Source organism: Rhamphochromis sp. 'chilingali' (genome assembly GCF_963969265.1).
Source record: "Rhamphochromis sp. 'chilingali' genome assembly, chromosome: 7".
NCBI lineage: Eukaryota > Metazoa > Chordata > Actinopteri > Cichliformes > Cichlidae > Rhamphochromis > Rhamphochromis sp. 'chilingali'.
In genome coordinates, this window is record NC_137934.1 from 25,877,077 (window position 1) to 25,984,098 (window position 107,022).

Below are 107,022 nucleotides of genomic sequence, written 5' to 3' on the forward strand. Positions count from 1 at the left end.
TGGCAACATCAATGAAATGACTGATGACACCTATCATTCATTTCTTTGTTCAGCATTCGGTCACACGGAAACCTGGACATGAGCCTTCTGCTACAAATATCTTCTGGAGCTTTCCCAGACACAGTCAAAGCCATCAGTACTGTTATAGTGTAATGGTAAATGGGCTGGTTCTTGTATAGCACTTTTCTACTCTATCTGAGCACTCAAAGCACTTTTACACACATACACCAGCATAAGTGTATGTAGCATTTCTATGTAGCATTCACACGCATTCAAACTCTGAAGGATGCATCGGAGAGCAACTTGGTTGCCCAAGGATATTGGCTGACAGTCCAGTCTGTCTTATGGCCTCATGGTCTTATGTTTTACGATCATAAGCTAGTTTGCTTGCCGTGAGCAAGCCGTCAAACTATTTGGTGAATGATGGTTCAGGCCTCCTCCAGACAATCATTAGAGATGCTCCCCGACCCTCTTTTCGTAGCTGCTTATCTCCTCTTAGCTAGCATGGCTTTGGTTCTTCAATGTAGTTCCAATTGCTAGAAGACCTTTTGCGAACAAAGTATCTGCGATATTAATTGTTGTGCAGTATCAAGCAAAGAATATGCAAGTTCCTGTCTGAACATATTTAACCAATTGCAAGACAACTCCTAATCTTTTTTTCCTGAATGCATTTTCCCCTTGGTACACAAGGAGAACAAAGACTTTTAGGCCAGTAGGGTTTGGCTTACGAGTGGCGAGGTACACAGGTCACTAGTTTTTAGCAGGGATAACACATAGACAACCATTCACACTCACATTCACACCTATGGCCAGTTTAGAATCATCAGTTCACTGTTCTGTTAATCTGTACATCAGTGAGCATTATACATAAACACACATGCACTCATGCTAGTTAACAGAGATGCAGCGCATAAGATGAGCAAATAAACCAGCAATATGAGGTTTGTTTGTTTTTTAATTAACAATATAGTTTTAAAGGATAGCAAAATTCTAACTAAACCTTACACACACTAATTCCCTATGTTTTAGCAATACCAATCTGACAAAGTAATATAAAAGATATATATAACCAGAGATCCATTTTTTATGTGTATAATTTACATTGTAATTTTGCTTTAATGTAGGTGAAAAATCAGAATTGCTCACCCAAGCTTTAAGATGCCATTTGAGTGATCTGTGCGTTCCTAATGCTCTTTTAAAGAATGAAAAGAAATTAGTTCTGGCAAGCAAAAAGACTTCCTGCAGAAATGGGAGCAGCTCAGAGGATTAAGAGGGGATGTTCTAAGTGCTAAGCACCAATGGCTTCCATTCAATTTGATCACTGTGAGAGAATTTAACTACACAAGTACAAGACATTTGTTAGACTTTTATGAGTCTCCAAAATCACTGATTTCAATTCAAACTTTCAATGCTTAGAATTTTTATTTAACAAAACAGTAACAACCCCCCCCCCCCCCCCCCACACACACACACACACACACACACACACAGCATTTTAAGTCAACAAAGATACATCCCATGTTATTATTTTCAGTATTGCAAAGCTTCTGTGTAAGTTCAATAAGAAAGATCTATAATCCCTCATCTGCCTGCTTTCCTCTGTTAGGTTGCTTTTCAGTTTTTCAGCCACTTTCTGTTCAACCACTTTGCCATGCTGTCAATCCTAGTACTGCCATTGTTACTCTAGTCCAATCAATTGCCTTCTTTGAGCCTATCAGCCTTCACTTTGCATGGCATAATTCTTTGCTCTCTGTCATTTTCCCTTTCAGACTCATTCATACAACCCACCTCCTCCCCATCTCCACCTCACAGTCACCTCAGTCATAGCTCCATCCAAGCCTCAGTTTTCATCTTCACCTTCTTCTTCTAGTTGCTCAGCAGTCCTGAGCAAGCACTTTAGCAACAGTGGGAAGGAAAAACTCACTTTTAAGCTGAATGCTCTGCCTTCCATACTACTGCATACAACTACTACAGATGGGTTTTTAAGTAATGGTTTAATCACTGCCATCTTATAGGCATGTGGTACTTAGCCCAGTAATAGGAATAAACTGATCATATTTAAAATTATAGTATTAATTAATGGCAGGACTTCTCTGAGCAGTCTTGTAGGAATGGGGTCTAAAAGACACGTTAATGAATTGGAGGAAGTAATTACTGAAGTTAACACTGAAAAATCAATCAGAGAGAAACAGTCTAAAAAAATTAACAATATTACTGAAAGTAGCTGTACGTAATAATATTATAAGTAATTTTTTCTCTAATGTTTATTTTGCATTTTTGAAAAAATTTATGAAATCATGACAATTTAAGGTTAAAGGGATGCTTGGCTCAACAGAGCTCTAACTCTTTGTCAGCCTGGCTGCAGTGCTAATAGAAACCTAGGGTTGTTCTTAATTTCCCTTAAAAAAAAAATAGAGCAATAAACTAATTTTCCAGGCAAAATAAAGATCTTCTTAATTAGTGAGATTTCATTTCCTCCCCACCTTACAGATTATCTGCTTTAACGTGTATGTTTCAGAATTGAATGCTTCTATTAAATTGGTTTTTGGTGAAGACCGAGTCTCTAAATATGCAAGGCCTTTCCTGAAAAAGATATTTTCTGTTTGAAGCACATGTTGTGTATTCCTTTCAGCACTGAATGATGCAGCACTCAGTGGTGAATCGTGTTCAGAGCATGACAGCGCTCTGACCTGCACAGTGAGCTGTGTTCACACAGTGATTTCTGGAAGTATTTCTGAGACCATGCACTGATTTCCATTACATAATCATACCTGGCCTTATAGCAGTGCTGCCGAGGGCCTTAACATTATATAAACATTTATAATAAATAAATTATAATACATTACATTACATTATAATAAAATTTAATATAACATTAAATTTTTTTATAGAGCACTCAACTTTTTTTTGAATTGGGTTTGTAATTTTTATAAACAGAATTTTATAGAATCAGCAGTTCTATTAAGTTAGGATCAAAGATACTAGGTGAATTTTCTTAGACAGTGTAAAGTGGAACCTATTATACTGACATGACAAGGTGTAAAAAAAAAACCTCTTTCAGACATTAGGAAAAAGGTTTTGGATGCTTATTAATCTCCAATGGACTGAAAAATTATTGAAATAAAACTTACAATTATCTACAAGTTGTGAACATTTAAAACAACGTCTGTTCTTTCAAGAACTGATTGGCTCAGCAAATTCAGCCCAGGAGCAGACCGTTGTAGGCAAAAAGAAATTTGAAATTTCTCAACCTTGAGATTTCTCAGTTTTTCAAAAGCAACTGCAACAGATTCTGTTAGCAGTAAACTTTTAATCTATTCACATTTTACCTGAAAGAAGCAAACTTTTTAAATTTCGTTAATAAGCAAAATCCAGATTAACATGACATAGCTGAAAAACTACTGCCGTAATGTGAATGATAGAAACAGAAAACAACCGACTCTCTTATTTATGATATATTTGATGGACACACTGTATCTAGGTCTCTCTTTATACAGCTTAAGCCAAATTTGAAGTTGGCCCATTTGGGTGCAACTCAGCAGGGTTCTTGTAATTCCACTTTGATATAACTGTGCCTGACTATCCTGCGCAAACAACTTTAACTTACAATAAACTGACAAGAGCACTGCTTAGAGGTAAACGAGAACAGGTTTGAACCTTGCTCTCCATGCGATTGATACATATTTGCGTGGGATTTATGTTTTGTTGCATTTCTGCATTTAGAGCACAGTTACCTTCAATGCATGTGCAAATCTCTGGGCAGATAAACAAAAAAATGTTTTTAAATCTGTTCCTTCCATTTACTATTTTATACACTGTTGGTACGATATAAGTTGCAGTATGTGACTGACATGAAAGAACACTTTAATAGTTTTCATCTGTCTGTCTGGGTCTGTTTTCGAGGCTTCTCATGCTATCGCCCTTGCTCCGCGACCACTCCTCTTCTTCCCTTCTTACAAAGATTATTACTGCCAGCTGACCTCCTACACACCACTTGCCACCCAGTAAGTTGTTTAAATACAAATAAGATGGCGGTATAAGAAAACACTGGAAGCAGAGTAAATACTACAATTATCATGCTTTTGTTTTGTTTTGTCATGTCACACAGTAAAAACAATACAATATCCACATCTCTGCAGTATTAAAGTGTAGAAACCCTGAATGCTAGCCATGTCTTTAATAATTCCTGATCTAATCTGAACAAATCCAAAAGGCACATGAAGCTCAACATTATTTTAAAAAAGCCTCAAACTACAAAAACATATCAAAATAAGTGACATTAAGTTACATTAAAGTACCAAGATAATGGACAAAAATGATCTTAGTCATTTTTTATAACATATGGTGTGTTCAGCACATTTGACTGAATATAAACAAGAGGGCAGAATGACACGCAAATTTAATGCCATATGATTATAACGTGATTCATCATAAAACATGAGCTCTTATTCTGACTCATCTCATAAACAATGTGGAAACAGAAAAGGGATTAGAGAACAACAAGCCCTCTGTCTCTCGCTCTCTTTCTCACACACACACACACACACACACACACACACACACACACACACACACACACACACACACACACACACACACACACACACACACACACACACACACACAGAGTTCAGCACCCAAACTCCAGCGCAGACCTCACACTCACTGAAGGGCAGAGCCAAAAACAGCAGTCTGCTGTACGTTCATCCCTCATAATTCATAATTAAGATTCAAAGTTTGTTTAAGGAGGAATGAATCCTGTGCAAGCTGTTAGTGTTGTTGCTTTTTCTGTGGGAAAAAAAACTCCAACTTTATTTTATATTAAAATTAAAATACCAAACTCATAAATCTGACAAATAAAATAAAAACAGATTAGCACCATAGTGCTCATTATTATTGTACTCACCATCCACCATGTCTTGGCACTGACATCATAACACAACTGCCACTTCACCGAGCTGTCTGCTTCACCGCATCCTCCTGGTGCAGATGACATTGCCATGACAACAGAAAGGGAGCAATCAAACCATCAGTTCATGGCTTTTGAGGAAAACAGAGGACTCAATGATAAGTGATGAGCTGCGCTTCCCGTGCTTTTGTCTGTATTTCTCAGCCTTTTTCGGATGCAGTCCTGTGCTGTTGTAGTTCAGCTCTGGGTCTTTATACAAAGTTCCTGAGAAGAACAGAGCAAGAAGCAAGTGGCAAACTAATGCCCAAACCGTCCAGTATCTAAAAAGAAGGGCTTCGATGTTTGGTTTCCAGTGCAACGAAGATTAATGTACATTTGACATATTCAAGAATCCTCTGACATGTGTCGACACTTTGTATTGCTTGTGTTTGATATATTCTCCCTGCTCAACAAATCAGTCAAGCCTCCGAAAAACAAAAAGTTAGTTATATTTAGTGCAGTTTTAAATAAAGCCTACATTATAAAAGCACAAAAAAACAGCCTTGAACTATATAGGAACCCTGATCCAGCACCGTTTCTCCTCTCTGTCCCACTGGACTCCCACTAAATCCAAAAACTATCAGGCAGAGAATTTCAAAAGTCCCACTCCACCATGGTCCATTTCCAGTCGTCAGCTTCTTGCATTTCTTTCTTCATACAAAAGCCGAGCTGCTTACCTGTCACGTTCTGTCCCCCACAGCCTCGAGGGAAACCTCAAACTTTGAACTCCAAACAAAACTCAACGTGATATTGTTCTCTTGTCAGTTATGCTTCCCCTGATCATTCCCTCATGTGGCTCCTGACAGTCTCTTCATTTTGGAAAATCAAAATAAATAGGCATTAGTTATTTGTAAGTACTGAATATATTCCTGTATTGTTTTTCCAGGTCCTTTCAGCACCTGTCCAAGTTCAGCAGTATCTCTACAGAGAGTCCCATTCAAAAAAGTTCAATCAAGCTCCATTCTTTCTGACAATTTTAAAGTGGAGGAAAAACAGCAGCCAACAACCAAACCGACAAGCCAGCCACCCCCTTTCTTTATTCCACTGAGTGGGCTGTCACTTTGAAGAGGCGGATTAAGAACTAGTAGACACACATGCGGGTACACACATACATCAGATGCTTGTTGCCAGCTGTCTAATCACATACATGTACAAAAACATACACACGTTGCTTTAAAAAACACTAATGTGCAAATAAAACAAAAATGAGCCAAAAACCCTTTAGGTCGAGATGTCCACTGTGACTCAGTGCTCATTTTGAAAAAATGCACTGACCTTTCTCTGTCTCTCACTCGCTCGCTCTCTTTTTATCCAACACCCCCACAGCAGCACGGGCTGGTACAGGGATCCTCAAATCTAACTTCTTCAGTGGTTCATGGAAACGTGAAGTTCTCTAATGTCCTATCATTTCAAATCTCTCTTATGTTAGGAAGAGACACTTTCGAGTTATTCCACAATCAAATTATAAAACTCAAGGTGAGAAGAAAAGATGATACGTGACTCTGAGAAGCTTAAGAAAAAGTGGATACTAATACTGCGAATACTGAGATTGTTAATACCCTAAATATTTGGGAATTCACAGCTATATAATTGCTCCTAAATTTGCTCTGATTCTATTGTTTTGTAGTATGTGAGTTTTCTGTTATGATTGTTGTGCTGGAAACTCACACCTGCCCATTCTGCTCTGAGTCTCCTCTGTCAGCATGACAAAACGTGTTAAAATTATACGCCAGGACCACGGGAAGAATCTGGTGCCTCACAGCAAAAAAGTCTTGCGTTCGACTCCACCACCTTGCTGTGGAGTTTGCACGTTCTCCCCGTGTTTGTGTAGGCTATCCAGGTTCTCTGGTTTCCTCCCACAGTCCAAAGACATGCAGTTGGTGAGGTTAGGTTAACTGGTGATTCTAAATAACCATAGGTTGTCTGCCTCTCTGTGTTAGCAGGGTGTACCCCATCCCTCGCCCTATCATAGATGGGATGGGCTGCAACCCTGATAAGAAAGAGGACGTGTGTATCGAGTCAGATGGACATAGCTTTGGCCAATACCCAAGTAACCAGGTGAGTCAGCAGACCCTCAGGCTTTGAAGCTTTGACTCCAGCACACTAAGGCCAGTGTACGTGGGCCAGTTTCTGAAGCGTTCATTCAAACCATACTATTAGTTTTCCTACTCCACTCCCCTCTTTTCACCACCCGTGCATTTTTGTCCCTTTAGGAATTTATGTGCATTTAGGTGTTAATAGTCTTGATCTGCTCTCCCCTGTGCTTTTGTGTTGCCACGCTTGCTAGTTGTTTGTCTCTATATTTGTCATTTCTTTTTTATCTGTCCACAAAGTCCAACCAATTGTGGAAAAGCCCTTTACAGGTCTTCTTCCTGTTAAAGGAACTTCATCCTCATAAGAGTTTGTCTAGTTATTGGCATTTTCTTTATCTTACTTTATAGCTGATCTTGAGATGACTGTTGATGAACTAATGTTATGTCAATTAAAAATAAATGAGCCAAACTGAACTGCTCGGTATTGTACCTCAGCCGAATGCTTCTGGCTTCCCAGGAACACGGGGTCCAACCATTTTGGAGACCTGGGGGCTGCAACAACTCTACAGACCAGTTTTAGCAGAAAAAAACTAATAGTAAAATTGCTGTTTTGGTTAAATGTACCCAGCCACTCACCCACCCACAACCACACACACAGTCTCGCTAGATAGATAGATAGATAGATAGATAGATAGATAGATAGATAGATAGATAGATAGATAGATAGATAGATAGATAGATAGATAGATAGATAGATAGATAGATAGATAGATAGATAGATAGATAGATAGATAGATAGATAGATAGATAGATAGATAGATAGATAGATAGATAGATAGATGTCATTTCGAATCATACTTCCTTCACAGGGATTTTGCAATTTTCTTTTAAAGTAAATTAACCAATTTACAGTACTACCTCTGCCCTTTGCTGAGCTGCCTTGTCTAGAGGACGGGTGGTTTTTCAGGGTGTGGTGACAGTGCGGTTGACTTAGTGTCTATGTCAGCCCATAGAGTTATAGCCTTACAGCTGAGGGCTTGAGGTCTCCAGATCAGGCCAACCACAGCCCACTGACGAGAAGGTCAATACTCCTCCACCAAATGTCAAACTGCTGTTTTAGGCTTGCCTTAAACTGGCATTATTATTTAGGGTACTATTGTTCTTCCCTGGTCTTTTTAGTAGTTTTTCCCTTTAAATGCCTAAATACTGCTTTAAATACTAGAGAGGATGAAAACTTACTGAGGGTTTAGCAGTATGAAACAGCCCACCTCTCACCACACACATGCACATAAATTTAAAACACAATCTTGTAATTACTAGTTCAATCAATCATCTCTAAGGTTCCACCCCCTCACTTAATTAGACAATTAACCTCCCTCAGAGGTGTAAACATGCAGCAAATCAGGCATAAACACAGCACTGTTGGTCCACAAAAACAACAGGACATAAAGGGAGTAAATTACAGGTCAGAATAAGCACACACACACACACACACACACAGTCCAGTACCCAAACCCCGGAACAGACCTCACACTTACTGAATGACAGAGCAGAACAAGCCTCTCTTTTCTTGACTTCAAAATCTGCTCTACTTTCTTGCATTCATGATCGTTGTCCAACAAAATGTAATCTTATGATTCACATTAAACACGATACTTATATATAATCAGCATAGCTGGGATACACAGTTCAATTTGGTTTTATTTATATAGCTCCAATTCACAGCACCATTCATCTCAATGTGCTTTATACATTTATATAAGAACACTGAATTAAAACAGAAAGCACCCCAACAACAATCTGATGATGTCCTGTGAGTAAACACTTTATAAGAACCTTCAGCATGACCAGGTTTAGGGAGGGGCAGCCGTCTGCCTAGAGAAACAACAAACATATTGATATATATTTTATTTAATAGATATATATTAAACATATTTGATTTATATTTGGTTGTATTTGAGCAGAAACTGAAGTGGCTATACACATGCCCTGTAGTTTGTGAAGTTCAGACAGTTTTTGATTTATTTATTCAGTGGGGTGGCATGTTGGTGTGGTGGTTAGCACTCAGCAGGACGGTTCTGGGTTCAAATCCAGGCTGGGGCTTTTCTCTGTGGAGTTTGTCTGTTTCCCCCATGTCTACCAGGTTATGTCCATCTATCTTCTTCTCAAAGACATGCATGCAACGGGCTAGCAACTTCCCAAGGTCAACCTTGCCTCATGCCCTGTGACAGCTGGGGTAGGCTCCTGTCCCCCCAACCCTGAACTGGATGAATAGAAGATGATGGGTGGATTTATACACATACCAGATGTTATCACGGGGAACTTATTAAGTTATTAAAGTAAATACAAATCTGCTATTAAACACTCACTTCGGGACAGTGATTCCAGCTCTTAAGCAAGCTACAGTGGAAAACAGCGCTCGTGAAGCACAGTGGGCAGCAGTACGTGATACACAGATGTAGGGCAATGGGGCTCTTGATCTCTGAAGCCATTTAACAGCTTATAAAAGGCTTAAATGCTTTGGCACCACCTGCTGGATGTTTCCAGTGCTGCTTTAAACAACATTACTCTAGATCAGGCTTGGCCAACTCCAGGACTCGAGTGCCGGTGTCCTGCAGGTTTTAAATACTACTCTGGATCTACACACCTGAATCAAATTATTAGTTCATTAGTTCAAGACATGTTGAGGAGGTAATTTAGCCATTTGAATCAGCTGTGATGGATCCAGCAGGACACCGGGCCTCGAGGCCCAATTTTGCCAATACCTGAAGGTTTTCAAACAACTCTTCCTCTTCCTCTCTGGGGGATCTGCCAGCATCCACAACACTGAATTTGGAATAATATGTTGTTTGGTTATCTTTTGAATAGCATAGCTCAAAATGTGTTAAATGTATTTATGTCTGTAGCATTTTTAGCTCCCACTGGTCCACTCCTGCCACCATTGTGCACTCTTACCACTTTTTTTCCACTATGGTGACTGTGATAAGGAGGGAGCGGTTCAAAGAAAAGAGACGTTTCAGAGTCCTGTCGATGGATGGTTTGATCTAGTGAATAAAAATAGTTCTTTATGGATTAGAGACATATAATGTGCATAGATGACAGCGCTGCATGAATAACTGAGTTTGCAGTAGGAACAGGAAGCTCACTGCTGTGGTTTGTAGCTGACGTTACTGGTTAACAACCTTTAACAGATTCAGCTTCTCCACAGTAACTTTTTGAGTTTACCTTCCTACATATACTTGTATGTCCATCTGCAATCGCATTTCTGTACAAAAGTGGGGGTTTTTTCTGTGGATGAGGCTTGTTTATATATCAGTGGCATAATTGCTGGAAAGAGACTTATTTTATTTGTTGTTGAGGGTTTTTTCCATTTATTTTTTTTTTTAATTGAATTTTGAATCATTGTCTTGCTCTTAAGCTTCAGGGCATGAACTGAAGCCCAGATATTCTCCTTCGGGATTTCCTGGTAGAGAGCAGAATTCATGGTTTCATTATTCACAGCAAGTCGTCCGGGTCCTGAAGCAGCAAAGCAACACACAACCATGACACAATCACCAGATCTGACTGTTGGTATGAGGTTCTTCTTCCCAAATACTGTGTAAGTTTTACTAACAGACAAGTTTCGTTTCCATCATTTTTTTGATTCTTGATCAACATGCATATATTTTCTCAAATACATTTATGAAGGATACAAATTATTTAAAAGCACAGCTTTATGTAGGGATGCATAAAAAATAAAAAGACGACAGGATATTGGAAAAACAACTTAATCACACCACTTCTTCTTCTTTCATTTATTCTTGATTAACATATGAAGCAGTGGGATTTGGTACATCAGGTGTGAGCTCCAGTAGCTCTGGTTAACCAATAAACCAGTAACCAACCAGACCTAGTGCATCATTGTAAACATAACCTTTAAAACTAAATATATCATATTTTGTTTTATTTTATTTGCAAAGAAAAAACCCAAAGTAAATTGCAACATTTATTTTTAAAGAGCAAAATGTAAATAAATGCTTGATGTTGCAAATACAACACAAATCAAAACTTAATTTGTTTTGTAAAATGTTTAACATAATTTATAATTCAGCAACAGATTCTATATTGATCAAATATTTGATATAAAATAACTCTAAAATGAATTAAGACACTACATGTAGGATTTAAATTTCCAGTTTTCCAGAACAGTTCTTGGCTTTGCAAATAATCTCTCGTCTTCCTCCTGTTTCTTACATCTTTCTCCATCTGTCAGTTTTGCACATGAATGTTTTTTTCCTCTCGCTGGAAAATACAGCAACTCTTTATTTAGCTCACAGACATGTTTTGCGAGAAAAAGTGCTTTTTGTCTTTGCTGATATTTTCTGATATTTGCTCAACCATCAACTTAAAAACTCGATTTATAGCAATATTCACTAAATATGACCATGATAACTTTATTAAATAAAAACAAGTGAGTGAGTGTGATTTAGCAGAATCGTGCTCTTCAGTTGGTCATGAACAGCTACAGACTGGTTTGATGAATTTCAGCTCCATCCGCCCCTGCTGGCTCGTCATAACCATCCTCCCTGCAGAAAAAAGACAGTGATGATCAGACAGGTTATTTGTTTAATCGCTTTTACCTGTAGCTACCTTTGAATACCGTGAGTGACTTCATAATGTAAGAAAGTGCATCCAAATTTATGTCTAATGGATGTGAATACTAGATATTTTTAAAGAAAAACAAGGTTATTAATTTCACCACCAAGTCAACTGGTAATTGTAATGCAGAAGTACAGTTTCTATTGTTGCTGTGGAGGGAGGATGTGGTCTGTGGCTTAGCTGCAGGGGAGAGGTGGTACAGTGGTTTCAGGGGCACTGCCAGGGGAGGCTGACTGACCCAGCTGTCAACGATGGTCTAATCATGCCTTACCTATTTCAGTAGCACGCTGGAGCCTGGCAGAGGGAGGACAACACTGGGCTGGCATTGAGAGACAGAGACAAAACGAAGGCGGCTACTGAGGCCTGAAAAAGCCTTTGTAAATAAGCGTAGCCCATACACGCAGTCCAGGTACCGGTGAAGATGGTTGAGGAGCTGCCCACTCTGCATCAGGAGATTGAGGCAGTGCATCAGCAACAAGATGAGATGCTACAGACCCAGGCCACAAGACGCAGGCGTGCTCAGAGGATCCACCAGGGAGCCCTCAGCCAATGGTGGCAAGACCATGGCTCCTTGCCCCAAAGAGGAGACCCTCCATCACCACCTGAGGGAGAGGAGCTGCCCTGTTCATATCCTAGTAACCTGTTTCTCTCTGCGTCCCTTAATTCTGATTAAAGGATGTGCCAGATTGGACTAGGTTTAACAAACTGATGGGCAATGGCATGATGGGCAATGACATGTGATGTCTGTGCTGCGCTCAGGGGGATATCACTTTGTTTTAGTTCTTGTGGATTATGCAGTGAGATGTCTCAAAGCAGCGCTGCTGCTTAGCATTTTTGCAAGGAGTGTAGCACAGATGCTGTTTTAGTTCACCTCCTGAGTCAGCATCCCAAAAGGGATACAGATGGACCACGGCACCTTGTCTCACACTTTAAAAGAACACTATGAATTATTGGGCTAAAAGTCTGTTCGGACCAGCGTCTATCACTTGCGCACTGACAGGTTAGTGGGGCATATGAAGAAGACTTTAAAGTCTACGACTCGTAGGTTCATTTACAAGGATGAACACAATTGGCATCACTGGCTAGACCCACTATTGTGGTTGTGCATGAGGTGCCGCAGGACCCTGCAGGATTTTCTTCCTTTGAGCTGCTGTTTGGCAGGAAGCCATGAAGGTTGTTGGAATTAATTAAAGAAAATGGGGAAGAAGGTACAGGAAGGCTATTAGTGTTAGGTGCATGCCATTAAGCAACTTAATTCATTTAAAAAATAATGTTACAAAAGCTTAGAAATAAAGCACACCCAGGGGGCTTGAGCTCCTGGCATAAACATATAGGTTTACAGTTCATCAGCATATTTTATTTTCATTTCAGTAGATTTTCTATTGATTTGTTGTTGTGTAAAACAAACAGCCATGGATGAAGTACGGCTGCTTCTTCAAGTCAAAGTTTGTTTATCAGGTGCCTGCTAGCTTTTTCCCAGTCAAGGTTTTAATGGTGATTACAGGAACAGTGCTGCTGTTTTGGATGCTAGAGAAATGCACCTGCACTGTGTCTGCAATGGTTCTACCTTTTCACTCTTTGATGTGTGTGTGTGTGTGTGTGTGTGTGTGTGTGTGTGTGTGTGTGTGTGTGTGTGTGTGTGTGTGTGTGTGTGTGTGTGTGTGTGTGTGTGTGGGCGTTGGCCTCCTTGCTCTAGGCAACGGGGCTAGCTTCTTTCTGCTAGGGAGGTTTTACTGTTTTTACTCTTGTGTTTACTTTTTATTGCTGTTTCGTATTGTAGTAATTCAGTTTTTACATCGTTTTATACATTATCTATGCAATCACTGTGGTAGTTTGTGCTCGTGCAGCACACTGTGCTTCTGCCTAGAATTAATGAACTTTACCCTACCCTAAAAATACTGACTAATTGTGAGGTTTGGTTTATATGCTGTGACATCGCTCATCACCGTTGCCTCCACCAGTGTGTGAACGTGAGAGTGAATGAATAGTGGAATTGTAAAGCGCTTTGAGGGTCTCGAAAAGCGCTATATAAATGCAATCCATTATTATTATTATTATTATTATTATTATTATTATTGTTTATAAAGTAAGCTATGCTTGCATTCATTTTTGCTACATGAGATTTCATATATTTCATATTTCCTCTTTTTTCCCTAAAACAAACCTTTTCTTAAGTAGTCTTTGAATAACCAGAATAATGAAGACAAGGAGAAGGAAACCGACAACAGCTGTCAGGCCGAGTAGCCAGGGCTGAAGGGACACTGGCTTGGATCCTTCTGCTGCTCTCATGCCATTTTGAACACCTGCACACACACAGACTTGCATTATTATTGGGGGGGTTCTAATCACCAGATGATATTGCACTTTGCACAGATTTCCTGTAAACCTTACCCTAAATGCTTACTCTAAACTTGGGTCTACCATAAGCTTAAACTGATTGTTTAACATCATAGTTTAAAGTATGGGTGCTTCTGTCTGTAAAAGGAAGATGAGTCCTCAGTGTGTGCAGAGAATTATAATGACATTTGTGATATCAATGCATAACTATAAATAAAGTGAAAGCCAATTTAAATTAATTTGTATGTTTTTAATGACATAATCATTTTTTTAAATTTGACGTTAGGCTCAGAACTGCTCCTTATCAAAAACAGAGCGAGTCAGAAGGACAGAGTTTACATTCTATTCATTTCGATAGACCTGGTAATTATATGTAACCTGGTGGAAGCAGTTTGTAGGAATAATTGTTCCTACAGGTTCACACCGCACTGCAACAAGGGTCTCATATGTGACATCTTCAATCATTAATGAACAAAATATGGAAACAAAGTTGAGTAACAAAGAAAACACATTTTATGGTACCACAAAGTGCCATAGTTAGACAGATTAGTGTTTCACAAGAACAAGCATTTTAGCGTTTAAGGACACCAGGTTAAAATAAATCAAGTAACTAAACAATGACCTAACGTCTGAGCTGTAAACAGTATAGCAGATAAAAGAAAATCAGACACACCGACGCACATATATGTAGACAGCAAGACGATATAACCCACACTTGTTTGTAGTAAGAAATACAGAATTACATATGAATTCAAACAGAAGGCGGGACATGTTTTACCTCTGTCAGCTAAGCAGATGGTGGCACACAGCAGCACGCATGACAAAAATATTTTCATTGTGAATTCAGACCAAGTCGATCCAACAGCTCACTAGAAATGGGACTCCAGCTCACCTGACTTTCTGAGAAAACACATGCACCTAACACTAACTGGGGTCAAAGTTCACAGTCCACACAGATAATATCACAGAAAGTTATTGTGCTCTTACATTTCAGCATTTTCACGTGGTTCATGTACAGCCATAGGCCTCATAAGGGACAATAGTTAATTAGGCGAGCACTGCTGAGTAAAAATCACAGGGCCATTACAAAGAATCTGAATATACTGAAATATTTTATAGCTTTAACAGCAGCAGTTTAACTTGATTGCTGAGCCTAGATTATCCAAGTGGCATTCTGGGCAAAAAAACAAACAAACAAAAGCGCTTCTTTCTGCACTAACATAATAATCTGGGTAGGCTATGTAAGAGAATGAAACAAGTAGGAGTTAGGTAAGCAAAGGAAAGCAGAGGACAAGAAAAAAAGGTGTGCCATTTTTATGGAAGTTGCCTACTGAGAATTGCTTTGCTCAACATTAAAGTTGCTGAGAAAATCTTCAGTATGCCGACATGTCTGTGTCCTGATGGTAGATTTAACATGAACTCGAAGAAATTAGATTTGAACTCATAAATAAACTTTGTCTCTGTTTTCAATCTAATGTCTGATTCGATCATTCAAAAACATTAGTGAATTTTTATTAGGATATTTCCTTTGTGGATGGATTTATACACCGTGTGTACATCTATCTTAGAGTCTCAGAGCTTATCCCAGCTGCTATGTGATGAGAGGCAAAGTACAAACTGTAGCACAGCAATTTAGAGTCATTAATCTAACCTAACTCTAATTACCTTGGGAGGAAGCTCCAGAGAAAACCCACGCTGGAGAGACCCACGGTGAGAACATGCAAACTCCACACAGAAAAATCAGATCATGGTGGATTTGAACCCGAGACCAGGGATGGGAGTTTTGATGCTGACGTTTCCTCACTGTGTCGAGCTCCCAAAGCACAGATGTTTCGAAATACTGCTCTGAAGTGGGGTATCACTGGTGCTCTTATGGTTTTCAGATTTTTTGTGCCAAAAAGCGATGGTCTGCCAAAAAGTGATTACCAGTATTTAAACTGCTGAAAGTAATTTGTTGTCTTTAATATGTGAAACATATGTCAAATCCATCCCTCATGAATGACATCAAGTCACAAACAACATTTCTGCCACGAGGTAGAAGCTGTAATCAGTTTTTTTGGCAAAGTGACTTGTATATATTGCTTATTTGTCCAGTTAAAAAGTCTTGTTGACATTAAAAATGTCTTTTTGAAGAGAGACCTGGCCAAGAAAGCAGCAGAAATGGCAACAAGTATAACAATAGTCCTATAAAGATATTTTAAGTGGCCAAACACTAATCACTACTAATCACTACTCAGGACCTTTTTACTGTGGTAACCTTAAATGCTATGTCATAATCAATATAATAATCATAATTTTTTAAGCCTTTCTATTGAAATCTAGCTGGCTAGTATCCATCAGACATCTGTGTCCACGGGTATGTAAGCTCACGATCCCTGTATGTCTGTCACTGAGGCTTTGATGCAATATAACTGCAGCTGGAGCTGAACTCCTGAACATTTAGCGCCCCCTGTTGAACCCTTTGATATGACAGCGTGTGTAACCTGAGTGTGCGAAATACTTCCAAGACCACATCAAGCCAGAGTTTGAGTCGTAGATTTTTAAGTTTTAAATGTCACTTGTTCGTGTTTAAAGGATATTTTATTTCTTATGCCGCATAAATCGATTGATTAGAAGACAAAGTGTGAATAAAGGACTTTTATTCTGAAGGATCGTAAACGGAAACGCTTTTAATTTTGGCGGAAGGCTGTGGGTGGGTGAGGTGCTGAGGTTAAACATCAGCTGAGTTCAACGCGGGTTTATTTCACCATGTCTCGATTCAAAGGGGGGTGTAAGGATTCTCTGGCGGGCTTTAAGGTGCAAACGGCAGAGCCGACTGTTCCGTACGGCCTGCTGAAGGCGGCCCGGAAGAGCGGGCAGCTCAACCTGTCCGGCCGAGGACTGAAAGAAGGTAATTTTATGTTAGCTCACACATACAGCACCACTAAAAGACCAGATCTGCCATTGATTTAATAAAAAAAAGTAACCTAATATATTATAATATATAATAATAATAATAATAATATGACTACACGTTTTCTTCCTCGCTGGACTTCTTTCAGTATATATTTTGACTGAACAAACTGAACCTTGATATTCCCATATTGCTCATGTTTGAACACTGACACATGATCCTGCCTGTTTCCAAAAAGTATATTTTACGCCAGTGTAAGTCTCTCTGCTTAATCTACACTGCTTGTTAATGTAATCATGTAATCAACCGGCCACATGACAGCAACCCATTTATTCATGTAGACAGGGTTAAGACGACCTGAGTATAAATAGAGTATGAGAATGGGGAAGAAAGGGGATCTAAATGACTTTAAAAGTGGGAGGATTGTTGGTGCCAGTCTGGCTGGTGAGTATTTCAGACACTGCTGATCTGCTGGGATTTTCCTGCACAACCATCACCGGGGATTACAGAGCATAGTCTGAAAAAGAGAAATGTCTGGTGAGCAGCAGTTATCTGGGGGAAAATGCTTTGTTGATGCCAGAGATCAGAGGAGAATGGTCACAACACTTTGACCTGTTAGGAAAGCAACAGCAATTAAAAAAAAAAAAAAAAAAGTTAGCTAACAAAGTCAGACAGATAAGGCTGAAATGGTTTGGACATGTGCAGAGAAGGAATAGTGTGTGTATATATTTGATGGATGATGATGAAGATGGAGCTGCCAGGCAGAAGGAAGAGCTTTATAGATGTAGTAAAGGAAGATATGTAGAGGGTTGGTATGGCAGAGGATGCTGAGTGAGATGGAGGCAGATCCACTGTGGCGACCTTCTGAAAGGTAGGCCCAGCCAGACAAAGTTTATTGTTCTTGTTGCTGTTGCAAAGGTTAAGATGAAACCTGGGGTCCAGGAATTTATTGGCTTTGTTACTTTGTGACTCTTACCATGTTGTGCATACCTTCATGGCAATGGTCTCTTTCCACAAAAAAATTACACTGGCCTTTGTTGTGTCAGGTGAATTCATGCTTATACAACTTGCCTCATTCATCCATTCACACAAGCATAGGTTTATGGTTTGTCTAAGTAAGCGCTTTCTAACATTTGCACGCATTCATATTCTGATGGATTCATCGGAGAACACACAGGGTTAAACCTTGCCCAAGGATATTTGGCATGGGAGCAGCCAGGGATCGAATTTCAACCTTAGTAGATGACCTGTTCTATCTTGTGAGCTACAGGCACCACTTTTTCTTACTACTACTATTATTTTTATTATTATTATTATTATTATCATCATGGGAGCATAATCCTATTTTTACTTTCATGTTGTAGGCCAGTTATGTGAATGAAAAAGTGTTATGGTTGGGGTTAGGCAAGTAAAAATTAGGCTTGAGTCTCCAGGACATGAAATGAATTTAATGTCACCAATACTGCGTAGAAACCCGACTAACACGTGGCTCAGTTCCCCAGAACGTCTATCGTCTAAACATCGACACACCAGAGGAGGCCCAGCAGAATGTGTCCTTTGGAGCAGCAGATCGCTGGTGGGAGCAGACAGACCTCACAAAACTACTGCTCTCATCCAATCAGATTACATTATTGTCAGATGACATCAGCCTGCTGCCTGGACTGACTACACTGGATGTAAGTAGTAGAAGCCTCAATCAACAAGCTAGCTGAGTGTATGTCTATTATTTGTGTGTGTGTGTGTATATATATATATATATATATGTGTATATATTACTTTTTTTTGGGGGGGGGGGGGGGGGGGGTTTCTTCCCCTCAATAATAAGCTAATTGCTAATGCTGTGTTAGTCAGAGACAATACATTCAACTAACCTAACAATGCAGTAAAACTATGTTGAACAAAAGCTGATTAGAATTTGACATGGAAACATTTTTAATCTAAAAATGTTTCCAACATATATTTCTGTTTTTAAATGGTAAATGGACTGATTCTTATGTAGCGCTTTTCTACTCTCCCGGAGCACTCAAAGCGCTCTATACAACATGCCACATTCACCCAATCACACCAGTTCTCACAAGCACTGCCTCTATTCTTAGTGCTTTCTAACTACTTGTGATACAGTGCATGAAAGCTACCAGCAAAGATCAAAACTGTTTTATTGTACCAGGCTGTAAACGGGACTGTATGGGCAATTGTCTCAGAATTTAAAACTAGCCTCAAGTGCTGATTAGAGGAAATGCAGTTTCTGTTTTCACCTGTGAAAATTATGACTTGAAATCCAGCTAATAAACAAAAAATGTCAACTTTTGTTTTACCAGCTACATGACAACCAGTTAAGTAGTTTACCCAGTGCTTTGGGAGAACTGCAGAATCTTCAACAGCTGCGACTCAGGTACACACACTCACACACACCATAAGTCCATAATCCTAATGGAAAAGAGAAATCTGAAAAAGTTTGTGCACACTCATAATACTCCAATAAAATATCTTATGTTACAATACTATGCAACAGCCACCCCAGTTTGTTTACATTTTGCCAGGAAAATAGATGTAGCGGTTTATTGAAATGTGCAGATACACATGGAAATACAGTATGTAAGGTGTGTAATGTGTTTGAAAGTCAGTATGTGGTATGACCACCTTTTATTTTACAGCCCAGCCTGAACTCTGGTACTCAACCACAGTCTGGACTATGGTTCAGTGGGTTAGCGCAAAAGCAATCTCCCTGTAGAGTGTGTTTGTGGCTGGAGGCCGTGTACAGACTGTGCAGTATACCCGGTCTGCTGGCCAGTCTTGTGTCCACTGGAACCACAGAGGGAGTTTGTAATCGGTTCTGTTAGTTTGTCCACAGTCCAGTTTCCAAGATGTCAGCTTCAAATTCTCTGTGATGATCGATAACGGCTCAAGCTCATTTAGTTTTGGTGAAAATCAGGTTTGGTTGCACCAAATATGAAAATCAGTAAAAACTTTCATTACCCAAAATTAGTTATGTATTGTTTTCAAACTTCACAGTAGCAGACTAGGCCTTGGGTAACATGAATACTTAGGTTGGCTAAGGCGAACTAAAAAACATTTAAAGAAACCATATCAAGTCATATGTCGTGTGAAAGTGCAGGAAAGAGCTGTACACTTTATTTTTTCAAGATGTCACAATAGATCTAAAACTCTCAAGTTTGTACAGCTTATGGAAGCCAAAGATTTCAGCCACGTCTGCTTCAATCATATGGATAAAGCTAAAATACACCATTTTATGATGTAATCCTTCAAGGTCAAAAGTCAAAGTCACACGAGTTAAGAAAAAGCTTTAGTTTCTGTTGGATCAACTCCAAACTTCAAAACAATATATTAGTCATTGGAGAACAAAACCTAGTTTTCTTTGTTTGAGCTCTTTAATGTTTAGTTTAACTCTTCATAATCATACGTACAACAGTACAAAAGAGAGACGAGCAAAACAGTAAATGAAGACTAAATACAGAATTTGCTGGAGCTATCAGTCATTTTAGTAATGGAGTGTCCTATTGATTATTCCACCAGTTCATTGCATAAGAAATACTTGTGCCTTATTAATGAGCAATAATAAATATTCAAAAGAGAAGACACTGCAGGTCTTTCATAAATGAGGTCTTCATTGATTTCTATTTTAGAAATTGCAGTACTTTAATAATTTAAGTGCATTAAACAGCTGTCAAAAAACAAATGATGTATTTACATGCATTTAAGTGTGCAAGTGAAAGAGAGGGCTTGTGTCTGCAGTCCTTTAAGAAGCATGCGGGGGCTGCAGTGAAGAAAAGTGAGCATATCAGCATTCTGAAGTTGGCAATAACTAGTGATCTGTTGTGTTTTTGTTCTGTGGGGCCAGTCATAATCAGTTAGACTCTCTGCCAGTTGAGATGTGTACTCTAAAGAACCTCCGTAGCCTCACACTGCAGCAGAATCTGCTGGAGAACCTGCCAGAGGATCTGGGACAGCTCGCGAACCTCACAGAGCTGGTAACTAATGCATAATGCATGCACTCTAGTGTGTCTTCCTCTCTCTCCTGTATTGGAAATGCATTGATAATCCATTTATTTCCCAATTAAAACAAAGTGGAATGAAAGACTGAAATGGAATGATGGTCAATTTCTGTCCATCCTGTTGAATGATTAAAGGACGCGTCTAGCAACCAGCTGAAGAGCCTGCCCTCCAGTTTCGGGTGTCTCGTCAGTTTACAGAAAGTGAACCTGTGTCACAACCAGCTTAGCGGGCTCCCAGACAGCCTAGCCCGGCTCACAAGTAAGAGTTGCAGAAGTGCTTACAAATAAGTTGTGAATGAGAAAGCGTTTGTTCCGGTGTAACAAATTATTCCATCCATTTATTTTCTTCAAAAGCAGCTCGCAGGTTGGCGACCACACCGAATAGATGTTTATAAAAAGAATGCAATAATATAGATTTGACATAAAATATGCACTAAAGTATAAACATCTATGTATGCATATGACCACAGCCTTATAATTAATAGTCTGATAGACATCAAGATGACCAGAAACAGACGAGGATCAGGAGAAAAAACAGCCACTGGTGACAAATGTATTTGTGGTTTGAGGAGAAACGGTAGAGAACTGGGCAGGTGTTTTGTTTAGTGAAGGACCATAGCTATTGTTAGCTAATGTTGTTTTATTGAATAATAACATAACTCTGTGCATATTCAGATATATCAGAATTGATTTTGTTTACTGTTGGAGAATTGGTGCTTATCTAAAAGATGAAGATCAGCTGCTATAAAGCAAAGCAAAGCACAAGCAAGTGACTAGAGGGAGTGTGACAGAGGGTAATGTTTGATGCTCACATTCACACCTATGGCAGACTTCGATGTTCAGATCAGTTGCATTAAAAAAAACAGCAACAATAGTTCATGCAGAGCCTTTCTTTTGTTTTTTAAATTTCATTGTCCTCCTGAAAAATAAACGACGGCATCAATGCCGATTTTTGTGGTCGTGCCGGGTGGATTTTGAATGAATATCCAGCAAAGCTGCAACAGCATCATGGCTCCTCCTCTTGTTTCCTTCTTGTAAATTCACTGGAATTTTATTTGTTTGCTTGGGGTTCTTTTACCCCCCCAGGTAGAACAATGGTGCAGTAATCAGCACGGACACCTTATAACAAGGTTCTGTGTTTAAATCTTTGTATTTATTTCTGGATAACACAATAGTGTCATTTTATGTCTGCCATAATGTTCCACACAACAGAAAATATTAATATAAGACAAACTCGTGAATGAATAGGTCACAGTAGTACAGCTTGAGCTTTATTTTGGGCAGCTCTCTCTGTATTTTTATGTTTGCTACAAGCTGGCCAATAATTCCCCAAGATGTGGGTGGAGGGACAACAAGTTATTTCTTTGACATACACTAAGGCCCTGTAATAAGATGGGCATGTCAGCAGCTGAAAGTTGTTACTTTTTCTGGCTTTTTTGAACTCTGGTTTAATTTGGCAGATGTTAAGCTGCTGGACTGCAGTGACAATCAGCTGACTGAGATTCCTGAAAGCCTATCGGAGATGCTCGCTCTGGAGCAGCTTTACCTTAGACATAACAAGCTCCGCTTCCTCCCAAAGCTCCCCGCACCTGCGCTCAAGGTATTAACAGCAAAATGATGTTCCAGGAATTAAAACTCCTTTGTGGTGTGAGTGAAGCTGACGGTATTGGAGCAATGACCAAATCGCTCTGCGCTCTGTATTGTGTCTGAGACATGCTTCTGTGCATCCATTACTCTGGCAGTGCAGAAAGATGTAACTGTGTGTGTGCGTGTGTGTGTGTAGGAGTTATATGTGGGGAACAACCAAATTGAGCAGTTGCAGACGGAGCAGCTATCCTGCCTGACAGCCATCTCTCTTCTGGAACTCAGAAACAACAAGATCAAAATAGTCCCTGAAGAGATCACTTTACTGAGTACGCTAACGCGCCTTGACCTCACCAACAATGACATTACCAGGTAAGCTTTCAGTATGATGACACACTGCTCAGTAAACCTTTTATACCTGCAAGCAGCCAGGATGCGACTGAATTCAGCTGGAAGGAAATATAATCACTGCTCTACACTGAGAGCAGCTGCATCAAGTTTCTAGTGCCATTAGTCTGAATTTATGCCTAATTTGTATTTTATTCTCGTTTTCTTTATTTCAAGTATTTCTTGATGTTATATCTGAAAAGTGTCCACCTTTTCAGAGTAAATCCTAGCAGGTAGATTTTCATACAAATAATATTTTGTGTCCTGTCAGCCTTCCAGCGTCACTCAGCCTGCTGCCCAATCTGAACGTGCTGCTGTTGGAGGGAAACCCTCTGCGAGGAATCAGGAGAGACATCCTCTCTGTAGGTGACACATGAGGACTCAAATACAGAGTATGCATGGTAAAACAGAGGAAAGGAAGAGAGAAAGGAAACGTGGCAGCTGAATATGTAAAAACACTGAAATCTGCATTTACAGGATTATATGGAGAAGTTGTAATACAACGTGAATTCCAGAAAAGTTGGAATGTTCTTTAAATTTAAAAACTAAAAGACTTTTAAATCACATTAAATATTATTATCTTTGAGTAATTCATTATCTGCAGTACATAATATCAAGAAAATATTCAGAGAATCTGGAGAAACGTTGTCTTTTCTTACAGAAAGGAACCAGTGAGCTTCTGAAGTATTTGAGAGGAAGAGTTAAAGGTAAAGTGGTTTTTTGCCCTACCTGTATATGTAAATGGGATACTAACTAGTAGTTATGCTATATAAATGAACGTGCTAACACCTTATTAATACCTTAATAATGCTTAGTAGTGTGATGGTATTGCTATCAATGCTTTAGTTCTTCTTGTCCTGGGTGCAAATCTACAGATTCTGCTGTCCTTACATGATCTTTTGTCTGTTTTTTGTAGAGGAGCCTGACAAAACAGATGGAGGAGATACAGCTATGATGTTACCCAGCCAGGCCAGGGTCAATGTGCATGACATTAAAACTCTCAAGCTGTTGGCATACAGGTTAGTTATATAGACTGGTTTCTGCATTTCCACAGGAATGTGCATGTACTCCGTCAGGGAATCAGAAAACTATACTCACCAGGCTCTTTGTGCTGGTTTTTGTCTTTGCTTTGTGCTGTTGGATTTGTCTTCATACCTAAATACTAAGAGAAAGATCATATGTGTCTTCATCCGGATAGGGGTTTGTGTTGGTGTGTGGGACTTTAGCCTCAGGCTTATAGTGTTAAATGGTGATTACAGGTCATTTTATGGAGAAACACAAAAGTAATGTAACGAGTAGTTACATTACTTTACATTACTAGGTTTATATCTGGCACTCTCCACCATTTGACCTTAGAACTGAAGAAGCTTCTCGGATGAGAGGTGAAACGTCTTCAAGTAACTTAAAGAAGTCCAGATGCTTTTCTTTGCAAGCTCCTTTGACTGTAACGAGTAGTGTAACAAATGACTGACTCGTGGGAGTAATTAAGTAACGTACGCCATTACTTTTAATGTTCTGTGTAATAATTACTGTTTTGGAGTAATGACCCAACACTGATCCCAACAAAGAGGAGAAATACCCCCAACATGCACAAACATTTGACCACATCATGCAATTAATTTGCAGAATGTAAAGTCTGTGATATGCAGTTTAGTTATGGTGGTAGCTCACAAAGTAGCGCCAATAGCAATCCATGCGAGAATGAATAGTTAATCAAGTGGACAAGGGATCGAGACAATGGAATTGCTAAATTCTTATCAATTCCCATGCCTAATAATTATTGGTTATTACAGTATATTTACGCTAAATACTCCAATGTGAATGTGTTTGTGACCAGTGACAAGCAAGCAGGGAGTATCCCAGAGGAGCTGTTTGATGGTGCAGCTGGTCAGAGCATTGCCACAGTTAACTTCAGCAAAAACCAGCTGACTTCAGTTCCTCCCAGGTACACGCACACTCCCTCGCTCTCTTTCTTTCACACACAGAGCATCACTGTGTGACAGACGGTAAAGCCCCAACAAAAAGCCATTTTAATGCAGATGATTGCAGGCTAATCACACTTCTGTCTGCAGGCTGGTGGAATTCCAATCTTCGCTGTCAGAAGTCAATCTGGGTTTCAATAGACTGATCAGCTGTTCACCTGACATCTGCAAGTTACTCCAGCTTACACACATCGATCTCCGGTACGCAGACACAGCCGACACTCAGATATGGACAGAATCTATTTCAGGAAGCTCCCATTTATTATATAATATGCAAATTTTGAGTCCAAAGTACAGAAAGGACAGAAATCCACCGCATCATTCATGTGTGTGTGTGTTTGTGTGTTCTTTTGCTTTATTTTTGCCTTTCTAAATCAGACACCACATCATTGCAAACCACTGCCAACATTTTAGCTCTGGAGTCTCCCGTCCTGTCCTGTTTAAATTAAGCTATAATCTGACATTACATAATAATGGGTGTTGTTTTTAGTACTAGTCAGTAAGATGTATGAAACCTCTGAAAAGGGAAGGGTCAGGTGTTAATATTTTATGCTGTATTTGTTTCTTTCGTTTGTTTTAGGAATAATCAGCTGAGTGATTTACCGTCTGAAATGCAGAACTTAACTAAACTACGTTCCATTATCCTCGTTTACAACAGGTAACTTAACTCCACATTGCAGCCCCATCATCCAGCATTTTTTCATCACACCCCGCACACACATACGCAGCTGCTCGAGGGAGCAGCCACAGCAGTCCCAGCGCCTTACTTGGATTCCTCCTTGATGTCTGATCAGCTCTGAGGCGATCCTGACATGGCTTGCACATTACCCCATAAAGCACTTCAGTGCTGTTAGCTTGTAATGTTGTGTGTTGTGATGTTCCATATACAGCTTGTGATCCATTGCAAGACCTTCCCTTGACTGACCTTTCTGAGCACCACATCTAAGCACTAAATAAAGAAGAGTGTGCAGGATGGAAAGATGGAACTCAGTGGGATGTGATCTAAACCTCTGCCCTTAGCAGCTTAGCATGAAGCATCCACTGTTGTCTTACTCGATCTGATTCCACAAGGGATGTCAGCTGACATGTTGATTCCTGCCTACAGTATGTTGTACAGTTTGGACCTCAGAATATGATGCTGTGCATTGAAAATGAAGTTAATCACAGACTAGACAATGATCCTCTGCTCTCATGAAACTAATAAGAAAAATATGTTATCGTCATGGTCTTAGCTACAAATCGCTTCACGTTGTTGTCACGGAGTTCGGCCTCCTCGCTTTGTGGCTCATAAACTGTAGGTAATGGAGCACATGTACAGTGGTTCAGTAAGTTGGCCTGTCTGACCTGTGTTTGTGTACTCGGTGTATTTCTGTTGCTCACAGGTTCAAATCCTTCCCTGACGTCCTGTATGAGACCCTTTCTCTGGAGACTATATTGCTTGCTAATAACCAGGTGTGTGAGGTGGATCCTAGTCGCCTGATGAAATTGACTCATCTGTCAACACTAGATCTGGCAAACAATGACCTGCTCAACATCCCTCCTGAACTGGGCCTGTGTACCAGCCTCAGGTAAGGACCTTACTCATTATTTATTTTATTTTTTTAAGTGAGATCACTTTATCCTGCTGGATAAAGCAGATGCTGACAACGTTTATCTTTGAGGACAGAATTTGAAGTTATAAATGACAATATATGCTTCTGTGAGCATGTCACAAAATGCTAAATGGCAATAATATCGTACCATGAGTGAAGTATCATGATAATATCATATCATGGGCTGTCTGCTGATTCCCACCTCTATACCATAAGTGCATCTACTTAAAATCGCAGCCGAGTTTGGAAACTGTGTAAATTCCTGTAAGATGTACAATAAATTCCTCACAAAATGAGTTGAATTTGGTGTTGTTCCTCAGGTGTCTGAGTCTGGAGGGAAATCCTTTCCGCACACCCAGAGCAGCAATTGTGGCCAAAGGAACAGATGCACTGATGGAGTATCTGCGCAGCCGCATACCAACGTGATTTGTGACCATGTTTGGAGGAGAGCACCACCACCGTGATCAAGACGTTTAAATGCAATCTTTTTACATTTTTTCACACATCTATGAAAAATGGTGCAGACTGCTTTTTGAAGATGTTAAGGGTAATAAAATTAAACCATTGATCTGTTTTTCTTTTTTCCATGGATGCGAGTCAGAATAGGATTTATATTGTTCGCTATTCTGCGGGCAGCACTTCTCCAAATAAAGTTGTTTGGCTAATTGTGACTGGTGTGAATTTCATAACATACTAAGTACAGCTAATAGCCCACTAAAAGTATGAAAACTAAAAAGTGCTGTTTATCTGAGCTCTGCATAGAGTTTATAGAACGTCTATACACACTACAGTCCATTTGAAAGGTTTTAGGTCCACTTTTTGGTCATGTTGTCAGATCAGTTCTTTTTCCCTCATTAATCACAGTTACATAACAGAAAACACCTTTCAGTGTAAATTCATTTATAAAAACATAGCTGATATGTCCAATATAGTAATTTTTACCCTTCAGCTGTAAAAGACTGATAGGTATTGTTGTCACCCTGCCAGGCCCGCGTGTAATGTTGACATCCAAGTTTATGAACACAATAACTTGAGAAAGACTTTCGATTGATTCCATAGAGACTTTGGTCAAGGTTAGAAGCCAAGTGTTCTGAAAATCTTGTGAATATGATAAGAAGGTGGTCAGAATTTTGAAAATGATAAGATAGGTTTGTCTACTAGGAGGCTGACAACACTGTCGAGAAAGGTGGGACAGAGAGAGATCAAGTCCCCCTGACATCACATCTGATTGGGGATAAAAGGTCTTAACATCCAGCCTCATGTTTAAAATGATCATAGTGCTAAAACAGAGCTTCTAGTAAATCATTGATTTTGATGGTCTGAGAGCAGAGAGTCTATGGGGATGCAGTTTGTGGAGGATGACAGAAAACGAGAATCTGCAGAGAGGCGTGTTAGACTGCAACTCTACTTCCTGGTCCCAGCTCTGGATAGTCATGTTTTGGGGAATTTGATACATTTGTTCAGATTTCTAGGAATGAGAGCTGCGCCATCCATAGTGGGATAGATTCCATCTCCCCAGCCACCTCCTCCAAGATTTGGGGGGACACCAAGATGTTCTCAGACCAGCCAAGTGCTCTGGGGCTTCAACCAGGGAAGCATCCTTGTCAGATATCCTGAACACCTCAACTGGTTTGTTTCAGTGTGGAGGAGCAGCAGCTCTACTTTGAGGCTCAGCCACCCTTCTTCTGCAGGACCATTGGGGTCATGTGTTGGTCAGCAGTGAAGGATGGATGTCCTGGAGGTGTGTTTCCTGACTTTTGAGGCTAGCTACTCTGATATTTTTTTAAATGCTCAGCAGCCTGGCTTATTAATAAACTACCAAAATAATAACACTTAATATACCAGCTTTCATGTCATGAGCACAACCAGAAGGAGTGTTTTGCGACTTCCTGGTTGTCCAAACTTCTTTTTTTAATTAAAGCAGAATCAGTCCAAATCTAAAAGCAAAATCAAATGAATTTATTATTCAACCAAATTGCACAGACATTTTAAAAAAAATGATAATCTGGCCATGACAGACACACAGATAGAGACACATGGACAAGAGAAACTACGACTTTGGAATCTCATAGTAACTACCACTAATATATCCCCAGCACTGGGAGAAGAGCCGAGTTATTTTAACACTCCCATGCAACTACAGGTCAACACACAACTTCTAGCATCCTATACGTCTTAGAAAAACAGAAAAAAGGTAGTTGTAGTACGTGTGTGTGTGCGCTGTTGGAATGACAGGCTGGTTGTTGGTCGAGACCGAGTATGGATGGTTGATGTTGAACGTGGATCTAAAAGTCTTCAGAGCACCACTGTATACCCACTTTTGCAAAATGGCCAAACTCCTTACAATATTTACAAAAATATAAAATGTAAATAAAAATACAAACAAATTTTCTTTTTAAACACATTTTTGTTACGAAAGGAGGACTGAGGTGTAGAAGGTTTGCTGGCTGTCTTTCAACAGTGTCGTCCTCCGTGCAGAGTGGGCGCTGCAGACACTACTGATCTGTCTTCTGCTTCTTGCTTTCAACCTCATCCTGAAAACCGAGAAGATCGAGGTTAGAGGTGATGCTGCACAAAAATACAACACCGCTATTGATGTTTTGTTATCCCCCTTTTCACAAGTAAAAATGAATGTTTGCCAGCAGGTTAACAAAACATATTTCAAAGACGTGCTCTGAACTTTTCTATCCCTCACTAAAAAACGTTTCAGGTAAAGATAACATCCATCCAGATACGTGTTAAACAGGACATTGTTTTATGTTTTTATTATCATTATTATTATTATTATTATTATTATTTAAAGGAATCTTAGATAACTGTTGGATTATGCACTGTAAATCTGTAGGGTTTTTATAATTTGAAACTATACAGAAAACTGAGCTAAAGTTTCAAATATATGATATTTTGAGTATCAAATCTGGGTTCAGGATAAATAACACTGAAGCCCTTCAGTGTGACTGATCTGCTGTAACCCTAACTGTTCTTGCTGTTTTTAGCATAAAAAGCTGCTCCTGTAAGCTGGACACATCCTCACATCGTCATCGTCATCGTCATCAGCTGCTCTCTTCCCCCTCGGTCCATCAATGTCATCTTCTTCATCGTCCTCCTCGTCACCTGAATACAAAAAGATAAAGCTTGTTAGAATGAAACAGTAGAACAAATCGAGGCTTCAGTTCAGTATTTTTCACCCCACCTGGATCACACTGTGACTGCTGTGACTTCTAAACAGATGTCTTGTCAAACTTTATCAATAAATAATGCAGACAAATTTCTATCTACTTACATGAATAATTGGTCTTATGTGTAGTTATCCATCGTGTGTATGATTCATAATTTAGATATGTAGCAAACCCTTGGCCTTCTCTCAATAAGCTTCACGATGTAGTCACCTGAAATGGTTTTCACCTCACAGCTGTGCCTTGTCAGGGTTCATTTGTGGAATTTCTTGCCCCCTTAATGGGGTTGGGACCATCAGTTGTGTTGTGCAGAAGTTAGCTTGCTACACAGCTGAGAGCCCTATTTGACTACTTCATATTATGGCATGAACCAATCCGCTAAGTACAGAGAAACAACAGTCCATCGTTGCTTTAAGAAGTAAAGGTCAGTCAATCTGGAAAATTGCTAAAACTTTGATTCTGTCCCCAAGTGCAGCCGTAAAACTATCAAGCACTATGACTAAACTGGCTTACACGAGAACCTCCCCAGGAAAGGAAGACCAAGAGTCACCTCTGCTGCTGAGGGTATATATTTCTGAGTCACCAGCCTCAGAAATTGCAAGCACCTCAGATTAGAGCCCAGATAGAGAGACTGCAGGTATCAGGCCTTTATGGCCAAATAGCTGCTACAAAACCACCACTCAGGAAAAGCAACAAGCAGAAGAGATCTGTTTGGGCCAAAAACAAGAAGGAATGGCCATTACACCAGTGGAAATCTCTGCTTTGGTCTGATGAGTCCAAATTTGAGATCTTTGGTTCCAACCATCGTGTCTTTGTGTGACACAGAAAAGGTTGAATGTTGAATCCTCACCCTATCTCTAAGAGAGATAGGGTGAGGATTCATTTCCCCCATTTGGATCTGTGATCTCATTCTTTTGGTCACTACAGCTTGTGACTGTGGGTGAGGGTAGGGACGTGGTTGACCAGTAAATTACAGACCCAATATCTGATTTACAAACATGAGGACTGAAAATTTCCAGTTTATCAAACACCACTGAGCAGTCCTTACCTTTAAATCTAACCTTTCCTCTTTCATATCTTTCTCCATCTCGGAGTGAAGTTAGCTCTCTTTCTTTTCTCTCCCTGTGTAATACAGCAGCTGAACCTTTAGCTAGCAACACACTGTGAGACAAGCTGCACACAAGCATCTGTGTTTGCTGATGTTTGTTGAGCTCAAAAACATTCAAAAATGTTGGGAGGTGTTGCAAAAATCCAAACTCCTAAAATGACCCCAACACTAAAAACAACGCCACGTCTGCTTTTTCCTCTCACCTCTGCATTATATTGATTGACATGTTTTGTTGTTGTTCTGTTTCATCACCTCTTTGCTCAGCATGGCATAAAAAAAACCTACCTTCTCTATCCTCCTCCTCTTCGTCGCCCACATCCTCCTCATCCTCCTCTACCTCATTGTCTTCCTCACCATTTTCCTTTTCCTGACACGGTGAGACAGATTTATGTTGGTCACCAGTAACACACAAGGACTATCCACGTCCTAAAAGGTGCGAGAGGCGTTAACAGGAGCTGTTCTTACATTTTTGCCATTGGCAGCAGAGTCTTCTCCATTCTCTGTCTCTTCAGTCTGTTTCTTCTCCTTCAGCTCCTGAAACAAAACATATTCTCAGACATGCTGGCCCACTTTTATGAATGCAGGAAGAGCACATGATTAAATGAGATGACCTAATGACCAAGTGTGATCTCAGCATAACTCACTTTATGGTTTCAGAAAATTTTTTAGGAAAGATTATTTAGTTTAGAAAGAGAAAATTGAGCAAAAATGAGAAAAAGGTAAATATAAATTGCATTGACTTAAAGTTTAACTAAATACGACATCTGTCAAAAAACTAATGTAGTTTTGTTTTTTTGTTTTTTTGTTTGTTTCTTTTAATTGAACTTTTAATTGCAAAGCAGGAAAACAGCAGTCACCAGCATATACATACACAGGACAAAGATGCATCTACATGTATAGCAGGACGTGGGAGGCAGAAAGAAAAACCCAACAGCAATAGTAATAAACAATGAAAAAGGTTAACAATCGTCCCTTTGTTGCCAGGCTAAATCCCGTAAGCCCGATTTCAACCTCTGAGCAGAAGGAGTGTCCAGATAGGCCAAAAAAGGGTCCCGGTAGAAAAGGAAAGGTTTGTCCTTAAGTGCCGTAGAGAAGGCTTCCATTGGCACAATACTTATCACAGACTGTAGCCACTGGTTGACAGATGGAGCCTTATCAGAAATCCACAGTAAATGGTAAATGGCCTGTATTTATATAGCGCTTTACTAGTCCCTAAGGACCCCAAAGCGCTTTACATATCCAGTCATCCACCCATTCACACACACATTCACACACTGGTGATGGCAAGCTACATTGTAGCCACAGCCACCCTGGGGCGCACTGACAGAGGCGAGGCTGCCGAACACTGGCGCCACCGTGCCCTCTGACCACCACCACAGTACCATAATGCACTTTCGAGCGTAGTGTAGCAGTATGTGAAGGAGATCTTTGCTGCGAAAGCCGGCAGGTAGCTCATCATTTAGTCCTAACAAGCAAGTCCTTGGACCCAGATGCAGTCGGCAATTAAATATAACACATAGCTTATCTATGATCTCCAAAACTGTAGAATAACAGGGCAGCTCCACAGACAATGAAAAAAGGAACCAACAGCAGACTGACATTTGTTGCAGAGATTAGGCAAAGCTGGAAACATTATGTGTCTCTTCTCGGGTGTAATATAAAGCCTATTTATAAGTTTAAACTGCCTCTCCCAAATAGAATTAGATGCCAAGGCTTTGAAAGGACGACAACACAACTCATCCCAAGCCTCAGCATCTATAACGCCTACATCTGATTCCCATTGGCCCTTGATTTTGTTAGAGTTATCCATTCTAAGATCAGAGAGAATGTTATAAATCTTTTCAGTGATACATTTTAGTTGGGTAGTTTTTACCATGAGTGATTCTGTAGGAGAAAGACCAAACCCTCCATTAAAATCCTTCAATTTAGAAGTAATATAGTGCTTTACCTGAAAGTACTTCAAAAAATCCTTATTGGTCAGACCAAACTTGCTTTTCAGTTGATTAAAAGTAAGAAGAGAGTTCTCATGAACAAGATCACCCACTGTATTAATCCCTTTTTGAGACCAGTCCGCAAAACCAGCCCGAAGACCAGGTAAGAAGTCAGGGTTTTCATGAATAGGAGTAAGTAGGGAGAAACAATTAAAATATCCTTCCAGGCGCCTGACTTTGCGCCAAATAATGAGCATATTCTTTAGCACCATATTATCTTGTGTTAGAACTGTGGCTTTACCTGAGGAAATATATAGCAGGTTCCGCAACGGAATGCCCTTTAAAGAAGTGGACTCAGCGCTGAGGTAAATAGAATCCGGATCGTCCATAAACCATTCTGTAAGAAATTTAAACTGTGCAGCCAAGAGGTATTGTGGGAAGGAGGGAGCGGCAAGACCGCCTTTCTGAACAGGCAAACACAGAAAACTGTATCTCAGCCTAGGTCTTTTCTTACGCCATATAAAAGAAATAATTGAACCATTTAATTTTGACAAAACCTTTTTGGACAGAGCAAGCGGTAACATCTGGAATAAATACAAGAGGCGAGGGAGGATATTCATCTTGACCAGGTGAATACGACCTAAGAGAGACAGAGGGAGGCTGCACCACCTACCCAAATCGCGATTGATGGTCTAAATCAAAGGGGTGTAGTTCAGACTATACATTTCTTTTAGATTCGGTGAAATCTTTACCCCTAAATAAGTGAAACCGGAGTAATGTAGTTTTTTAAAGAAAACATTTTCTTAAATGCAAAAATAGATAAATGATCTAAAGTACTGTAATGTCAAATGATATAAGGTATACATGCAACATAATACATAAAATAAAACTGTCTGTTAGGCTTTCTTACGTTAACAGTGGGAAAAGGTTCTGACAGTGTTGTATCTGCTGGATGACATAGATTAGGTATGTGTTCATGAGTATGTGACTGTGCAGGTGTGTGTCTGCATGTTTACATGTGCAAAATGATTGAGTGAGTTTGTTTTTAAGCCTTTAAAGGAGCATGTGGTAGCAGCGGTGAAGAAAAGTGAGCATATGCACATTCTGAAGATTTTGTCCTGCTGAACACAACATTATGATGCTGCACATGTTAATAATTAATGTCAGTAATCATTTGGTGCAACGTAACAGCCCCAGGCCAGTGGCTCATGATCCACAACATTTTTATTAGTCTGTGGGGGAAAAAAGCTTTTCATTTTATATTTTTAAATATTAAAACAATTTCATTAACACAATATTTTATAATATTTCACTTTAAATCTGAAAAATAATGTTACAAAAGCTTCAAATAAATACTGTCTAGTACACCTCATGGCCCCCTTTAGACTCAGGTGTTGCAGGTCACCTGCAGCAGCCTAATCTAAACGTGGTATCAGACTAAGTGAACAGTTCATCTGCATATTTTAATGTAGCCGTACGTCTGTAGCTTAACTGTAGATTTGTTGCTGTGTAGAACAAAGAGCCGTGGATGGAGCAGCTACAGGGTTTGCTTTTCTTTACATTGGAGTTTGTTGATCAGGTTCTTTGATGACGGGCTCCTGCCAGCTTTACCCACTGAAGGTTTTAATGGTCATTACAGCTAGAAAAAAGTTTTCACTCCAGCTGAGCTCAATGTGTCGTCTCCTCTTTGCACTTTGTAGTGCACAGTGTAGACAGACGTCAAGCCAACGTTAACATGTGACATTATCATCACTGCTTCTGTTGTGTTACCAGGCTTTCTGTTGAAACACTGGGCTCTGCGTGGGCTTTATGTTGTCGTACTTTTTACTCACATGCATGCTTCTAAATACGTTTCTATTGCAGGTCTATTTTTTGTTACAAATGTGGGCGAGCGTTACAGTACGGAGGAGTATTTTTGTTTTCTTTTGTTTCTTTTAAACAAAATGTGCAGATTACAGTTGTTTACAGGCTAGCTTCCACAGCTCCTATACCCTCTACAAAATGTCTTGTGTGGTTGAGTTAGTGAAACAAATTGATCGACCATCTTGTGACACAACCTACATCCTCTGTATTGCACATGGTGTAACCATCGATATCCTTGCACCTGTCCACTGCAGCCACTTCATTTTTTACAAATCTGTCCAACTCTTCCCTGACCAGATGCAGCTTTCTGCACCATCTTTTCAACATTGGAGTGGATAGACTGTAAAATCTAATTAGTTCACAAAACTTAAAAAAATTTAATCAAATATGCAAACTTATTGCCTAAAAAAAAAAAAAAAAAAAAAAAAAAAAATAACGAAAAGAAAAACATACAAAAAGCTTATTTAAAATAACCAAGTTAGGGCAACTTATTAATTATGAGTACATTGGTCATAATTAGTTCTTACAGAGTTTTAAAAAAAAAATATGCAAGCTCGTTGCCTCAAAAAAGAAATAAGCGTACTTAAGATCACCAACTTAGGACAGCTTCTTCATTGTGAGTACACAGCACTAAGAATATCTTGGATTTTCTGAACAATAGTAAATGTTTGGTCAATGACAAACATTTCAAGATCAATTATATTAAAAAAAAAAAAAACTTCTGAAAAAAAAAAATTGTGGTAAGTTACTATTTTTAATTTGTCTACATACAAACTGAATGCAACTAAAATCACATTGCTTTTTATATTCCTTGAGTTTAAGAGATTTCTAGTTCAACAACACTCAGATATAAACACTGTAAGTATAATTAAAAACACTTCTCGTAATGTAGTTAAAATCAGCCCAACTTTTATTTTCAAACGCAAAAAAGTATATCAGCCAACATACTGGACACTGTTCTGCTGAACAACAAACAAGTATACTGCCGCTATAGTAGCCTGTGTTATTGAATTTTATTTTAAATATTACCAAATGTAAATTTCATATTTATTTGTTACACAATTTAAAGCTTTAATAACCGTATAATGAAACAAAGTCCTAGTTTCAATTTCTGTCTATCAAATGTTCAGTGTAGTCTGTAGCTCTAACACCACATTTGTTGTGCATTTAAACACACAAGCTTGTAATACTTTAAGGATGTGAAGGTCCTGGCATTACTTTCAAAATGACTGTCATAGATTTAGGTGATTCAAATATAAGTGCCTGAAGAAAGTCTTTAACATTGTCCCAACATCCCCGTACAGTGGCAGTGGATGTGGGTTGGAGATCCAATGACCTTGAAGATGCAGGTGACCATCTTCACTGACCACACCATCTGTGACGGAGGACTCATCTCTCCTTGCGTTCTGCAAGGAAACAATCATATTCTTTAGAATTCATTCATTCTCTTCCGCTTATCCTTTTCAGGTTGGCGGCGGGAGGCTGGAGATAATCCCAGCTACCATAGAGAGGCAGGGTACACCCTGGACATGTCGCCAGTCTGTCACAACACATGAGACAGGCAACCATTTACACTCTGATTCACACCCACTTGCACTTTCGAATAACCAATTGACCTAACCACATGTCTTTGGTCGTGGGATAGTCCGGAGTACCTGAAGAGAACCCACGCCAACACGACCATGCAAACTCCACACAGAAAGGCCCTGGCCAGGTGGCGGAATCGAACTAATCACCGCGCTGCCCATTCTTTAGAACACCAAGTTATATTTGCTCTTAAAACATTTTTTCTGCATTTTAGACAATCAAGTTACATTATTACACTGTTTTCAAAAAATGCCGTCAATTTGATAATACCAATTATGCCATCCATCCATTTTCTTCCACTTATCCACAGCTGGGTCGCGGGGGCAGGGGTCTAAGCAGAGAACCCCCAGACCGCATGTCCTGGGTCTGCTCTGGGGCCTCCTCCCGGTGGGACACGCCCAAACCACCTCGACTGGCTCCTTTCGATGTGGAGGAGTAGCAGCTCTACTCTGAGGATTGCAGCTGTGGCCCCAATCCATCTGCCAATCTTTTGTTCTTCTCTCTGCTCATTTGTGAACAAGACCCCAAGATACCTAAACGCTTCCATTTGGGGCAGCAACTCGTCCTTTAGCCAGAGTGGACGCTCCACCCTTTTCCAGCTGAGGACCATGGCCACAGATCTGGAGGTGCTGATTCTCATTCCCGCCACTTCACACTCAGCTGTGAACTGCTCCATTGCGAGGCGGAGGCCACCACCTGGCTAACCAAGGCTGGTAGGACTCTTCCTTCAGCTTGATGCCTCCCTTCTGAGATTACCACCACGACAGGCACCAACCACCTACCGGCCGCAGCTCCTTGCTGCAGCAGCATCAGCTATGGAGGTGCAGAACATTGTCCATTTTGACTCAATGTCCCCACCCTCCCTTGGAAACTGTTGAACTGGGATATTAAGATCTCCTGAACTGGGGCTTCTGGCAGGCATCCCATGTGCAGCCTATATGCTTGGGTGTGACAGGTCTGTCCAGCATCCTCCCCCACCACCTGATCCAACTCAGTTGAGTTGATAGCTCAAACGTTCAGACTTTGCTATATACTGTACAGACATTGTGGTACCTCTAAACTAAGTTTGTGAAATATAATCTTTCAAGAAATGCAGCCCAAACTGTTGTTTGTATTTACTTACACAACATGTCTAATGAAATGTACACAAAGTCCTGCTTTAATGCGTCCGAGGACAACAGCATAATGCAGTCATATCTGAGGACTAATAACAGAAAGCACGAAAAGCTTGGTAAAGAAACAATTTCCCAAAGCCAAAGAATAAATTAGAGGAGTAAAACAGGTTGGTCTAAAGTATGATTAAACATTTAGCATGATTGATATAGATGACACTGAATATTACTAATCTACTGGAAAACAAAAAATACTTACCACTCAACTGATGTCTGTCCAACAGCTCCTTTTCTAGACTTGCAAGAGTTCAGTGTAATGTGGGCAATCATTAAACTCTTTCAGTCTAACGACAATTCTGCAAACTCTCTGAGAAATCTCTGACAAAGTAAAAAGAAAAAAGAAAGAAAGAAAACAAGAATAAAAACCAGCAAATTATTCAGAAGCAGATTAGATGCCTAATGGCTGTGCAACCATAGATAACTTACAACATAAAGTTCTGTTGTTTACAACATAGAACTTAATGTTGTTAAAGTTGTTACTTGTTACAGTTTCTTGTTACAGTTTCTAATAAGCAAGATGACCAGATAAAACTTGTGGCTGTGTTTATATCTAACACAGGCTACCCCAAAATGTTCTGGATGTCTTAAATTTGACTTTCACAACAAAACTTGTATACGAATACAGTTTTTAGTAAAAAGTAATGGTATTAAGACTACTTTTTTAAAAATGTAACTAAGCAGAAATGTTGCTAGTTAAATAGAATAGAATACAACTTTTTTGTCATTGCACATGCACAGGGCAACGAAATGCAGTTTGCATCCATCCAGAAGTGCTTTAGTGATATAGATATATTACAATATATATTAGCAATAGTATAGATATGTAAGTATACTACAGAAATGGGTCTATTATGGTATGTTATAATGTACACGGTATGAAGTATGTTGTGAATATTCTATAACTAAGTATGTAAAGGCTGTAGTGAGTACAAGCTATGTACAGGCTATGAACAGGATATAAATATGAAAAACTATACAGAATATGAAATAAATAACTTTACAGAAATCTGAGATATACAGCTATACAGAAATGGGAACTGTAAAAGCAGTAATGTAAAAGCAGTTTGTTTATGTTGATAAAGAATGGCTAGATTTGACATTCACAGATGCCGCAGATGTAGCCATAAAGCATTAAAACAAATGCAGGAGTTTGAATACATGCTTGTAAATTATTGTGCTTTTGCCACCTAACAGTTTGTGTGAGGTGAAAACATGACAACGCTGCTAAGAGGCAAGGCAAGGCAAGGCAAGGCAAGGCAAGTTTATTTGTATAGCACAATTCAACAACAAGGTGATTCAAAGTGCTTTACAGAGACATTAGAAACAAGAACAAATAAAAAGCATGATTTAAAATTGAATAAAACAAGCAAATAAACTAACTAACTAATTAACAAACAAAACAACAACAGTATATAAAATCAAAACAGATAAAATCAGAACAGTAGATAAAATCAGTAGTTAAATGTAAGTTTTGAAATTTAAGCTTAAAGTGTGGATTTGGTGCTTTATTCAAATGCAGCTGAGAACAGGTGAGTCTTCAACCTGGATTTAAATAAACTGAGTGTTTCAGCTGATCTGAGGCTTTCTGGGAGTTTGTTCCAGATATAAGGAGCATAAAAGCTGAATGCAGCTTCTCCGTGTCTGGTTCTGACTCTGGGAACTGATAAAAGACCGGATCCAGATGACCTGAGGGATCTGGAAGGTTCATACTGGGTCAGGAGGTCATTGATGTATTTTGGTCCTAAACCATTCAGAGCTTTATAGACCAGCATCAGAACTTTAAAGTCTATCCTCTGACGGACAGGCAGCCAGTGTAAAGACCTCAGAGCTGGACTGATGTGGTCCACTTTTTTGGTCTTAGTGAGGACTCGAGCAGCAGAGTTCTGAATGAGCTGTAGTTGTCTGACTGATTTTTTAGGTAGACCTGTAAAGATGCTGTTACAGTAATCAAGCCTACTAAAGATGAATGCATGGACTAGTTTTTCCAGGTCCTGTTGAGACATCAGATCTTTTATCCTTGATATATTCTTGAGGTGATAGTAAGCTGACTTTGTTATTGTCTTAATGTGTTTTTCTAAGTTTAGGTCTGCATCCATCACTACACCCAAATTTCTCGCCTGGTTTGTGGTTTTTAGATGTATAGATTGAAGTTCTCTGGTGACCTGTAATCGTTTTTCTTTGGCGCCAAAGACTATTACCTCAGTTTTGTTTTTGTTTAGCTGGAGAAAATTGTGGCACAACCAGTCATTGATTTCCTCAATGCATTTACCAAGAGCCTGTACAGGGCCTCGGTCTCCTGGTGACATTGTGATATATATTTGTGTGTCATCTGCATAGCTGTGATAGTTTATTTTGTTGTTGTTTATAATCTGTGCCAGTGGGAGCATGTAGATGTTAAACAGAAGGGGTCCCAAGATGGAACCTTGGGGAACTCCACATGTGATACTTGTCTGCTCAGATGTGAAGTTACCTATTGATACAAAGTATTTCCTGTTTTCTACGTATGTTTTGAACCAGTTTAGTACAGTTCCTGAAAGACCTGTCCAGTTCTCCAGTCGTTTGAGTAATATGTTGTGGTCAACTGTATCAAATGCTGCACTGAGATCCAGTAAAACTAGGACTGACATTTTTCCACTGTCTGTATTCAGACATATGTCATTAAACACTTTGGTCAGAGCGGTTTCAGTGCTGTGGTTCTGTCTAAAACCTGACTGGAAGGCATCGTAGCAATTATTCTGTTTTAAGAAGTAACTGAGCTGTTGGGAAACTGCTTTTTCAATGATCTTACTTAAAAACGGGAGATTTGAGATCGGCCTGTAGTTGTTCATTTGTGTCTTGTCAAGAGCTGCGAAAACGTCTCGTCTCTTATCTAATGATTTATAAGCTCACCTTTCCCATTTCGAATCAACAACAGTTAGTTTCACTGAGAGAAATGTAAACGAAAAAGTTAAAGCTGCAGGGTTTATGTTTTTTTAACCAACAGAAGCCGAGAGGCGGCAGCATGCTACAAGGCTAGGCTAACACTGGCTAGCAAGTTTATAAACCTGACACTGCAAGAAGGCAGAAAAAGTAAATTATTTACTCACCAAATCAGCGCACCTCCTATAAGAATCACAGTAATGCCAACAATAACCACTTAAGCTGAAGCTTCTCCAGCTGCATCCAGGTTTGCTCATCATAGTCCAGAAACAAAAAACATACATGCCATGAAAGTGGAGGAGGAAAGCAGCCACATGGCATTTTTAAACCACATCATCTTATCCTTCCACTGAAGGAAGACTGCCTTTTGCAATTTCTCTGCAAAGTCATGCCATGATGAATTAAAACAAAATAAAATGACCATTTCACATGGTTTTAACTGGTTTAGTAGGCATTTGTATGACCTAAGATGCATGTTCTCAATATAGTTCTTTGTTTTTGTGTAGAAACAAAAAAAACAAACAACAAAAAAAATACTAGGAATAAAAAAGCAATGAGAAAAAGCAAATCAAAAATTTATTAATTTTTTTTTTTTTTTTTTAGCTGTACAGCTGGGTGACTTTATATAAAATTCCAATAGTGATACAAACTGTCAGATAATGAAGTATCTGAAGTACAATTTCATTAAGTCACCTACACAGAGGGTATGGCAGCCATGGCAGTTTGCCTTGAAAACAACAACCATGATCTCCACATTTCAGCTTTCCTCAAAATAATAAGGAAACACCACAGAGAAAGCCTCTCATCACCACAAACCAAAAGATTAGACAAAAGACTAATTACCGCATCATCATTATTTATCTATGCCTAAAACAAATAGAAAACAAATACTCAAAGTGAATATTTTTGTCAGTATGAGCGCAAAACCTCTCGGGTTTTTCCCTCCTGTCCTCACCTCTGTGGAAATGGGATGCCAGTTATCGTTTACAAACACAGTGCTTCGACGCTTTAAGTTGCAGTTGGCTGGAAAAACAAAAGTTATTTTTAACAAAGTAGTTTTCGGTGCCTTTCATGAACGCTCACTCTGCTTTCCAGTAGCACGCTCTAAACAGAGCATATTTACATGAATGCAGCATTTCACAGGATTCCTTCTAAACATGGCTGAACAGGACTACAAATCTATTCTTCACTCGTGAAATTGGGGTACATGATGCTCTGTGCTGAGTTTGCATAATAAAACGCGCGTTTGCACCCTGCCACTCCAGGTCTTTGGAGTGGTTTTCCAGTGTCTGTGTGCTAGTTTAAGTGCTTGATGAGTTGTTGGACTGCCTCTGTGTGGTTAAGAGACTGAAATAATCTCCATGTCTCTCATCTTATCTGATTGCCATAAATAGTTCTTAAAACACTGAGCCTTTGCCTTGGGTTTGATAACTAAAGGCTCCACATTAAAACGAGTGGATTAGACTGAAATTTCTACTTACTCTGAATTATTCTTAGACACTACACTAGGTTATCCAACTAATTAGGCTGCTTTTGAAGGTGTAATGATTATTCAATTGACCTGAGGTCTGCTGATGTAAGAAGGGCTGATTACATTTGCAAAGAGCATATTATGAACAGCACATTATGATTGGGAGCTGAGCCCCCCTAAGAGTTTGAACCTAGAATGGCACCTGGTTAGACGAAAGGAAGGCTTCCACCCCTCGTGGAGCGCGCGAGTCGGCTTGCAGACAGACATGCACAGCTTCACGGGCACGGCTCGCGCGCCAGCTGTTTGAATTAGCGTGTACCTGTAGAACACCCTGCGCCGCGTCGCTCGCTGTCAGCCTTTGTTTGAAATGGAGCTGCTGGGAAACAAACTGAGCAGAAACCACCAGCGTCCCCTCGGCATCACTCAGTACTACAGTACCAGCGGGTACACGAGGCGCGAGGAAACTGAGACATTAAAGAAAACTCGGTTAAAGAAGAAGAGAGGCCCGAGGGTCGGGCACAGCAGCCTGCCTCCACCGTGACGACACGCTCCCAGCTCCGCTGAGGGCCACAGTAGCAGTGAGGTGGAGCTCCACATGCATAAACTCAGATTATTGCTCGATCGCGTCACTGGAGTTACAGACAACACAGAGCTGGACAGTTAGAAACATGCGTGTCCACGCCGTTTCACCGCAGCGGAACTACCATTTGCTTTTGTGAATGATTACACGAATACGTATCAGAAGCACTAACAATGAAGCCGATATTTACTATGTTAAACCAAAACCAGAACAGTAGTTTAACAAGACTAGATGTGGCTCTGTGATAGTCCCGCGGTCGTGAATGGAAACACTCGGTGCCGGGCGGGAGATAACCCACTCTGCTATCCTACCTCCATCCCTGAAGGTCTTTATTTGCTTTCGGTCACTGCTTCGACTTCTAAACGTTCCCCAAACAGTAAAAGTAATAGTTCTGCGCGCCTCAGCCGGTTCAGTTCCCTCAACTATCCGAGAGTTTGGCGACAGATCGGGACAGCCCTCACAGAACACACACCTGCATTGACGAGTACAGCGGCCGTATATGTAGTTTGTGAAATGACAGACAGGCATCCTACAATCTCTGCATGTCTGACTCTAAATGAAACTGGGAGGCGGTATTAAGCTGCCCACCGAGGAAGCTTAGAAATGTTCCCTGTGCCAAAACTAGTACCTTAATAAGCCCGTCTTTATTCCTCATCCATTAGCTCCGATCCTTCAGTACATATGTCAATGGATGACAAATGTGTAGATTTATATTAGAATTTCGTGCATACAAGCAGGTCATAATGAATATCATCTAGAAAACTGGTAGTCTTCTTTTTCATACGCACTGTGCTTAAAATAGAAAAATTAGTAACATGTTACAGTTATAAATGGAAGCAAGAGTTAGAAAAAGCATCGTGCCCTGTCTCCTTCTATTGTCCTTACCTTGGTGCTCAGTTCTCCGCTGCTTTCCACCTGGCTGTCTGCCATATTAGATATATAAAAGGAAATTATTAATATCCAGTCAGAATATAGCAAAAAATAAAAATGAACGTATTGTAATTATTCCAGCTGCTGTGTTAAGATAATCGTTGCGCTGTCAGCTGCTTGTCCGCCAGCTGGAGCTCCCTTCTTTATAGAGCAGTGGGCGGAGAAGGGTGTCCAGAAGCGAACTGTGATTGGTGGTTTGGCTTTGACAATGTCCAGCCTACTATTGGCGAGGGGAAAACAATACCCAGCCCTCCTTGTGAGTGTGTGTGTGGGTCCTGACATTGATACACTATAAATCTCACACATGCTGTGTTGCACACACACACAGTGCATGTTTAACTTGAACAATTTCACAAGCTAGAGCCTGCACTTTATACTTCATACTACAATATCGTGGCTCAAGAGTTGGGAGTTCGCCTTGTAATCGGAAGGTTGCCGGTTCGAGCCCCGGCTTGGCAGTCTCGGTCATTGTGTCCTTGGGCAAGACACTTCACCCGTTGCCTACTGGTGGCGGTCAGAGGGCCCGGTAGCGCCGGCAGCCATTGAGTCCCTGAGGACATGTCAGTGGAGTGCAAATGTGTAGATTTATATAATTATATTAGAATTTCGACGCTTTACTATACAGACCATTTTACTGTCATACATCTGCTGTTCAGTTGTGTAAGAAGCATCGCCTAATTACGCGTATTGAAAGGAGCGGTGCTGAGGTAAAATACCCCAACAGCATAATGGGCAGGCACCTAGATTTTACTTCAGTAAAAGTACTAAAGTATTTCCAGTGTCATTTAAAAAGCTGTCATCATGCTATATTACACTACTTCTATTATTATTATTATTATTATTATTATTATTATCATTATTATTATTATCCTTCGGAAGTGAACATGCAATAAGATTTTCTTTGACTTTTTTTAAAGGAATAATGCAATCAGTTTCTCTCAGTACTACATGTATCAATTGTATGTGTAGTGGTTGTTATATATGCTTAGCCTACGTGCCAAGATGTGCCAAGATCGCATTTTATGTTCGTTTTTTTCGTAACTGACTATTGCTTCTATTGTCTTTCTATTTGTTCCCAGTTATAGTACTTCTGTATAAGAATGGGAAAGAGAAAGGCTGGACAAGGTAGCGAGATATAGAGAGGAGGGAGAGGAGGGAGGACGGAAGCTTGGTGGCAGGATTGGAAAGGCGTTATGGATCCAAAGGAGGAGAAAGTGTGAACATATTAATATGAAAATATTCTCTGTGGACAGGGCTGCATTTTTTTTTTTTTTTTTTTTTGGACATTTTCATAATGCGTAGTAGGTTCTTTACTATTAAAGGAAATATTCAATAATCCTAGTAAGACGTTAATACTGGAACTACAAAGTGAAGAAGAACGCTACACTGATTGAATCCGTCCTGTAATCAGGATAGCTTGCATTAAAAATCCCACAGAGGGCTTCGGGGGCTTCCCTCACCAACATGGCGAGTCTTGGAGTCCGTATTGCGTCTTGAATGTTTAACATTTGTCCTGATTGGTTAGCAAACCGGAGTTAACGTAAAACTGACGCTTTGCGCCATGTGAGTGGCTGACAGAGCTGCCAATCACGCAGAGCCGCTTATGAAAGTGTGCGCGCTGTCGGGCAACAGACAAAGACAGGAGCGAATCGGAAGCAGGTGGACGGGCTGTTTCTGAGCTGCTCTCAGGCCTCAGAACTCAAATGAAAGAACCTGAAATAACGCATTTCGTACTTTTAAATTAAAGTTACGTAATGTTTGAACACATTACAGAGCAAACTATGAACCAGTATGTAACAAAAGGAGAGATCCTTAACACACGGTTAAATTCTTTTGTCTTTTTATATCGTCTGTGTCACTTTTCATCAGAGACATCCCAGAGGTCTTGGAGGTGGAGAAGAAATTCCAAATATGAGCGATGGGATGGTTGCAGTGGGCACAGCAATCCTGGAAGAACCAATGTGGTCGATCTCCATCTCTGCTGAGACTGCAGATGCTTGGCTCAGAATTTGGCTTGAACAGCCCATAGGGCCAACCTGGCCTGTATCAACAGTCTGGCTGCTGTTGACAATGTAAAAATAATAATATGGGCAATGTTTTCTTGGATCATTTTAAATACCAACAAATCATTGTTGCTGGTCTTTACTGCCACAACCTACCCTTTTCTAATGACCACCTGAGTGCCCCTCCAAGTCACAATCATGTAAATAGAGAAAACAATAGTACCAAGCATTCTAACCAGTGGGTGGTATGAAGGAGGATGCAATTGATGTTTCTTTCGGAGTAATTAATGTTTGATTTTAATTAGGGCTATAGAGTAATCCATCGATTAACCAAGAAATCACATAAGAAATACTTTTGTCTTATTAATGAGCCTTTGGAAAGCTTCATCAAATACATATTATATAAATAATATACAATGATTACTGTCATATAGATAACAGAAAGCGAGAAAGACCAAGATTGGTGGGTGAGCTCCATTTCCTCACATCAGCAGAGAGAGCGTGGCACACTGTGATGTATAATAATTCAAATATGTCAATAAAAACCGACTCTGCTTTCAAGAAGAAAAATAACACAGGAGGGTTTTTTAGCTCTGATTCTGTCTGGTCTCTAGTTTTTTTCTTGAATTGTGCAGGGCTTGTCTGCATCTTACACTTGGTATACGTGACGTGACCTGAACATAGGACAAGGACTATCAAAATAAAACAGGAAGCACAACAAATAGTCAGACGTGGACGAAGACACACAACCTTAATGCTGGGAACAGGGGGGCATGACTGATTTGGAGAGACAGAGAGGGCACCTGGAACACGGAGTCAGAAACCTAAAGACTAAAAACTATAACATAAGCACAAAAACAATAAAGAGAACCAAAACAATGACTGACACAAAACCAAGGAATATTAACAAAACTCAAAAAGACATGAACACTGGGTCACCACACCCAGGACCATGACAATTCCTCTGCAGATGATCAGTCAGCTGTTTGAAAATCACTCTTTCAACGATTTTTGAGATAAAAAAGAAGCTTGGAGCTTTTTAAGTAATGGTTTAAATACTGCCACCTTTCATGGTCTGTGGTACATAGACAATTATTATAGATAGGCTGATCATATTTAGGACTGAAACTTCATTAATGGTAGGACTTTTATGAGCAGTCTTGTATGAATGGGGTCTGAAAGACACATTGATGGTTTGGAGGACGTAATTACTGAAGTTGACTCAGATCAACTGGAGGAAAACAGTCTAAATGAATATCAACGCTACTGAAAGTAGCTGTACATAATTTTATGTCTGTGAGATGGTTATGAGTAATTTTGTCTCTAACCTCTTAGGACCTGACGTCCACATATGTGGACATCACATTTTGGGTTGTCTAGAACAAAATACTAAATTTTGCTCTACAAGGGCCTGATATCCACTCATGAGGACATACTGCCACTGTTCTATCGACGTTTTAAACGAATGTCTTCATATGTGGATCTCATTTTTCTCAGAAACTAAAATCAGGTAATTCTTTGTTTTTGCATTCATCAGGTCCCAATCAGCCCAAACAGCAAAGAGAAATTAAAAATGCATGCCATGAAAGAGTTCAGGTCTTAGGAGGGTAATGGTGAAAATGATATCTGGGAAGAAGTTCATGAAGTCATTACAAGTTTATGTTAAAAGGATGTTTGTCTCAACAGCGCTCTGGCTACAGCGATGAAGAGAAACTTAGGGTTGTTCTTATTTTCTTCAATCAGTGATGAATAGTAAGATGTTCTGGCTTTGCGAAGGGCTTTCTTATAAAGCAGCAAAGTGTTTCTAAATGATCTTCTACATTTGTGATACGCCATTTTCTCTCCAGCTTACGATTTAGCTGCCAGGGAGTCAGGTACTTCTGATTTTAAAGCTCTATTGTTCACAGGAGCTACAGTATCCAGTGTCATACGTAAAATTATTAACAAGATAATCAACCTCTGTTGGAGTAGTGTTCAGGTAGTGTTGGTACAAGGCATTGAAGAAGATAACTGTGGCTGAAATATATTCTTAAACTGAGTTAAAGCGCTTTGAGAAAGACATCTGTGATGAACTCTACTCCCCACTGCTGTGTGATCCATTCTTGTAAATTCACATGTTATTAGGAAATGATCAGACCAAAGAGGGTTTTCAGGAAACACTGTTAAATGTTCAGTTTCTATGTCATATGCCAGAACAAGATCTTGAGTGTGATTAAAGTGGTGGGTGGGTGCTTTGCCGTTTGCTGATAGAAATGTTGCATTTAAAATTACCTGATGGTTAAAAAACGTGACTCCCTTTATGCTCGCTCGTCTTCTACTAGGGGTTAAAAAAAACAAAACACAGTCCCACTTTAACACCTGACTTCCTGACTTTGAAAACACGGTTCTGACTCTCTCATCTTTTATGCGACATCCCCTGATGATTCATATACAAACAGGACTAACTTTTATGTGTTGCTGTTCCGCAAATTGGTAAAAGTAATGAGCCTGTTTTGAAAATGTAAGGAGTAGAAAGTTGAGATATTTGTTTAAAAATAGTTTTCGTTCCAGCCCAGACCTGAGGAGAGCAGCTGCTGGGCTTTGGGAGGGAATATTGTCCCATTCTCATCTTTCAGAGCACTGCAGCTGTTCAGCAGTCCCTGGTCTCCATTGGCCTTTTTCAGTTGTTCAAAGGTTTGCACTACAGACATGCCAGTTCAGCACCTGGACCTTTCTACTAAAAAGCCATTCTGTTTTCCAAATAGAAATAAACATTTTTATTCTCCTGACTTTAGAGCAGTTTTCCACTTTTCCTCAGTCCATTTTAAATGAGCTTTGATCCAGACAGGATGGCTGTGTATATTTTTTATTTATTTATTTACTGCATATAATTGTACTTTGAATTTGAAAGGTAACAAATGGGTATCAGTGTTCTGCATTTGCTACTAACACATTTACATTGGCTGACTGCACTAATGTTAAAGTTTTACTCATAACTAGCAGCGCATGCATTAATCACTGCTTCACAATTCCAGCCCCTATTTTCAGATACATTTCTACTTCCTTCCTCAAATCTCCTCTCCCTCTTCCACCATCACAGGATTGCTGTAATCCTATTTGAAATGGCGGATGAGACAAACATGGGAGGGAGGGAGAAGTGAGGCGCCGCAGAGGCTGCAGGGAAACCCAGAGTGGAGCTGCAGTGTAAAGTGGAGCTGGACTGACCTAACTGCTTTGAACACGGTTAACTTACTGAGAGTCAGCAACTTCAGCTGTGCCTGTTGAATCAACCGCCCCACAACTGTGAAGCATAAGGATGGATTTTTCCTTTGAATGAAAAAAGCAAAACCATAATGAAATCTAAAGCTTCTTTCTTTCACTGACATTCACTGGTCTTTGAGGGTCGCCACATGGTTGATTTCCAATCCCAGTTAGCATAAAGCTAGTGTAAGATTTAGAGTTTAGCACATTACCTTAAACATCCTAAAAAGTACCTGATGTAACCCAACAGGAGCAACACACCCTGTTAACAGCATCACTGAAAAACTTCACCACAGTGCTGCAAACTAGTTTAGCCTGCAAAACATTTTTTTTTCATGCAAACTTTCAATAGCACAAACTTAAGTTTTGAATGTTTTTTTCCACAAAACAATTCAGCAACACATTGTTTATAGATCTAATATCCAAATATAAACTAAAATAAATTAGAACATTATATGTAAGATTTGCTTTTTCAAATGATAAAGTTTCACTTCCTGAGCAGCCCTTACCTTTGAAAATAATTCATCTTACAGCTTCCTCCATCTCAGTGTCATTTTTCTCAATCACTGGGAAATAGAGCAGCTGTCCATGAGCTAGCAGACACACTTGTGACAAACTGCACAGATGTACTTTATGGTGATGGTTGTTGAGCTCTTTAAAAAGCTGCATCTGAAATTACCTTGCACTAAACCAAGCTGCCATAACTCCCTCTACTGCAAAGTCTAGAGGACACATGAAGTTAAAAAGTGCCAGCAGGGCAAACCACAGATTAAGCCTCCAAATAAATCGTAGGAATTTATTCACGATTAACTTCCACCATTAAAATAAATCGGAGCAGAAAAAGGAAGCGGTTCAATGTCAAGGTCTCCAAGGCCACAACAAAACCTCACTCTTACTAGAAAGTAAAGAAACACCATTCTCAAGATTGAAACCAAAACTCTAAAGAGGCCAAATGGACAGAAGCGCTTGCTGCTCTAGCTTTATATGGGAAACCTGAAAGGAGAAAGTAGCTTTCTTTAAGAAAGGTCAGTGAATGCAACCTTAACCTTCTTCTGGAGCACATCTAGAAAGCAGTATGCTCTCTGCAGCATGTATATGATTGCGTCACCTATTTCCAGATTGGATCTATGTGCAAACTGCTGGTCTCTGGTGGGCATACTCCCACCTTCATCACATGCGATGTCAGGGCAAAACGCCATAAACCTGACTCAGGAATCACACACAGCAGGCTGACACAGATCCATAGAACACACCAGATCCTGCACTGGTGTAGTGCCTCCAGCTGTCCCAACTAGTAATAACAGTCAGTAATACCACAGGAGACATCCATCCATTGAACATTTCCACTTCTCAGGGTCGCGGTCGGGCTGGAGCCAACGCTAGCTAGACAGCCTGTTGGCACTTGGGTATTTTGGTATATACAATTATATTACGTATTAAGCTGTCCTACAACAAACCTTCCAGTAGGCTGTTTGATATTGCATTTTCCTTTATTTTCCTTTTCTTTAACAGTTGTAGTCAAATCTGTGGAGCCTGCATGTTGTTCCAGCACTTGTGTAGATTCTCTCTGACTTCCTCTCACAGTCCCATCACATGCATGAGTTGCGTTTTCTGGCAATCCTAAATTGGCCACAGGTGTGACTATGAGCATGAGCGGTTGTCTGCCTCTCTGTCTTAACCCTGCAGTTAACCTTTGACAGCTGGTTAGTAGAGCGGTGTAACTAATAGAAATGAGAACTTTTCCTAATAAACTTTATTAATGCATAAGATGGTCTGCTAGCAGCAGTGGCTGTATTATAAACTCACACACATGTGTAGATGGAGCTAACATTCTCATGTCATAGCTGTAAAGAGGAAACAGGAACATTTATTGATAAAACATGTAAAACGAACATCGGCAGCCAAACTAGACAAGCGGCTTGGAGACGTTTTAGGCCAATGAGCTCCTCCTGACAGAAGTCTCTGATCTTCTTAAGTATCCATATGTACTGTTGCATAAATCCTTCAACACAAAAGTCTCTGGTAAAACTGGATTTTGATCTTTTCTTCAACAAATCTGTTAGACGTATTCAATGTGGATTTTAATAACGTCCCCTTTATGTATCACTAGACAACTCATTGATGAAAGTCACTCCGACACATGAGAGAATTAAAACAAGAAAAACCATAAAGAAATCAAGTTTCCAGTCATGTACGTTGATTTTTCCAGTAGCACAAAGCAAAATCAACAGCCTCTGCAAGAGCTCGTGTCCTCTTCATCACTTCTTTGCACCCATTGTCAAACTGAAAAACAAGGGAACACCACATTAGCGTACACTGTTATACACAGTTAAACTCAGAGTCACAACTCTGCTGTCGAGCACAACACTGTTCAAATTTCATGTTATCAGGAGTGGAAATAAACTCAGTGGTAAAACGTAGAAATGGAATTTAACAACCTTGTTGAAAAAGCTGAGTCAGAAGAAAAGTGCAACACAGAGCAGAGACCAGATCCTTTAGCGATGAACAGGCAATAAATATTAAACATTTCACTTATTAAATTTAGTTGAACTAAATCTGTATTTACAAAAATAAAGGCACGAGTTTCAGATACGATGCAGATGTGAAGCCCGTTAGCTGTTTTCTTGCTTATGTGTTGTGGACAAAATAGAGACTGAAGAGTGTTCATACATTTTCCAGAGGAAGTAGTTTGTGTTTTTATTTGGTACTATATAAAACTAAGGACTGCTGCCAGTCCTGACCTCTCGTCAAGTTGACTCGAACTGAGTTAAAGGTCATTGTGTGTTATTGCATTTACAAACTTCAGTGTGCATGCTGCCCACCTGCCTGGGTTACGACCAGGGATGGGCAGTAACATTACTGTAATCCAATTACTTATTTCAAGTAGCGAGTAGAGTAAGGGATTACTATTGCAAAAAGGTACTGTAATTGTTGGGCTATAAGCCGCTACTTTTTGCACAAGCTTTGAACCCTGCGGCTTTTAGTCAGGTGCGGCTTTTCTATGGATTGTCCATGATTTTTGTCATATCGTAAGACGATTTGTTTTGTTTGTTCCGCTGTTGTACGGCACTACGTTGCCTGGCGGAAGGGCATGTGATCAGACACACAGTATCGGGGTTCAAGAGTGGTATGTTGGTCACATGCCCATCCGCCAGGCAACGTAGTGCCGTACAAGTAGCGCGAAAAACAAACTTCAAAGTAGCGCTACGCGTTCAGCGGGAGGCATGGATGACGAGCGGCGATAAACTTGCGAAAAGCAAGTTATGCTCAACTCCACCGGTGGAATCTGACAGCGTGGAAAAGTGTGAAAACATCCACGATCACCAACGGATTTCGAAGGGCTGGACTGCTGCATGATGGAGAGGAGGACACCGCCACGGCCCTTCAGAGGGTGTTCGACTCTGACACTGACAACAAAGGAAAGAAGCTGAGAGTGGATGACGAAGCCATCCTGAGCCTGTTCGTTTCCGACACTGGAGAAGAGGACTTTGGTGGTTTTAGTGCGCAGGAAGAAGAGGAAGATGGTGAATGACTGACTTTTCTTCTTGTTAAAGCCGTGTCACTGCACCTGAGCCTAAAAGGTAGTCTGAATCTATTTTTCTGGTGTGCTGTAGGTTACTGTTATGTACTACATTTGTTACTCATTTATGAAGCACAGTACATGTTTCGTACTTGTAATTACCGCTACTTGTACATATACCTAAAAAGTTATGCAAATATGTACCCAGAACTTGTTTTTCAAAATATTAATAAAAGTGATGTCTCCAAACAGCCATCTCTTTCCTGACAATTCCCTTTGTGCATATTCTCTTACATATGATGAGTCAACATTGAAACACCTGCGGCTTTTAGTCAGGTGCGGCTAATGTATGTACAAAACAGGATTTTCCCCTGATTTTAGCTTGTGCGGCTAATATTCAGGTGCGCTCTGTAGTCCGGGAAATACGGTAATTAGATTACTGTTTCTTCCTCATAAGCACGCTGCGTTACTAAACCGCGATTTTGTTTGTGAGAGTGTCTCATGACAATGACGTACGAGCGTGCGACGTGTGAAGATCAACGATGGATAATATAGAGTACGACCATGCACTGTACTTTTGAAAATAAGTCATGAGTAAAGTAATAGGATTACTCTCTTGGAGAAGTAATCAGTAATTAGTAACTAATTTTTATTTTCAACACTGGTGACCACAATAGCCTTTCACAGATGATGGGGTAAAAAGTGCCATGCTTTGGTGGAGAGGTGTGTTTGAGGGGTTTTTGTTTAGAACGGTTTGTTTTTGAAAAGTTACATAAAGACCAGAAGTTTAATAATGTAAAAGCTCATCCGGCTCCCTCATCATTCGTAGGTCACCGCCCGTAAAGCAACTTTGAGCACAGTTTGTGGGGGAAACCATTAGGTGATCGTCACCTGCAAGTTTTGCTAAAATGTTAAAAAGACTCTACGAAGAGCAGCAGCTGAACTGTGGACAGATGGACACTGGAGGCCTCAACATGGCACAAGTCCTTCAGCTGGATGAGCTAAAAAGTAAAGACTGTGCTTTGTTTTATAAACTAATAAAAGTGAATTTAGTGAAGGCAATAATGTTGCAATTGAATTTATGTTGATGCCAGCAGGATATTTTACAGGAAAAGAAACACTGTTTATACTTTCTGTTAAAGTGATGTAGATTAAGACGGAGGTTCACAGGGATCTGGCTGCTTTACTCACTGAAATGTAAAGTGTTGTTTCACTTTGTAACTACTGAGCCATGTGCAGTCTGCTGATTGTGTGCAGATGCCAACAAAACTGAACGTGGGAGTTGAGCTTCAGCCTCCGATCGTTCACAGTCAAGACAAGTGGAAACTAAAAGAGGATGCAGCGTCCTTTGAAGTGATGCAGATGGAAATTAGCTGACAGCGAAATCTGGTACAAAACTGGTAATCTGTGCATGGTCCGAGTAATAAAATGAAACAATGAAGCGATGCAGACATTTGTGTGTTGGTCTGTATGTTTGTGAGGGACAGAGACTGTGGGTAAACCTACTTGTTAAAAAGTGCCTGGTCTTGTAGGTTTAGGACCAAACTGTCAGCATTAAGATACACCTTGTTCTGAGACGATGCCACCTGGAAGCAGACACAGCAATTATTAGTCACCTCCCAATGTTGGGAGTTAAAGTCTACATTTTCACCTCGGGGAGGAATTCTGCTGATTACTCAAAAGCCAGAGCACGCATTTCTGGGATTTTACTGAGTGTCAAGACAAAACAGAAACGAAGCCACAGGCAATGAAGGAGCGTACTGACCGTCTTAGCAATGTTCTGTGCCGCTCGGATTCTCCTCAGCTTCAGGTAACCAGGATTCTTAGTCACTGCTTGGCCGAGCTGAAGGAAACAGTTTGTGTTTAGATTATTAACGACATTCATACAATATGACAAGAAAGGTAGAGAATGATTACTTTTGATTGTTCTCTATGGATATTTACGTTTCTCACAGTTCATTCTCAGCACTTGTTTTGCTGTCTGACTCGGGTTACATACATGTGTGAAACCGTAGAGGTTTCAGGTACAACATCCCGACTTCCAGTTTGCACGGAAAAGACACTCCCATAATAGAGAACAACTTTATTTCTTGGCTGACATGTAACAGCTTCTCAGAAAAACAGCATTTTGTTGTGCAGTAATAACTGCTGCTAACACTGCACCGAGACAACGTCAGTGTCTGCTTACCATTTTAGCAGCTTCAGCCTCTCCTTCAGCCTGGATGATCTTCTGTCGCTGATCTTGTTTGGCTTTCTCCACATAGAACTGGGCCCTCTGGGCCTCTTGCTGAGCTAAACACAAGACAACAGGCGTGGTCAATGCAACCCAAGCAGCCACATTTACTTCAGAGACAATAATGAAAACTATGGCAACAGCATTTTCGCTGTTTGTTGCTCCAGTGATGCTAATGACAGACTGGAGCAGTCTGATTCACTGTTTGATAACACTGTGGTATACTGAGCCTTACCAACTTGCTTAGCTTCCACAGCAGCAGTGTATTGGTTGCTGAAACTCAGCTCAGTAATGGCGACATCATCGAGAATGATGTTGAAGTCTTTCGCCCTTTCAAATAGCTCCCTGCGCACCAGCAGAGACACCTAAACGAGACACAGCAACACAAGTATGATCTGCACTGTGTGTCAGCTTAGTGGAACGACTGAATCTACAGTCGAATCAGCTGAATATTATAGTTACTGTTCTGGATCAACTTATCAATGCTGATTACAGTAACTGGCCAACAGGAAAAACATGAATCCCCCCCAGCAGTGCGAAGGTGCTGCAGTACCTGTGCTCTCTGTGTGATGAGCTGGGAGGCATTGAACTTTGCTACCACAGACTTTAGGATCTCGTTGACAATAGACGGGAGGACTCTCTCATCGTAGTCCTTCCCCAGCCGTTGGTACATGGCTGGCAAGTTGGATGCCATGGGTCTGGACAACACCCGCACTCCAATATTCACCATCTGCAGATCTACAAACAAACATGCACACACCAAAAATGACTGAATGGTTTCTTTGCCACCTCTCCAACAAGTTTTGTTATATTCGCCTTTGTAACTCTGAACTTAAAACAAATCTTTCGCCTCAGTTATTATACTGGCACATCGATACATTCATCAGCAGCTGTCTCAAGCACGAGCTAGATCACTATTACAAATAACAAATAAAGAATCGAGATAGAGAGTGTGTGACAGAGAGAGAGTGAGAAAGCCCCCCATGTTTGTTACCTTTGCTTCCAGTCAAAGAGGAGATTTTTCTGGGTTTAGCTCTGATATCATAGATGATAGGGTACTGGAACCAAGGGATCCTACAAAAGATTTGAAAGTCATAGCAAAGCTGATCAAGATTTCGAAGCATACTCACATTTAAGTTATAAATGACTTAGATATCATGTGCTGTGATCACCTTTAATATTCTTAAGTCATAATCTTTTTTTAAAGGTAATGTCTTGACCTCACCACAGAGCTCACAGCCCATTTCATGTCTTTATTATATTATATTATATTATATTATATTATATTATTAGATGAGTGGCTGAGGCTGAAAAACAACACACATACCATAGGACCCAACACATGCCGATTTGTGGCCACCCACACAGTTTCCGCCATGTTTGGCTGTGGCTCATCTCCTGCACTACGGCAGTACTAAAGCCAATGGTTTTCTTGTAGTTCTTTAAACCAAAGATCTAAAGGCATCAGTACAGCTGGGCCATGAGCCTACACAGAGCTTTGTAGTCACATGCTCTAACTATTTACTGTCACCAGGGGGCAGCATCAAAAATCTCTAGAACCAGCCAAGAAGAGCAAAGTCCAAACCTAAAGCGCTAAAGTAAACCGAGTGTGCTTCTCATCTTCTTCACATTTTTTCCTGCACTTCTCCCCTTTACAGTCAAAGCTGGTGTCCGTTTCTTTTCAGGTACACTTGTCAATCAATCAGCATTTAACCTATGCATAGCAAATGCTGCTGGGCTACGAGCTGTTGGTTTTTTGGAGGACTGCATACAAGGACATCTGTGTAAGTTGCACACACAGAATCCTTCACTCTGCCTAATCATGTACCTCTCAAACAAACATAAAAGTGGTTTGGAAACTGCTTTGGGTGTCATCAGGCAAAATGACTCACAAAAATAATAGTAAAAAGTTGTTTTTTTTTAATGAACTAAGAGTCAGTTTCTCGGGGAATATTCAGGGAGATTTCATTTAATTGTGCTGAGTGCAAAATCTGTATCATTAATAGATTCACATAAATTTATCTAAAATTTATCTTGACACTAGCTGTAACTCTACCTGAAATGTAGCCCTTCAGCCAGAACTGTGTCCATCTGCACCCCTCCGATCCTGTTGAAGATGATGGCTCTGTGACCACCCTCCACTGCTCTCTCACACACACACACACACACACACACACACACACACACACACACACACACACACACACACACACTATATTAGCATGACTGAAGTTGTGAAACCTTGCCTTGTCACCATCTTTAACTCGATCAATAAGTACAGTAGTACAGTTCTAGTACACAGCATGTTATTAACAAAATTCATCATTAAAGTTTCTAAACAGGTCTTCGAATCTATTTCTGTAAATAACCATAGCATTACCCAGGCTGCCACAAATTTAAAGCATGGTCTAAAAATCCCACATTGTGTTTACCTGTGTAGGTGGCTTCTTTAATGCCATATGCCAATGCACCAGCTCCAAGAAGCAGTTTCACTCCTAATCCGGCTCCTCTGCCACCAGATGAGGACATCCGACCAGCCAGATCCCTCAGGTGCTGGATGAACCGCTGCAGTTTGTGTTTGTATGTGGTGGCGAGAGTGCAACAACAAAAATACAATCAGTATCTTGGTGCGGTTTATGTTTATGTCAGGTGTAAAGCTTAATTTTTCTGATTTATCATTTAGCTGATGGAGCTATGATGGTGCAGTGGTTAGCACCATCACCTCACAGTACCAAGGTTGTGGATTTGAACTTAAGGCTCTGTGCGTGGAGTCCGCATGTTCTCCTCCCACAGCCTAAACACATGCATGCCAGCCGGGTTATTCATACACATGGATGTGGACATGAATATTGGCTGTGTCTGTGTTAGCTCTGTGATGTATGTGGGACCTGTCCACGGTGGATCACTGCCTTCCGCCCACTGTTAGCTGGCATTGGCATGTTTAGGTAGTTAAGAAAAACGATGAATGCTTGAAAACCATATGTGGTAGTAGAGAAGAAACCCGCTATCCTTAAGCAGAAACAAGGTCTAACAGTAGCTTGCCGGCAGGTTTGCCTGTATAGCCCAGTTCAGGTTACTCTACTAACAGAAGGTCAGCTACATGTAATCTCATGATATTGCCTACAGTGTGAAACATCTGCCTCACAGCGAAAGGTCGCCCTGTCCCACTATCTCCTGCCCTCACCTGTATCGCGTAAAGCCTACTAGATCACATACAGCAGTTGTCGCTGCTAACCGAGCTGTTAGTGAACTACAACGAAACTAGCAAAGCTGCTCAATCTGATGGAGCATGCTAACTTAGCCTCGTCACCAGTCACATTAGTGCCAGATAAACATGTCGCACAACAATAAAGATCATGCTGTCTTCATTCAAAACCAGTCACATTTCAAACACTTACATTCGGCTCCTTATTCGCCATGTTTTAAACGTCAAAGCCCAAGGTCGACACAGATGGAACCCCTCCGCGTGGGCCGCAAACTACACTGGGACATGTAGTCCCCTTTTTCTTCGGCATTTCACGTCATAAAAGCATTCTCACAGAAGTAATGCTGCCCCCTGGAGGTCTCTGTTAGCCTCCAAAATCCAGCCGTCATCTACAGGGTGGGCCATTTATATGGACACACCGTAATAACATGGGAATGGTTGGTGATATTAAAGTCCTGTTTGTGGCACATTAGTATATGTGAGGGGGCAAACTCCTCAAGATGAGTGGTGACCATGGTGGCCATTTAGAAGCCGGCCATCTTGGATACAACGGTTTTTTTTAATAGGAAGAGGGCCATGTGACACATCAAACTTATTGGTAATGTCACAAGAAAAACAATGGTGTGCTTGGTTTCAACGTAACTTTATTCTTTCATGAGTTATTTACAAGTTTCTCTTTGTTCACAGCCATTGACATGTCGAAGAGGTTAACACGTGAGGAGCGGATCGAAATTGTGTTGATATCTGGTGAACACAGTAACCGGGTCATTGCAGCAGATTTCAATGCAAGACACCCTACGAGACCACCCATCTCCCATGCTACAGTTAGCAAACTGCTTGCTAAGTTTCGTGAAACTGGTTCAGTGTTGGATTTGCCAGAATGTGGACGCAAGAAAACTGTCACTAATGAAGAAACATCAGTGGCTGTCCTAGCTTCATTCAGCAAGAGCCCACAGCGTAGCACTCGCCGCATGTCACTGGAGAGTGGCATTAGTCGAACATCCCTTCGGCAGATATTAGCTACTCACAAATGGCACCCTTACAAACTCCAGCTACTGCAGCATCTCAATGAGGATGACCCAGATCGGTGCACAGAATTTGCAGAACGGGCAAAACAAAAACTGGAACAGGACCCTCAGTTCACGCAGAAGATTTTGTTCAGTGATGAGGCAAACTTTTATGTGAATGGTGAAGTTAACAAACAAAACCACCGCTATTGGTCTGACACTAACCCACATTGGATGGATCCCTCCAAGACTGTTGGAACAACAAAAGTGATGGTTTGGTGTGGTATATGGGGTACAACGATAGTGGGTCCATTCTTCATCAATGGAAACCTCAAGGTCACTGGATATTTGAAATTGCTACATGATGATGCGTTTCCCTCTTTATGCACTGAAGCTGGCACGTTCCCTGAGTTTTTCCAGCAAGATGGTGCACCACCACATTATGGGTGCCAGGTCCGAGCATTCCTAGATGAACAGTTTCCTGGAAAGTGGATTGGTCATCGTGGGCCAGTTGAATGGCCCCCAAGGTCTCCCGATCTGACCCCCTTAGACTTTTATCTTTGGAGTCATCTGAAGGCAATTGTCTATGGTGTGAAGATACGAGATGTGCAGCACCTGAAACTACAGATACCGGATGCCTGTGCTGGCATTTCTCCTGCGGTGTTGCTATCAGTGTGTGAAGAGTAGGAGAGGAGGGTTGCATTGACAATCCAACACAATGGGCAGCACAGTGAACACATTCTATAAGTGGTCAGAAACTTGTAAATAACTCATGAAAGAATAAAGTTACGTTGAAACCAAGCACACCATTGTTTTTCTTGTGACATTACCAATAAGTTTGATGTGTCACATGACCCTCTTCCTATTGAAAAAACAAAAGTTGTATCCAAGATGGCCGGCTTCTAAATGGCCACCATGGTCACCACCCATCTTGAGGAGTTTGCCCCCTCACATATACTAATGTGCCACAAACAGGACTTTAATATCACCAACCATTCCCATGTTATTACGGTGTATCCATATAAATGGCCCACCCTGTAGAATTTACCCAAACAGTGTTTGAGTTTCTTCTGCTTGCTATGTGATTATTTTTTGTCTTTTATCCCAGTGGATCATCTCACCCTGTCCCTAGCATGTGCTTTTTCCTCTCAGCTCCATCTTCATCATCCTTTATCTGATATATCCACTCTCCCTCCTCTGCACATGTCCAAACCATCTCAACCTCATCTCTCTCACTTTTTCTCCAAACTGCTCAGCCTGAGCTGTCCCTCTAAAGGACTCAGTTCTAATCCTGTCCATCCTGCTCACTCATAATGAAGATCTGAACATCTTCAGCTCTGCTTTCTTTCTTTGTTTCAGTGCCGCTGTCTCCAAACAATACATCATAGCAGGTCTCACTACCATCTTGTAATCCTTCCCTTTCTCTCTTGCTGCTATCCCTCTGTCACAAATAAACACTGAAAACGACCTACAGTATATTAAGTACATTTCTAAACATAATTGTTCAATCCATAAAAAAAAAAATCCATAAAAAAATCTGCATGAAACTGAAGAGATTTCCACATCAGTGCACTTAACACCCACAACCTAGGCTGAGAGAAGCTGAGCTGTCAACTGTCAAGGTGGTGTGGGAAGATGCACTGATGTGGAAATCTCAATCAAATGTCCAGTGTGGATGTGGAGGCACCATCTGGCAAAATGCCTGCTCCAAGAGCAGTAGATCTTTGGTCAGGATCCAAATTAGTCAGATGCCACTCCTCTATTTCTGGCTGTAAAGTTGCTGGTACCTGTCTCAATGGTGGACGCCAAAAGTGAAGGGAGCAGGGGAAGCAATCGAGTTCTCTCTCCTCTTCCCTTGGTTTGTTTCTTGGATTCTGGAGCCAGCTGACTAGTATCTGCAGTGAAGTAAATGCTGTGGGGCTGTCTTGGTTGACAAATCTCTGCTGCATTGTGTGGAGGTCAGGGACAGTCCCCTCTGGATTGGCAAACTGGGATGGTGGTCCCATGGGTAACTAGGGGAATGACATTCCTTGGCCTGTGGAAGTCTTTGCCCCAGTACTAGAGAGGAGACTCCACCTGTTTTTTGGCCTAGCCATAGAAGAGCATATCAAGTCTTTACCTGCGATAAGATACTTCAGGGTGCATGGGAATTTTTCCAACAACTCTACATGCATCATTTGAAATTGGGGAAATTGTTTCCCAACCAGGTCGGGGAAAATTATTAATTAATAAAATAAACAGAACGCATCATGTTATTCCAACATCATGTAACTTTAATCCACACCTCCCATTATATTACAACACAAATCTATTTTACAAAGCCCAGATAGGAGCTAAGAAAAACACATAACGAGGTGAATGTGTGAACTACGCAGGAAGCCAAAGCTAAAAATCTAGTGAGAATATGCAAAGCAAAGGTGTTGTAAAAGAATTCAAGCTGCTGTTACCATCTGGATCTAGCTAAGATAAAATGACGCATGTTTTGGTTTCACCCTGATAATGATTTTATTCAAAGTGAAATATCAGAATTAAGTCATGTGAAGGTCAATTAAAACATAAATTAATGGAATAAAAGCTTGTTTTGTTCTACCAATGAATAACAACAGTTTTTAATTATGTCATAACTGTGTGAAGGTTTCATTTTAACAATTCATGGAGGAGTGTAAAAAAAACAAGCAAACGTGTGTAGCCCTCTATCAGACTACATTGAAACCACTGTTGCAAACATTACATTAAGCGGGTTTGTTCCAGTCACGAGTCAGCCTGCTAAGGTTAGTGCTTGTGAAAACTAACAGGGGATGAGCACTGCAGTGTTAGACGGGCCTCATCAACTCATCAAAGTGAAACATTACGAATGGGTTAATGTGTAAAGATTAATATATCCACAAATGTATATTTCTTCCATTTCTCCAATAAAAACCGAGCAATTCTAATCAATGACTAGAAAAAAACAAATTGACCATCTGAGGAGGAGAAGAGTGCACAGGTTGTGCTCCTTCTGTTGCTCAAATGAAGGAAGGAGGCTGCATTTCACCTGCTTTGGAAAGTCACCCTTACTAGTAAAGACATACCATGTGAGAAATGTGGGCGCTCACAGACAGCCTCTGAAACGGGAGGCAGCCAGAGGAAATGAGCTCAATTCAGTTCAATTTTATTTATATAGCGCCAGATCATAACAACAGTCGCCTCAAGGCTATACTACTTTATATTTGAATTATGTAAAATATGCAGTGCTCATTGTAACAGGTTTATACATTTTATCTGAGTTGTCAATAAAATTTGTAGCACCTAAAATGACAATAAGAGCTTTCATGTCATCCCCGACCCTCTAGTGCAGGAGTGGGGGAACTCCAGGCCTCGAGAGCCGTGTCCTGCAGGTTTTAGATGTATTCTTGATCCAACACATGATTTAAATGGCTAAATTACCTCCTCAACATGTCTTGAAGTTCTCCAGAGGCCACTTCCAGAGGTAGTGAACTAATCATTTTATTCAGGTGTGTTGACCTAGGCTGATATCTAAAACCTGCAGGACATAGGCCCCCTGAGGCCTGGAGTTCCCCCACCCCTGCTTGAGTGCATCACCTTCCCTCAACAACAACAGTCCATCTTTGACCAGCCATGACATGACACATGGAGATTAGAAAACATGATATCTATTCACAGAAGGTTACACATCTGTTCTGTTCCTGAGTAAATGCTACCTGGGAGTGAGATAGGGCAGCACTACAAAAAAGAAAAAACACAAGAGGGCTTCCCTAGCTGACTTGAGATCAGTGATCACGTGTTTACAGTGAAACAGTCTGAAGGGGAAAACAGAGAGAGAGGTGATCCTGGAACAGGGGAAGCAATCGAGTTCTCTCTCTCCTCTTCCCTCTTCTTCCAAGGTCCAGAGGTTTTCAAGTCGAGACAAAACTAGAGAACACGAGCTCACTTGACTGATTGTGGCGCCACAGCTGGGTTTCACCCCAACATGCTGATCCCACGTCAGCAAAGAGCTCTTTACCGCTGTGAATTGTAGCTAACCTTGGGTATTTACAGACCTTGGCAGGGTGTCAGCATTCAGGAAGGTAGACTTGGGGGGGTTAAATGTCAGACGTAGAAAAGCCGTACCCTGGAAGTACTGACATGCAGGTCATCGTCGAAGAACTTGGTCTCTATGATAACATTACCACTAGAAAACAAAGACAAGTGTCAGCCTTTAGTAAAAGTGAAACATAACAGAAAATTCACTACAACAGGGCAAAAGATACATGAATGCTGCGCAACTTTGTACAGCTGTGACTGGTAGAATAAAAGGAAACTAAATGTGGGACTTGACTTTAATTATGATTAGCCTGCGCTTCCCAAGTCATCTGTTTAAAGACGACCTCCGGGCGCACTGAAAGAAGAATGTAGGGCTGCTGAACGACACTTTGTGCGGTTTGAAGCTCAGCGACTGGATCTTTTATGATTCAGTCGCTGAAAATCCACAAGGCGTCTACGTGCAAATGTTCAGATCATCAGAATAAAATGCAGGTATGTAAATATATTTCAGCCAAGAACATAAGACCACTTGTGTGTTGATGTACACTTTGTATCGCTATGGAAGCAGGCCTGATGTAGCTCAAGGCCAGATAAAAGCCTAGCACAGCTCTATGGCATTAAAACAGAGACGGTCCAAGTACAGAAACACAAAGTACAGGAAACATCTGAGCAGAGACTCACGTTAAAACATTGGCTGGCATCATCTGGGACTCTGGAGCCGCTTCTATCAGAGACTGCCATGTGTTGGTGGAGTTGGGGATAACGAAACCAAACTCAAAGAACCACTCTGGACAGAGAGACAGAGGGCTCAATGCTGCTGCTCTAGCACACACTATCATTGCTATTACTATACCACCATGGCCTAGATATTAGTTCACAGACATTTCTCTTCTCAGGTGGAAAACAGCAGCACAAACATGTTATGTGGGTGTGGATTGTGTGTTTTCTCTCTGGAACTGTGCAGCAGGGTGTCAGGGGGATTACTGTACTGCAAACACAGTGAAACAGGGAAGTGACGACAATGCACAACAGGTTCCAGGGCTGTGAGCTGTCTGTTCTTCTCAAACCGCCTTCTAGTGACCCTGCACAGGTTTTCCTTCTTTCAGATTTCAACTTGCTTGATTATAGAATCTTATAATTAATTTGCTAATGAATTCACAAAAATACATTTTTATTTGATTTTAATTCTGAGCATTTTATCATTTTTGTTTTTTTCATAATACTATGTAGCAACTGTATTCATTGGTTAACCTTCCTAAGACTACCAGGCCTTCATTTGTCCCTACACATGGTCAAAACAACAAAAAGCTGTTAGCCTCCTAGTAAACGCACCTATAGTATCAATTTCAAAATTGTCTTTTTCTCAAGTTCTCACATTCACAAGATTTTCAAAAAAAAAACAAAAACCTGACCAAGTCCAAGTCATTGAGATTTGAACTTGTCTGAGATTTTTAGTAGACACAGCTATGGTATCGATGCAAAGTTTCTTTTTTGCCTTGTTCTTGAGTTCTTGCATTCACAAACCTGGGTGACCTCTCACCCGCCCACCGTGGTGACGACATAACGCAGTCAGCCGATTACAGCTGAGGGGTCGAGGTTAAGTGATGATGCTATGTGAAAGGGAGGTTTACTTCAAACATGTTAACATCTTCAAATAGCATTTCACTGCTCACTCTGTGGGTAGTAATCACTTTTAAGGGAATAATATTGTATTTTGTATATATTCATTTTGGTCTTTGTTTTTTTTTTTTTAACAAATTTTAAACACATTTTAATAAACTTGACATAATTTGGAGTAAAATAGGTTTAATCTTACACTGACTATATTATATGAGACAGATAAGATATGGATAACATATAGCACTTTTCCAGCAGTACCTAGTCGACTCCGTTTTTAACATGTTCAGTTAGCTACTGGTCCCTGTACCACATGTGGATAAGAGGATGTCTGTAGAACCAGACAGGAACATGCAGGGCTCCATTCATGTGGAAACGAACACTGATCTGTCAGTTTTCACATATTACCTTCTAAACACTGTCCTTTGAAGAAAACTTTCTGCTCCAGTCTGAACTTCTCCAGCTTCTCTGAGGAAGAAAAGTTGAGCTCTCTGGACACTGCTTTACACTTCAGGATCTTCTTTGGGACACGAGCTGAAGAGACAGATATGCCGTATATAATTAACTCTGCTTACAACAGCTAGGTACGTAACACCAGCATTCAGTGTTTTCATTTGTGGGCCCAGGACCTAAGACTTTATAGACATAATTATACAGGCTACAGGTCAGCATGTAGGATCAGATCAAATCTGTCAAGGCAACTGACCCCTCGTCTGCCCTCCCTGTGCATTCATGCACCTTGTAGAACAGAGTGTATCGTGGAAGAAGTGGCGGATAAAGATGGAACAAAGCAAACAAAAGTAGCAAAGTGGAGCTGAAAAGCTAAGACAGAAATGGTAAATGGACTGGTTCTCTTTTCTACTCTACTGGGGCACTCGGAGCACTTTACATAACATGCTTCATTCACTTGTTCACATCCATTCATACAAGAACGTTTTCCATGCTTATGTGCTTCCATCCAACATCCACACTTCGACGAATTGTTAGCATCTTGCCCAATGATACTATGGCATCCAAACCAGAACAGGCAGGGATTGAACCACTAACCATCTAATTAGCACGACCGCTCTAGTTCCTGAGCTATAGCCACTCTGATACAAGAAATGGAAGCAGCAAACTGTGTGAAATTAAGCGACATGTTAGTTGTTAGGGCTGCTGCTACACTGACAGCTGTAGTCCTAGCAACAACTAGTAACCAGCCTTTGCAGTCACAGGAGGCTGCTGCTGCTCACACTTGCTGTGGAGAAGTGCAGGAGGAGAGACCGCAGGCCCAAGAACAGCGCGAGAACGACAGGAAGGTGTAATTACTATGGTTTAAAAAACTGATGGAGGGATATGACGGGGAAGGGAGAGAGTGAAGAATAATGAATGGCTGATTTGCTGTCCACTAACAGACAAAGTTTAGCTTTTTACTGTCACTAAAAAAAAAAAAGTTGCATAACCCATTGATCATTATTTCACTTCAGTAACTGAATTATCAGGTTGAATGGAAACCGAGAACAATTGTGAGTGTAACAAATTGATCAGGCTCCTCAGATTTGCGGGAAAATCTGTGATGACAATGGAATTCATAAAAGACTCCCTGCTGTCAGTGCGATATCGTGCTGTCAAGTAACTTCTTGAACAATAATGGACAAACACATTTTTTCTGCTTGGTCGTCCTGTGTTTTACATTATTTGAAGGCACAATGCCACAAAACATTTTATGATGGATGTGATGACTCCACTCCTGTTTACCTGCAACAGTCGATCCTGATAAACAGTCATTTCCGACCTTATCTGTCATTTACAAAAGAACACATTTATTGTTTGTGCTGCACACAATTTTCACTGGAAGAGTGAAACCAATTTCTTCCAATGTTAACTAGAGGCTGGTTTCTACAACAGGATGATTGAAAACCGCAAAATCACTTTTGGTAACATTAAAAGGTCAATCTGGTGTTTTTTGAGTGGCCCTCACAAACGCCTCTTCAACATTATAATTTTTAAACTTAAAATGATGTGAAAAAACGACTTTGTCTAAATATACAGCCTCTAAATAAACAGAGAGAAGGATACTGCATATATAGAACAATCAGTATTAGCTGACAATGTTGGCTTATGAGATGAGTGGGTTTTATTATGAATTAGTGGGTAAACCATCTGATAAACAGGTCTTGAAGATTTGTATTTAGTTGTTCTCTCACAACAGATATGACTTGAGAGTGTCAAAAGCGCAGACATACCTTCGTGCTCTACTCCCGGTACAGAGAGGTCCTCCGTTCCCTGCCACAGCACTTTGCCCGTCTCTGCATCCCGAAGATTCATCCAGTTTCTAGCAGGAAACAGTTAAGTAACAGTGTCCTAACCAAAGTGAACGCACCACTCAAATACACACCGGTAGACTTACTGGGAATTTCTGCTGCAGTGGGAGATCTACAAAGTAGCTATGCTGTAACCTAGCGTGTACCTGACCTACACCTCCCTGTAAAGTCCCTACATGTCAGGTCAGCGCAGTGAGACTTTTCAACATGCATATTTTCAGGCTCTTTCCCTGTCGTGTTACCCCATTGCCAACTTTTTCAAGTGTTTGCTGCCAAATTCAAAATATTTGAAATTTTGTATTCGTATCATTTCCAATTAAAGATGATCTTTTCCCAACAAACAGCGTGTACTGTGAATAAAAATTATGGATCTGGATACTTCTACAACTGGTGTTTTCAAAAGGGACATGCTGCACTGGAGACATCAGCCAAAAACCAGTAGAAGCTTACGTGAAGGAACTGAAGCTGTTCTTAATGCGCCATGCCCTCACTTAATTCCAATCAAAGCAAAATGAAAACTGGCAGGATATCTGGTGAAGAAACACAACCTCTGATCAGCTCAACAATATTACTGCAACAACAGCAGTACTACAACTTAACACTGGTCAGCCATTAACACCAAAGCATGGTACCCTGGAACAAGTATTCCCTCAGACTTCATGAAGCCTGCATGCTGAATTTCCTACTGTAGTACAGAAGTGCTGACTGCTCACGTTAGAAACAACAGGAGGACAACAGCACAAACCCACAGAACAACCTTAAAACCATCAGAGTACAGATTTAAATTCTCAAGCACTGATGGCTGGAACATGTTGAAAATGATGACGTTACAACTTTTTTTGACAGTGTGTCAAAACACAGGTGAAAAGCAGACCTTTAATACGCTACTATTATTATGAACAGTCATCTATCATACACTGTAATATGACCTTTGAAAATTTTCTCATAATGCACTTTCAACCTATGGTAGCTACAATTAAACCCCGCCCCCACAATAATCAGAAGAGGCTGGATGGATAAATTGATGATGAACAAAAAGCAATAATTTTATATGTAACCTAACCAATAGAATTCTGGAGTCATTTTTGACCAGGATATGTCCTTCAATGCACACAGTAAACAAATATGTAGGACTGCTTTCTTCCATTTGCGCAATATCTCTAAAATCAGAAACATCATCTCTCAGAGTGACGCTGAAAAACTAGTTTGTGCATTTATTACTTCTAGGCTGGACTAATGTAATTTGTTATTATCAGGGTGTTCTCAAAACACCTTAAAAAGCCTTCAGTTGATCCAAAATGCTGCAGCAAGAGCACTGACAGGGACTAGAAAGAGAGGGCATATTTCTCCTGCATTGGCTTCCCTTCATTGGCTTCCTGTTAAATCCAGAATTGAAGTTGAAGTCCTGCTCCTCACATATAAGGTCTTAAATAATCAGGCCCCATCTTATCTTAATGACCTTGTAGTACCATATCACCCTATTAGAGCACTTCGCTGTCGCACTGCAGGCCTACTTGTTGTTCCTAGAGTATTTAAAAGTAGAATGGGAGGCTTTTTTCAGTTTTCAGGCCCCTCTTCTGTGGAACCAGCTTCCAGTTTGGATTCAGGAGACAGACACGATCTCTATGTTTAAGATTAGGCTTAAAACTTTCCTTTTTGCTAAAACATATAGTTAGGGCTGGACCAGGTGACCCTGAATCCTCCCTTAGTTATGCTGCAATAGGTGTAGACTGCTGGGGATTCCCATGATGCATTGAGTGTTTCTTCTCCAGTCGCTTTTCTCACTCACTATGTGTTAATAGACCTCTCTGCACTGAATTATACTCATTATTAATCTCTGGCCCCCTCCACCGCATGTCTTTTGTCCCGTCTTCCTCCCCTAACGCCAAACAGTTGCAGCAGATGTCCGCCCCTCCGGGAGTTTTCCCTTCCCACTGTCGCCGAAGTGCTTGCTCATAGGGTTATGATTGTTGGGTTTTTCTCTGTATGTATTATTGTAGGGTCTACCTGACAATATAAAGCGTCTTGAGGTGACTGTTGTTGTGATTTGGCGCTGTATAAATAAAATTGTCCTCCATCCTTACTCCTGTATCTCCTCCATCTTCTCAACACTCTTTTCACTCATTACTCGATTTCCATCTTTATGTTTAGAGATTGAAAGGCTGCTGCACAATCTTTTCAGCGTGATCTCTCTGCAAGTCCTTTGTCCTTCCTTAGTCTCCAGCTTCACAAACTCACTATGAGCCTTTGCCACCTCTTTCTTTGCTGTAAACCTCTCAGTACACCTGTCTATTTTCTTCATCTCTGTGACTATCACACTTTTTCTTTGCCAACCTCATTCTTTGAATATTTTCATGTACTTCCTCATTCCATTACCAAGTATCTTTATACTCTTTCTTAAATACAAGGGATATGTCAAACACCTTCTTGACAGGTTCTCTCACCACTTCAGCTGTACATTCCCAGTCATCTGATAACTTCCCAACAAACCCCACAGCCTGTCCCAGCTCCTTCCTGAACTCTGAGCAACATGCTTCCTTCTTCAACTTTCACCATTTAATCCTTGACTCGCTTCCTCTTCTTAATTTCTAAAATCATCCTACCAACTACCATCAGATGCTGCTTAGCTACATTCTCCCTTGACACCACCCTGGAGTCTCATATGTCTTTCAGACTGCACTCAGGGTGAACATAAGGTGACCTTATGCCACCCTATGTTCCTCTCTTTTCTTGTATGTTTGACAGTCCTTTCCATCCTTTTTGCAAAATCCACTGCCACGTAATTTTCCACATTTCCTCCCCAACACCATCACCTCTGTTCCCATAACCTACATTACACTGAAATTAACAACTCCCACCCGCCATAGGGACACTCTGCACTGACAACCGTTAACGTCACATCTTCAATTTCCATCATCAAACTCATGATCCCACCTCACTCCCTCTTCATCCCCATAACACTGTTCACATCCTCTTCCTTAAAAATAACCCCCACGCCGCTTCACTTCCAATCTAAACCATGGTAGAATAGTTTGAATCCACCTTGAGTGCTTCCCTTGCTTGTTAATGAGCCCCCAGTGAAAAGCTGCTGCCTCCTGCACACACAATATATCAACCTTCCTTCTCTCCGTATCACCCAGCTCTCTCCTTTTACCAGTCGGAGTCCCTACATGTAGAGTTCCTACTCACACTTCTGCATTCATGCCTTTCCTTCTCTCTTACCAATGCCTAAAACACCTTCCCCTTCTCCTCTGTCTTCATCTTCAGACAACAGTAGCACAGTTTCCACCAGCAGCCTGTTGGCCAACCCCCCAGAGGAATGAAAGTCGTCATATTATGGGATTATTCATTAGTCATCTGTGAATAGTGTAATGAATAGTGGATTTCTTATACTGTTTTCGAATTTGCTTGAAGAACACAGTTCTACAAATGTGTAAGCTTTATGTCACAGATGTCCTTAATTGCCAAAGTTACTTTTCTATGTTTCTATAATTGCTATTATAATTTTCAAATTTATTGGATATAAGTACAACATGTTATTATTTTGATTAAGATGCCAAATCAGTTATTTACTTCCATTTTTGAACTGAAAAGGTAGTTTTAGTGGTCACATGTTTATGTGATTAGTTTATTCATTTCTGACCTCCCAGAGAAGTCCACTCAATCTTCACTACAGTGAATACAGTCATTTATAGTTTGGAAAAAGGTTTTTGGCCCATTTGTAAAATATTTGTTATCTGTTGAGCCCTGTACATGGTGGCTGTGTGGCTTTTGTCCAAACAGTGTATATAAGAGACTGAGTGGACTTTCACATACCCTCCCTGTGGTTGGGTCTGTGCACAGTTGTCTCCACAGCCACTCCACTTGAAGGGCACCAAATGTACATACCTCCTCCAAGCTAAGTGTCTGCAGTTGACAGCTGTCCGTGGCTGAGTCTGCAAGGGAGTATAATCCCAGCCGTATGGGTCAGATCCCACTGACAGCACAACTCCATTACCTCTACTAGCCCCTCCCCCTTCCTTTGGCTTTCTAGTAAAGTATGCTGAGTTGAACAGTTTCACTAATCCCTCCATGCATAACCAGATCTACACCATCCAGAAGAATCCTCTTTACACACTACCAAAACAAAAAAAAGGCTCAGAAAATAAAAACCATCACCTCCACAAATGCTTTACACCCAATAATGTATGCCCTTATTCAATTTACTTCCAATCACTTTCTCACAGTCTAAAACCCATACACACTTCAGCTCCAATAACATCATACAAAATTATACCATAGCCTCCTGTGGGTCTGCTGCAGGTTGTGTGTGTGTGTGTGTGTGTGTGTGTGTGTGTGTGTGTGTGTAAATCACCAGGGTGCCTGCACAGACCCGTCAGAACATCGTTAATGAGCCCCCAGTGAAAAGCTGCTGTCACATTTTAGTCTGCATTTATTTTTTAAAGACATGTTAATGGCTCCAAGTACTGGCAACTTCCTAACCCCAACATTTATACAACTACTGACCTTTAAGCCATTTACACCAGAATTCAATAAGATTTGATTGTGGAGCTGCCAAAATAGCTTTTATAGTATTACATGTTAGGATAAACAAAGAATACAATTTTGATGTCCATTTATTTTGAGGTGATGTTCACAGCACATAACTGCAATTTTAGGAAACGGAGAGAACTTTTCTCTTTGCTTGAGGTTTTACCATCAATTACATTAGCTGCTTATATTTTGCCTTTAATTTACAACTAGTAAACCATAAAAAGAAGATGAATAGTGTTTTGAGCTGGCATACAGTTAAAACAAAGGTCATTATTTTACTTTTTTGATATCTAGAAAGATATCAAAAGATTGGTACTTCAGTGTTTCCAGCTGGCTTTTCAAACACTGAAGTACCAAACAGCGGTCTTTGTGCTTTAGCACAAAGACCGCTGTGTAGCTCTTTTAGTTGTCAGTCTCTCACAGCAGCTTGCTGAAATCTGACTAATCCTTCTAGAAGACTTCCTTCCAGTTCCAAGGTGTCTGAAGGGGTTTCGTAAGAACATCCTGGCCATTTAAAATCATCACATTTCACCATTTACAAATCTGATGACTACTCAGTATGGGACAAAGTGACATAACTTCACAAACACTACTTTAGTATTATATTAGTTAAACAGGGCTGTTGTCATATTGGACTTTATCTGTGTTACCATTACACTAAAGAAGGGAAAAAGAAAATTCTCTTTAGCCCATTTCAATAAGGACAGAAGGCAGTAAAGCTCCATTCCACTAAATCATGGGTTTAACCATTACCACAGTGCATCAAGAGGTCTGACCAAACAGTTAAAGGCATGCAGTAAAAGTGCTGTAGAAATGTGTGTGAATGTATAAATCAAGCCTGCAGTAAAAAGTGCTCACATAGAGCTGGTTCTTAACTGGTCAAGTTAACCCAGGATGTTCTAGTGTAGCTTCAAGCTAATTTACATGAAAGGGTGACACTGGCACAGACCATTAACCATTAAGCACACAATCCCCCCCCCCCTTTCTTTTCTGTAGACTTTTTCTATAGTAAGATTTCTAATCTGGACATGCTTTTCAGTTTTTATGTTTTCTGAGCATCAGAAATGAAGTGTATTTGTTTAATTCTGTGCGACACAGGTTATAACATAGTTTTACTCGTGTGTTTGAGTGCTTCTAGGCATGTCCTTCTATTTTACAAGTGTTTTAATGATTGTGAACTGACTCAGCGCTGAGTTCTTATAAGATATAGGCAACGTAAACATCAGATGTGTGCTTGAAACACCTCCTTAGCTTCTGCTTCATGCTTATGTTACAGCATGTGTACACAAGGTGTAACCCCTAAAAATAAGTCTACAATGATAACCTACACATAAGAGACTATTGTGATACTACTCTACCGCACTTTTACTGCATGACTTTAATCACTTTGTCTTTTTTTTTTTTCCCTTGGCTAAAAAACAAACAAAACACCAGCTTCAGGTTTAGTTTACAGACTGATGTTCTGACATTTGTCTTTCAAACTGGATGCTACAACTCAGAATTAATGAATCAATCAATGACATGTTGAGCTGCATCAAGCTTAAAGAGACTCCATTTACCTACCTAAATGACTGAGGTAACTTATGCTGAACACTTATCCTGCACAGCATCTCCTATTCTCTAATCACAAATCTGTTGCTCGGTCACTTTCTCAGACATGTGCTGGATGAGCGCTAACAGGCACACCAAAGAGGAATAAAATTGACTCACTACATGAGTACACATTTAACAGGTCATACTGCAATCTCCAATGTTGCTCTGGTGGTTAGCATACAAATCCAGAATAGCTGCGTGGAATCAAGTCTGCCATCATCACACAGAGAGGCGCACCTGGGTTTCAACTTCCAGCATTACGGAACCATACAGCAGTCAGACTATGCTCAACGCGAGTCACATACCTGTGAGGCGCTTAATAATAGTTACAGGAGGCACAACAGTTACTTCTCAGCTACCTGAGCAAAATCTCATCCTCATCATGTGCCACAGGTACTACAACTGCAGGCGAATTCACCCTCATGTGGAAGCTCATGTGAGCCCACAGGTCGTCATTCAATGAGCTGCTGTTGTGTCCGTTCAGACACTGGAACACAGCAACTATACAACTCCGTGCGCAGAGACTGTGGCAGGTTAGCTTTAGCAACTAAGCTTGTTGTACAACAACATCCATCCTGCTAATGTGGCTGCTGCATCCTGTCCTATGCCTTTACCCAGACAGCTAGCTATTTAGCTCACTGCTGTGTTTCTAACATTCGCGCAATACAAACAGGAAAAAGGATACAGTTTGAAGCCCTTCAAAATTTCCTTGGCCCTGTCTTCGTCTGAAGACATGTCCGAAATGGTTTGTTTTCGCTCCTTACAGATAACCTAGACTTTTCTGAAAAAAGACGGCTGCTGTTCACGTTAGCTTAACTACTTGGCTAACTACTAGTCAGAATTCACCTGAAATAACGTTCACTACTCTGCTGGACTGCAGGCTAAATCTGATCCGATAATGCAATCAGCTAAATATACCCAGCTAGCAAACGGGCTGCACACAGCCTAACCAGTGAAACGCAAGGGAACCACTATCAGCCAATCACAGGGAGAATAGCGAGCAAGGGCGGGACTAAAACGGATAAAGACGCGTCACCAGTGGCAACGCCACACACAAAGTATTACATCATTATTGCGCTGTCTGTGTGCTTACTTCTTTTATCATTTAAGCACTCACTCTCCTAAAACGCAAAACTAGGCGTGTGTTCAAATTCAGGGGCTGCCCTTAAAGACCGGAAGTGAGCGGCTGTTAAACTGGACCGTGTCCCCTACGACGCTCGGCTCTTGTTGCTTAGCAACCGCGACAGTAGACGCTGCATCCGTGATGGACGACCGAAATGGAGAAAATCTTTAATTTATGTCATTTATTTTACTTTTATTGGAGCAAAATTGTATTGTTTCGTGTAATGTATGTGAGAACACCACAGCCGTGCGCGGACTCCCTTTAGCCAACAGTAATGTTAACTTTAGCAAGTAAACTAGTTAGCTATAGTGTAGCTCAAGACACTCATTTCACTCATTTAATTTTGACGGTGCAAAAAATAATAGGTCTTATATTATACATATTTTATTATATATCCTGTACTTACATCAAAACGTAGCTCAGAGATAGAATTTAACTCAGTTGTCCTAAATGTTACATTTCAGTTCAAATTCAGGGTATTTAGTTCTAATTCGTATTATTTTAAACCTGTATGACTGTGTCACAAATAATTATATACTGCGACCCCTACAACTGTCTGAAAGCTTTAGTTATATTGAAGGGCAATATCCCTTAGTGACAGCTAGAAATATGTGATCCTTTTGTAGGTTTTAAATAAAATGCAAGGTAAACGGATGTAGTAAATATTCTTTTATTGGATGAGAAAATTGTGCAGTATAATTCTCTTAAGTTGTTAAAGACGGCTGGAAACTGTGGTTTGCACGCAGAATCCAAACAGGGCTGTCCTTCTCCAGGACCAAACAATACTAAAAACAGACATGTTCATTGTTGGTGGCAAATCTGTGTGTGCATACAATTTTACACAGTACGACTGCACCAGGCTTATGTAGAAGTTTTGAGCACCCCTTATATCTTTATAATTTGCATGGAAAATGGGAGATGGGTGCAGCAATTTACCATTTTTGCAGATGCTAAATCTTTTGATACTTATCTGGATTCATAATTTCATCGATTTTAACAAGATCTCCAACACCACTGGCTGAAATGCAGCCCCAACCATGAGAGAGCCTCCACCGTTTTTAACAGATGCAGGCTGTAAATTTTTTAATTTGGATCCATCACTCCATTGGGCCAGTTGCCACGGATTTTCAGTCCAGTTCTTGTGTAATGTGGCATACTTCAGGCTTTTGTTTGTTTACCTTTCTTAACAATGACTTCTTGAAAGCAACCCTTCCACTGAGACCATTTCTGATGAGGCTTCAGTGAACAGTACATGGATCAGCTGAAGGTGGAGATGCATCTCTCAGGTTCGAACCTGACTGAACCTCCTCAAATTATTTTTCTCTGCACGTGATCAGTTAGCGGTTTACAACTACACTTTCAAGAATTTTTGAAATAAAAGGAAGGTTGGAGATTGACCTATAATGTGCCAATACAGCTGGGTCAAGTGATGGCATTTTAAGTAACGGTTTGTCTACTAAGGTCTGTGGTGCATAGCCAATTAACAGAGATGGAGATGATCAGCATTATTGAATTCACCTGTGAGTGCTAATTTTAGCACGACTGGTGTATGTGTCGCGTTTTGTAGTACTGATCACTCAAATTCTGTAAGACTACAAGCCATACATCAAAACCATGCAAACTCATCAAAGAACAGCCCAGTTGGGATGTGAACCACAAACCCCTCACTGAGGCAACAGTGGTAACCACTGAACTTCCACACCTCAAGTTTCTCCATTTAAATTTGTGAACTCATTTAAAATTTGGAAGTGGCTTGAGTGTGACCGTGTGTGAGACAGAATAAAGTGCTGGAGAACACTCAGCTGATTAAGCATTTTCACACACATGCCAAAGCTTCATGCTCCTTTCAAACAGAAAAGAATGGGCACAAGTCACCATTCTAAAATTTATTTTATACTTAAAGTACACATTTCTATACAAAAATGTATATGCTTTATTTCTGCTGCAGCGGTAATTTTACAAGTTCTTTGGTGATATTCATTCCTTTAGCCACAGTAGGCTAATCTACAGTCTGGTCTAAAGCCAAGCAGCATGTTATGTCTATATTTTGAGATTTCTACAAACATCTTCAGGTGTGCTGACGACCGAGATGGTTGCAGCAACATAAACAGATCTGATGAATGGTGACAAAGCAAAAAGAGAAAGACGAGGCTGGAATGTAGTTTCATGTTTTATTAAATGACTTTTACTCCTTCTTGGCAGCAGCCTTTCTCATGGCAGCCAGTACGTTGCTCAGCTCTTCTCTCTTTCTCTTGGCCCGAATGTGAGTGCCGATCTGTGAGGGGAAAAACAGTATAGAAATATTAGAAGAGCTCTGAGCTTTTCTGTTGTCCAGTCAGTGCATAAAAATCATATCCAACAAACGATCACAAAAAAGCTCAAGTCCTTATAAATGGCCAACACATTACAGATGGCTCATTATAAAACTACCTCACTGAAATTGTGAGAATGCACACATCTCAACTCATAGTTAGCAGTTGGAAGGCTGTGTAACATGGAAAATTATGAGTATAACCTCCAAATCACAAAACATGGTACTGATAACCTCAGTAAATAAACATGTTATGAAAACTGAGCTCATTTTGAATGTGATCGCAGCCACAAATCAGAAATAAGTTGGCGCAGGGTCACATGCAGCACTGTGTAGCATCCCCTCTTCTTCTAACAACAACCCACAAGTCCACCAGAGCAGCTGCGGGACTTGTGGAAGAGGAATGTTAGAAGATTCTTCTTCTCTGTTAGAGGATTCCAGCTGCTCAGCAGTTCTGACCCTGCTTTGTCCTGTTTTTGGTGCAAACTGCCACTTCCAAAGGTGCCGATTTTGATTAATATGACCTCAGCAGTTTTCCACTTTGCCTCAGTCTATCTTAAACTGGCTTTGGTCCAGAGAAGACAGCGGTGTCTATGGATCACGCTCCCATGTGGCTGCCTCTTTGCATGACAGAGCTCCAACCTGTATCTGTGGAGGGCACGCTGATCCTGAGCCCATGCACTGATTTCCACCACACAATCATGCCCGTTTTAAGGGACTGGTGATGCAGATATCCAACAATGATGATATTATGAACTACAGATGATGAATTACTCAAAGTCTTCACATGTTTACATTCAGAGACATTCTGAAAAACAATTTGTAGACGCAGTTTTCTGCAGAATGGTGAACCTCTGCCTCTCTAAGATGCTCTTTTAGACCCCTTCATGTGACTCACATGTTGCCAATAAACCTAAGTGGCTGCTAAATGTTCCTCCAGCTCTTTCTTTTTAGTCCCACTTTTTCAGCTTGACCCTGTTCGAATGTTCTGATACCTGCTGCTGCCATCGAGTCAAAATGAGCTCAGTTTTCTTAACATGGTACAATAATTCAGTTTAAACATAGAGCTGGGCGATAGAACGATAACGATATGTATTGCGAAATAACTTTTTCTCGATAGAAAAGTTAAACTATTGCGATAGACCTCACCGCTCGTCCTCTTAAAAAAAAAAAGAAAAAAAAAAAGAAGAAGAAGAACAGCCAATCCAAATTAAGTAGCGCAGAGCCAAACCAATCACAGCCGCAGCGTCACGTCACGTGACTTGTTACGTACAGCACAAGTGCCAAGCCGCACATGTGTATTTGTTTGGGAAGCAGCCGGCCGCCGTGCCGCCCGGGTAATGGAGGGACTAGAGTGCCGACTAGAGAAAAATCAACCGAGCGTGACCGAAGGTTACCGAAGAGAAAACAGATGATGGTTCCAATGCCGGAGAGATTGTCGAACGGAAGAGCCGCAGAAGTTCCGTAGTGTGAAGGTATTTCGGCTATTTCAAGTCTGACAAAAAACAGAGTAGCGTGCACTGTAAATTGTGCCGAAAGCAAGTCTGGAAATACAATAACGCGGTGCATGCTCAATGTCTGACTGGAAGCACTAATTCGTCATTCGGCTTTTGTCAGACTAAAGTAACTGTTAAAACTGTTAGAAAAGCTCAGCTATACAACAAGGAGAGATTGAGAATTTCCTTTTAGTTCTCAGTTCATTTGATATTGACAAAAGTTAGTCAATCTTGTCTGTTCTTCTGTAAAACAAACTAAGATTTATTTTTAGAATTAATATTTTGTTTCTAAGTGGAATTGACAATTTAGTCTGTTTTGTTTGTTCTATTTTGAAACTTAAACGCTTTAGCGGCTGCCTTTTGTGTAGTTTGCAATATTTGCCTTTATTTATCTGAAAAAGTCTCATGTTCCTTAAGTACATCTACCCTGTTGAACTTATTATGGGAAATAAATATTTAAATAAAAACAAGCTGCTGATTATTTCACATTTTACTTGTGAGCAATGGCACATTTAAATCTTACAAATATAGTTATTTGGCTTATATCGTGATATAGATCGTTATCGCCTGAAATGGGAAAAAAAAAACAAAAAAAAAAAAAAATATCGTGATATGAAAAAAATCTTATATCGCCCAGCTCTATTTAAACATGTAATATGTTTTATAAATATTATAAAGATAATACAACATTTGCATAATCTTTATTTACATTTTACAACTTGTCCTCACTTTTGTGGTTTGTAACCGGGCAAACACTACTGTGGTTTAGGCTGGCGAGTGCTTTGACACAAACTCACCCTCTTCTTGATGAACTTGAGGGCTCTCTTGTCCTTGGACACTTTCAGCAGCTCCATGGCTCTCCTCTCATACGGAGCAAACCCACACACTTCACGGATCATATCCCGCACAAACTTGGTGTGTTTGGTCAGACGCTGGGCAGTAAAGACATAAGTACACGTTAAGTCAAAGCATTTAACACCATTGACTCTATTTGGACATAATGTGATATAGGAATGTTGATGCCTGACAGATTATGCTTATGTGGACTGATTTACACTATGTGTCATCAAACGCTTCAGGTCAAGCCAGTCACAGAGTAAGTACACAAACTACTGTCTGAAGTGCAAATATATTTATCTTAACACTTGTAATATAGTCAAGTCTGTAAAGTCACTCAGCAAGAGATACTCACCCCGCGCCGGCGGCTGTGTTTGGGAGCAGTTACATTTTTGGTGACTGGGTGGCCTTTGTTAAGGCCAACAGCCATAGGATAACGAATAGCCATGTCTGCGGAGGATCACACACAAACATTAAGACAAGTGCAAATGATGAGGCTTTAACTAGCTGCAATCTCACATGATCAACATATCAGAACAAATACTTTAGTATGCAATAGCAGGAAGACCAACACCGACAACAGGCTCTTGTCTAAGCTCTATTGTAAGCAGTGATGGGAATAACGGCGTCCATCGCTTTACTTTACTGCAAAGGTAGCTGTAGCTCAGGAAGTCGAGCAAGATGTAAGGTCAGTGGAATCAATTCAACCTCATTAAATAAAATAAAAAAAGCACTGTGTGATATACACACACAACAGACCAATTACTCTCGTTCAATGGATGCGACCTGCAGATTAGACAATAACTGTGTGCAAAAAGAATGTTAGCAGGAGCTTCTGGTTCTTTTGAGCGAGCCATTTGAAACAACACCATAATTTGGTCTCAAAAACATTTCTTACAGTGCTAACAGGACTCCAAATCACCGTTTAACAACCACAATCTAAACAGGTCAATGTCGGTGGAAGCTTAACCATCACAGTTACACTGAGTGAACGCTGATTACTAAAATGTGCTCTGCTGCAGCCACCTTCAGTAAAAACTCTTGACTTGGACTCGCCATGTAAGACACGCGAGGTAGCCTGGAGCAATCTGCGATTTCATTTCCAATTTTGAGGGTACAAGCGACCTACTGGCGCTGATCCGTCACATCGGGCCGGTAAAGCTTTAGTGTCCACCAGACTGTGCGACAGCTCCCTATGAGCCAGCAGGTCTGCTCGCTGCTTTAGTTTCTCACTACAACAATATTCAGTCTGCGCTCGGAAGCACCGATTTCTACGCACTTAGGAACATAAGGAAAACGGACACGGCTGACTAGACGCCACATTTTCTTCAACTTCATATAATACGGTGCTACAATACTGAGCTGAGACGTAAAGTAAGGTTAGTAGTTACTAAACAGTTTCAACAAATCTTCTAAAACTCGACGGATGGCAAAGATTAAAAACGGCTTTTGGCTAAAACTTCTCGACATTAAAATCGTACCTGCTATCTTTGATGGCGGTCAGGCCGGAAGGACTGTTGCGTGAGCTAAACGGGGCAATGAAAGCGCTGACCCGGAAAACGCTTCTGTTACGCTGGCGTGACAGCGCGCCCTGCTGCCCGGGAAGAGAAAGCGTTTTTCATTTTAATGGGGTTTTCTCATTTCACTAATCTGTCTCTGGAATCAGTCTATGTACACTATGTTAAAGGTCGTTTTATTCCTAAAATGCATTTGGAGGTTAGAGGATGGTTAGAGGATGGAGGAGGCTGTGATGATGCACAGCTTTATCCTATGCAAAAGTGTTTCTAATCTTCACCGAGTTTGGTGCATCAGTATATAAAATCTATAGCTCTTAATATTCTAATACAAATACCATTGTTGTTTAGTGAGACTTTTGATTCTTCTTGCCCTAAATGTCTAAATGTTTTTTTCTATATACATTGAAGGAAATAATTATTCCCCCAGAAATCACTGTTGGTGAGTACAGTGAGATGCTTCTTGTAGTTGGTGGAAATGTGAACCAATAGATCCTTTGGGTTTTTTGGCTGCTGACACACAACTTCACACAGACAGACACACAGCTCCTCCTTACTAACAGCTGGATTAGCTAATGCTAATAACACTTAACAAAACGTAAGGAGAAAGTTCAGGGGTCAGCAAAGCTCCTGTTTTCAATAAAGTATTAAACAGTCTTCATGAATGTTAACCTGGCCGACACATATGGTAACATTAGCTGTTTAGTATTAGCATAGTCCAAAAGCAAACCAATCCCCCAAGACAACAAAAGGGGCATAGTCCAACACAAAAAGTTCAGAGGGCCAACCGCAGGTCCAACAGTTCAGCAATGGAACAGTTCAGGTAGGCAGCAACAATGGCGAAAGACTTTTGGTGGCCAGCAACGGCGTGGCATGACAGGTGACCAGCAACGTGCTGGCAGTGCAGATTGTGACTGAACTGGATGTGGCTTGGCAGATCATGGATGTGTAGGCCATAGCTTGGCAGGACATTGATGTGCAGACTGTCTCGCTCAGGCATGGCAGGTCGTGCACGGCAGGTCCAGGCAGTGCGCTGTCTTCCAGCTGGGGTGTGGCAGGTCCAGGTGGCACACAGATCTCCAGCTCGGTTGTGGCAGGTCATACGGTGTGCTGTCCTCCAACGTGGGTGCAGCATGTCCAGGCAGCGCGTTGACCTCCGGCTGAGGAGTGGCAGGCCAGATGGCGTGCTGTCCTCCAGCTTGGGCGTGGCAGGTCCAGGCAGTGCGTTTAACTCCAGGTTGGGCGTGGCATGTCAGGCACGGCAGGTCCAAACGGCACGCTGGCCTCTGGCTCAGGCATGGCAGATCCAGACGGCGCGTTGACCTCCGGCTCAGGTGTGGCAGGTCCAGAAGGCGCGCTGTCCTCCAGGTGGGGCGTGGCAGGTCAGACGGCGTGATGTCCTCCAGCTTGGGTGCGGCAGATCCAGGTGGCACGTTGTCCTCCAGCTCAGCCGTGGCAGGTACAGGCAGCGCGTTGACCTCCGGCTCAGACGCGGCAGGTCCAGAAGGCACGTTGTCTTCTGGTTCAGCCGCAGCAGGTCCAGGCAGCGCGTTGACCTCCGGCTGAGGAGTGGCAGGTCAGATGGCGTGCTGTCCTCCAGCTTGGGCGTGGCAGGTCCAGGCAGTGCGTTTAACTCCAGGTTGGGCGTGGCATGTCAGGCACGGCAGGTCCAAACGGCACGCTGGCCTCTGGCTCAGGCATGGCAGATCCAGACGGTGCGTTGACCTCCAGCTCAGGTGCAGCAGGTCCAGAAGGCGCGCTGTCCTCCAGGTGGGGCGTGGCAGGTCAGACGGCGTGATGTCCTCCAGCTTGGGTGCGGCAGATCCAGGTGGCACGTTGTCCTCCAGCTCAGCCGTGGCAGGTACAGGCAGCGCGTTGACCTCCGGCTCAGGCGCGGCAAGTCCAGAAGGCACGTTGTCCTCCGGCTCAGGCGCGGCAGGTCAGACGGTGCTCTGACTTCCTAACCGGTCCAAATGGCTTGCTGACCTCCAGCTCAGCTGCGGCAGATCCAGGTGGCACGTTGTCCTCCAGCTCAGCCGCGGCAGGTCCAGGTGGCGCGTTGACGTCCGTCCGGTGTATGGAAGTTTACCAGAAACCCACACACACAGACCAGTACCTCCTCTTTGACTCCCAACGCCCTCTGGGACACAAACTTGGAGTAATCAGGACCCTAAAACACTGGGCAGAAAATGTTCCCTCTAAACCAGAAGGGAAAAAGAGGGAACACACACTTGTAAAGAAAGCTCTTTTTTGATCATCAAATCAGCAAAGATGCACAGAAAAGAAGGTCAGACAGACAGGTCAACAGGACAACACTCGGCTGTCCATCTGCATCTTAAGGACAAAGGTCACTCTTTCGAGGATGTCGATGTTCACATTTTGGACAGATTAGACAGATTGTTTGAAAGAGGAGTGAAAGAAGCCATCTATGCCCATTGTGAACGACCATCTTTGAACAGAGCTGGTGGCTTATGACACCAGCTGTCTGCCATCTATAATCCAGTTTTGAGATTCCTTCCCAGACGCCTTCTAACTTAGAAGCAAAACCCAAGTTCACTGTTGCCGGTGGCCTAGCACAACAAACAGTACCTGTTTTAATGAGCTGACCAGGCCCAAAACACACAGTATCTGTGGCCACTGACCCCGAAATACACAGTAGCTGTGTAAGGCAGTGAGTTTATTTACAGTGATAAAAAGTGAACAACAATAGGTGACAATCCTCGCACTGTGGGTCCATGCTGATTCTCCATGAATCCCACACAGTGCTCGTGTCCGTTGTGTGAATTGTGACAACTGCAATTCCCGCATTTGGCTGGGCTCCCATAACAAACTCTGTTTCCAACACCTCGAGGAAAACACACATACGTTGTTGATGTGGCAAGCTATGCACACACAAAGTTTTCACAAGCTAATGAATGAACTCAACATCCCAGCGCAGGCTGAAGCTCAGCCACACAGTTGTAGAGAGGCTGCTGACGAAGGCAATACACTGTAAAAAAAAAAAGGATTTTGGGGATTATTATATATTTTCAACTACCCTGCTAATCAGTTAATCTGGTTGAAAACATTCACAAAACAAATAAAAATGGTTCTAAAAAAAGCATTTCTGTTTTCTTTTCTCTTCTCTGAAAGTAAACTTCATGTTTTTGAAAATGACAAAATTGGTGAAAAAGATCAAATTGTTACATTAACAGAGTAATTATTGGAGTCCAATATCATCAGTCACGAATTTAGCATATTTGAATTACCTTTTTGGGGGGCTGCCATCTCCCCAGCCAGCATTTGCCTTGCTTTAAACTGTCTTATTTATAATTATTTATGATAAATAATCATGTCTTATTATAATATATAATAATAAGACAAGTGTGGAGTTAAAATGTTTCATCATCCAGTTCTGCCGAGAGTAGTACACTGTTCAAGGTATTGAGCCAACCTACATTTGAAGAGCTCCATACACCTTGATGTTTTAGAGTGAAGGGAATCATTTTGTACCTCGTTTGTGGTTTCGATAATGTCATTGATTAAAGATGTTGACATAATCATTGTTTGCCGTGTCTGAAAATAAAATCTGGTATAAATCTAAAAATCCCTAAATATGTGGGGGCTAATTAGTTAAACTGATCATTTATTAGTAAATATTAAGTAGGTTTAACAACTGTGTACTCATAAATAATAAATTACTCCATTTCTATGAGTCTTTAGTTTCATAATCTACTTATGAGTGTTGGGCTTAAGGATGTGCATGACTGGTCGACTACCTGACTAATCGTCGCTTTCACTAGTTGGTACCAGACTTACTTGTTGTTTCATCATATTGTTAAAATTAGTGTGAATGCTGATTAATTGTTTTCAGTGTAGAGATCATAATCTTTATTATTATGTATTCCATATGTTTTGTGTATGCTATCGCCTTTAAAACCTTCAACTATGAGCCCTCTACTTTTCGACATGGGTGTTTGTCTTTTTCTCATTTCTAACATTTACCCACAAACCATAGTCGCCTTGGTCTATGGTTTGTGGGATAGGATTTACGCCTCTGCCATTAATCTCACCAAAGAGCAACCTCCTCCATCCAACTCTTCCACTGAGAACAAAATTAAAACAGCTCCCAAATTTTGTTTATAAATCAGAAGTGCAGGCTGTCTTTGCGCTGCCACCACATCCACATAATAAACTCTACAGAGTTAAAAAATATTTTTAGGATTTTCTAGGAGGCTGCTTATATTTCCATAAATGGACAATAACAAACAAACATAATTTGAGATTTTTGTTAAAAGTCTTGTTTAGCTTTTTTCAATAGAGGTAAATTCATGTTAATGGATTTGTGTTAATTTCATGTTCAGTATTTTCCATAAAAGCACAAGTTTATATTTAATGTGTCAATTAATTATAATTTTGGCACTTACAAGCGTTACTGTAATCCGATTACTTTTTTCAAGTAACACGTAAAGTAAGGGATTACTATTGCAAAAAAGTAATTATATTACTGTTACTTTCTCGTAAGTACGCTGTATTACTAAACTGTGATTTTGTTTGTGAGAATGTCTCATGACAATGACGTATGAGCGTGCGACATCTGTGGCAGCAACAGATGTGTGTTGCTGGAGAGAGTACGACCATGCAGCGTTTAAAGCTTGGAAGTACTGACATTACTTTGAGTTTGACTCTGAAAAAAAGTGACAAAAACCTTAGCGTCTGCTGTACACTCTGTGTGGGAAGAAAACCTCTTTCTACAGTGAAAAATTAAACTTCAAATCTAAGCAAACCCCCGGATCCCCCCATTGACATGAAAGCTGCGGCACCAGGAAAACCTCCACCGGTGCCACTCCTGCTAAACAGGTGAAAATAGATTTAAGAACAACAGGAGTTAGTGCCGCTGAATCTTTAATTTTATTTATTTTTTGCAGTGTTTTACTTTCATATATTTGAAATAGTGAGTGTAAACACAAAAAAACCCATTTTATTTTATATGCTGGAATATACAGGAAATTTCTTCAAGTCAAACACTATTGCATATCATTTAACTGCAATGCGCATAAAGTTAAAAGATTAAAATTAATAAAACAAGTTTTTAAAAGAGACTTCAATTTTATATGATGGATTATGCTCAAACAATAGAATTATGTTGGGTTTCATGTTTTTAAAAAGTAACTAAGTAATAAGTAGCTAATTACTTTTGGAAATAAGTATTCAATAAAGTAACAGGATTACTTTTTTGGAGGAGTAATCAGTAATTAGCAAATAATTGCTATTTTCAAGTAACTTGAGCAACACTGCTTACAAGTGGGATAATTATGTAATAGAATGTTTTATATTTGTAGCGGTTGTTTTTGAATGCTGACATACTGTATAAAAAGATAACATAAGATAAGATAAGATAGATCTTTATTGTCACTGTTACCAGATCAATGAAGCACAGTAGAACAATGAAACACACACACACACACTATGTTTGGCACTCACAGGAATATAAATATACTGTCATTTACCAGAATAACTGCTTCTATTTCTAAGCATACAGGAAAGGTGAAGTTTGGTTTTATGGCCTGACGTCACAGTCTTTATATGCACCTGTGTAACCCTATCCTATTGCTATCATACGGAAGAGGATTAGGGCCACTGGAAAAAAAATCTGAGAAAAAAGTCAGAATTCTGACTTTAATCTCAGAATTCTGAGAAAAAAATCAGAATTCTGAGATTAAAGTCAGAATTCTGAGATTAAAGTCAGAATTCTGAGATCAAAGCCAGAATTCTGAGAAAAAAAGTCAGAATTCTGAGATTAAAGTCAGAATTCTGAGAAAAAAGTCAGAATTCTGACTTTAATCCCAGAATTCTGAGAAAAAAGTCAGAATTCTGACTTTTTTTCTCAGAATTCAGGAAAAGAAAAAAAAATACGTTCCTGCTTTTTTTTTTTTTTCCAGTGGCCCTAATCCTCTTCAGTACTATCAAGTGTGAACAGTTCTTTCTGGTAATTTTTCGAGGGTTTTGGTGGGGAAGCTGTCCTTCATAATGTTAAAGTCACGGGACATTTTCGAAAAAAAACCTCTAAAGGTGCTTTTGTTTAGACAGGAGGTAATGCGTTACGTTACGCCCTTCCCGTACCTCTGCTTTCCCATCAGCCATTGCGGACAGGAAGTGTCCTCTGGTTTTGGCGCGGTCCTGACCGCGGCCATCTTGGAATCACATCACTGTGTAAAGCAAGCGTTCGAGACACTGCGTGGTCCTCCGGCTCATTGATTGCGATATCCTGGCGCTAACTATCAAGAGGAGCTGTTTTGCATCCCGATCTAACAAAGCCAGTAGATACAGTCATTTATTTTCTTTTGCTCGCTGAGTGCTCAGGAAAACTCGGGCAGAATTTTGAAGGAACCGCTATGGCGACTGCAAGCGCTACCCCAAGCCGTGAAGCTGGCCGGTCAGCGGCCTCCACTCCTCTCTCCCCGACTCGGATTTCTCGTTTACAGGAGAAACAGGAGTTGCAGCATCTGAACGACAGGCTGGCTGTGTACATCGATCGCGTGCGGGCGCTGGAATTGGAGAATGACCGGCTAATGGTCAAAGTGTCGGAAAAAGAAGAGGTGACTACGAGAGAGGTTAGTAAATGAAAATATTTCAGTAAACGTAATATCAGCACGTGATCCCTGTCGTAAAAATGTGTAACTGAAAAAAGGCTCGTGCGCGCACATATTTAGTCTTGAACGATAGGGAAAATCGGTCATTATAAGTCACGTTAATTATGCGGCGTAAAATGTGTAACTAACTGCGCTCACATACGGTAAACTCAGCTTCACTGGTGCCGTTGGCTTTGCATTGTTTGCCGTAATGATCCATACTGCATCTGTATTCAAATGTGACCGGACCGGAAGCACTGAGCGGGTGGGTCTGCGCGCCAATCTCTGCTCAGTGATTTTTTTTTTTAAATTTTATTTTTATTTTTTATTTTAATGTATTTTTTGCATTTGTGAATTTGTCCGTTCATTTGACTTTGCCCCCCCCCCCCCAAAAAAAACAAAACAAAAAAAAACAAAAAAAAAACCCAAAACTAAACAAACAAACAAAAAAAAACCCTACAGAATCCATTTTTGGGGAATTTTTTTTACCATAATGATTGATTTCCTTACCTGGATGATTGTATCAAGACAATTTTGCGCTTCATCAGATAAGCATCGTTAGAACCTATCATGGGACAAAGGTGTTTGTTGTAATCTTGAATAGTTGTTGCCCTAAAGTTAAAATTTTAACTTGTGCGTGGTTTCTATTTTGTATGTGACCTTTGCATGATGTATGATTTCTGCTTCATCAAAAAAAAACACAAAAACCCAACATATTTGAGTAATGGTAGATCTTGTAATCGTGCCAGATCCTTTATTTCTTCGTGCTGTGAGTCACTGTATGCTCACAGGTAGCAACCCTGTAATGGAACTGCTTCTTAAAGGAACTACTATTTCGACACTTGACCTACAACAGATAAATTTTGGTTTTGTAGTGTTTCTACTGGAGTTATAGCAGGTGGTGTTGCAAAGACACGTTGTTGCCCATAGCAGCATCAATTTCCTGTTTTTCTTGTAACGTAGCAACCCCAATCAACACAGCGATGAACGCACGCAATAACCACATTCGTGAAAAATTGGCCTTGTCCACCCTTTTTACACTTTCATATACTATGTTCCAAAGTTCCTTCTTTTATAACGAGTAAAGGAGAGCCCCTAAACGTGTTCTTTTATATTAACAATCACTCAGTGGATCACTCAATGCTACCTTTTTCTGCACACTAGCCTTATGATTTTATTGGTTGGCATGCCTAGTGCTAACTGAATTAACAAGCCTGCGTTTGTGACTGTTTTCTGCTGTTTTGTTGCTGTTGTTGTTTGTTTGTTTGTTTGTTTTTTAAAAAAACAGGAGTCATTTTTGTTGTACTGCAGGTATTAGGGAGTAGTTACCAATGTGGCTAACACTGACAGGGTTGCTACTTAATAATGTAATATAAATTCTAAAAATGTTATTTTAAATTCCAGTGACACTAAGGTTAAAAAAAAAAAAAAAGGTAAATTAGATCATAAGCAGGCAATTTAAAAAAAAAAAAAAAAAAATTCTGGATCCAGTAGAAGTGTGACGTGCTTGCTGACATTTTTGGAAAGTCTTAAATCCCAAACCTCTCTCCATTGTGTGAATGGTTGTACCAGTCTTCCTTGCTTTGTTCTGTCTTCTTTTTCTTCGCCTTTTTTGCCACTGGTGAAGCAATGTGCGATGGTTGGTTTCTATAGGTTTTATAGATGCCCATGAAGTACTTAAGAGGTATTTTTTGCTCAAATGCTAATGCACTTCCTCTTTGTTGTTAGTTGAATCTTATTTAGACTCGGAAAGTCCAATGTGGTGGCAGCAGTGAAAGGAAAGCCTTAAGGCTATTTTCAGACAGTAATTACTTTTGTTACATCTTAACATTATATATGGTTACTGAAAACGTCACACAGTGTGTGTAGTTGTGGTAGTTGGATCTATTCATTCAGAATAATTGATACTGAATGAAATTAGGTCAGCTGGAAACGGCTGCTCTGACTGTTGAATTTAACACTGCCCCCAGTGCTTGACTGAAAGAGTTTTATTTATTTATCTTTTTCAATTCATTATTTATTCAGATAAAATTCAAACGGGAACAAATTTAATTTTAAGACATAATAATGGAGCCACAGTGTATATTTAGTTTAGTGTATGTTCCTGTAATAATCCTCTGTCTGATTAAAAGAAAAGAAAGGAGAAAAAAAAGAAATAGGTTGGGGTTTTTGGTTTTTTTTGTTTTTTTTTTAAGGTGAACTTTAGAAACCTGTCCTTCTGTTGTAATATGCAACCACTCGGAAGACTTTACATTCTGGAACAGTCAGTAGTGTTTGTTTTCTTCACCAGGTAATGTGTTTTGCATCCCTCTCTTTAGGTAACAGGCCTAAAGGCTCTGTATGAGGCAGAGTTGGCTGATGCTCGGCGAGTTTTGGATGAAACTGCTAGAGAGAGAGCCAGGCTCCAGATAGATCTGGGCAAGGCTCAGGCTGACCTGGAAGAAGCTACACACAGGTAACGCCTTATCAAATACTTTTTTAAAAAAAATTTGAAATCGTGTTAACGTGGCTAAAGATTTTGGATGTTAGCTTGTAAGGGCCATTAAGTGACCACTTAAAGATATTAATTGTGTTCTGCCTCCTTGTCTATTTGTTCCAGTATAAAGAAAAAGGATGGTGATCTTGCTGCAGCAATGTCCAGGGCCAGTGGTTTGGAAGCCCAGCTGAATAAGAATGAAGCCGCTCTTTCAACAGCTCTAAGCCAAAATGCTGCTCTGAGCTCTGAGCTAGCTGATGTCAAGAGCCTGCTGGCCAAGGTGGGAAAGATGCGAGATGTTTAGTAAAAAAATGAAGCCAGAAAAAGAAATATCTAGAAATGGTTGAATAATTAGAAATGATAATATATGATCACCACAATACTTTAATCGTGATTGATATTACAATTTTGTTTACCTTTTTATTTGGGTATTATGTCCCCAAAAGTAAATGTTTCATTTACTTTTTGTATGCCAGACTAACATAACAAATGTTCTCTGCTTGGTCATGAAGAGCCAGCCAATCAGCCTAATGTTGTCCATGTGCTAATAAATGTCCCGGTCTTATGATGTGTAGGCAGAGGACAGCCATGCTGTTGGTAAACGCCAGCTGGAGGCAGAGACACTGATGCGTGTGGACTTGGAGAATCGCTGTCAGTCACTGAGTGAAGAGCTGGAGTTCAGGAAGACTATGTTTGATGAGGTAAGGGTTGTGTCGTAAATACTGTGCCTGTGCACAAGACTGCCATAAAGTTTGCATAATCAGATTTCTTTCCCTCTCTTTTAACGTAGCAAAGTTTTTGGGTTTTCTTTGGGTGACGTTTCTCTGTTACACTTCACTCACTCCTTGTGCTCAGGAGGTGCGCGAGTCTCGCCGTCGACATGAGCAGAGAATAGTGGAGGTGGACTCTGGAGTCAGACAGGACTATGAGTTCAAACTGGCACAAGCTCTACAGGTATGATTTAATTTCTGATGTTGCCGTGTCTGTGGCTGCTACAACCCAGTATATTTACAGGTACAGTTGTGTCATTGAAAAACAAATGTTATCATACAAATAATAAAGGCATTTTTAGTATCAGTCAGTCTTTAGCTCTTTTTTGCCTGTGGCACCATGCGCACATGCACAGGAGCATGGTGGTTGGCTCTGACTGTAAAATGCTGCACAATTTCACATTGCGTGCTAGGGCTTGTTAATTTTCTCTGTAACCATTTTGGCAAGTATATTATGTATATATTATGTCTGTACTGTGTTTGTGTTGATGCTAAATTTCACCTTCACATCTGTGTCAGCACTGCTCAGCAGGCTTTCTGTTGAGAATGAATGTTAATCAGACTTGTGTGATCCCAACCAGGACCTGCGGAGGCAACATGATGCGCAAGTCTCTATTTATAAGGAAGAACTGGAGCAAACGTTTCAGGCCAAGGTGAAAGACACATGTTTGTCTTTTCCCCTTTTCTTTCTTTGTGTTTTATGCTCCTTGTGTTCAAATATGCTATCTGTCTCGTTCTGTCTGCAGTTGGATAATGCCAAAGTGTCCTCTGAGATTAATGACAAGGCAATGAGCTCAGCCAGGGAGGAGCTGCAGGAGTCTCGTACCAGAATAGAGAGCCTTGGGTACCAGCTCAGCGCCCTGCAGAAACAGGTGTGGCTTTATGGACACCAGTACACCCAAATGGAGATCTCTCCTACAGCTTCCACACTTTAAATCCCTTAAACAGCTCAGGATTTCTGGTGGTTTGCTATTTGGTTTTAATTGAGTGGTGTCTGCATGTTTGCTTTTGTAGGTGGCTGCCTCAGAAGATCGTATCAGAGAGTTGGAAGAAATTCTGTCGTCTGAGCGAGACAAGCACCGCCGTGCCATCGAAGCAAAAGAACAAGAAATGGCTGAACTGAGAGACCGGATGAACGCTCAGCTCAGTGAATACCAGGAGCTGCTGGATGTGAAGCTGGCTCTGGATATGGAGATCAATGCATACAGGAAACTGCTGGAGGGAGAGGAACACAGGTGCACATGTTTTATCAAGTACTTTATCATGAGGATGCCATCAGAGCCAGTACTTACTGTAGGCACCGTGGGTAGGATGTGTGGAAAGTGATACTTGGATCAGATTGGGCTGTTGGGATCGTTGCAACAGCATTGATTCCAACAGCATCATTTTCTCCTCCTGTTTTAGACTGAAGCTGTCCCCCAGCCCGTCTTCCCGAGTCACAGTGTCCAGATTAACAGGATCTTCATCCTCCCGCTCCTCTAAGAGGAAGAGAGCGGAAGCTAGGGAGATGCCTGAGATTGGAAGAGGAGAGGAGCAGTTGCTGGTGTCAGAAGAGGCTACGGCTACTGGAGCCGTCACCATATCACCGACTGACATGGATGGAAACGCAGTCACACTCATCAACGATACTGAGCAGGTGTGTTAGGTGAAATTTTATATTGTGTCTCCTTTTCTGAACAAAGTGCACTTCTGTATTAAGGCTCCTCATGTCTTGCAGGACCAGCCTCTGGGCAACTGGAGATTGAAGAGACAGGTTGACAATGGGGAAGAAATCATCTACAAGTTCTCACCAAAATACGTCCTGAAAGCTGGGCAGTCTGTCACTGTGAGTAGATTGCGTATGGTTGCATGACCCTAAACGATCAGACACGTATAGACACACATGTAGTGGAGGTGAGACAGGAACACTGATAAAGAGCCCACCAGCAAAGATCATTTGGCCTGTAGCAGCCATCCTCCCTCTCCCTCTGTGCTGAATGTGCTGCCACCCACTGGTGGTCTCATGCTACTAGTATTTGACAAGGACACCAAGAGAAAAATCAGTCGTGAGGGATAAGGAGGGAGGTCTGTGGCCCCCGACTGCTAAACCCTCTGGGGCATTGACTTGTTGTCTCTCCACTGCACCTGTTGTCATTGATTTGCACCTGTGCAGGTGAAATGGATTCCCAGCGGCTCAGACTTCCTACCTGGACAGACTGATATTTCTCAAGTTTAACAGACTGTACCGTGATGATCATGCTGTGTAATATTGTAAAAATGTAATATGTGAAGCTGTATGTTATACTGTATGTTGTAAACAGCTTTTTTTGTTGTTTACCTGCACCTAGGTGTGGTCTGCCGATGCTGGTATGGCTCACAGTCCTCCAACTGACTTGCTGTGGAAAAGCCAGGCTTCCTGGGGCACAGGAAATGACATAGTTACCTCTTTGGTCAATGCTGATGGCGAGGTAAAGACGTCGGTGCATAGCTAACTAAACCAGTTTCCTTTGCTTGAAATTCGTACATGGTTTTTATTTTTTGAGTCATGCGGTGTTTGTCTCACAGGAGGTGGCCAGGAGGACTGTAACCAACACTCAGGTGGATGTAGATGATGTTGATGGCGAGGAGGAGACAGTGGCACAGACGGTACACTTGGCCAACAATTTTTCTTTTTCTTTACCTTTTTGGTAAAACTTTTTGTTTGGCTCGGTGTAAAGGAGCAGGGCTGTTACTGCAGTTAGATTAGATGTTAAGAAAACTATGAGCTCATTTTGACTCGGTGGCAGGAGCAGGTAGCAGAGCAGTTGGAGAAAGTCAATAAAAGGTTGATGAAGTAAGTGGTACTAAAAAGAAAGAGCTGGAGGAACATTTAGCAGCCGCTTAGGTTAATTGGCAACATGTGAGTCACATGACGGGGTCTAAAAGAGCATCTTAGAGAGGCAGAGGTTCACCGTTCTGCAGAAAACTGCGTCTACAAATTGTTTTTCAGAATGTTTCTGAATGTAAACATGTGAAGACTTTGAGTAATTCATCATCTGTAGTTCATAATATCATCATTGTTGGATATCTGCATCACCAGTCCCTTAAAACGGGCATGATTGTGTGGTGGAAATCAGTGCATGGGCTCAGGATCAGCGTGCCCTCCACAGATACAGGTTGGAGCTCTGTCACGCAAAGAGGCAGCCACATGGGAGCGTGATCCATAGACACCGCTGTCTTCTCTGGACCAAAGCCAGTTTAAGATAGACTGAGGCAAAGTGGGGAAACTGCTGAGGTCATACTAACCAAAATCTCAGTGCCTATGGAAGTGGCAGTTTGCACCAAAAAAACAGGACAAAGCAGGGTCAGAACTGCTGAGCAGCCGGAATCCTCTAACAGAGAAGAATGGGACACATTCCTCTTCCACAAGTCCAACAGCTGCTCTCCTCAAGTCCCACACACTTGTGGGTTGCTGTTAGAAGAAGAGGGGATGCTACACAGTGCTGCATGTGACCCTGCGCCAACGTATTTATGACGTGTGGCTGCGATCACATTCAAAATGAGCTCATAGTTTTCATAACATGTTTATTTACTGAGGTTAAACAGTGTAGAACACATGGTCTGTCTCAGTCAGCACCTGTTGTAGGCTGTTGGATGGAGTCACTCTTTGGAACTTGTACATCTGTACTGCTACACATGGAAGTCTCCCAATAACAAACCTTTTTGTTTCTCCTACAGGGCAAAGTGTCGTCCAGAGAGTGTGCCATCATGTGAAGCCTTCCTCATGAGTAGATGGCTTTTACCCTTTATATACTACTTTTTTTCTTCTAGAGCCATTCAGATATGATCCTGTCCATTGCCTCATTATTTGATGTTTTTACTATTCAAGATCATTTTTGTATAATGGACTTGGTTTTTATAGCTTTCCATATTTCTGCACCTACTTTAATGAGTCAATAAAAATTAGTCAGACGCCAGCAACGATGGATTAGATATGATGGATCCCAACTCCTAAGCTCAACAGAACATGGTATATAGACACTATATATGGTATATATACTATATATAGTCTATATGCTATGTACACCCGCTGTATACTGGGTGTGTACTGGGTAAAATGCATCTGTTATCAAACCCCTTGTGACATCAGGGCCTTTCTGAATGTGTTTCTAACTTTAACATTTATTGCGTGGATACTCATGTTTGTCTGCTGCATGTTTTCTTAGTATTTTTTGAAGTCTTCCTTTCACTTGCATCCAAATGCAAATGAAACGATACATTCTTGTTCAGTTACCTTGGATTTCCCTATTCAAAAGGTGGTTTGCAAATTGACCGGATCCAGTTCTTCTACTTTGGGCTCAATCTAACCACCTCTGACCTTTGAGGTACACTCGGTTGATACTTGACCTTCTGGTCACAACCTAGAACTCTTTGTGACTATGCTCCGTACTTTTCTCTTCCTTATTTCTTCAAAGGTGAAGATAAAACGTTCTTAGATTTCTGAAAACTAAAAGCAGCCTCCTTTTTTTTTGTTAAATGTGGCTCCCAGTTGAGCTGCAGACCGAAATCCATAAAGCCAGGAAAAAACACAAGACAACTGCCAAACCTAAAATCACGTAGCTCTCCCGTCTGTGTTCTTACGACCCTCAACAAGACTAGCATGGTCAGAATTATGTGATGCATGTGAACCCTGCTTTCTTGGGGAAATGTGCTTTGTTGAACTCAGTCCTATCCACACCTAAAAGAGCTGCGAGTGCTCCAAAGCAGCTGTGTAAACCCTGACAGCAGACCCAGAGGAAGTCCAGGGCCCTCACACCGCTCCATTACAGTATTTGAATGTTCTTATTTAGCTCTTATTTTTTGAATTACACTGCAACTTGTTGCCTAGACTGGCTTTATTGGTTGCTAATAGTTTTTTGTAGAGATTTTCTTAGTGGGGCCAGCACTTTTTTGTTTTTTGACCAAAAAACACTAGTGGTTCATTTTGACTGGCAACGCTTCTGTTAGCAGATGCGTGTCTATGCTGCCCGTGTGTAGTCTGCAGAGGAAGAAATCTGCACTTGTAACAAAAACTGACTGATGCCTCCAGAGAACCAATGAAACTAAACTTCAGAACAATAATAGAACACTTATTACAAGTGCTGACATTGTAGGGTGGGTGGCGTTTTCTTACAGTCTGCTGTTCTGCCTCTTGTTGCCGTTTTCAGTTTTCATTCGACAAAGTTGGAGAACTAACTGGTGCTTCTCAGACTTGCTAAATGTTGCGTCTCTGAGCCAAAACACTCATCCCAGAAACAGGACGTATGTGTGCAGACAGACAGGATATTGGACTCATCTAACCAACATGCCAGGCTGTTAATAAACACCTGGATCTGCAGAGTGGAGCTGAGGCTTTAGGGTTTAGGAACATTTACCATGCAGCGGCCAGTTTTTCTTTGCTTGGGTTTGTTCTTCTTTGGACAGTGCAGTGTCAATTGGATTAGGTTAGATGATGAAATTAAAGTTAAAGCTTTCTCAATCCGAAACCTAAAACTGACAAACTTTTTGAAGTGTGTGGGATAAATGATGGAAGTAAGATTCCTGTTTCCTCAGACTTTTGCAGGTGTGACGTGATATTTCGAGTACACGGTCTCCGTCTGTACTGTTTCTGACTTGAGCACACTGTATGAGTTTTTCTCATACCTGCTGTGTGTTATTGTGGAAACGGCTCTCTCTCGTGTGTTTGTGTTGTGTGATTTACTAGTTCTATGTAATCAGTTTAACTTTTTTTTTAAATGTGTGTACAATTCTTAGATTGGCTCTGGTAGGGTTTTTGTGACTTAATGAAACTGGGAAACTCGACTTATATTTCAGGGTCCATGTAAAAAAATAAACAAAAAAATTACCTAAACACTATTCCTGTAGTGTTCCACTAAAAAGTCAAAAGGCTTCACTTCATACGAACAGTTAATATAAAATGTTTTGATTTCTATTGGGAGAAAGTGCCAGTTGCCTTACTAATAACTGAAAAGTAACCAACATTGATGACAACAGAAGTCCGAAAAACCGGAGAAATGCTATTATTCATGTAGGGGTTATGGCATGTATTGTCTGTTTTATCTATGATTTTTCTGTCAAGCTACTTTTTGTACACTTAATAAATGTTTTACACATATGTATTTGGTATCAAGAGTCTTCTATGTGCATACAAATCATTAATATTAGTGGGGTGAGGCGTGTTTATAAAGAATGCCTTGAACAGACATCATTTGATAGCTCCTCAGTAAAAACAATATGAGTCAAATAATGGCCTTTGAGGAACTTGTGACAGTTACTGCTGCTGTTTATCTGACAGACTCTGCAGAGTCCAGGGTCGGCCGATTTAAAAATGCCACTTAATTAGAATGATTTTACAAATAACATGGGTCTGTGTGGCCCCACTGCTCAACAGTCTCTGCTTCCATATGTGATGAGACATGTCATTGAAGGCATTTGTACTACAACCAAGTCATTTTAACCTGATATTAGCATTTATTATTAGCTTGAGGTGACACAAATATCAAACATTTGAAAGATTGATGCAAAAAAGTCATATTCAGAGTAGCTCTGAGTCGGCCGACACCCGTCAGACCCTTGACTGAAGGTCGGAGTGACCTTGAACGTCAATAAACTACGTTAAATTAGCCCGTCATTAAAAGAGAGGCAGGCCCTTGCTTCGACCAATGAGAGCGCGGGAGAGAAACACGTGCTGTGGAGCTGTGACACCCCCTCACCTGAAGCCAGAGGTCTGAGAGCTCTCATTTGCCTGACTGAGCTACAGGAAAAGCCTCTCGAGTCTACGAGCGGGGCCTGGAGCTCCTTGGAGAGCGGGAAACAAACAGTTTTAAGTGAGGAAGGGGTTTGACGTTTAGAATCAGTAAGATCTGCGATGTTTCGGGACACTGATTTCTTAGTCCACTAACGGACTGGTAGAGCTGCTACTCCTCCACGTCTAAAGGCCGTCGCCTGCTGGGTAACGTGTTTCAGCCAGGCATGTCCATCAGAAGGGCCGGGGTAGACCCGGGAACAGCTCGATGGCTCCCCGGAGGAGGAGGTGGTTAGAGGGAGGTCCGAGCTTCCCTGCTGCTGCCTCAGCCAACCGATTTAAGATACTTTCAGTCGCAGTTTATTAGTGTTTGTTTACTTTGTTGTTAATTTGTCGTGTTTTAGTTATACATTGAAGATCTTTTCTAATAAAATGTCTTCATATCATGAAAGTTAATGTTTTGTATTTGATTAAAAAAAACAACAACAACAACAAAAGAAAAACTAAGCTTTCTTTTTACTTTTTTGGACATTTATTTATTATTATTATTTGAGTTTTTAAAAAAGCATAAAGAGGGAGAGTAACAATCAGCCACATTCATCATGACAGTCCGTTTTTAGCAATACATTTAGCTCCAGCAGGGTAAACTTAAATGGCGGTAATCAATCTGAAAACACATTTTCACAAAACAGTGAGCAGCCTGTGATGTAATCTTGGTAATGAGCAAAGAGCTCTGACTGGTTTGTGGCCCATCCCTGCATTTACTTTAGCTTTAGAAAAAGGTTACAAAGTAGCTAAAATCACAGAGGTATGGCATTTCAACAAAAACTGTCCAAATTCCAAGGCTCCTCCAAATGCCCAGATTTGAAGGATGGCTCATGTGTATCCCTTGTGGCCCACCCCATCCCAGCATTCATTTTGGGTCATCTTCATATTCTTGGTGCACCACTCTTTTCCTAAGTACTTTACACAAGAAATGAACTGAAAAATGGGTCTCATGAAGAGTGATGAAGCCACATTTGCAATTTTTGGTTCAAATCTTCATTGACGTTACAGTAAAGCTGCCTAGGATAGTAAGAGAGTATAATAAAGGTGCTCATACCAAATCTTGGCTTTCAAGCTCATTACAAACTCTGTTTTATATGTTCATGCATGTTTGCCCATGTTTCAGCCATTTGCTGCACCAGCTTCCCATTGTCCTAGCAAAATGTAAAAAAACAGCGGATGAAGGGGTCAAGACTTCTGTACAGCTTTTCAATAGGACTGTAAAATAATTTGAAAGGAACTGAGGAGAGTTAATGGCTGGAAAATGTTGTATTCCATAAACTACAGATAAAATATTTTAGTAAATAAACAAAATCATGTTTTCTACTCCACCACTTGGAGGAAAGAAAAAAACTGTTTTAGTGTGGTCACTTTTTTTTTTTCATTTTAGTTTGAAAGTTAATGGAAGTGGTTGCAGTCATTCGGTTATAGATGAAGAAGTGTAGGGAGGAGGAGTAGAGAAGACGCAATCATTCTACGTCTCATATTAAGGTGCACTGGGCTAAATTATACACCATGCATTTTAGGGAAACATTGCAATAAAAATGTAAGTACTGTGGGGGTGCTGAGAGTAGAGCATGTAATATTATACTGTCAGGAGTATGAGAAAGAAAGAAGACAACTGATTCAAAACCCAAATAGAATGAAACTGAAACTAGATTTAATTTGTTTACTTAGAAATAACCCAGGAAGTAAAAGTTATCAGGTCATAATTTATGGCGTTATTTTTGTGCCACTATTCTACAAAAATAACGCCATATTAATTAGGTATCTAAGACAAACCCATTTGTATAATAGCATCCAATCCTGAAGCGTCATTCTAGTTCCCACTCCATACAAGTAGGTGGCGGTAATGCACCAATTCGTTCTTTGTCAACCGCTGATAAAGACCAAGAAGAAGAAGAACAAACACAAGGGAAAAGTACGGGAACCTGGAGTTGAGCTGAGCAACAGCATCCGAGTAAAAAAATTTTGAATGAAGATGGACTCTGAGGCTGTGGAGATAGACGGCAGCGTGATGGAAGGAGTGAGTACTCACTTTATGTTGGGGAGGTGATCACATGAAAAGCTGCCGGCTTTCCCCGCCGCTAATGTGCTAGCACAATGCTAGCGCGGCGGACAGCAGGCGGTTTTTAGCTCGCTGATGTCGCTTCTGTTTCCCCTTCATTTGCTCTGTGCAGGGCGGACAGATCCTGAGAGTCTCGGCGGCGCTCAGTTGCATCATCGGGTCCTCCATCAAAATCACTAAAATCCGAGCCGGCAGAAGCACGCCGGGTCTGAGGTGAGTTACTAGCTCAGTGCTAGCAGGCTAATGTTAGCCTATTCATTAAAGTTGATGCATCGGTTAACTTAAAAGTATTAACAAAAACAACCGATTGTCCGATTTATTTACATTGGTGTTATTTGCTCTACCGTGTGAACGCTGATTAGTTAAATACCTCCCGGTTTGTTTGCGTGCTTTTGTTGAGACTCAGCTGATTTAAAAACGCAGCTTCTGTGTGAAAAGAAGACCATCTGTCACCTTCAGCTTCAGTCTGCACAGCACGACTTTTAGCAGCTTCAGCAGAAACCTTCACGACTCTGTGCCGCAGAACTTCCTCGGCTTTTAATCAGTTATCTTAATTAGATTTTATTGATTACTGTTCGGTGCATTTTATTTGCGACGTTTTCGTGTGCATTTCTATTTCGTTCTTAAAAAGTTGGAGGCACAAGCCCCCTCAAAGTCCCAGTAAAAGAACAGAGTTCTGAAATTTCAAATCGTAACATTTTGATCAATTGTGTGCAGACCACAGCACCTGACCGGCCTGCAGCTGGTCTCAGATCTGTGTTCTGGCAGTCTTCAAGGAGCCAGCATTGGCTCCACTGACATCAGTCTGACTCCTGGTAAAACCCGGGCTGGGAACTACACGGCTGATACGCAGACTGCAGGGTAAGTCTGACCCACTGACTGCATCGCTTACTATGTAACCAGCTGCTATCTGGCAGTAATACAAAAGCTATTGATTGTTTTTGTTTTAAACATTAAACATCTATATATATATATAATCACTTCTTGTGTGTGTGTCAGGAGTGTGTGTCTCCTGCTGCAGGTTGCTCTGCCTTGTGCTCTTTATGCCGATGCTGCCTCACAGCTCTGTCTGAAGGGAGGAACCAACGCAGAGATGGCTCCTCAGATTGACTACGCTATCAAGGTAATCGACATAGACACACCGCAGCCCTATAACAGACAAAGCAATCATCATTGGTACCCCAATACCAAGAACACAGTCTCCGTTTTAATCCAACTCACTGAAGAGTATAATATGTCAGTATGGACCATGATGTTTACCTTTAGAGTGGAAAGAGTCACTTTATTTTGCCTGGACCACGCTGATCCTCCATAGACTGTATTAAAGTTTGATAGAACACAACTTTTTATGCTGTCAGTGGTCATCCACCCAAGTCTAATATTCATTAGATGTTGCTGGAGTTCTATTTGACTTTTAAATCTAGTTATTCAGCAGTAATCTGATGTGGCCTATGAGACAGAAAGTGAAGATCAAATGTGTAGAAAGGGATAAGACAGAGTTTACTGATGGGCTTGTGATATTAGTCAACCAGAGAGAAACTTCGGGTTACCACAGTCTGTTACCCTGCTAACTGACTCAGAGCTTCAGTTAGTGCCTAACTTGATGCACTTCCAGTGAAAGTGAAAGCAGAGAACTTTTAAGTGTGTGTTTATAGAGTTTGTTTTTATATTACATTTGATTGTATTTTTTTTTTTTTTAATTGTCTTCAGGTATTCAAACCCATTGTGGAGAAGTTTGGAGTCCATTTTGACTGTGACATCAGAATGAGGTCAGTGTACCAAGATCTACAGAGTTGAAATGTTACTGGAGTACTTGTGTGTATCTGACTGTGTATTTGTGTATCAGGGGTTTCTACCCTAAAGGTGGAGGTGAGGTCATGGTGACGGTGAATCCAGTCAAAGAGCTGACGCCTGTCACAATGACTGAGAGAGGAAACATCACAAAGATCTATGGTAGAGCTTATGTTGCTGGAGTTCTACCTTTCAAAGTAAAGTTCACACTCACTCACATTACTCATTTTATGGTTTTTACTGCGTCAACTGTTGTGTTTTTGTTTTTCTTGTGTACTGGATTATTTTTCCAGTCTTTCATTAATTTGCCGGTACACAATTTCTTCTTTGTTATTTTTTTTTGATAATACAGTCACTGCTAATTAACTAGTCTTGGCCACATGCTATGTTTCAGAAAGGATTATTTGTGCTCATTATTAGCTCGTTGGCTAATGACTTGTCATTCAAAAATGGCTAGCCAATGAATAAGCAGTTTCACAGTGAGGCCTCCTACTAACGTCAGTTTTTTTGAAACTCTAATGTGATGACCTTGCTACGTCCATCTTTTATACAGTCTTTCACTTTGTTTATATTGAGCTACACAAAGCTCACCGAGGCTTCAGAACAGGATAAGGACTGACATCACCAGCTAGAGTCCAAGATGGCGACTTTAAGCCTTGATTTAAGTCTGTTGCGGACACGGACAGCTGGAGACCCAACAGCCTAGTGTTGGACTTGGTCGTTCGGTCTCCACCTGGCTAAGGAGTGCACTCCACTCCTGAATATATAAACATATCCACTCTTTGCGATGAATTGGCGTTAGGTTTGAGTCCTGTGCAGAACAGCAGTGGGGACAGTGCATAACAGTATAGTTAGCACTTAACTGTCATCTTCCACAACTGCACTGAATTCCTGATGAACAGTGTGCTATTTAACCGTTGTACTGTGCAAAGACCCAGAAATGAATCTACCAGCAGGTTATGGGATGCAGATTCTAGTCAGACAATTTCAGACCATCATGTGACTTCACAAATTTTCCATGTTGTTATGGGGGAATCATTTAGACAATCGTGATGCAAGACAAATTAGCAGTGGTCAGAGAGTTTTGGGGAGTGCCAGCCTCTCATCTATATCTCAAGTGCAAACAGCACACTGGATGAGTGTCTGGTTGCTTTAGGAGATGCTGCCCTTTCAAACGGTACATGCCAAGATAACATAATATGACATAAAGATATGGGCAACATATGTGATGCCAGGACAAGTTGTGCCTGGAACATACAGAGAAAATCTGAACCTCTCTGATTTGTTGCCTTCTGTTTAAGAAGAGCCACTGTAGCCAAGGTTGTATGCAGCCAAGGTTTCTGTGGAAATGGATTCACTTTCTTAAACTTAGTTAAGGAACTTTCGAATGAAATGTATTGTCCGGTGCTGCGTAGTCTGTTATTGTAAAACTAAATGTGAAAATGTCAGGTATGCTTTTCTTTATTGAGCTGACTGTAGTTTTTGTTTTCTACAGTTGGCTAAAGACATGTCAGCTGCTGCTGTTCGAACCATCAGGAAGGAAATCAAAGAACTTTACATCAACATCCAGCCACAGCAAGAGAAGGAAAAGGCCTGCGGGAATGGAAATGGAATATTGTAAGCTCTGAACATACGATGCATTCAGCATTGGCACGCAAGGAAGAAAAAATGTTCTGGAACTTTAGAAAAGAGGAAAAGCATTTGGCCAGAGTCCTGATCATTTAAAATCCTCAGCATGAAGAGGAGTTATAGCTTTGTGAAACCTGGTCTAAGAGGCCGTACGCTATGAAGCTCTTGGTTTAAAACTGCCAATGCTCCCCAAAGGATCAGCCCCCTGACTGCTTTTCCACCTCTTTTTCAGAATCATTGCCAAGTCCTCTACAGGTTGCATATTTGCTGGTTCAGCACTGGGAAAGAAAGGTGAGGAGTCACACGAACCAGCAGGTGGCAGCAATGCTGCAGTAATGTGATAAATGTTGACACCTCATTGAGAAATGTAATTTATATGAAGTCATTACTTCCCCATGCCCCCCTCTTTGAAAACAAACATGCTTTGAATGCTTGTTGGGCTGATGTTCTGAAACAGTGACTTTTCTTTGACAGTGCAGATGTTCAAGTACATGGGATTTTTGTTTTTCAGGTGTGTATGCAGATAAAGTGGGTATTGAAGCTGCTGAGATGTTGCTGAAAAACATCAGACACAATGGCTGCGTGGACGAATTCCTGCAGGACCAGGTGAGTGTGAGAGAGAGCGACACGCGCACACACACTCTGCGACCTTACTCTGACCTTACTCTGACTCTCCTCTGCAGCTCATTATCTTCATGGCGCTGGCAAAGGGAACGTCTCGGATTCGAACCGGTGCTGTGACACTACACACACAGACAGCAATTCACATCGCAGAGCAGCTGACTCAGGTCAGAAACTCTTACAGCACAAGACTGACCCAAATGGTGCCTGTTCTGTTCGCGAGTCACAGTTTCAGTTTTAATATTGCTTCTTTATCTTGTCCTGGTGTCTGACGCAGCACCTCAGGTCATCCTCGGGTCTGAGTCGAGCTGATCAGTCATTAACCTTGTGCGCTGTTGTATTTGCAGGCAAAGTTCACAATAACAAAGTGCGAAGATGAGCTGAGCAGAAACATCACCTACATCATCGAATGTCAAGGATCAGGAGCGGTGAACCCCAACCTGTAGCAGAACACGCTGTGCACACACTGACCCCACGCTCGGTAGCTGCTCCAAACGTGGCCGACCCTCTTAGTTTCTGTCTCTCAGGGTTTTTTCCAGAAATACTGTAATAAATAAATCTCCTCCTTGTGTTCACATGTTTCTGCCTGTTTTTAACTGCTCCAAGGAAAGATTTCCAATGTTTCCCCATGTGCACTTCACTTTCCTGGTTCTTTGGTTGCTCTTTGACTGAAAGCAGATTTGGGATTATGCTTTTTGGTCAGTATCCTCCTTTGTCAAATTTGAGTTTTCTTTGTTCAGTTTTGAAAATTTTCATATATCCATAGCCTTGATTGAGATTTTGGCTTTTTGCATGAGAATTAAACCCTCAGCAAAGAAGGGTCATTGCAATTAAAGGATCAGGACTATTTAACACTTATGTGGAGTGTAGTAGTTAGACTTTTGAGAGGCTTTGTCAGTCCGGTTCAGACATCAGCATTGCTGATTATCTAACAGTGACCACTACATATGAAGTTTTGAGTTGTAATCATAACCTGACCAATAAAATGAATAAACTGTCTTCCAGTTCTATCTTTATCTGCATGCTTTGCTCAAGCTCATCATAAAACTGATTGCAATTCAACTACTGCGCAACCTTCAGTATGATTTCTTAAAAGCAATGGTTTTTGCTCAGAATCTACATTCATTGGAAGCATGCCCACTATGAACCGATGTATCGGGCCTCTACAGATGAGCGTACAGGCTGACTGGGAAGAGATGACTGCTGTGCTTCCCAAACCAAAATAAAATTCATTCAGCAAATGTACGGCATTCCCAGTTTACTTGTCCCACCTACAGGAGATCTGAAATATGGCAAATAGAAGCTTAATACAGGTATGGGGATTACAAAGGAGGAAGTTCTCAGTTGGGGTGGTTGTAGAGCAGGTTACAGACTAATGACAGGGTTGGTGGTTTGATCCTGGTGTTCATATGAATAGTAGGAAGCGCTTTGATGTAGATGCATGTGTGTGAATGTGATGTTGTATAAAGTGCTATGTAAGAGCCAATCCGTTTACAATTAGCCCTGTGCTGTGGCTTTATGTTGTTGTGTAGGAGCTGTGAGTGGAGGTTTATAGATATTTGACCACACACTCCTACTGTTTACATGGTTGCAAGATTTAGGCTCAAGAATTGCAGTTCATATGTAACCACTTTAATTTTGGACTGATGACTTAACCAGTTACTACACACAAACACAGGACATACACCAGGACAAGACACTGAGTCAATAGAAAAAAGTTTGTTTGTGTTTACTGCATGTTTTGAGGGACGCCTGTGTGGTTGTGTGCAGATCCAGTGTATAAATTGATATAAGAGAGAAAATCAGTCCACCAAAAAGAAAAACAAAGTTCTATCAGTACAACAGAGCTGTACATGTCTATAAAGTGAGGTACTGTTACGGGCACTGATGAAGTCGTTAATAGGAGGATTTACAGCTGTACGAGGGGCCTGTTTTGGCCAAATCAGCCGTGTTTTTTTATTCTGTGTTCAGCAAATCTTTTGAATTTTTTTTTTATCTTATGTTGTGGCCTGTGGTGTCTTTCTAGTTATTTAAGTTTTATGTCACCCCCAGAACTGGCAGGAGGGGATGACCCTAACTCTTCACACCACCTGTTCCTCAGGTTCCACAGAGTGCTCCACATCCACATTGCCCAGCTCTCTGGGCTTTGGGCCATGACTTTCCATGCCTGTTTGGATCTCCCTTTCTTCATGTTTTCAATACTTTTGCCATGTGTCATTTCTCATTATTGCGCATAAATTAAATTATGGACATCTATGGTTTTCTCTCCATGTGTGAATTGGATGGGTTGGTACTGAAAATTTCACTGAAAAACTGGTGAAAATTTCATATCAATAGCACCTTCAGAAATATTTTTACTTAGACAACTGGTGACGTGTTCAAAACGTATGTTACTCACTGTGTATTATGTGGGTGGTTGAATGGTTAGGTATTGGCAGGGTTTTTAAAACATTTTTGTAGCTTTTCTACCCCATGCAGTTTCTTCCCAAATAGCATCAAAGTGTTTTTGATGTAAAAACTGAATGTGTGCTGGGTAACTGGCTCCTGACTATTCTAGACCTGCACTTCCTGTGTCCTATGGTCCTGTTTCCGTGATGTCATTAGTTATTGTGTTGGTTGCCCCTCTAACTCACCTGCGGTAGGTGACATGATGTACAGTGTGCATAGCAGGAAGTCCAGCTCAGAATGTGTGTTGAAACCTGAGGAGGCTGTAAACTCACACCTCTGTCCCCTCTGGAACCAGGGGTAACCCAATCCAGGGCACCTGACACCTCTTTCCTTCAGCTGTACCCTTACAGTCTGTTTGTTCCCCTGCAGCATGGCAGACACCGGGTCCTGGAGGACCCACCAGGTCAACCCTCTGATACTCCAGCCAGGACCCAGACCTGGACAAGGACCGGTACCGGGGCCGGGACCTGGATCAGGATCAGCTCCCAACTGTGTGTGGATCTCATTGATCGCAGGTGAGTTTGAAGTCATCATTGGGATACATACAGATGCTCAATGAAAGTTAAAGGACTACTCTGTAATACAAATACAGCAGGAAACTTTACCACAAACTCAGTCTGAGGTCAGAGGAAGGATCATTTCACCTACATTTCACACAGAATAGTTTAAAGAATTTTCTAGAAACTATTTGATTGACTTAGGAAAGACATAGGAAAAACAAAAGAATAGAAACTCCTATTTATTGTAGGGACTCATTATTGTAACTTTAATGACATATTCTTTTTCATATTTATCTATAAATATGACTTTTTATTGACTAAATGAGGCCTAAGCCCCATAACAAACACGTCTCTTGGTCATCTGCTTGAGGATTTACCATTAATTACAGATAATAGACTCAAAACACCTTGACCTTGGTTACCTTTGTTTATCCAGAAATGCTGATGTCTTGGATTTGGCTGGAGGAAGAAATCTAATTTCAATGAAATTATATTGCATTCAGAATTTCATTATTTACATTGCACTTACATGTTTCACATATTAAACAAATTTTAATATTAGACAAAGATAAAAGCTACCCAAACCTGTGTGAGAGAGTAACTGCTGCCTACACCTAAAAACTTGTGCCACCCTTGGCAGCAACAACTGCAATGAGTCTTTCACATCGTGGTGCTGGATTTTGGCCCACTGTTGCAGAATTGCTTCAACCTCATTGGAGGGTTTTTGAGCATGAGAAGAGCAGAATTTATGTTTCCACCAATTATACCAAGTGATCCAGTTCCTGAAGCAGCAAAGCATCCACAGACCATCGCACTACCACCACCATGTTTAACTGTTGCTGCTATGTCCTTCTTATGAAATGCTGTGTTCGTTTTATGGCAGATGTAACGGCAGTCAAACCTTAAAAAAGTTCATCTTTTGTCTCATCAGTCACAGAACATTTTCCCAACAGTCTTGGGATCATCAAGATGTTTTCTGGCCAATGTGAGATGAACTGTTGTGTTCTTTTTGCTCAGCAGCAGGTTTCTTCTTGAAACTCACGGCTGCCACTATTGCCCAGTCTCTTTCTTATTGTTGAATTATAAACTCTGTCCTTAACGGAGCCAAGCGAGGTCTGCAGTTCTTTAGATGTTTTGGGTTCTTTTGTGGCCTGGATGAGTCATCGGTGTGCTCTTGGAGCAATTATGCTGAAAACAGAGGATAGAAACAGAGTTGATAATGGCCTAAATTTAAAATGGACCGCTGTAATTTGGAGACAGCAACAAAGATGGTGTTGTAAGCTCACCTTGTTCAGACAGCAACAAGGGTGGGCAGTCACCAAGAGATGCCTCAAATAGGGTGAGACCTGTTGCAGTGGTTGATACTGGTTGGTTGATACCACACACCAAAGGTTGCTTCCTGCTCCTGGTTGGCTCTTTCGATTTGGCCATTAGTCTGCAGCTGGAAACCAGATGAGAGTCTAACATTTGGCCCAATGGCAATGCAGAACTCTTTCCAGACTCTCAAGGTGACTTGAGGGCCACTGTCTGAGATGATGACAACAAGTATCCCCTGGAGGCGGATCACATGGTCGATCGGTAGTTGATTCATTTGTAGTGCTGTAGGGAGCTAGAGTAGA

At 40.8% G+C, this 107,022-nt stretch overlaps 7 protein-coding genes across 8 annotated transcripts; 3 read left to right on the top strand and 4 right to left on the bottom strand.

The window, feature by feature from the left end:
- The first annotated feature begins 16,642 nt into the window (after positions 1–16,642).
- Positions 16,643–27,066, top strand: lrrc40 (leucine rich repeat containing 40). Its single transcript, XM_080886174.1, has 15 exons — positions 16,643–16,846; positions 18,344–18,525; positions 19,168–19,241; positions 20,709–20,838; positions 20,998–21,121; positions 22,323–22,462; positions 22,646–22,818; positions 23,105–23,195; positions 23,495–23,540; positions 23,750–23,852; positions 24,671–24,778; positions 24,906–25,016; positions 25,396–25,473; positions 26,198–26,383; positions 26,728–27,066. The coding sequence occupies exons 1-15, from the start codon at positions 16,705–16,707 to the stop codon at positions 26,831–26,833; spliced, it is 1,794 nt and encodes a 597-aa protein (XP_080742300.1). The 5' UTR covers positions 16,643–16,704; the 3' UTR covers positions 26,834–27,066.
- Positions 27,067–28,359: 1,293 nt separating this feature from the next.
- LOC308400262 (uncharacterized protein) lies at positions 28,360–43,272 on the bottom strand. Of its 2 annotated transcripts, none has more exons than XM_080887849.1 (5): positions 43,100–43,272; positions 31,157–31,225; positions 30,977–31,058; positions 29,446–29,521; positions 28,360–28,939 (listed from the first exon to the last, which is right to left on the bottom strand). In XM_080887849.1, exons 1-5 carry the CDS (start codon positions 43,142–43,144, stop codon positions 28,903–28,905), a joined length of 309 nt encoding a protein of 102 aa, XP_080743975.1. In that variant the 5' UTR covers positions 43,145–43,272; the 3' UTR covers positions 28,360–28,902. The 2 variants fall into 2 exon arrangements, with proteins under 2 accessions (XP_080743975.1, XP_080743974.1); XM_080887848.1 differs by having other exon boundaries at positions 28,360–28,941; positions 29,442–29,521.
- A 6,851-nt stretch (positions 43,273–50,123) lies between these two features.
- Positions 50,124–57,689, bottom strand: LOC308400075 (prohibitin-2-like). The gene is made up of 10 exons (XM_080887574.1): positions 57,539–57,689; positions 56,573–56,705; positions 56,197–56,281; positions 55,135–55,214; positions 54,694–54,878; positions 54,376–54,505; positions 54,096–54,199; positions 53,673–53,750; positions 53,414–53,493; positions 50,124–50,670 (listed from the first exon to the last, which is right to left on the bottom strand). Exons 1-10 carry the CDS (start codon positions 57,557–57,559, stop codon positions 50,646–50,648), a joined length of 921 nt encoding a protein of 306 aa, XP_080743700.1. The 5' UTR covers positions 57,560–57,689; the 3' UTR covers positions 50,124–50,645.
- Positions 57,690–60,980: 3,291 nt separating this feature from the next.
- Positions 60,981–73,382, bottom strand: pde6d (phosphodiesterase 6D, cGMP-specific, rod, delta). The gene is made up of 5 exons (XM_080886247.1): positions 73,107–73,382; positions 66,218–66,306; positions 64,401–64,526; positions 63,057–63,162; positions 60,981–62,523 (listed from the first exon to the last, which is right to left on the bottom strand). Exons 1-5 carry the CDS (start codon positions 73,154–73,156, stop codon positions 62,442–62,444), a joined length of 453 nt encoding a protein of 150 aa, XP_080742373.1. The 5' UTR covers positions 73,157–73,382; the 3' UTR covers positions 60,981–62,441.
- A 2,319-nt stretch (positions 73,383–75,701) lies between these two features.
- rpl36 (ribosomal protein L36) lies at positions 75,702–79,734 on the bottom strand. Its single transcript, XM_080887455.1, has 4 exons — positions 79,670–79,734; positions 78,544–78,638; positions 78,149–78,283; positions 75,702–75,819 (listed from the first exon to the last, which is right to left on the bottom strand). Exons 2-4 carry the CDS (start codon positions 78,634–78,636, stop codon positions 75,730–75,732), a joined length of 318 nt encoding a protein of 105 aa, XP_080743581.1. The 5' UTR covers positions 78,637–78,638; positions 79,670–79,734; the 3' UTR covers positions 75,702–75,729.
- Positions 79,735–85,868: 6,134 nt separating this feature from the next.
- On the top strand, positions 85,869–95,671 carry lmnb2 (lamin B2). The gene is made up of 13 exons (XM_080887454.1): positions 85,869–86,295; positions 88,632–88,768; positions 88,913–89,069; positions 89,365–89,490; positions 89,645–89,743; positions 90,141–90,212; positions 90,306–90,431; positions 90,574–90,794; positions 90,964–91,195; positions 91,277–91,384; positions 91,887–92,006; positions 92,104–92,184; positions 93,256–95,671. Exons 1-13 carry the CDS (start codon positions 86,077–86,079, stop codon positions 93,289–93,291), a joined length of 1,734 nt encoding a protein of 577 aa, XP_080743580.1. The 5' UTR covers positions 85,869–86,076; the 3' UTR covers positions 93,292–95,671.
- A 2,545-nt stretch (positions 95,672–98,216) lies between these two features.
- On the top strand, positions 98,217–103,454 carry rtca (RNA 3'-terminal phosphate cyclase). Its single transcript, XM_080886533.1, has 11 exons — positions 98,217–98,372; positions 98,527–98,627; positions 99,132–99,275; positions 99,414–99,537; positions 100,125–100,183; positions 100,261–100,402; positions 101,701–101,822; positions 102,067–102,125; positions 102,346–102,440; positions 102,518–102,622; positions 102,803–103,454. Exons 1-11 carry the CDS (start codon positions 98,322–98,324, stop codon positions 102,899–102,901), a joined length of 1,101 nt encoding a protein of 366 aa, XP_080742659.1. The 5' UTR covers positions 98,217–98,321; the 3' UTR covers positions 102,902–103,454.
- Positions 103,455–107,022: the final 3,568 nt, after the last annotated feature.

Coding starts and splice junctions, on each gene's coding strand:
- rtca (XM_080886533.1), top strand. CDS start 98,322: ATGAAGATGGACTCTGAGGCTGTGGAGATAGACGGCAGCGTGATGGAA. Junction 98,628..99,131: donor AGAAGCACGCCGGGTCTGAG/GTGAGTTACTAG, acceptor AATTGTGTGCAG/ACCACAGCACCTGACCGGCC. Junction 100,184..100,260: donor GACTGTGACATCAGAATGAG/GTCAGTGTACCA, acceptor TTTGTGTATCAG/GGGTTTCTACCCTAAAGGTG.
- rpl36 (XM_080887455.1), bottom strand. CDS start 78,636: ATGGCTATTCGTTATCCTATGGCTGTTGGCCTTAACAAAGGCCACCCA. Junction 78,284..78,543: donor AACACAGCCGCCGGCGCGGG/GTGAGTATCTCT, acceptor TTTACTGCCCAG/CGTCTGACCAAACACACCAA. Junction 75,820..78,148: donor TCAAGTTCATCAAGAAGAGG/GTGAGTTTGTGT, acceptor TTCCCCTCACAG/ATCGGCACTCACATTCGGGC.
- LOC308400262 (XM_080887848.1), bottom strand. CDS start 43,144: ATGGCAGACAGCCAGGTGGAAAGCAGCGGAGAACTGAGCACCAAG. Junction 29,522..30,976: donor AGAGGAGGAGGATAGAGAAG/GTAGGTTTTTTT, acceptor TTTTGTATTCAG/GTGACGAGGAGGACGATGAA. Junction 28,942..29,441: donor ATGACGATGACGATGACGAT/GTGAGGATGTGT, acceptor CTCGGTTTTCAG/GATGAGGTTGAAAGCAAGAA.
- LOC308400075 (XM_080887574.1), bottom strand. CDS start 57,559: ATGGCGAATAAGGAGCCGAAT. Junction 56,282..56,572: donor TAAAGAAGCCACCTACACAG/GTAAACACAATG, acceptor GTGAGAGAGCAG/TGGAGGGTGGTCACAGAGCC. Junction 50,671..53,413: donor GACCAGGCACTTTTTAACAA/GTAGGTTTACCC, acceptor CTTGTTTTTCAG/TTTGACAATGGGTGCAAAGA.
- lmnb2 (XM_080887454.1), top strand. CDS start 86,077: ATGGCGACTGCAAGCGCTACCCCAAGCCGTGAAGCTGGCCGGTCAGCG. Junction 89,070..89,364: donor TCAAGAGCCTGCTGGCCAAG/GTGGGAAAGATG, acceptor TATGATGTGTAG/GCAGAGGACAGCCATGCTGT. Junction 91,385..91,886: donor AAGCTGGGCAGTCTGTCACT/GTGAGTAGATTG, acceptor ACCTGCACCTAG/GTGTGGTCTGCCGATGCTGG.
- lrrc40 (XM_080886174.1), top strand. CDS start 16,705: ATGTCTCGATTCAAAGGGGGGTGTAAGGATTCTCTGGCGGGCTTTAAG. Junction 18,526..19,167: donor CTGGACTGACTACACTGGAT/GTAAGTAGTAGA, acceptor TTGTTTTACCAG/CTACATGACAACCAGTTAAG. Junction 20,839..20,997: donor TCGCGAACCTCACAGAGCTG/GTAACTAATGCA, acceptor GAATGATTAAAG/GACGCGTCTAGCAACCAGCT.
- pde6d (XM_080886247.1), bottom strand. CDS start 73,156: ATGTCTTCAGACGAAGACAGGGCCAAGGAAATTTTGAAGGGCTTCAAA. Junction 63,163..64,400: donor CAAAGGACAGTGTTTAGAAG/GTAATATGTGAA, acceptor CTCTCTGTCCAG/AGTGGTTCTTTGAGTTTGGT. Junction 62,524..63,056: donor ATGCCAGCCAATGTTTTAAC/GTGAGTCTCTGC, acceptor TTTGTTTTCTAG/TGGTAATGTTATCATAGAGA.